The sequence below is a fragment of the Pieris brassicae genome, chromosome 6, assembly GCF_905147105.1.
Source record: "Pieris brassicae chromosome 6, ilPieBrab1.1, whole genome shotgun sequence".
NCBI classification, from domain to species: domain Eukaryota; kingdom Metazoa; phylum Arthropoda; class Insecta; order Lepidoptera; family Pieridae; genus Pieris; species Pieris brassicae.
The window spans coordinates 2,808,817-2,952,995 of NC_059670.1; the positions used below are offsets into that span (position 1 = coordinate 2,808,817).

The 144,179-nt window shown below is 33.7% G+C and overlaps 2 protein-coding genes and 5 non-coding genes across 11 annotated transcripts; 5 read left to right on the top strand and 2 right to left on the bottom strand.

The window, feature by feature from the left end:
• Positions 1-939: 939 nt before the first annotated feature.
• Positions 940-17,642, bottom strand: LOC123711433 (pyruvate kinase-like). 2 transcript variants are annotated; one of them, XM_045664016.1, is made up of 11 exons: positions 17,468-17,642; positions 16,991-17,217; positions 15,878-16,207; positions 15,092-15,235; positions 13,499-13,609; positions 13,124-13,251; positions 12,236-12,350; positions 11,642-11,864; positions 10,898-11,096; positions 10,535-10,572; positions 8,232-8,326 (listed from the first exon to the last, which is right to left on the bottom strand). In XM_045664016.1, exons 1-10 carry the CDS (start codon positions 17,580-17,582, stop codon positions 10,560-10,562), a joined length of 1,605 nt encoding a protein of 534 aa, XP_045519972.1. In that variant the 5' UTR covers positions 17,583-17,642; the 3' UTR covers positions 8,232-8,326; positions 10,535-10,559. The 2 variants fall into 2 exon arrangements, with proteins under 2 accessions (XP_045519971.1, XP_045519972.1); XM_045664015.1 differs by lacking the exons at positions 10,535-10,572; positions 10,898-11,096; positions 11,642-11,864; ... (5 more) ...; positions 16,991-17,217; positions 17,468-17,642 and adding exons at positions 940-1,136; positions 1,815-2,037; positions 3,489-3,734; ... (3 more) ...; positions 7,306-7,529; positions 8,920-9,039 and having other exon boundaries at positions 8,194-8,326.
• A 10,595-nt stretch (positions 17,643-28,237) lies between these two features.
• Positions 28,238-28,308, top strand: Trnag-gcc. Its single transcript has one exon. It is a non-coding gene; the product is annotated as a tRNA-Gly (tRNA).
• A 75-nt stretch (positions 28,309-28,383) lies between these two features.
• Trnag-gcc lies at positions 28,384-28,454 on the top strand. Its single transcript has one exon. It is a non-coding gene; the product is annotated as a tRNA-Gly (tRNA).
• Positions 28,455-46,386: 17,932 nt separating this feature from the next.
• LOC123710925 (pyruvate kinase 2-like) lies at positions 46,387-56,495 on the bottom strand. 4 transcript variants are annotated; one of them, XR_006753880.1, is made up of 9 exons: positions 56,266-56,495; positions 55,767-55,845; positions 55,308-55,531; positions 54,717-54,854; positions 49,891-49,977; positions 49,282-49,530; positions 48,824-49,046; positions 46,731-47,911; positions 46,387-46,652 (listed from the first exon to the last, which is right to left on the bottom strand). XR_006753880.1 is itself a non-coding variant. In XM_045663248.1 (8 exons), exons 1-8 carry the CDS (start codon positions 56,317-56,319, stop codon positions 47,745-47,747), a joined length of 1,179 nt encoding a protein of 392 aa, XP_045519204.1. In that variant the 5' UTR covers positions 56,320-56,495; the 3' UTR covers positions 46,387-47,744. The 4 variants fall into 4 exon arrangements, 3 of the variants coding, with proteins under 3 accessions (XP_045519204.1, XP_045519203.1, XP_045519205.1); XM_045663248.1 differs by having other exon boundaries at positions 46,387-47,911; positions 55,350-55,531; XM_045663247.1 differs by having other exon boundaries at positions 46,387-47,911.
• Positions 56,496-139,125: 82,630 nt separating this feature from the next.
• Trnag-gcc lies at positions 139,126-139,196 on the top strand. Its single transcript has one exon. It is a non-coding gene; the product is annotated as a tRNA-Gly (tRNA).
• An 875-nt stretch (positions 139,197-140,071) lies between these two features.
• Positions 140,072-140,142, top strand: Trnag-gcc. Its single transcript has one exon. It is a non-coding gene; the product is annotated as a tRNA-Gly (tRNA).
• Positions 140,143-140,802: 660 nt separating this feature from the next.
• On the top strand, positions 140,803-140,873 carry Trnag-gcc. Its single transcript has one exon. It is a non-coding gene; the product is annotated as a tRNA-Gly (tRNA).
• Positions 140,874-144,179: the final 3,306 nt, after the last annotated feature.

The following is a 144,179-nucleotide window of genomic DNA, read 5'->3' on the forward strand; positions in this document are numbered from 1 at the left end:
AGTGTAAACGGTGTGTTGGTAGAAGGAATAAATTATGTCTTTGCAACGTTAGGAGTGGACGCGTATTGACTGCGGAAGAGTTGCTGCATCTGGCACAGGACAAGACACGCTTCAAGAGACTGACGGCCAACCTCCAGTAAAGGAGAAGCACTAGAAAGAAGAAAAACCTAGACTAAGTATGAAATAACAAAACCACTACCTACTATTACTAAACTTTATTGTAAATATTATGGAATAACATTGGTTTTATTATTCATTATATGACCCGAAGTTTAAGTATTATATTTGCTAAATGTTTATATATTCTTACGGAAATCAATCATCTATGAAATACTGATAAGTCTTAGTGAAATTATAATAAGCTTCTTCTGAGTTATTGCGTGAGAACTTAATCTATACTAATAAACTTTTGTAGCTGTATGTATCGGCCAAGGTAGGGTTACATAAATTCAATTTAGGCGAGAGAGGCCTACAAATTGGCCCGTTGGTATTGGACGGTGAGCACAGGCAACTCTTTGAAGCCTGAATATCCTGAAACACTATTTAAACACGTCAAAGCGACATCTACAGTTTTCGATTAAGCTTTTTGATTTTAAATTCCTCTAGAGCTTTAGATTGAAGTGTCTTAATGGAAGACAAACGGTACTGAATTTAAATCAGCATTAAGAACATTATTTATATTTTAAATATATAAGACTTATGTTGTTATATCTTCATAAACTTAGGAAGAAAATAAATGTATATTTAATTACTATATAAGGGAAATATATTATCGTGATGAAATTTGGAACATTAAATTTATCACATGGTTTGTGTAAAATTTTTAGATGAAAATATGACAAAAGATTATTTAACGAATATAGGCTTATAGTACGTTTAGATAACAAGTACAACGCTTTATAAAATAAGTCAAACAATGTCCCATAAATAAATATTTATTAGCAACTAATTTTACATTGTTACATCTGCTTCAGCGTACATTATCCTCATGGAATTGGTATATCCGGATCCTTGTCTCCAACCCGAGATAATGATGAGAGGATCTCCAACTCGGACAAAACCCCTCTCCATTGCCCAAGTGGTACAAAATGTTACACGTTTGTTGAGATCTACTTGCCAATCTATGTCAGGTGTTCCTGTTAAAATTATTTATAGTTAAAAAAAATCAGTTTCGTTGCAATGTCAACGAAAGTATTCAAGTATTTTTATCACATAATAAAATTAGTATGAGTCAGGAAGAGACGAATACTTAAATTAAAAAAGCCCAGCGCAATGACTGAGCTGTTTTGATTTAAGTCGTATGTTTTGTCCTTTTTTTATAGAACTGGGGGCAAACGGGCAGGAGCCTTATCGCGGATTAGGTGTAGCGCCGGCAAAAACCGCCTCAAATTGCCTGCCTGCGTGAACCTTCACATCAAGCTCTTGTAAACACCAAAACAAACAATTTAGCTCTTACGTTGTAAAGTTAAAATATTTGGTTAAAATATTTAATTACACATTTTCACTTGTATTAGTTTTTAATAAAGCAATTTGCTTGTTACTCTATGAGACCGATTCCTAATTAGCATACATATACAGAGAAACTGTATCGAATGATTCAATCTCAATGTAGTTCAACTCGCAGCGCTGATGTCGCAGATATGAACGTAGCTAGTACTCGTATGTCATCTCATAATTGAAATGAATTCGAACGCATTTTCAATTTGTAGGGTAGAACTTCTAGAAAGCTCGTAAAGCTTTTCATATGACGTTATATACTGTTTTGGTGTGGCGATTCTCTTGTTACTGTCTCGATAATCATTTATAACTATTACCTTCATATATCAACGGCATTATTCCTCTCCACAAATGCATCTGTCTTGCAATCGGGCCGTATCTTGTGACAGCAATAATAGGGCACCTTGGTCGGAATTTCGAGACGACTTGGGCTGACTTTCCTGATGATGTCACAACAATAATGGCAGCGGCAATCGAGCGCTGTGCTGCTAAAACCGCCGCTATAGCAGTACCGGTTGCTTGGTCACAAGGTATTGGTGTCTGGTAAGAAATATTGGGTTTCATATAACAGTTTTCGCTAAATGTTGTTTTCTTCTTTGAGAAACAAGCAAATCAACCGGTACTTCCGAACTAAAAAGACCCCCGGCATTTGTTATGTTATGTCCAAAAGCGGCGGTTAGTACTGTCGTCAAAGTGACCTTGTTTGCCTTGTTTCATTAAAAAAATCTCATCTATACAAGTACTGGGTGGTGTTCAGTCGTGGTCGTTGTAGAAACAGAAGTATAGTGCAGTGGCTTTAACGTGAGATGTTTGAATTACGTTTTTTTATGAACGATGTTACAGCGATGGTTTAGATGTTTCATGAAAATATTAGCAGATTAGCGTTAATACTTTCTCAAAAGCTAAGTAGTGTCTCTGTCTTTAGATTAATTGCAGTTGTATTTTTAAGACGGAAAATAATAGATACACTTTATACGATTACACAGGTTTTGTCCTGTAAAAAAATTTGAACCGATTTCAATGTAAACGAAAAACAAAATTAATATTTTTCAATGATTGATAAAACAATTGAATTTATTAAACGATATTCAGATTTAAACCGTTTTTTTTTATCGATATAGGTTAATAAATAATTAGGTAGTGACTGATGAAGACGCGGAACGAGTTTTTGATTTTTCATGAGACGTTTAATATCACATACTGAAAACTAAATGTCTGCTTACAAAATCCCTTCTATGAGACCGAATTGCTGTAAATCCAAATCATCCAGATTAGTCTACGGATGACTATGTTTTGAAATACAGAATGAAATTAAACACTAATAGAGCGAGACAGAAATCGGTGGAGCTAATTATTCGCGCCAGATCGTACTCTAACGCTGATTATGATACTCAGGTTTAAGTTATCCACCCAGACAGACAGACAAAAACCAAATTATCGCATTGATAACATTTATAATCAACTAGGCCTTAAAATCAATAAAATAAAGACATATTAAAAATCGTTCAAAAATTTCAAGACAAAATTACCCACAAATGTATCTCAAATTAAAAACTTTTAATTTTTAATAATGAATCATTGTTTCCCAGTACGTACGTAAGTGTATAATTGCAAATTTACAGCAAAATCTCAATACATACATGGAACAATATAAATAACGTTATTTCGTACGCTTAATGCTTATTTATGTGTTCACAAGTAATTTATTTTTGATGCTCTTTGTGTTCGGCCGCTGATAAAAGAGAATCCGGAAATAATGACATCAAAGATGGAGTGTTATTGGATTAAAATCGATACTAAAATAATATTTGTATTGAGTTAATGGTATTACGTGTGTGTTATACCAAGTCTTAGCGAGCAATCCAATAGATCCATGATTAAACCACTATTAAAGTAATTTTATGTCGAATTATATTATTTCAATATTAAGACAAGATATGAATTGTTTTTTTGGTGTGAAATGAATAAATACGGATTATACATAAAAATACCTTATCGACAAAATCATGAAAAATTTGTTTCGACCATATGCACGCCTCGGCCTCCTTACAAGCTGCAGACAGACACACAACTGTGTCTATGGGATACTCCCCAACAGCTGTCTCAGCTGAAAGTACCAGGGCATCAGCACCGTCGAGGATACAGTTTGCGATATCTAACAATTCCGATCTAAGGGGAACTCTCTTGTTTCGCATACTGCTTAGTAGGTGAGCGCTTACACAGACTGGTATGTTTGCCTGGAAATGAATTAATTCTAATGAACTTTATTTATTGAGAAATACTTTCATTTACACATATTATGGGCACAAATTAATCGCAGAAATGCACTTATAACACACACAAAAACAATCACTTATTACTTCACTTATGCACACTTCACACAGTACTTTATCACTTGTATTCACTTTATTCGCACTTTATCGCTTCGGTGTTCCTCTCGTGTTATCGCATTCAAAACTAAAGGTGACTAGTCGCGTTTCGGCTCGCTTATATATCCCTGGGAATAATTCTAAACAATATTCGAGAACTTTCTAGGCGGGCTTGCTACTGAGTAGCGATTGCACAATTCTAGAACGTCCGCACTCTTTGTCTCTTTCGCACGTTGCTCCGTCCTTGTCGTACGGCGTTCTAGACTGCTCAGTCTAGTTTCGAGAAAGTTCTGATCTTCTCTCTCTCTCTCTCGTATCATTTCGTCCTTGTCTCACATCTAGAAAGTTTGGTCTAGAATATTCCCTCATCAAAGGGTTATACCTAGGCCTGAAAACGCCTGAAAACGGGTCTCCTGAAAACCGCACCACTCTACTACACAGTTTCTGAAACCGACTGAAAAAAGGTTTCAGCTTCCTGAAAACTAGGGTAACATTATGGAAATTACAATTTTCTAATATGTGATTGACCCTCTCCTGAAACGGTCAGAAATCATATTACAGCCTGCTGAAAAGTTCTCTAACTAGTGGAAAAATCTAGAAACATGGCAGTCGACCCGTCTTCGTAACAATATATAAATAAAGGGAATGATTAGTTATATAGTAGTATAGTATATATAGTACTAGGTATACCTTATTAGCACGTGCTATCATATTTTTTTGAGCAACCACCAATTTTTTTGGCGTTATGTCCGATCCCAATTCTTGTCTCGTTATCATAATACCGCTTACTTCCTAAAATGAAATGAACTTTTATTAGGTGTAACAAACAACATCTTTAAAATTAATAAATTATTTATAACGTCAACCTACATATAACAAACAGTTTACATAATGATTAGGCTACAGGCGGCTTCCAGGTAATCCTAGTATGAAAAAAAAAATACCTACACAGACAAAAATGACATAACTAACAAAATTTAAAATTGAATTAAATTAATCTGACTTAACAAAAAATTAAAGGCTTTACAGAAATTTTAATAGAATTATTACTATCATTGTTATCGTTATTATATATTTTTGTTATTAATGGCTTCGAATCAACCGTGGTAGGGTCAAGAAAAAGATGGCGCATAAAGGAAAATGTGGCGGTAATTTTTTTTCCAACGTCGATAAAGAAGTTTCACTACAAAATTTTGAGCTGTTTTAATCCAATTAGGAAAACACTTTTTAAACGGATGAAGCTTTGTATTATTATTATAAACTTATAATTATTTACATTGTAAAATGTTGTTGTTTTCTTAATATGTAAAAGCTATGTTGACAAAAGACAATACTAAATCCAATTAAATTTAAAATAAGTCGTGTCAAAATAAATTTATTCAATTTGTTTTCAATTAATCAATACTGTTTAATCTTTAATTGTTTAAACCATATCCTATGCCAAATATATTATGGTACAATCACAGTACACAAACAAACTAACAACTGTATATTAATAGTTTATAAGAAGACCAATGTTATTGGAAAAACTAAGGAAGTTCATTAGCTTTCACTTACCGCAAGTATGTCGTCTAAGTTCCGGAATCCTTCAATAGTTTGGATGTTCGCGACAATAGCTATTTTCTTTCCTTTCTCGCCCATTATGCTTCTAAGTTCCGTAATTGCGTTAAGCGAGTAAGGCGCAACTATTACATCTAACTGAAAGGAACACATACTTAGTTAGCACAAGTTCATGAAGTGCTCTTCATACTGGTTAGTACTATTTGATTTTTGAACACCAATTTGCGAATACATCGTTCCAATTACATGCGTTCTGCATTCAACTACTTGCGGTAAAAGATTTTAAATGAAAATTAATATTTAAATAATAAATCAATAGCGCTATAACGTATTTAGGTCTTAGTTAGTAGTTAGTTTAGTCTGGGCCTCAGATTTCTGTATCCGTTTCACGAACATTTGTTTAGCCGTCGACAGTTTTGGATCTAAGGCAAACCGGTTTCCTCACGATGTTCTCCTTCATCATTCAAGCGAATGTGAAAGAAAGAAAGTCCATTGGTGCACAGCCGGCGGGATCGAACCTACGACCTCAGGGATTAGAGACACACACTGAAGCTACTAGGCCAATATTAGTTGTAGAACGTTAAATTGATATTAATTACTTTTTCTTGTTATGCCTCTTCATTGCTAGAGGTTAACAGCGTCGTAAAGCGTGTACCAAAACAATCTTTTTAGGCTATCGATATACGATATTTTAAATTCCAAAATGAAGTCCCTGTGCTGGTATTTTATAACCTGAGCTTATCATTCAACTTAGTATCTACTTACAGTATACTAAACTTACTTGATTACTAATAGCGATGGTAATATACTCTTTATCTCTATCCGAGTAATTGGGCATATCAAAGCTAACGTTTGGTACGAACACGTCTTTACAGGACCCTAGAAAACCACCCCTTTCAACATTGCACGTGAGTGTTGTCGCTGATATGACTTCCACTTTAAGCATTATAGTTTCGTTATCCAACAGCACATAGTCGCCTTTGTGTACTTGATCCGCGAAATACATAAAGTCAACGTAAATTGTGTATGTTGAGCACCTATCTTTATAAGTTTCGTCTGTCGTCAGCCTCACTGTGTCACCCGTTTTTAATTCCACAGCCTCTCCGTAACTCTGGAAACGATCCAACAGTGAGAATTTAGACTGACTCACTTAGCTCGCAATCCATTAATCTTGTTAAGTCATTTAATATTCGGGGACTGAGTTTACTTGCTTTCGCCGCTTGGAATTCTTGAGTAATTTGTTATTGATTAAGCATCTTATTGTTAAGTGAAAATTGATATTAATGTCCTTGATAAAGAGCTATTGAAATTAAAAACTATATCTTATTGTACATATCTGTATATATGAAAGTATAACACAGAAGCGATACATTTCTATTTAACAGGTACATTGTAAAGAAGCAGGAATCGAAGAGATGATACTGGAAGGTCCGGAAAATTCGATACACATTAGCAGATAGGAATGAATATTGTTGAATGTTATTTTTTATTTCTATTCAAATATTCGTGCATATAAATGTAGACTACAGTTTGGATAATGAAAACCGTAAATAGTTTTGATAATTATGTAAGATATGGCAAATGAATGTAAGAAAAAAATTCGACTAATAATTAGTCGATATCAACTCCGGGGAAATAAATACAGATAACACAACTTTCTCTACAGCTGTGATACTTTTGACATTCAACACGTTTTGTCTTTAGTCACCGTGACCACGCGCGCTGTAAAGCACGCGAAACGTCGGAAAATTTAAAATTATGTAAATAATTATCAGTTTATAATAATAATTCAATCCGTTTAAAAAGTGTTTTCTAAAGATTTTTTTTAATAGCAATACTTTTAAGACCGGGACAAAATATAACAGATAGCTTTAGTTACATCAGCAATAATTCCAGTCCTAATTTTTTGTCCGCTCAACTTAATTCCAATCGCCAAAGGATAGTTTCTTCCCACCGCAGTGCTGTAGTTCTTGGCCGCCAGCCGCAGAAGCTTTATGGCTTCTAAGTGGTCATCTTTGGTCCCGAAGTTTAAGTTAAGGAGTGCCATGTTCATTCCACTAGCAATCATTTTTTCTAAAACCTCTAAATCGTATGTGGATCGTCCTAAAAGTTAGTTACAATCCTGAGTCTAAATTAAAATATATGCTCATTACTGATAGTGATGCGTAATACATCTTACTCTATTAAGAATAGTAGATAATAAAATGACTGAGTCACACAGTGAATGTGTGTGAAAAATGTAATTTATAAGGAAGTAAAAATTACCCCATTTATTTATTCACACTTCGTAACGTTTACACAAAACAAATAACAATAGATAAACTATTAAGGGATGCAACAGGCGGCCTTATCGCTAACGAGCGATCTCTTCCAGGCATCCCCAAATCTCAATCAAAAAACAAACAAAAAAATATAATGGATAAAGTGAAAGAAGTGCATTACCAAATGTTATATATAAAATATATATTATATACATATCATGGAATACTCCAAAAATTGCTTTCTAGCAAAAATTATGTATATTATTGTTTCATCACTCCTGAATGCCATAAAACCATCAAATAATGGAAAAATCCCGCAGCCCTATTGTGACGCACAACAGGCACATTGCAGCACTTGCATTAAATAATTATTTTAGGTAAAGAAACAAACTGAATAACGTAAATCTATTTATCTAATTGGTTATTGAACCAAACTGGAAGAATTACGCTTTCCAGTAATTGAACCCAAATAAAATGCATTGAAACCTATCTGGCGCCGTATTTACCCATAGTAGCAATAATTCCAGTGAGTCGTTGGCAAGCCGGTGATGCGTTGATATCAAGATTGAGTACGTGATCCAGCGGCGTGTGTGCATGAGACGCCGGAAGCTGCTGGCCAGGAAGCTCCATTGCATTAAACTGTATACAAATATGTCTTTATTTATAATACTTGTAGTAACTATTATTTGTATTATATACAGTTCCGCACTTGATTCGCTTTACACTATGAAAAATGGCGATCTGTTTCATATCAAAATTCGATAACTTTTTTAATGTCACGAAAGACGATTGAATTTTTGTACACATATATGATATTAAAAAAGGCTTCAAATAAAGCTGAGATGCTTTACTTTTATTAGACTATGTATGTATAAATAAATGATAAATACAATTTTAAAGAAATGGACTTTTGAAACACATTTTTGAACGAAATTAATTTTAAAATATTGAAGCGAACAGATCTGAAATAGGCATTCTATGACATACTTTGCGGAATTTAAAAAAGATATTCCAAATCATGCAAAATGACTTCTATATATTAAATATCCAGTCTTTTACTATTCAATAAACTTTTAAAAGTGCGTCAATAAGAACATTACTCAAAACTACTTTTGGTATGGCGTTGTTCTACCATTCCATAGTCTAGCGGTCCAGTTGGTTAAACACGGCTCAACGTTCAAGGGTCTCTAAAGAGAAATGAAAAGTTATGTTTTACGTTAATATTATTTTACCTCTCCAAGTTTAACATCGCCTTCAGTCGGCCACACCATGATAGAGAATAAATATCTATTACTCAAAAAATCTCTATAAATATAATAGCAAAACGCATGTATTGAAAAGATAAAGCATAATAATTGTCATATGTTTTTTTTCTTGACAGCAGAAGACACAGATGCTATCACAGATTATAAGATCCAGTGACGTCAACATTTTACTATAAAGTCACTGTAGTACAGTTATTATTACTTTATGCGATTCTATAGACCGAAAAGTTTGATCTCTTGGATTTATTCAGATATTTGTTATTTAAAAATATATTCACTGTAAATACCTTGGAAATCGGGTCAGTAGTTTTAAATTTTAAATCACCCAGTTTTTTTTGGTTAAAAACCGCAGTTCTCGCTATGCAAATTACATACACAAAATTTGTATGGGGTGAAGAAATTAGCATGAAACATTTTTATTCGTGAACCGTATAAAATGACATAGACAAAACTAATGTTTGATAGCTTTGAATAACAAACGAGGACCGGTCTGTTTCGTGGTTCGTTTTTACAACTTATTTCCGACCACAATAAATTAACAACCATATAAACATTTTAAATTTACATCATAATACATTTAATCTTGTACAATGTCCTTCATTTTTTCATTCAAATCCCACCATAACTAAATAAAATTACCGAAATTAACAATAATTCTTATTCCTTTGTTATTCCTTATTCCAAGTCCTATTACTTTGAACCCTATGATATTTTCTAACACTTTCAGCTAACTATATTTCATTGCCTATAATTAAGAAGTGGAAAATAAATATTGTTTTATCTTACTTGTTAAACAAGTTTAACCTTAAGTTAACACCTTAAGTTTCAATAATTAAAGGCCGACTTATCTTTTCATCTTGGATGTCACAAATTCAGCTTAACTGTGGCGCAAACAAAAGGCAACGTAAATAAACAAGTCTTGCAAAAATAAACAAAGGCTTGTTTTATTTGTGGGAAAACCATTAGGGGATCAAAACGGGGATTGAGATAAATAAAAAAATAGGAAAACTCGGCCGCTCTAGAGGGTTACCCTTGACAGGGATAGCTACAAATCTTTATGCTGTGAATTCGAGAACAAATCAAATCTTCCATGTAAAAGACAATAGATTCGGAACCTTTACAATTGAGGAAATATTCTTCTTTTTCTTTAGGTTACCCGCACAATAGTTTTCTGTTCCTATTAAAATAACTACTATCAACAATCTGTATGAAACGTTTTACAATATCTAGGAACACGGTACCTTCCCTTACATAAACCACGTACATGATAGAGATATAGTATATAGTAATAAGATCAATAGATGTGATATTATTAATTGGCATCTTCTGTGTTATAAATTATATTTTCTCACAAAATACTAAATATTGGTGCAGATCACTCATTTTTGCTAATTAATTATGTGTATGTAAATTTATATATTAGTTACAAAATATTTTCGTGATAGCTCGTAAAACGCAACTTCGCTTACCTTTACTATTTAGCACGATTGTTATTCATTGTTTAATAAAAAAAAAACATCAAAGTAAGATTCTTTATTAAAACGTTAACATATATCAAATTCAAATTTATTTGTAAACTTACTTTTGTATCCAAAATTAGATAATATTCACTCGGGACACCTGTAAAAACAAGATTTTAATGAAAAAATTTTTATCTCTTAATCGTGATTGTTGATTCAGGCAGACTAAGCGCGAATTATGACTATTTTTATATACGTGACTGAAACATACACCAACAACGGTTCTAAATAATCGTCACTTAACAGCCTATAAATAAATAATTAAACAAGTTTATAATTCATGTAGTTTTTCTGCGTTATTATTCATAAATGTAAATAATCGGGCTCTGAGTTTTGTAGCACAGTTGCTTGCAACTTATTAACAACTATGAATATGGTTGTAATACTGTTTCCTATAATGCTAGTCATGGTAAAACTTCACTTACTCAACCAAGAGTTTCTTTGTAATGCTGACTTTCCATATCCTGACCATATCACAAAAAGAGCTATCTTCGGAGCCCCTTTGTAGAGTTACATATAAATCACCATATATTACGTAACCTCGCTGCACCATGTATTCTATAGCAAAGTGTATGCGGTCTTCAAGTGCATCTTCCCAGGTTTTTCCTGCTGATGTCCGGCTTTCTGCCAATAAATACCCCCGTTAGGTTCAAGCTTTCGTGGAATGCGCTCATTTGTTTAGATTTATAATACACTCAACGTACTATTAATCACAAAATACATTCTTCACTAACGTGAAAAAGCTATATAGTAAATTAGTTTGTTATACATGTCAAACGTTTTATCATTTAATTGCTACTTTGTATTTTTATGAGACATAAAATTGTTTAAAATTAATTACTACGTATTAAAATACAAATCAAATACACTCCCGTAACGTTAAACCCCTCTTAACTTTCAATAAAACTTTATTGTAATAATTCACCACTGATAGGTTAAGCCTATGTCAAAATTTAAACGACTATTGATTGATCGACAAATAACTTAATGTTTACAATCAGGTGTGTTGATTTGTTAAACTATAATGACTTTGATTGTATTAAAATTGATTATAATAGGTAGATTTAATGGAAATTTAGTATATTATGGTGGAAATATGCAAAAAATTGAAGAAAATAAACTAAAATGAGGGAAGCAATTTTTATCGGTAAGCGTTAAGCATTATAAACCTTTAAACATCAACGGTAAGACGCTCCTGTAGGTATGTAACAGCCTGAACACATGTATCTTAGTGCTCACTGCGATAACAATACATGACGGTCTCATACAGTGTAAGGCTTTTACGGTCTTCCCGGAGACAGTGGGCATCACAATTAGACGCGCGTTTGTTTGATTTGCAACTAGGGCACAAGACATCATTGCCGCTTCTGCGGCGTTAACAGGGACTTTAATCTGGAAATAAATACACAAAATTATACAATACATACATTTTGTATGCACATACATTTGGTATATATTATTTATGTACATATGGGTTTTGCCTGTATAAAGATTTAATATTATATATCTAGGTAAGGTTCTGTTCACGTTTTTAAGAGACTCGAAGCCATAATTTTATTTAATCTTTACCGACAATTATAATAATATAACAATATTTTTACTTGTAATTAATTTTTTTTACGATATATTTATTCACTCATTAACGAAGATATAGAGATTCATAGATTCAAAATATTCACAAGCTAAAAACAGATATTTTAATTTTGAATCTACGTTTAAAATTGTCTCATTTATGGGAGTTAATAGATAGTATAAAAAATTACATTATCCAGACACCTCCAGAATCCTCTTCGACTCGTAACAAGTGGTTCAACAAAGTAGCATATTTCATTAATCGCATACAATACCTCCAAAGCGTTGGTGACGTTGAAGCAGTCCCTGTGTTTAAATTGCATCAGTATTTTAACATGTGGTCGTCACTTTCTGAGATGGACATTTGACAGCAGTACTGATTTATTTAAATCTATTTTATAGAACGGTGGTAGGGAATTTAATGCCCGATTTGTCAACCACAACATTTATTACGCACAGGGAAAAGCGTTTAGTTGGATCAATTATAAACTTATTTTTTTTTATTTATTGCTTAAGAATAAAAAAAATATATATTTTCCGTTATTATAGAGAAATAAAACAGACATTTTTCTTAGTGTTAACATCATTGCATCTATCTTAGTGTTTACTTTTAGGACACGTTGCAAGACCTTGTATGACAACCAGAATAAGTTATTTTTGCCGATAATCGTTTCAAACTTGAATGCGAGTTAATTATATATTCTTTTTAATAGATAAACAAACGGTCGGTTTTAAAATGCATGTTTTATTTAATGTAATATCTTACATTACATACAAATTCACAGTATACACACATTAAAATAACTCGAACTTAAAATAACTTTAGTCAAGGGCAAGGCAATAAGCTCTCCGCCACTCTTTTCAATCGCCAAGTTTTGTGTCAAAAATTGTTAGTACTGGAGCAAATCAATAAAAGTTTTATAACTAATAGATAGCAAAAAATAAAAAGTAGAAGAAAGAAAAGAACAACAACAAATAAACAAGTTATATGCAGTATTTTTACTCAGCTATGTGTGTATAAACATACGTATAACTAACCCACATTAAGTTTTTATACAGAAAATGTATAAATATTATACCTGAGTATAAAACCGCTGACTCCATCCATGATTGCATTGACAACATCGGATATTTCGTTGTCATGAAATTGACCACTATACAGAGCCTCCCTGAACAATCCACCAGATAAATAGAATGGTTTCCCCGCCTTCGAACAAATTAGTTTTAATTAAACCATCCCTTGAAGATTAAGATATTTGATTCTGATCTGAATTATTATGTAAATAATATCGTTGAACAAGATTTGTTCGTAATCCAGGCGAATACAAACACAAAACAGTTATTGTTTTCAGAATAGAAGCTAACCCTAAAATATTTTAAAACTTTATTGATTCAACTCAAAAGCCGCGATTGAGTCTGAATTAAAAATAAATTAATGAGAATATATCGTAAACCTTCAAACATTTTCCACCTATCCATTTCTGTATGTGGGCCAGTCGATATTTTTCCGAAGCCTCAATTTCGAACGGTAAAAATTCTCTTGAAAGTATTATACCGTCTGATTCCTGCAATGTTGAATAATTTTAGTTTTTATGATTTGTTTACTGTTTTTTATTGGATTACATAAAACAAATTATTTATTAACATTTTAAAATCTATGTGAGGATTACGCTTCGCTTAAATTACCGTAAGATACATAGGACGATTAAAAATAGTAAACAGTTATTCATTAAAAATAAAAAATGTGAGCGTGTATTAGTGTACACACGTAAGAAGTAAAACTTATTTATGACCTTATTTTTTTTAAACGATCTACTATGCAAGTTTACAGAAATTGATTAAATAAAGTTAAATAAGATAAAGTTTAACAAAAGGCTTTTATTACCATAGACATGAATAGAAATAATACAATTATTTCATTTTACCTTATTACTACTAAGATTATTACAGAATTTCATTAATTGTAATAGAATTATTACTATCATTGTTATCGTTATATGTTTTTGTTATTAATGGCTTCGAATCTCTTCGAATCAACCGTGGTAGGGACAAGAAAAAGATGGCGCGTAACGGAAAAATGTGACGAGTAACGAATTAATGTGACGGTAATTTTTTACAACGTTGATAAAGAAGTTTCTCATCAAAAATCGGTTAAGGCTCATTACATTAGCATTAGCTTTGTTAAAAAAAATTTAATAATTTTATATTGTGTTTAATTTGTTTTTGTTTGTAACACCTTGTACCTATGATATAAGGAATATTCATGTCAAGTTCTATCATCCCCGAGTGAGGTAATAACTCATGTACACCGAACATCGGTCTAAGTTTGTGACCTCAAACTTGTTACTTGATAGCAATCGCTGTCTTGCAAGAACGTAGAAATTCAGAATTTTGCTTAGAAATAATGTCTTTTGTATGTAATCCAAAAACAGTATTTACATTGGGTTCAATATTCTTTGTAGAAGATTTGTTTTTATAAAAGACACAGAATAAAATATAAAAATAATGTCTTCCTGAGGAAATCAATTTTTTGTAACATTGCCTAGTGGATACGCGTGCAAGTCCTAAGCCTGCATTTATTCGTGATTATGAATATCACAAAATCGTAGGAAGTGTTTATTTAATATAGTCTATAACCATATTTAGAAAATCATTCGTTAATAATTAAGAGCTACTTAAAGCGTTAACTAAATTAAAATAAGTTCACAATAGATCCAACTAGAATCCTTCTGTGTGCTTCCCTATATTTGTGGTTGAGAAATCTGGCATTCAATTTCCTACCACCTTTATTATAGTTATACCCCAAATGATTATTATTAAGTCTGTATTGCTGACACTCAGTATAATATATTACCATTTATCTAAAGGATCTATCTATCATCTAAAAGATCATATGACCCCTAACTACAGATTTACAAAAAAAGTTAAATAAGAAAAGCTCTATCTCTATCTCAAATGATAGCCAAGCTATAATCTTTTTCTGTGTTCAACTGCTTGTATGAAAAATAGCGATTAGTCTCTCGTTTACGAATATAAACTGAATTCACCTTTATAATATCATCGATATTTTTTAATCCATCTTCAGTACAAATACCACAGAAGATTAACGGTCTTGTAATCTTGCCAATGAACTTTTTGATTTCCCTCAAAGTCTCCACTCGTCTAACGTAGTTCACAATAATCATATCAATCTAAAATCGGAAATTAGTGAAAGGGTTTTCATAAAAAAGTATTTATAATAAAGCAGATTTTATAGAGATGCATGTTGGTGTATGGAAAGCTATACTTATGGGCTAATTCACGTAACTAAAGAAGTTGATGTGCATTACTGAAATTGTACTTAAATATAATATAAAAGTAATTTATGTTAAGATATTTTTTGCTTATAGTGCACTTCACTAGGAAGTATATTAAGCTAATGAAGAGCAATGTTGGCCTTGTGGCTTCTGGACACCAATGGACTTACTTTCTATGTGCGCAATTAACATTCGCTCGAACAGTGAAGGAAAACTCTTCTTGTGGAAACCGGCTTGCCTAAGGCCCAGAGAGTCGACGGCATGTGTCAGAAAACAGGAGGCTGATCACCTACTTACCAATTAGATTGAAATTATCATGAAACGGATACAGAACAATACAGAAATCTAAGGCCCAGACGTAAAAAGGTAGCGTCACTGATTTATTTTATTTAGGTATATTAAGCTACTAAGAACTTCATAGTTTATAAATTTATGTATTTAAGTGACCAACGTAGTATTACGTTTAATTATTAATTACATTGCTTTAATTTAAAACAATTGAATTCTGTTTAAACGGAAATATTGATAAATACATACTTGATACCTCAACGCAAACTTGACAATATCCAAATCTTTCTTTGTTATATATGGTTGCGTGTGCTTCACTCCTCTCGCACATACATTACATACGTTACTCAAGTTACCTCCTTTAACAACTAAGCATTTAATACGATCGCGATCAATCACAGTTTCGCATTTTAGTATTATCTCATTAGATCCAATAGATATTTCTGTTCCCGGTGCAATATCTTTAGATAAAGTTGGATTATCAACGAATATCTTTTTCTCGGTGCATTTGTTCAGTTCGAACTGATTGCACGTCAAAATAAGACGTGTGCCTTCTTTAATGGGAATAAAATCGGCATTCTAAAATTATAGGTGATAAATTAGCTGATTGCTGAGAGTTTTACTTATTAGATTTAAATTGTATTAAAACGATTTAAATTATATTAAAACAAATTGAAAAATTAAAACGTATGGAAAGTGATACTGCGCGTAGCTGTAAATTTAATTTGTACCACAATTTGATACACAATTTTATCTTAATATAAAAAGCCCTACCTCGTATCGTTGTTTTTCTTAACATGATGAAAGGCACGCACTTGTCAGTCGGAAGGATAAAGATAACATTAATAAGGGGATAATGAGAGATTAGACTAAAAAATTCGCACAAACACTTATTACGATATTTTAAAATTGACGGCGTAACTAATAAATAAAATGGCAAAAATATAATCAAATTCCAAATGCGCCTAGCGAATCAAAGAAGTAAGTAAATCAAATGTGACGATCTTCCGTTTTAAAACATTATCAACAATATTTATAAAATAAAAAGCATGTATTACGAACATAATTCTAAAAGGTAAAAAATACGGGTCTAAAAATTTTTTTTTTGTTTAAAAAGCTTAACATTTTCAGTATTATACAAATGTATAAATAATGCCATCATAAACGTGAGTATAATTGTGGTATTACTGTACCTTACATGCAACAACCACAATACTCGCTTAGTAATCTTGCCTAGCGTTATTTTGCAATAATTTGTCATAAATTAATTGTTTAGGGTCAAGAAGAAAAAAAATATGGATCTCATTGGATATGGATTAGAATGAGCTAATTAAAAATATATAATGTAAAACGTTTTCTTACACTTTCAAGCAAGCCAGTCTTAACAATACAAGTCTTTAGTTCAACACAGGACGCAACAGGCCAATCATGAATGCCAATTTTGCGGCAACACGCCGTCGCTGCTTTGTCTACTCTTCCAAGGAGTCGAATCCTGTCCCCTCTTGTCGTAAACGACATTTTGAATTTTACAATATTCATACCCGCCTCTAGCAGTTTTTGTATTTCAACAGTTGCTATATCGGTGTTCGCTAAAATATTAAGTTACTATTATTACAATTTATATTTTTACTAGTATAGCATTTCCAATGTTGAAGGTGTAAAATGTTATCTGATTAAATTTTGTTTTGGGACTTCAAAGAGGGTATTACAAACAAAACACTGTTGAAACAATCTGTTCTATGCCACAATAGGTAAAAGTAGAAGTTAATGTTTGTTAATACTTTTTCTTAAATAATAAGAACGAAGATAATGCTGCGAATATAGAAATGGGGTTCTAACATAGCGTAACAATAACTGGAGTTCTTCTAAAACGATTACTTGGTCGGTCCAATATACCCGGATCGCTGATGTCCACATCAGCAAATTCAATCTTTTCTGGATATTTTTCAACCATACTTCACGTAACTTTGTAAATTATTCTATTTAGCAATAAAACTAATACAAAATTCTGAAAGGCAAAATGTCAAACCATAAAGTAGTGTGAAAATAGCTAAAGACACAGTAACAGTAAATATTTGTAATCTGTGCATAAAACTAGTATTTTTAGTATACCATAGACAAGTGACCAACGTTTTCATGACAAGCAGCTCATTTGTATAATACTATTTATGGTGATCTTTGGAAATAATTTTCGCATCAAAAGTTTTTGGTTGAAATATAATGCGTAAATGAAAGCCATCGAAGGGGGTAATGTCCGCTCTAGTAAGCACAGTCAATTGTTATCTATTGTATTGCAGAACGGTAATTGATTGAACAATATGATATCTTTTTTAAGAGATGTAATAAAAAAGTTATTTATTCAGCGAACAGTTTTCCTCTTCTGTCACATTAATTAGAACCCCAGTAGAAATGTTGATATTCAAGTCACCTAAAAATTAAGGTGGAGGAAGTTAGTTAACCAGGCAATTTAAATCATTTATAATATAAGGATTGTATTAAAAAGATGGCATTGTAAAAACAATTCAATTTTATTTTTATCTAAGGATCACACATTTACATCACAGCCAAAATAGGTATTACTTAGTTAAATGTATTGAATATTTTTAATTATTTTTCCCTTTTGTTAATATTTGATCATTTTTGTAACTATTATGTAGTCTATTTACTGTAATTGTTTGTTTATATATATATTTTGTTATCTGTAGGATTACTATTTCATTTCTATTCTTTGTGTAACACTGTCTTGATAGTGTTTGGTGTAATATAGTATGTAATATGGTCAATGAACTTGTTGATGTAAGTCTACCTTGAATAAAAAACAAAATTGATGCAGTATTGTATTACTAATTTATGTACCATACTTATGTATTAAGGCATATATTAATAAATGCAACGAATGACGCTTCTAATTTGAAAAATAATTTGAAATTGTGAGTCTAAAAGCATACAATTAGTTTAAGTTAACTGTAAATGAGTATAATAACTTATTTAACTCCTCAAAACAGTAAACCGGATGCCAGGATTTGGCAAATCTATGGATATGGCGAACGGCCAAATTCATAGCGCGTTATACTTTGCGCACTTTTAGCGCCAAAAGTTACGTTTGTCTTGTCACATTAAACATTTCAAAATATTTGAAATTTTATTGTGAATGCAAAATATTTTTGTATTATATTTTAAGAAAAGTTGTATTTTTATTTAATTATATTGAAGTTTCAGTAAATGGGGCTGATATAAGAAGATATGTCTAAAAAGGTCTACTTATTGATATTGTTTCCAAGTACTATGATCAGTGTAACAAATGGGAACCATTTTTGTTTCGTTGGAAATCGAACTCAATACCTCTGAGTTAAGTAATTTGTGGTTCAATAAATACACGTTCGTAGGTTAAAGAAGTGTTACGGGAAGTTCTATCTACTAAAGAACCTTATTAGTTCATATTGATTTAAATTTGCCGCCAATAAAGCGTATAAGATATAAAATCACTAACAAAAGAATCTCTGGCAAGGAATGGCAGTGTTTGCTCAGTCGCAGCAGGCTAATGGACAAACAAGGGGCCGTCGTGACAATGTTGATTTTTAGTTACGGGACCGCGTTGTATCTTTTCAGAGAGAATACTATTAATATGAATGGTTTCTCGGAATAAAATTTTGACTTGGTAAATCTTTGTTTATCAAGGCCGTTTACCAGGGACGCAGAACTTTAATAAACTAAACGCGCAATGTAATTTGAAAACAGTATGTCCACAATTTATTTAACGAATGCTAAGCAAAACAAAGGAGCATCGCATATCCATAGATTATCTTCACGTAAGGGTTTTATTATTGTAAAATAAAGCACAGGGCAGCCTCTGAACATGCCAGGAAGGATACATTTTTATATGAAGTAAAGTTTTTCCATAAACAGCCTACCGTAGTGAAATACAATAACAGCAAACTCAGAGTATTGAATTTTGGTGCGTGATTTATATATGTTACGGTTAGTGAGATAAATTGAATATTTTTTTTTATCTAAGGATATATATAAGGGTAAATATATGTATCAGTCTTAAAACTTCTTTAGAAAAACTATTGTAAGGCTGTATCATACTGCGATGATGTCTTGATTATACAATTTGAGAATTAAATAAAATATGTAGTAATATTACATTCTGTTATCAAAAACTATAAGGGATAGAAATAGACACGGTAGAACAATGATTTTTACAAACTTTTTCCATAATTCATCGAGATCTCCCGTAGGAACGGTAGTTTGATGTCACTGAGAACGCTGGCAAAACTTCCCACAGCGCTGGGGAATAGGTATTTGAAAAGCTTCATAAAATACTTTGCAAATCGAGTTACTCTTTGAACCGTATACATGATAATGTTGCTAACGACTTAAATTATCACAAAATGATACTTTCAATATAACAAGTCAAAGATTTTCCATATACAGCGTAACCGTTTCTTCGAAATAGACTACAACTAACGATTGGACTTCTTTTAGTAGAATTAGCGCGTTTATTCTATAAGAACAATTTTTATATAGAACAACGAGGGCAGGAAGGCCACTTGATGTTAAGTGATACCGGCAAATGGAAATTCTTAATGCTAGACGGCTTGCGAGTTCCTTGCTTGCAACCTTTTAAGAATTGGTATGTTCGTATCTTGTACTGTACAAGTGTCTTAGTTACTGGTTCGGATATAGTTTGACGGTCAGCTGATTCCAGCGGTGGTTAATCTCATACAGTACACGTAACTAAGTGATTTAGCCTACACTTATGCGTAACTTCCTACACTGATAGTGTTTCCTAAAAGCATCCGTTAGGTGATCATTAAAATTGAGTTGAGACGTTCTTTATACATATGTTTATTTATTAAAACTTCGTTACATTACAATATAAAAAATGAACATAATTAAATCAAAAGGAGGGCAACTGGCGGCGTTATCGTTTTCGAGTGATTTCTTCCAGGCAACCACTATTTACCAATCAATCGACGAATCTTCTTCCTATTACCTTCTAAAATTACTAATTGTTACACTGACTTAATTCCGCCCGGATGTTCCGTAGCCGACATGTGCTCATCATGTTTACGTTTATCCACAATTTTGCTTATGGGCTCAGATGTGAGACGTTCTTTTGCGTCATGGTGCAGATATGTTATACTTTATTTTTGGAGATGATTTCATGAAGAGTACGTTAAAGTTTTAGGCGAGACGGAACTTCTCCCGTGGCCACCGCTTGCAACACTATAAAGGGCAAATTCGGTCCCACATGACCTTGACCGTATTCAACGAAGAGCGATTCGAATCGTCGAGGACCAGTCAATATTCGGGCGGCTTAGTCCCATGGCATTGTGTAGAGATGAGGGATCTCTCTGCATGTTCTACCACATTTACCATCCAGAGTGTTCAGAGGAGTTGTTCGGACTAATACCTGCAGCTGTGATTCATCATCGGCTATCAAGGCACAATACAAAATACCAACCGTATCACCTCGACGTCCGTCGTTCCACAATTGAGCGTTTCATAAGGCAATTTCTGCCGCGCCACACCGCTATGTGGAACCAGCTGCTTGAGTGGGTATTTCCGAACAATTTTGACGACAAGAACGAGCGTACCAATATTAAGAAGGCCGGCAGCGTGCTGCCTTCTCGCAGTCCGGCACTTAACAGGACTTCTGCCCGTTTGCCTCCTGTAACATTAAAAAAAGAAAAAAAAATACCTACGGTACGTAAAAATTTTGTAAAACTCGAAAATTTCGCGTTAAATATGCAATGCATTAAAAGGTTTTTCTTGTTTGTCCTAAAATAAGCTTATAAATATAAATAAAGTGAAACCTTATTAACTTTTTACGAGACATAGATTACATGACGAGACCAACTTTGGTGGTAAAACAGAATATAACTTACATATCTTGGAAACTTGTTTACCCTCTAGTGTCAAGTTGATGTATTTCATACATTGCTTATACAAATCTGTGCTTCTTTTTTTTTTTTTTTTTTTCCCGTGGCCTGTCTGTGCTTCTTATTCTTCAAAATCTTCAGACGTCAGAAATAATTCAGTTTCTTTCATTTTGCATTAATAATAGAGACAGATTTATCTTGTATTGAGTTACCGTTTGCAATATTACTTATTTGGAGTAATAATATTATATAGAACTAACATTTCTAAATAGAGTCCAAAAAAATAATGACACGAAAATTATAACAGAAAATATCAATTATGAAAACCATAGACCACAAACTAGTGCTACAGCATGAACTTCGTAATTACTTGGCGTAATCATGTTTGGTTAATATTATTGTAAATCTGTAGCATACGTTACAGTTCCTTCATATGAAAAGTCTGTGTCCTGTACACTAAAATATTAAAAGTTAACATAAAAATTAAAACACAAATACAAAATACACACTTTTTTTTATTTACAACACAGTTATAACAAAAAAAAAACAGTGGCTTTATATGTCTGGCCCCCAGTCTACTGTATCTGTTTAATGATAATTTTTTTTAAATAGGCCTACTAACCTATGTGTAAGAATAAATTTTGAATGAACGGTAAATATATAATAGTTTTTTTTTCCTACTTTGATTTTGTTCCCTTTGGAGTAGAGACCCTGGGGCCGGGTTCAAGTGCTCGTCCGCTAATAAAAGCATTGTTGTTTAGATGGTCCTCTCATTAAGTTTTCATTTTAGTAATTCTAATAATTAATAGTGAATAAAAGTAGATAGTGCCCAGACCTCTGGTGCTTTCCTCGCCCAATGAATAAGGCAATACAGCGAGGAAATGCTGCCAGTTTTAAAGGTACAAAGACACACACAGGGAAAAGCTTTCTAAATTTATTTTTGTTTTCTATTTATCCATTTTTAATTTTTATTATTTTTATTTTGTAGGTTAAGAAAGGTTAAAGGTTGAAGCAGCAATGAAAGTCAGAGACTGAAGCCACTTTTTTTCTTTTTTTTACGTCAGGAAATGCTTTTACGCATATCCCAACGGTATTTTACACCAGCAGGGATTATGTGGGACTCAGACTTAATAAACCCTACCCACTAAAACCTGACGGATGACTTCAGCTTGCCAAAGGGCGAAGGCAGGTAACAGCTGAGCCCTATCCTTACCCCCGCCACTGAAGCCCCGAGACTGAAGCCACTAGGCTAACACAGCTCAACGCTACACTATAACTATTATATGAAAGTAGACTCTAATACAAGGACTTGAACAATCTTACGCTTTGCCAGCTGTAATTGTATCAACATTGGTATATAGGTAATTAAAATTAAATTAGTCTTGTTATTGATATTGCATAAGTAACGCAAACAATGTCGTGCACCGATGGCGCGTTGGTGAAGTTCGTAACAACATGCCACATTGTTTGACCAACTTGCACCGTTCACACGACCTCATTGCAAATTATAATCATATTTTCTTTCTATTAAATTCTCCCTAAGCATCTAAACAATATATGTAAAATGCTATCGTAATATGATCTTTTGTTTTTGTGTGGGAAATCTGTGCAATCAGGTTTTAATAAATAAAAACGTGTTTAAACAATGCATTATAATGTGTAATTTATAAACCCTTTCAAGTAAAAAATACCTGTGTTCCCTGCCCTTCCATAACCATAGTTAATTCCATTATACTTTTTTTTCCAATTACAGTTTTAAACTATTTACATCACGCGTTAGTGAATGAGTTAGTGTGTGTTTTTTAGTACCTATATAATATTTTTAAATTAAAGATATAATATCGGCGACTAACTATAATATGTTAATTATGTTTGCCATGCTCAAGGTCAGCTTCCTGTGGGAGTTTTCAAGTATACATCCTATTGTATATAAAAAAAAATTATGAACTCCTTAATAAACTAATATTGTACAAGACTTATTTTCATTTGTAAATTAAGTCTTATGCACACACTGCATGACCGACCGTTACTAATTATCTGATTAGATGTCGCTTTAAGTTCTGAGTATAGTTGTAAAACTCAAACTCTCTATTAAGTAGCGTACATACGAACAGAATTTTCTTTACTTCAAATACATAATATTAACACTATATTTTTGTTTCCCCTCCCTTGTTGAGTGCGTAAAAATGGACGTTGAGGCATAGAACTTAACGATAGCGTTTTTCTTTGAACTTGAATAAACATAACTTATCTTTTCAACATATATTTTTTATAATATCATTATTGAATTGTTGTCTACAAATTAAGTTTGCATTTTAGTAATTGTAAGGATGAATAGTGAATAGATGTAGATAGTGCTGGTGACCCCAGAGCTTGGGCTTTCCTCGCTCATGGACTAAGATGTATCGCAATATAGCGAGGAAATGCTGCCAGATTTAAATGTACGGTGAACCTATTTTAGTTTACTGTTTATCCATGATTAATTATTAATACAAAATATTTTTAACTTACAAATTAAAAATATTGTATATAGTGTAAACGTATTTGTGCAACAAAGCAGGATGGAGCAGTCAAGAAAGTCACTCAGAAAATTAATATTGTCTGTACTTATTAAAACACATTTATTATTTAACATTATTCCAGTTTTCATAGAAATTAGTGAAAGCTCTAAAATGTAAATTATACTGAGCAACATTTCTCATGTAAATTATTTAAAATGTAAATTTATGAATTTTAATCGTACTTTGATGTGATTTAATTTAATAAATTAAACGACGTTATTCATGTTTATTATATTTTTTTATGTAATAGGAGGCAAACGGGCAGGAGGCTCGCCTAATTTTAAGTGATACCGCCGCCCATGGACACTCACATTGCCATAAGGCTCGCAAGTGAGTTGTCGGCCTTTCGAGAATTGGTACGCTCTTTTCTTGAAGGACCCTATGTCGAATTGCTTCCGTAATACATCAGCGGGTAGCTTATAACAAAATCCGTGCTCAAATGAAATATCACCTTTGTTTTCAATATTATCATTGTGGTTTTCGTGTCACTTATTCGCTACGAAGTACTACTAAGTAATACTTCAGTAGGCAGCTGGTTCCACCTCAAGCGGCAAAACCTACCTTAATAGTTGTGGAACGAAAGACTCTTTAAGTTAAATTGAGTCCTGTCCTGCTGTCATCAGCGACATTGATTTACACTCGGCCCATAGTATTTTGGAATATTTTACTTAACCCAGGTCTGTGATTATTTAGGTAAATTCCTAATTTAGCGTCCATTAGCGCGATATTCAAGTAATGAGTTTTCTGACTTTTCATTGGCATCTGCGAATCTTGAACATTGCTTTTTAATTATTGGCTTTCCTGTATCTTTATAATCGTTTAAATATTGTGCGTGAGCAATTATTGATATCCTATCCAATGAACAAGGTAAAGATAAAATAACAAACACGATTTAAAATTCATCCAAGCTCAGAATACAATTTTTAGTTCCATAAACTGAGTCCATCCAAACTTGAACCGGGTCTTACTGATGTTAGCGGTCACCATAGCAATTTATACTTTGGAAAGTTACGAAGTAGTAACTTTAAAGTCAACACACACTATGTACGTGGTTGGAAACTTTCTGGCAACATTTTGCGAGGAATGGTGGAGGTCGTTACTTATTTCATTATAGGAATTCCGAGGAAGGCTCCGAGCGACGCGGCCTCTTTACGGTGAAATAGCTATTAAGAGAGATTCGCGATGAAACAACAAGGAAAGGATGTTGTTGATTGAACGCTACTTTTAAATTGCATATACCAGAAATTGGTTTTGTATATAAATTACTTAATAATTAGAAATAAATAAAGCCCCTTAAATTGATTTAAATCGTTTGGATCTTGGGGCAGTTATTTCATGCCGCCAGTATTTACTGACTATTGTATACGCTGTGAGAGAAAATTATCAGCTCTGGGAGAGCGGACACATTCCAAAAATATCCACATAACTATTATTTTTTTATAAATTAATGTTCTCTTTTTTAAGTTTATAATTATTTGATCTTTCGTTTATTTATTTCGTAACCCTACAGCAAATTGAAGTTATACGTGACAAATGAATTATACTAAAGATATTAACATGTAATATATAATATACATTTGGAGTGATAAAATTACTAAACTGTAATCAATCGGTTTGATTCGTTATTAAACAATACCTCTCATTTTAGGAGAGGGTATAATTTTAATATAAAAACAGTGAAATCTGCCGTAACATCAAACCGAATTTATAAGAGTATGTTTTAACTCTAATGGACGCGTAATTGGCCGCTAGCTGACTAATGGACGATTATAGCAACCTATGTAGATTTTACGGGAATTCTGATAGGCTTTTACTATCAAGTGGGTTATTGTAAAAGCTAATCTCATGTGTGTAATTACGATAGATAATTATAGGCCAGTAATTTAATGTCATTTTGTTTTTAAACATTTTATTCCGTTAGAGATGTGCTATTTTTCTAGAAACTGGCTGTGCTTAAAGCCGTTTTTTACATCAGAACTAGTTACCAAGGCTGGAGTAATAACTTACTAATATTCTAACAACAATATGTGAGTAACTTCTGTCATTGTGCTGTTTCGACCCTTATTGTACGGTGTGTATGGGTATTTGCGGACATCGTCAACGTGTATCTCGTGGTGTTTATACCTCTGGTCGAATTACTCCTCCTGTAGAGGAAGTAGGGAAAATATAGATACTAAATTTAAAAAAAAAATTAACTGCATTAATATTTTTTTCTATTCTTTAGTAGGAAGTGGGATTATTTATTATTATATTTTAAATGTGACACATTATGTAACGCATTGAAACTATGTATTATTATTATTAAAATAAAAACTTATAATGATTTACATATTTCTAAATTATAAGTTTTTAATAATAATACATAGCTTCAATCCGTTCAAAACATGTTTTTCTTAATATGTAACAGCTATGTCAACAAAAGACAATACTATGTATTGTATTGTTTTCTTGTGGATCGATATCAGGATAATTTAGTGCTTCTAACAAAGTGGATTGACCGAATTGTATATGTATATCTATTCTATAGGCATGAGCATTTGTTTTTTATGTGTTATAAGTATTCCAATTAGGGTCTTAGGGTCCTTCAAGAAAAGAGCGTACGTACCAATTCGTGAAAGACCGGCAAAGCACATGCGAGCTGCAATATAAGTGTCCATGGATGGTATCACTTAACATCAGGTGAGCTTCCTGTCCGTTTGCCTCCTATTGTATAAAAAAATGTTTACGTTATTTTGTTATATTTGTATGATTTGGCTGTGAGTATAATGGCTTCAACGGACAACTCTTATCCCCGAGGTCGTAGGTTGCAACGCCGGCTGTCCGTCAAAGAACTTTCTGTCTATTTGCGAATTTTACGCTTGCTCGCACGGCGAAGGCGATTTAGGAAATCGGACCCAAAAAGTCGAAGGTTATAGTGTCACTGGGTATTTTTATTAGAAGTAATAAAGCCATACTCTGTATATGAAAAAAGATCGTTTATTAGGTCATAATTAATGTATCAATCAATATAAATAATTGATGGTAATAGTGATTAATATTTTCAAATAATATATATAAAAAAATATTTAAAAACTGACAATAGGTAACATAAGCAATAAGTCAATATGTAAAGTGTCCACACGACGCACGGTTTGCGGATTTCAATGGAAAAACTCGAGTGCTGTGTCCACACGGGCTGACCCGGGACAATATTTGCTAATCCGCCGTTCATTCCGATATTCCTGCTAATCTCAGCTCTAATACGAGCTCTAAGGTATGTGAAATCATAAAGATTTTTATTTACCGAGTGATTGTAGCTTTACTGTTGGTTTTGTTTGATTTTGGTTATGAGTTTCAACCGAGTGTTGAAAAGCCAAGTATCTCAATGGCTTAGACTCAAAATTTGATGGTGTGAGAGAAAACTTGTTGATCCACCTATAGAGAAGAATGATCAATCAAGATGAAAAAATCTTCATTAAAACAAAAATCATCAGATATGGAATATACGAGCAAAACTCTGCTGAAATACCAATAGAATAAGATTATTTAGCAATTTATTGAATTTTTTCTTAAGAAAAATTACTATAGTAAGAGAAATTGGCATTATGGCGTAATCCGTATCACCTTGACGTCCGTCGTTCCACAACTGAGGGTTTATTAAGGCAATTTCTGCCGCGCACTACCACAAAAAAACGCAAACAGGACTTAAGCAATCAGCTGTATATGTATTCGGTCCTCGATTTGACTTCATCCTAGTATAGATACCGGCAAACATTTTGCGCGGCGGCTGGAGAGTGAGGTGTCGATCGCGTGATTGTGATCGCGGTAAATCTATTGACTTTCGTGTCCCGCGTTGTGTACGATGCGCAAACTTTTCCCCACTCCCTTGTTTAAGGTTCAAGAAGTTTGCCGGTATCCGTACAAAACGTTCTAATACATTTTCTAATCTTAGGCATGTTCCATTTTGATCCTTTGGAGGATGGGACGGGCTTTATGGGATGCTACTTGTGTGGACACGTTAGCCACAGCCAAGGCCAACTAGGTAGCATTTAGCCGATTCAAATGTTCTATGTGCAATGTTTTATTGGGTAAAGAAGTGTAATTGTTAAGTAAATAAAATAAAGCTGTATAAATAAGACATTTTCATGATTGAGTTATGTATTTAAGAGTATCACGTACAAGCATCGGTGGTTCAGTGGTAGAATGCTCGCCTGCCACGCGGGCGGCCCGGGTTCGATTCCCGGCCGATGCATTGTATTTTGGAAAATTAATTTAACTGTTTATATCAATCTTCATAATCTAGTAAAACATTTGATAAAAGTATTCGGCATTGGTGGTTCAGTGCTAGAATGCTCGCCTGCCACGCGGGCGGCCCGGGTTCGATTCCCGGCCGATGCATTGTATTTTGGAAAATTAATTTAACTTTTTATGTCAATCTTCATAATCTAGTAAAACATTTGATAAAAGTATTCGGCATTGGTGGTTCAGTGCTAGAATGCTCGCCTGCGGGCGGCCTGAGTTCGATTCGCAGCCGATGCATTGTATTTCTGGAACATCATTTTTGTTTGTGAAGCAATAGTTAAGTTTCGATAAAAAAAGATTTTACCAATTAAACTGAAATATCCATGTCCAATGTCTGATATAAATTCTGTATCTAAATTTTAGTTCCGTGCAAATATATATTGTTAATTTTCACACATCACCCAGCAATATTTTATAGAATTCCGGCAAATTTAAAATATCTCACAATCATTTTTTAATTATATAAACAAGCCCAAAAACTGGCGCGGCTACAGAGCAGGCGAAAAAAACAAACGGCTCAAATCGGAAAGGGTCATTCCTCCAACTGGGTTTTGTTACCTTTCGAGTAGAGGCTCTTGGGTCGTGAGGTTCAAGTGTACAGGTGACCCCAGAGCTGGTGCATTCTTCACTCAAGGCATAAGTAGCAATACAGCCAGGAAATGCTGCCAGCATTAAAAGTAACCGCACGAACAAACTTAAAATTTGGCTATATTTTCTATTTTTCAATTTTTATTTATTACATGTACAACTATCTAGGTTAAGAATATTGTAACCACTGAAGCAATTTATCAACTAACTAATAAACAAATAGTAGATATTAATTTCAAATTTAAATTTGACAAAATAAATAGTTTTGCTCTAATTAAATAAACAGATTGTCTTCGACGGCCTACCCTAGTTACTTTTTAACTAAACTCGTACTGAAAGCGAAAAACACATTATATGTCCCAGTGGCTCGATACGATGCTTAGAAAGTGAATTATCCTTTAGGGAAGGAAGGTAAATAAATACACCTTGATAAATGGAACTAACAACGTAGGTACATGTTTGCAATCATTTTGTTAAGACTTATTTCTCTTGGGTGCGCTCCGAGAAGTTGGGAACTTCAACAAATCAGTATAATAAGGAGATGTATATAGTATGTTCACAAATTATGAACACCCATTCAGGTGTATTTGGTAGCTTGAATTTATTATACTCTTCTGGTAAAATAAATTCCGTTTGGTTAATTATTTAAATTGTATATTGTTTTAATTGAATATAATAAATAGTACTTATGTATTAACTATGAAGTCTACAAAAAGCATGAGTAATAAATTATTTACAGTTCTAGTAATTAACCAGATTTAAATTTATGTAATTTAATTAATTAAATTAAATTAAGATAATGTCCATTAACTGTCTGAGTGCTTTTTGAACTTATACTAAACACTACACTAGTTTTATGAATAAATAAAGTGGCTAAAGTTATATTGAATTAAAAGAGGATAATTACACAAGGCGTTGCAAATATGTCATCATCATTTTGTCATCACCTTTTGCGCTTTCAAAATTTCATACACAACCAAAACCTCTATAATATTCAAGAAATCTTTTAATTTCTTCCAGATTAGTTCGCACTGTCATCAGATCATGGTTTGATCATGGGACAACGTTCCGACATATTTGATTTATCGGGGTACCTACATAAAAAGTTAAAACTGTAATAACATTTCATTAGTAAAGAACAAATTTACTGAAAATGTAATAACGCTGCAGCCAAACTTTACGTTTATAAGAAAATCTTATCAAAAATGGTCTCACCCGTGCGGAAACACGGACATAATTCGTTTAATGTCAAAAATAAGTGACACGAAGTGGCCTCCGAGCGTGCAATATAAAACGTGCTCACTTGCTTTGCTCAATAGTGCATCTAAACATCACACTGTATATTACTATAGAATAAACAATTCTACTTCTATTTCGACGTATTTCACAATCTCTCTTCACTATGTTTAAGAGTGGTGCTCTTTTATATCTACCAATCACGCTACAATCTTTTAGGTCTGGGCCTCAAATTTCTGTACCTGTTCCGTGGTCATTTCTTTATGAAGAATTTCTTTATGAACAAAAATTTCTCGTGCCTCCTTCAACAGAATGATAAAGGTACTCTGCAACAAAGACATCAGTGTACACCTCCGAAGTAGGATGCTTCAATGTTACATCTGGCCGGTTGTAATGTATGGTTGCGAAGGTTGGACCTTGAAGGAGGAAACCATTAAGAAACTCGACGCCTTTGAAATGTGGTGTTACCGAACAACGCTGAGGATAAGCTGGGTCCATAGAGTCACGAAGGAAGAAGTTCTATGGCGCGCCAATCGATCTCGAGAACTCACGGTCAAGGGAAATGACGTGCTGGCAGAAGGAGGAAGTCGTGGCTCTGCAATATCAGAGAATGGATGGGATTGGCCAGCGTAGAACAGCTGATGCGCTTGGCGAAGAATAAGAAGAAGTTTGACGAGCTGACCACCAACCGCCAGTAGTGGAGAGACACTACAAGAAGAAGAAGATCGTTTCTTCTTTTCTACACACTGTCGACTTTATTGGGTCTAAGGCATGCTGGTTTCCTCCCGATGTTTTCTCTCTCTGTACGAGCGAGTTTTAAATGGGAACATAGACATAAAGTCCATTGTTCCACAGGCAGGGATCAAACCTACGACCCCAGGAAGAGTCACACGCTGAAACCTAAGTTCTAGGACAATACTGTTTTTTAGAGATAGCTTATATTTATACTAGGTGTCAGCAATATTAAAAATAAAGAAATAGTAGTATTGTCTTTTGTTAAAATAGCTTTTACACATTAAGAAAAACACTTTTTTAACGGATTAAAGCTATGTATTATTATTAAAACTTATAGTTATTTACATAATTCTAAATTTTCAATGATTCAAGGATTCAATCAATTCGCGAAAACAGAGGACACAGTGAGTCATTTTTGCAAAAACCCGTCATCTTTTAGTCGATACCAACTTCGGGGCAATAAATACAGATAAAACAACTTTCTCTGCAGCTGTGATACTTTTGAGATTTAACACCTTTCGTCTTCAGTCGCCGTAAAAAGTACGCGTAACGTCGGAAAAAATTTAAAATTTAGAATTATGTAAATAACTATAAGTTTTAATAATAATACATAGCTTTAATCCGTTCAAAAAGTGTTATTCTTAATAAATAAATAGTACTAAATATGATTGGTGAATTTTGGGAGGGGAATAAAATTGTTTCAGAAACAAATATAACACAGATTTAAAAATATCAACAAAAAACATGTTTACCATACTCAATGTTTTCTTCTACTTTTAACGAGTGCGTACGAGGAAGCATAGCAAGAGGAAATTTACACAGCTGGAGGTTAACCTTCGTCTTAACGTGGCAAACAGGCTAAAACTGGTGAGTACCCTACACATTCGTCAGAACAATATATTAAAAAATCATAAAATGTAAACCGAAGTGTTGTATATTTAATTAGTCAAAAGTTGTGCGTTCACTAATGAATTAGTACGCCGTGTGGGGAAACGCTAGCCTTTGATTGAAGATCAAAAGGATTTTCCGGATGCTCGCGCAGTTTGCACAGTTTATCAAAAAGGACAGCAATTTAAATTTGTTTATATGTAAAAGTTTATATTTAAACATAGCTTTTGCTGAAAATAAAATATTTTTATACATTAGCATAAACTTTATGGTAGGGTCAGTACGAGTGTAAGTATACGTCAACTGACAGTTTTGTGATAACTTGAATGCACCGATTACGCATACAAATTGTATTATTATTATATATTTTTTAGTTTACATTTCTTAATATTATTAAGTATTGTATCAGTTCTAAAAATGAAGGTTGGTCAAGTATTTGTATGTATATGGCCCCTTTTAGGATAAAAAAACTTCTCCATATTTTCAATTTCTTTTCGTCGTAAGCAACATTCATCCAGTTTTTGCCCGCTAGTTCTATTACGTCATCAGTTCATCTTTTATCAGCCTAAACATCTCTTTTCAGTAAGTGCAGTCCGTTTTGTTGTAACAAGTTTCCATCTTTTATCCCTATCTGGATATATGAACTGCCCATTTCCATTTTAGAGCGTGTACAAGTGTATCCGTAAGTTTTGTTTTCTTACGCATTGTATAGCGTATAGAAATAATATACGGACTATACACGTTGTGCTTTCGTTAAGCCCTCAATACGCCTACGGAGGTCTACGCCTATTGTAATTCGTTTACGTAGTAATGTAGTTTAGTAAAAAGAGAGCTAAGCTTTTGTTTCAAACTTACTTTAATATTAGCAGGTGTTATAAAGCCTTAATCAGATAAATGCCTTTTAATTTGAAACTTGATGAGTGTCCGAACAATTTTCAGTATTTTTTAAATATTTTAACACTTTCCATACAATCACGTGAATGTACAGATGTGTTTAATTTAACAACGATCGTAATCAAAGAGAAGTAAATATGACAAAGTTGATATGCGGGCTTTGTTAAATGTGAGGATTTCGGGGCATTTATTTACGTACGAAATTAAAAGAAAATAGACTTACTAATTATTTGGTAATTGGTTGATTTATCAAGTACACGATAGGTGATTTGTTTTATAACTTAATACATATAAAATAGTCATCCATGATCCATTCTTCATTTCCTAACTGTTTTTTTTTAATTTAATAATTAGCCCTTAATTGTGAAATACACAAACACATTTTATAAAACAGAGTGCGAGTGGACACCTGCGAGTGAAGTACCACCACATGGACACACACTTCCAGTTCGTGATTTCGTTGATGGCCCTTTGAAACTGAGCTTCTTGAAAACTTTTATAATACAGAAGTTTCAACTCAATTATATCTATAAATTAACTGAACTTCAGTTCAAGTCTATTTAAATCGAATGCATATAAAGCGCGTAGAATTTAGAACCTTTACAATTAATTAACGGCTTAATTAATTATAAATGCGAGAACAGGTGCAGCATGGCAAATAGCCAATTAAACTCTTTAATTAGCGGGTGAGTCTTAAGCTTAATCCTAAACTTGAGCTGTGATCCTGGCCACGACATCAATTTCAACTGTAATTTTCTATGCAAGACGAACGTCTTAACATTGATATAGAAATGTGGAAGTGTTTAAAAATATATATTTTAATTTTTTTTTAATAATAAAATTAACGAGTGGTGTACCTTTTTTAGGTCTGGGCCTCAGAAGTCTGAATTTGTTTCTTGATAATTTGCTAATCTAATAGACAAGTGGGTGATCAGCCTCCCGTGCCTGACGCTGTGGACATTTTTGGGTCTAAGGTAAGCCGGTTTCCTTACGATGTTTTACTTCACCGTTTAAGCGATTGTTTAATGCGCGCAAAGTCCATTGGTGCACAGCCTGGGATCGAAGCTACGACCTCAGGGATGAGAATCACACACTGAAGCCACTAGGCCAACAATACTCTGCTTTAAATGTTTATTTTTCTACATAAAACTAAAATTATGTACAATGTTAGTAATTACACATTACTTGATCCATCTCTTTCGTTACTTATGGCAATTCATTTTAAACATATTAGTGTCTAAATACATCATAGTCTAAAAAGGAATACAAAATCTCAACCATTTAACAATCGCTCGAACGCTGAAGGAAAGCATCGGGTATAAGGAAACCGGCTTGCCTTATACCCAAAAAAGTACAGGGCGTGGGTCAGGCATAGAAGGCTAAACACTTACTTGCTAATTAGATTAATAAACGGTCAAGAAATAGATGCAGTAATCTGAGGCTTAGACCTAAAAAGGTTAAAGCGCCGTTTGTTTATATATTAAAGAAGTTATATTAAATACTTGACACTTCTATATATATAAAGCCATGTAAACCAAGATTGTCTGGTTTAACATGCAACCAGGGTGTCCAGGGGTACGTTTTAAATTGGCTCACAGAGTTGAATACTAAATTAACTTTAATTACCTTATCCTGTACACGAAGACGTGGTTTAACTTAGATTTTTAGTTTATTAATAGAATATCACGGCAATTCTTATTTTTATTTAGAATATCTAAGAACTTTATTAAATTGGTTAATCTAGCTAACAAAATAACATACAATTACGTTATTTACTTCCATAGTCGACACTGCAGAATTCAGTGACGCTACAACTCCTTATATTCCTAACTACAATTCCTAACTTTTTTTTATCGTAATCGTGGGATCGTTAATTCCCCTCCTTTTTTCATCAGCTTAATAAAATCCTTGTACTCAACTGCTGGAAAAATATAATCGATTTTGAAAATTATTTCAGTAGACATTCTTACTGTGTCAAGCTTCGTGCTTGTCTGGTATGTAATTTATTCATTAATTATTTCTAAGTCCAAGAGAGAGAAATATCTAGTATCATAAACCACTTTTTATTCTGAGGGAAATATTTTTATCGCTTCGCAAATTTTACCACTTTAAGATAAACCGTTTAAAACTTTCACGTCATCTACATGCATGCGCATGATTACACAAGACAGTTTTAAATAAAAAAATGTGATTAAAGCAAATAAAATCAATGGTCATCCTTTTTAGGTCTCCGATTTCTATGTCTGTTACAAGATAATTTGTTAATCGAATAGGCAAGAAGGTGATCAGCCTTCTGTGCCTATTATATATAATTAATGCAAATAATATCTATAAAATATACATTCAACTTCAGGGTTGTTGGCCAACGCTGTCAAGGTCAAGGTTGTCGACCATAACGTTGTCAGAGCGTATGTTTCTTTCTGTCTGCACAATTATCACTTGCTAGTATGACAATTGACTTACCTACCATCCTGCTGCCGCTTCTATTTCTTCTATCCAAATCTTTTTTCATTAGTGTCATAATTAAAAAAATTAAAATTACTTTATTTGACACAAAAAACATTACATTTCGTACTTACATTCTAAAACGAGGATAGATCTATTTAATTTGTTGCAATGTGTTAGACCGTAGTAAATATGAACTTTGATAAAGATTTTTAAGTCTTGTGGATGAGAAATTTGAATACGGCATATGAATTTAGTGTTTATTAAGTTTAGTATGGAAACTAATATTTATTGTTAAGATTTTTATAAATTAAATTTTAAATATAACAGACAGAAGTAAGAAATTTTAAATAGCCAAATTTTATTATTTTATTTTTGAGTTTTTAGCCTTCTATAAGTTTGTTTTTACATTCATAGATATTAAGAGGATAAATATTTAGTTGAATGTATTTAAAAGCCAAACAAAAGATAATATTAGTAATCATTAATTCAGCTGTAGAACTAGCGTCGCGTCTAATCCGTATTTATTTTCCCAAAGTAGTGAAACATCTGGCTCGAGTTTGCGTTCGGGAATTTATGTCCACGCCGGCGCTTCCTTCGCTCACGTACAACCTCTATTCTAACTCGTTCGACTTTAACAATTTTGATTCGCCATACGAATAATAAATAAGAGAGGTTATGAAATTAGATAATATTCAGTGATGGTTGTTAAATCCTTTGTCTAATCGGCTAATCACTTTCCTTTCGTCCTGCATTTACTTCCACAACTGATCGCACATGTGTTGGAACATGAGTTGAACAATGAATAGATTTTATATTTTTGCATATGAATTGAATCCAGTTGAATAGAGACAAAGTCGTGGTTTCTTAAACAATTCAGCCTACACCATGACAACCAATAGCACAATTGTAATGGCGTCCTTGATAAATGTCTCAATAAATGATACCTAAATACAATGTCATTAAGGTATAATTCATTATGGGCAAAAATGTAAAGTTATTTTGTATCATTGCAGTAAGAAAAGTTTGAGTTACATTTTTCTAAATAATTATGTAGTGATACAAAGATTGTGAATTATGTGCCTTTTACATTGTCTATTTGTTAAGGTTATATAGTTTTTCTTAATATTATTGAACATTATATGTAGTTTTTTACTTCTCTTTCATTTTAACTATTTTATCCTTACCTTACATGTGTGGAAAAGATTGTTTGGAAGTAAAATGACCGCACGTTGCCTTCTTAATTATTAAAGTGTATCATTTGCTCCATTTTACATCAACTACATAACAAACAAAACAATTAATAATGTATTAATATTGTTATTATATGTAAGAATTTTTTTAATTTATTTGTAAATCAATTGGTGACAAAACTTATCGAAATTAATATCTATTGTTACAAGAATAATCCCTTCGTTTGTGAAATGGCTCCTTGAGTGCGGTTCGCTGTTTTGCTTATATTGTGTTACGGCTGAGTCATCTCTTGCTAGACACCGATAATGTGATCATAAAACTATGCATATAGGTATGAAAATAGTACAGCAAGGATTACTAAATCTGTTTATACATTGGCTAGTACAGCTTTAACTAACTTTAAAATATGTAGAATGGCAATTATTAAAAAATACTCTGATTTAAAGATCTTTGCAAGTCGAATTCTTAAATTTATTAGTGTGTAGTGTATATTTACAAAATGGCTATAGTAAACTAGAAATATAAGATTTTATTATTTTCAAAATTATTTTCAAGCTATTTAAGTTTGTTATAATTTTCTTTTTATTATTACTATGTATATGTAGGTTAAGAAAATTGGAAATACATTAACGAATCAAAAAGCCTCGTTTATGCCTTCTCGGACATACTTCATCGGTTTTATTTGTATGCAATATATAGATTTATGATATCTCCTGTTCTGTTTTAATAGAAAAAAGTCATTAGTAACTGTTGTTTAACCATTTTAGCCTTAGTTTAGTCAGACGCTGGACTACTAAATAAATAAAATTATATCCAATAATAATATAGTGTTAGCTAACAGCTATATAATCTGTAGAGGTGTTAAATTCTATACATTTAAAAAAAGAGAATATTCGGAATTAAATATTATAAGGATTCCCGAGTGTCACTCATTGAATCCTTATAAGTGTGAGCTTCGGTATTCTTTTGTTTTCGTTGACTTCAGCAAAATGTTTCTTTTGAGGATCAATTTAAATACTCCAAGGCATTTATTGAAATCCTTTGTAGATTTTTAGTACAAAAGTATTTGTAATTTATTATAATTTTACATAGTTTTGAAACGAATAGAATAAAGGCATGGTAGGTAGACCACCTGTTATGAGGGACTAAAAATGCCAGAAGGCTCGCGCATGTGTTGGCGGCCTTTTAAGTATTGGTACGCTCTTTTTAAGGTTTTTCCTTTAAGAGTGTTTAATTATATAGTTAAACCGAATGATATAAAATTATGATTATGATTCACAACAAATTAACTAGAATCTCTAACAAATAATACAAATAGAGATAATGATATTCATACATAATTAATTGTATTGTTTGCTATGTCGTTTTTGATGGGCTGTAAATGAAATTAATGGATGAGATGGAAAAAAATTTATTAAAGACACTTCATAATGCATAAAATACGTAGTATGCAGAATAAATCATCATCTTATTAGAAAAAAGGTTTTTTTGAGTGGTTAGCCTAGTTCTGAAGGTTGAAATTCTGAGAAGTTTCCAATAGATTTTTTTGTATATATAGAAAATATCGTGAAGAGACTGGCATATTTTAAGCATAGAACACAATGTGAATCAGGCACAGTTGGCCGACTACTTGCTCACAGAAACATAATCGTACAATATTTTTATTATATAAAGAAACATATGCAGAAATGTGTCTGCCATTATTACGCAACTTAGTAATAATAATACTGTGTGTTTCTTGTATATGTGACGTAGATTAATACTATGTCCACATATTACACAGGTAAATGTCATATTTGTTTATTATCTTTTAAATAATAAAGAAATATATACACACATTTAACAACTACATATTAACTACATTGATAGTGTATACTAACAAAAATTACTTTGGTTGGCAACAAACTTAACAATCTCAGATTAATGTTATCACATAGCATAGTAAAGATGAATTTTAAGAACGATAGATGATGATATATATAGACAGATATTAACATGTTCGATTACAAACTTACTCGACACTGTTTGTTATTACTGTTAAGTAATGAACTCATAGAGCAATACATTTTTTACAGAAACCTTCAGATTTACAACACACCACTTTAACTTTTGCGATTGTCGTTAAACTTTCCTGTTTTACGCCTAAAGTTTTTATTGCTTTTGCCAGTTTGCCTAACATTATGCGACTTGAATAGTAATATTTATCTCAACTCATCTTATAGGCACGTTTTATTGCTATTTGTTTAGTCTTGGAGTCAATTTGCAATAAGAGTGATCTTGTTTAAGTAAAAATATATTGCATAGAATATAATCGATTGATTGATTAATAAATTTTTATTACATTTATAACATTTTCTGTTATTTAACATGTTTTAAAGTCAACATTTCATACATAATACAAATTAAGATATGCTGTTTATAGCTTCGAAGTATTTGTACCTATATATGTTATATCAATATAATTTGGTTTCTATGAATCTATATTATAAATACTTAGCGACATTACTAGAAGACGTACAAGCATCGACCATTCTCGCTACACGTTTATTCATGCTACGTGTTTTTGGTACGTGCTACGAACAGTCTACGAACTGCTTTGATTAAGCTCAAGTGTAGACGAGAAAATATTCCTATGTATCCTAGGAAATATATTCAGCTTGTTAAGAAATTACTTTGTCGTGATTTTTGACAGATGGTAACGTAGTAAAACATATAAAATATCTTCAAAAAAAGTATAAAGGTATAAGATTTCAAAAGGTCCTTGTTAAAATTGTGAAATTGTTTCAAATAATCTTAATTTCTATTATGATAAGGAGCAGTTATCTTAGTGGTTTAGTATGCGACCTTTTAGCTGGAAGTCATGCTTTTAAACCACGATGCTCTAATAGCTTTTTTATGTGAAGTTTTAAGTAAGTAGTTACGAATAGCTGCATTTTAGATCCAAATCCAAACTGAAAATAATTTACATTGATGACGAGGAATCACAGGATCCAAACAATATATTAGACAAATTAATAACTACGTATATATACTACTGTATTATAGTTCCAATTTAAAAAAAATCTATTCAAGTAAATCAGAGCTCATTGCAAACAAGTAAAATAACATCGTGTTTCTATTGATCGTTTCAGACACCGTTGCAAAATAAAATGAGAAAAAGATGCAATAATGTTAGCGTCTTTTGAAGTGTAGGATCAATTGCAGTGGAGTTTAAGTGTGAAATGGAGATAGTTGAGCAGTTCTAAGTAAATAGAAAACGTCTCGAGCTCCACTAATAATTGTTCTGAAGTATTGAGTGCCGTAAATCACCTGTCTTGTATTATACCCTTTTGTTGGTACTAAAACAAGTTATTTTTATACTATAGCATTTAGAGTTAGCAAAGTGGCTAAAGTGATTCTTAATCCGTTATGCGTTTTAACTCCAGCTGTGCGCTTAAAAGTCTTCAGTTACGAAGAAATCTTAGACGCAGAGCAACATGTGTCCACCACAAAATGCACACATGTTTATATTTTTCATTTAAATAATGCATTTCTTCCTCATCAAAGAAAAAAGATTTTTGGTAAAAATTTAATGAAACCATTATAATGGTGAAATGATCCTTCCAGCCATATAGCTCTTAGAAAACTGTGATTATAAGGAACCAAACTGTTGTTTATATAAAGTAGTTGAAAAATTTGCTCAATATTTGTTACTTAGTCTATATAATACGCTACATACACACTCTAGTCTGTTGTTCATCAGAAAGAAGGGAGAAAACTTTATTACACATTTAAAAAAATGTATAGTTAAAAGACAAATTGTATAATCCACCATACTAGGATTCCCTGTGTCGTGGGAGTCTCTTCGGTTAGACATATTAATGATTTTTGGTAATCTATGTAATAAATTCTATAAAACACTCACAATTTTATAAATAAACTACTGTTGTATAAGAAAATAAAGAAAGACATAGTTTCAGCATAGGTTGAGAAGTTGCTTAAGATTATTAGTGAATGTATAAAGTTATGATTCGGTAGTAAATTAAGAAAATTTTTGTTTAAGAAATTCGCCTCTAAAATAGAAACATGATATTTATAACTAATCCCAAAATCTAAGGTATTGTAAAATCGTACAAATTCTCTTATTGACAGTATGTTCAGAAACATTAGCCATGAGCCATTAGACATGAAAAAATCTTTAGGTTTTATTAACCTAAATATATGAAACATTTATTTTAAATTAGTATTATATTACAGAGGTCGATTCTATTAAGTCAGAATCTTGTAACTTTCGCCTTGACGTTTAAACTTCGAAGGAAAAACGCGTCTCAAAATCTCCCTGAAAATCTCCCTCAGGCCCAACGTGATTTACATAAAACTTGTTTAAATGGTAATATTAGGAGACATCACCTACCGCAAGTCTACCCTTCGGCGGTGCCTAAGCGTCGTCACAGATCAACAAAGCACCGAACGTTTTATAACTCGTACTGTGACTTTGGGACGCCATCCAGTCAAGCTTTTTTACCCTGTGGTGTAAGGGAGACTGACGCCACAAATTATACGAATGTTCCTGAGTTTTAGAGTTCCCTCGTGAAACAAATTATTGGTAAGATTAAATGGTTAAGCCGATTTTAGATATCTAGAAGGAAAATGTTAGGAAATATAAATATTTTAGAAAGAAATCAAAATAATTTATAAAGTTTTGAAAAAAGTGTTGTTTATACAGTATTTTAACCAAAGAAATATCTAAGTTTTTAACCAATAAATACAATTTTAATCGACGGACATCTAGCTTGAATGAAAACATAACGTCTCCGTAATGGTTGAACTTAATGGCTGATAATGAAAAGATATTGGTATGACTTTACACTTTTAATTAACATTAGATTAAACGTCAATAATAAAAGTAATTTAAAAAAAGGACTACTTTTGTGCCTCGTTATTACAACTGAACCGATTTTTATGAAACATGCTTTGTTCTTCAAGCAATATACCAGATTTAAATAAAGAAAAACTTATTACTGATTAGTAGGAGACTTTCAATTTTCGAAAAAATTGTGGACGTACAGTTATTTACCAAATTAAGCACTATTAGAAATCCTTAAGATCCAAATATTACCACAATCTAAGAATATATTTATTTATTAACATTTCGTTGTACATAATATAAAAAATGAACTAGCAGCCTTATTGCTTTCGACCGATCTCTTCCAATCAACCTCTGTGAGAAGAGAAAAAAATGTATTAAATTGGATAAGGTTGGCAAGAAGTGCCAAAATACATATTATTACACAAAGTTGTTGAAACAAAACTAAACAGGAAAAAAAATAAGGATACATGAAAAATAAAAAGTCACATGCACATGAATCAGCACTTTAGACTTTTTATTTTTTTCGATGTATGTACATGGTTAAACTGTTGAAATCAGTAAAAATGCGTAATTATTTAATAAAATACAAAACTTATGTTTTTTTCAAATCCGATTTAATGGTACTAAGACTTCTTTATAAGTGATATTATCGTAAATAAAATAAAGATTTCGTATATCTACTAGGGATTTAGACGTATCAAAGAAATTTATAGAAAATCTTCATTATACGGATTCCTTTCAATATAAACACGTTTTTCTTCTCCATTCCAAGGTACTCGTTTCCGCGGCGTCAAATCTAAGTAAGCACTGTTAGAATTGATAAATCGTTCTCCCCGAAGTTACCTATAGGATTTTAAAATTTCCGATCACGTTATTTCTTCCTGTCAACATCTTTAAACCGTTTGGACGCGAACACTCCATCTTAGAAAAAGGGGTTTTATTTATTCATTTATTATTTCTTTTTCAAGTTATACGTAATTTTTGTGCTTTCGTAGCGTATGTCAAAAAATAATAGATTTTTATAATAATAGATTGGAGGGAAACGTGCGGGCTTGATGTTAAGTATGGGTTGATGTTAAGTAACCCAACAATCTAGTAGCAAACTGTTCTGAATGTTTTTTTTACTCCTCTCCTCTGGTTCAGTTGTTAATGTACATAGTTTAAGATGTTGAGTTCATAAGTATCCGTCTTAGTATGCAAACACTCTGTACAGGCCCTATAATTATAAATAAAAATGTTTCTCCTATCGCAGAAATCTTTTAATTCCTCCAGAACGATTGATTTTTCTATCACTACGATAGAAAACGCTGTATTTCGAAAATACTTTTTCATTTAGTAGGCATTTTGCAGCAGCCCGATACATTGTTCTTTTATGTATTTAGAAAAACACTTTTTGAACGGATTAAAGCTATGTATTATTATTAAAACTTATAGTTATTTACATAATTCTAAATTTAATTTTTTTTCCGACGTTTCGCGTACTTTTCAGTGTGCGTGGTCACGGTGACTGAAGATGAAAGGTGTTAAATGTCAGAAGTATCACAGCTGCAGAGAATGTTGTTTTATCTGTATTTATTGCCCCGAAGTTGGTATCGACTAAAAGTTGACGGGTTTTTGCAAAAATGGCTCACGGTGTCCTCTGTTTTCGCGGATTGTGTATTTATGTATTTGATTTTATATATGCAAACTGTTAGTAAATATAAATTAATAAACCTATACAATGAAAAGAGTCACTAAGAATACAATTACTTTGAATTGTCCTAATTGTAATTTCCTTAATTATTATATATTATATTCTAACGCACTGAGAGATCTCTTAACAAAGATAAAAAAAAATTAGCGTAAATTAAATCTACGCAGTGTTCTTACGCAAAAGCAAATTATAACGTTCGTTATTAAATGAGACAAGTTGTGTACGTGAGTTGGCTACTGTATGTTATTAACTAGTTTTTCTAACTTTTAATATCATAAACTGTGTTAATCATTTTTATTCCTTGCTACAGTAAAAACCATTACCGAGAATTAGGTTCGGTGGAGGTTGTTGGATATATTCAAATAAGCTGTTTAAAGCTGAGTAACTACTGGTTTTAATTGTTTAACACATGAGCTTATATGACTTTAGGGGTAGTGGGTTTGCTACGCTGGATTAACAAAAAACTCACTTGACTTGAAGAGTTCGTAAATCTTAGTGATACTTATGTTATTGGACATTATTGGAAATGAGAATGTTAAATTACAATTAATAAAAGGTAAAAGTAAAGGGGCATATTGGCTTCAAGTGTATGGTGATTGTATAAATTTGGTTTACGCTTTTACTTATTAACTAATATATATATGTTAAACTTATCTAATGTTAGGTTACATAACTCGATGAACCGAATATTTTAGTCTGTTTTTTTTTTATAAAAAAAGGTTATCAGCCCGTGTCACATTTTGTAAGTTTTGGGTTTGGACACGTCTGTTTGCCTTTATCTTATGAACAAGTCTTAATTGCATAAAGATAACAATTCATTCGTGTATATCTGTAATTGGTACGCACTGCCATAATTCGTCGGACAACCCTGTACATAACAAATTCTAATTTTATTATGAAAAATAATATTTAGTCTCTAATATTGTAAGCTTGTTTGATTCAGTATTAAACAAAACAGAAAAGTTAATGTCTCTGTGTGTCGCTATCTGTCATGCAATATCTGCAGAGTACATAGACTAAAACCAACTTTTTAAATATTTTTTTTTTTGGTTTGGTTTAGAAAATGTTTTGATGATATCATAGTCTTGCGTAAATGAGACTTCGTCTTATACAATTGTATCCCTAATTCCTAATTACGAATGAAAACAGTTAAATAAATAGAAGCCCCTAAAAAGACAAATTTGCACAACAGAACAATCGTAATGTGCTAACGAGTTTACGAAGGGAACGTAAAGAAATTTAATTAGTGTTCATTGAGATTATTCACTCACAATGGCTGTAAGACAACTTCGAATGTTCGCGACACACAGCAAGAAATAAAAATACTTCAAACCTATTACGCAATAGTTTAAATATTTTCGGGCTGGAGCAGTGGTGGTGCTCTGGATAGGTACACTCTTATAGTGTATTCGATCTCCAGTTTTAGGTTAATATATATTATTAGTACTCAACACTTGGTTATAATAATAATACCGTAGCGCTACAACCCTATATGGACCCAGATACAAAAATTCAAGTCCAAGGATCGTTGTCGTATATCTTTTTGTAAGTACCGTGGTTTATCAAAAAAAAATACTTTTCCTAGAAAAACAATCAGGACTTTCTGAAAGAGGCCTCGTTATGATCCCATCCCGGGCGAGTGGCTCCGCGGATATAACACGCCTTCATAATAGTTTTATTTATACATTGATTCGTTTGAATAATGTTAATTACCGTTTACATTTTGTTTTCTCTTGTAATTAATAATTAATTTATGTAATTGCTTCACCAAAATGTTACAATATGTTGCTCAATAGACGACATCTATACTATTGAAGTGTTTATGTATAGATGAAAAATACTTTTGACTTGTATCTAGTTAATATTTAACTCTGACTCTGAGGGTCAATTTTATAAGAAACGCAAAACGTATATTTTGTTTTACAGAATACCTAACAATGCTAACAACAGGAAAATTCATAAATGTATATTTGTGGGTTGCATCGCCTGTATGTCTCAAACTTGGAGCAACAAATTTTAATCCAATTATCGAATTCTAAGAAATACGTAGTTTGGAGGGTTGCTTTCGAGACTAAACCTGCAAGCGTGATGTGGATAAGTATCACCTGATTATTGCACACGTTTGAATCTTACTATACAGTACGTATAGGTAGACACTGTCAAGCTCATCGAATTGATTTGCCTCAAAATCCTGGAGGATTAAAAAATATATATATTTCCTACAGCTATGTAACGCTTGGCATACTGTCATTGTTACAGGAAGAAAATAAAAACAGCTTTAATTTGGCATGACACAATCATAACAATCACGAAACTAAAAAACCTTAAAAATATTGTCAACTATGAATAATACTATAAAAAAATTAACATAATCTTTTATGATAATGTGTGTTGATTGATGGATTTTATTAAGAACACGGCACTTAAAATTTTCAAAGCTTGCCTTTAACTCTTTATATAAATGACAAAAACAACTTTTATTAATTTAGTAAACCTTTTTTGTCTATAAAAACGTTATTTATGATAAATAAATATGGTTGTGACAAAATTCATCTATCGCTATCAATAGGTGTTGTTTAAAAATTATGAATTTCAAATCTCTTACGCGGTTTTTTGTATGGTTATGTTCAAATAAAACACTGTGTCTGAAGTTGGGTAACAACTGACTTTAATGTTTTCCCATTGGAGCTTATAACTAACATAAACGGGTATAGTGGGTGTTGCGACTCTAACAAAAACTAACTTGGCTTATCTAATGGTTCACAAATCTCAATGATTTGACTATCGGAAACAAGAATGTTAAAATACAATTTATGAGTATGTTAAAAACTAATGGGCTCAATATTGGCTACAAATGTGCGAATATTTGTTGACGCGAGTTTATTACCAGTTCTTCTCTTACGTTCTACGCCCTTGATTTGAGAACTGGCAGTAAATGAAAAATTAGAAGCATCTAATGTATATTTTTATTGACGTTCATAATTGTACATTTTGTTACCTAAATGATTTTTGACTTTGACTTTGCGTGTAGAAGCGTAAACATTTTCTTTACGCTTCTAATCACTAACTAAAATATTTATAATATATTAAGAAAAACACTTTTTGAACGGATTAAAGCTATGTATTACCACATTATTTTGTGTCACCGTGACCACGCACACTGAAAACTACGCGAAACGTCGGAAAAAATTTTAAATTTAGAATTATGTAAATAACTATAAATTTAAAAAATAATACATAGCTTTAATCCGTTAAAAAAAGTGTTTTTCTTAATGTGTAAAAGCTATTTTAACAAAAGACAATACTATTTATAATATATTTTACTTACGAAATATGTAAGAATTAGATTATTAATCAATAGCGTACAGATTATTAACAAGTATCGCTAAGATCAAGTTAAAACAGGCTTTCCTTTATTGGGGAAGGTCGAGCACCCTACACCGTGTGGCTCTTGTTAAGGATACTGGCGTGTTCATACTTGGACTACTATTCATCAAAACAACTCATTAAAAATAACTCGCAATTTTAATATAATAATAAATTTCTAGAAAATAGACATCTGACGAAATAAACTCTAACTAAAAGACAATATTAGCATTAGACAGGAGAAGACATTATTTAAAAGATATATAATCGTCGTATTGACTACATTTTGTCCCTTGCATTTCTTTTTGTTTTAAAGGCCGGAAACGCACTCGCGAGCCCTCTGGCACTGAGTGTCCAAAGGTATCACTTAATATCAGCCGAAGCTCCTGCTCGTTTGTCCCCTGTTCTACAAAAAAAGTTTTTTGATAAATTAATTATCATTTAGTTTTTTTTTTAAAGACTCCGTTTTATACAGATAACTCACCTTAACAACATATTTTTCATACTGTCATCGGCATATTGTCGCATTAGTTAGAATTTTTAATAAATTATTTATTTATAATCAAACTATTCGATTTTACTTAATTACCTTTGGTTACTCGATATACAGATTAGCCTTGACTTTAGAACTATATTTTAATTATAAAAAAAATATTAGTAGCCGTAGTATGTACTAGCATCGGAGTTCTGATGCCACTTGCCAAACTTCACTGGAGTGCCGGACGTCTCTGCTTTGTCACACAGAACAAAGACATGCTTATCAAGACATGTTTCAGGACACTAATTAATTATATAATAACTAGCGGAAGCTACTTTGGCTTTACAAATAATGGCGTTTTTGTTTAGTATTTTTATAACACATAGGCGATAATTTTGATGGACCTGAATGATGTCGATGACGTATACTGAAATATTAGTCATTGAAGCCTTCATATTATTGTTCGCTTTTGATAGTGGGAATGCCAAAAACTTGTAAACACTATAAAGTTATTTTTTTAAAAATCCTTATTATTATACACTGATTATTATACAATTTAGTTCGTTACTAATGAAAATGACTATTCTCTTTTTGTATTACCAATTGAATGAAAATATAGTCAAATAATATAATAAATAAAATAATATGAAACCTTTGTACAATACAATTAAGTTTCTTGAATTTATTTGTTTTTATTGTAAATTCTGTTCACACTTTGACTGAATATCTTTAAATACAACACTTGACAAAGTGCAGTAGAATTAAGTTTTTACGAATATGGGGTATAACTATTCATATAAGTGTTCACGATCCCTACGGTTGTAGATTTCATCTCTGGCGAAGGAAAATATCGTGAGGAGACCGGCATGCCTACGACTCAAAAATCCGGCAGTGTGAAGCACAGAAGGATTATCATCTAAAGAAGAAAAAACTAATTATCTCGAAACAAATACATAAATCAATGGCAGAGAACCAAATTGGTTCGTATGAAAATTAAACTTCTCTCTTTGCACCAGAATATCATTCAAACGGTGCTGTAAGAACTTGAAACCCATTACAATAGCTTTCTTCTGACGCGGACAGTACCACGAATTTGGCTCCAGGGTTAAACAAACCAGTTTTCAGAGAGAAAGTTGTGCCAAAACGTACGCGATTCTGCCATTCCACTTGCCAGCTTGCACGAGGCGCTGTAAGCATTATGCTAATGTAGTCGGGATACTGCGATGCAAAATCAGGTCATTTAGTGCGTGATAGATGAATTTGTAGGCTAATTAAGTGCTTGAGAATACAGCATATTCGTAACTATGGTTACGGTGATTGTAATGTGAGAAATAAGGACGATAACATTTATTTTTCCTATAATAAAGTTTTAGAATCAGAGTGCGACTTTACAGGAATTACAGTCAATATCAGGGCTACTAAGTAATATTATGACTTAATTTTCTACAATTCTAGTGAATAGCTTAAACTAAGGTAAATATCATTAACAGTCTTAGTGTTCTATAAGATTGGACACTATGTTCGTGTGTTTGAGATACCACACTTGAACTTATATTGACTACACTAGGTTTATTAACTCAAAAGGTTTAGTTCTCTTTAGGCGTCTTATTCCTGTTATGTCAAGTAGTTTGATTAGCTCAGCAATCACGTGGCTAGGCTACATAGGCTACATATTTAAGTGAGCTAAGGCAAACCGTTTCGCCGTTTTCAGGACTGTATCCACATTAGGATCCTTGTGGACACTTTTATTCGATATAATAGTATATAAATAATAATACGATGTATATATATATATATATATATATATATAAAGCAGTTTTTATTAAGCTTATTTTTTTATTATGTTGGTTTATCTTTTGGTATTCTAAATCTGTGACTGTATAAGATATCAGTTCACTGTAAAGCCTAAACAATTCAACTCATTTAAAACAACAAACTGAGTTCTATATGCAGTGATATCATTATTTTACTGACCTATAAATCTTTGGCTTCCAGACCCTATACTACGCCTATTGCAGTAAGGCCAAAAATTTTCTTGCGAAATTGAATTTCCTGAATATGACCAAAAAATTATTGTCTTATTTTGTAAAATAACTAACCATTATAAAACAACGGTATAACTTTCCGATACAAATGTAGGCGTCTCGTTGTCGCTTCCTTTGTTGTAATAGCTAAAATTGGGCATGGAGGCGATGCGTACGCGCACCATCTAGCCGATATGCCTGATTTTGTAAGGACGATTATCACTTTCGCTTCGCACTTGAGAGCGGCTAGACATGCAGCTAACGCTGTGGTTATAGATATCAGTGCTGGTATCTTTGTCTGTGGAATATAGGAAACTCTAAAATATTTTGTGCTGTTTAAAATGACGTGTTACACGAATATCAGGAGGCAGGGGCCTTGTAGGACTCTAAACATGATAGATAGACTGAAATATATATTTTGTTACAGGCAAAAAGTTATCATTGTAAGAACTAAAATCTCTGGCGTGTTGACTGCACTTCATAAAGCGTAGTTAAACTTAATAAATAATAATAATAATAATGAACATATATACCATAAATGATAGTTTTAAATAGTCATCTTCATAATTTATATTCTTTTCAGCGAAACTAATAGCTCTAACGATAGATCTAATGATATCACGAGGCGGTAATTGAACATTTTCATTGTCCGTTACAACAATACCATCAACCTGGTTCCTGACTACATCATGAATAGTACTAATTATCCTTATATCTCTGTCAACCAAATTGTAATAATCTTCTATAATATTTGGCTTGACATAGAAAACTGGCTTGAAATACTGAAATTTATAAATGGAACTGTTTGAATTGCCACAAATATTAGTAATCAAATATATCGTGGTAATATTTGAATTACAAACGTCAAAGCGTTTCTATATCTCTTAAAATATATATACGAGTACATATTGAAATATCAAGAAATATGATATAACAATTATCCAAACACAGACTGGCAAAACGTTTATTTTAAGTTTACTAACCAAGGAGTTTTCGCTATATTTTTTCTAGATGGTATAAAATTCTATATTTGAATTAGATTTGGAGCCATTCCTACGTTTTCTGTGATCAATTAATTAGGTTCATTCAAGTCCAGGTTAATTTAGAGTAATACACTACTACCAACTACTTATATTACGTACTTTTTTACAAAATTTCAAAGCGCAATCACAATACTCTTCGCTGACTAGATTGTTTCTCTGATGATCAAGTATGACACCATCTGAAAACTATACAATTATTAATCAAAGGCTTCTTCCATATGAAGGGGAATGGTATAGGCAGCGACATACTATAATAACTTATGAATCAAGAACATATCTACAACAAATTTATTGCAGTTCATATCAGTTGTTTACAAACCCCAACCGCACTAAAGTATTTGTAAAAAAAAAACAATGGCGCTCGATCCAGCTTCAATCAGGACTCTGATTTCTGTATCAATTATAATTAAAATTATATTAAACTAGCAAAACATTAATAGAAAATTGACGACGCAATTCGATTTACTAGTTTTCTAGAGGCAAGTAGGTAAGCAGGGAAGGCTGTCGAATATCGGCTCTAAGGCATAACGGTTTCGTAGTATTCCTTCATCGTACAAGCAAATATTAAATGCGTAAATATAAAGAGAAATTCATTGTTGCCGCCGTGATTTATACCAAGATATAACTAATATTTGTATCACTCACACGCTTAAACTATTTGTGTATAGAACAGAGGGAAAACGGGCAGAAGCTTCTCCTGATGTTAAGTGATATTTAATATACAATACCATCTTTATAATATCATTACCGAGCCGTTCTTAACATACAGGCTACATAATGAATATGGCTATGAGCATTTAGTGTATGATTCCGAGTTGGGAAACTCCTAGTGGGAGTGCCATGCTGTTGCTTTCGGGCTTCAGCCAATCGGGCAGGCACGACCGGGGCAGTACCACTGTCTCACAGAAAACCGGCGTGAAGTGATGCAATAGGTTCATCTTATTGTACTCGCGTTTCGTGCGGTGAGTGAGACTCCCGGAGCCCATCAATTCCCCCCTCCCCCAGAATATGAAGATGCAGTTTAAACAGAGATTACCCCAGGGGGGTACCACACGTTTCCGCTGTGGAGAATCCCCCTCTGAGCGTCCATCATCGGAACAATCAGTATTCGGTGGTGGATGCACAGGCTGCCCTTCGTATTCTGGGGTGGGCAAAAACTGCTCAAAAAACTATAAGTTTCGATCTCGGGGCAAACGGAAGAATTTACCGAAGGCATCCCCTTCCACGCTCTCAGTGGACTTTACCAATGTTAGGGGGCTCAACTCTAATCTTAACGCGGTTCACTTTCACCTCGAAACTGCGAAGCCGGCCTTATTCTTCCTTACTGAGACTCAGATATCCTTCCCGGCTGATACTTCCTACCTCTCCTACCCGGGGTACAAATTGGAACATTCATTTGTGCCGCGGGCGGGAGTTTGCGTGTACGTCAGAGAGGATATCTGTTCTCGTCGCCTCGGGTCGCTTGAAGGAAGGGACCTATCTAGCCTCTGGCTGCGCGTAGACTGCGATGACCATCCGCGATTCTACGCATGCCTGTATAGGTCCCATAGCGGAAATACCGAAACTGAGCGACTCATTGAGCACATCCAAATGGCTACAGATTCCCTGCTCGAAGGGGTTCCTACCGCTGAAATCGTGATACTTGGCGATTTTAACGCTCACCATGCCGATTGGCTCGGTTCGGAAACCACCGATCACGCGGGAAGATCCTTTCACGACTTTGCTTTAGCTTACGACCTGTCACAAATGGTCCCTGCGATTACGCGAATACCAGATGTGGATGGTCATAAACCCTCTTTGTTGGACCTTCTGCTGACCTCACATCCGGAGACCTATCAAGTCTCTGTTGACCCGCCATTGGGTTCATCGGATCATTGTGTGGTCCGGAGTACTGTGCCTACTACGCGCCCTCCTCGGCCCCGTTTTTCGGGTTGTCGTCGTATTTGGCACTATCGGTCAGCAGATTGGGATGGGATGCGGTCTTTCTTTGCGTCCTACCCTTGGGGGCCTATGTGCTTTTCGTCGGAAGCTCCAGATTCCGTCGCTGCCTCTGTCGCCGAAGTGGTTCTGCAGGGCATGGAACTTTTTATTCCATTCTCTGCGGTGCCGATCGGTGGCAGGTCACAGCCCTGGTTTAAGCGTTCTTGCAAGGCGGCATCGCGTCGAAAGCGAGAATGCTTTAATGCATGGGCGGAGGCGGCGATATCTTGTGATGCCAATACCAGCGAACATAAAAAAGCATATAACTCAGCCTCCAGGTCCTTCAAACGGGAAATCGCTAAGGCAAAGTCAGAGCACATCGCCAGATTTGGCGAGAGATTGGCCCAACTCCCTTCTGGGACTCGAGCCTTCTGGTCTCTCGCCAAAGCTGTACAAGGGATTTTTTGTCAGCCATCGATACCACCGCTGCACAGAGAGGATGACTCGCTCGCCCACACTGCGAAGGAGAAGGCCGACCTCTTGGGCTGTCTCTTTGCGTCCAACTCGACTTTGGATGACCGGGGGAGATCACCACCGGCGATTTCGCGGTGTGATAACTCAATGCCGGAAATCACATTCCAGCAACGTGCTGTTCGCAGAGCACTATCTTCCTTGGACATTCATAAGTCGAGCGGGCCGGATGGTATCCCTCCAATTGTGCTGCGTACATGTGCTCCTGAGTTGGCTCCGGTCCTGACGCGCCTTTTCCGGTACCTGTACTCGCTCGGCACTGTCCCGAAGTGCTGGAAGACCGCTTCGATACATCCGATCCCTAAAAAAGGCGATCGCACTGATCCATCCAACTATCGCCCAATCGCAATAACCTCCTTGTTCTCCAAAATAATGGAATCCATTATTAATGGCCAGCTCTTGAGTTATCTAGAGGGCCACCAGCTGATTAGCGATTATCAGTACGGCTTTCGTCGTGGTCGTTCAGCTGGTGACCTTCTAGTATACCTTACTCATAGATGGGCAGAGGCAATTGAGTCCAAGGGGGAGGCACTAGCGGTTAGTTTGGACATAGCGAAAGCCTTCGATCGGGTGTGGCACAAAGCACTGCTCTCGAAGCTACCAGCCTACGGGCTTCCTGAGAAATTATGCGACTGGATCTCCAGCTTTCTAGCCGATCGGAGCATCAAGGTCGTCGTCGACGGAGCATGTTCCGACCTTAAACCCGTGAATGCTGGGGTCCCACAAGGCTGTGTTCTGTCCCCGACCCTGTTTCTTCTGCATATCAATGACATGTTGCAACTTAGCAACATTCATTGCTATGCGGACGACAGCACTGGGGATACTCTTTACACTGGCCGGGCAGGTATTTCTCGGGCAGTTGTCGATGAGTACCGGAACAAACTTGTGTCTGAAGTCGAAACTCTTTTACGTGGAGTCTCGGACTGGGGTAGACTAAACCTAGTCCAATTTAACCCCAAGAAGACACAAGTTTGCGCGTTTTCCGCGAAAAAAATACCCTTTGTCGCTACTCCTCTTTTCGAAAACACTCTTCTTGAAGCCACAGCCAGCATCGGAATACTTGGCGTTGACATATCGAACGACGTTCAGTTTCGCGGTCATTTGGAGGGAAAGGCTAAATTAGCCTCCAAAAAGCTTGGTGTGCTCAGCAAGGCGAGACGGTACTTCACTCCGGGCCACCGCCTGCAACTCTATAAAGCGCAAATACGGCCCCACATGGAATACTGTTCTCACCTCTGGGCGGGGGCTCCCCAGTACCAGCTCCTTCCACTTGACCGTATCCAACGAAGAGCGGTTCGAATCGTCGATGACCAATCCCTCTCCGAGCGGCTCGATCCTTTGGCGTTGCGTAGAGATGTGGGGTCACTCTGCATCTTCTACCGCATTTACCATGGAGAGTGTTCAGAGGAGTTGTTCGGATTAATACCTGCAGCTGAGTTTCAGCATCGGACGTCGAGGCAAAATACAAAATTCCACCCGTATCACCTCGACGTCCGACGTTCCACGACTGAGCGTTTCTCAAGGCAATTTTTGCCGCGCACCACCGCTATGTGGAACCAGCTGCCCACTGAAGTATTTCCGAACCAATTCGACTTAGGGTCCTTCAAGAAAAGAGCGTACAAATTCTTAAAAGGCCGGCAACGCACTCGCGAGCCCTCTGGCATTGAGAGTGTCCATGGGCGGCGGTATCACTTAACATCAGGTGAGCCTCCTGCCCGTTTGCCCCCTATTTTATAAAAAAAAAAAAAAAAAAAAACTAATTTGAAAAAAGTCTGTTTGATTTTAATGAACTTGAATATGTATGAAAGTTCTACGCCTGGGAGAATATTGCAACTTCATTATGAGACACAAAACTAATAACTCCTGGCCTAGATGTGGTTTACAAGCGAAGTAAATGAAAATAAATTAAGGTCATTAAGGTGAACTCGTTATGTAAACAGCTATATATATACACTTGTTTTTTATTAATAATATATAATTAAGAAAACGATTTGTAATTGACGCATTATTACTGTTATAATCGACCATGACTCAGATGCTAAAAAAGCCGCTACAGTCGGCTTGAGATCAGTAACAATCTTTATACGTCAGAAATGTGTCTGTTAGAGGGTACTGATAATATCTAAAACATATTTTTATATATGTTTACTTCCATCGCAAATATCATATAAAAATCACTGCACTGTACTGCTGAAGTTCGAAGGACCGAAGGGTGGACTGGAGGGGTGGTTGCTATGTGCGCTTACTCAACTCTTGGCTATGGCTAGCGAGCCACGAGGTTAACTAGCGACCCCAGAAGCTTAACAAGTCGAATGGAACAACACGAAATACGGAATACCCGTCAGCATCATTAATTGTCAACATAAAGATGTATATCTTGAAATTAACTACTATTTGGTGATAGTGAAAACATCTACAAATGACATTAGTAGTAATGCCATGACTATGTTGGAGTTAACTCAGTTATAAATTACTTGGATTAATTGTTCCACATCTTCATCATCCCATTTATTGAACCATAGCAGAATCGTTTTTTTAGACCATGCGTGATCTTTTTTTAGCTTCAGATATTGGTTCAAATTATTCACGTGTTTAATAATTATTACATCCACCTGATAAATAATATAAAACATTTAAAATATTTTTGTTATAAATTACTGTCTACATTAATTGAGAACAAACAGTTACTTGTTCTAATTAAGTAGCGAATTAATCTATCAATTTAATATCTGTAATACATATGACGGAGCAATGGCGCAATTTTTTTTTGAGTTCATGGCCTGGGATTGACCTTTAGGCCAAGTCTTCAGTATTTTTATTCGGTTTATTATAATTTCCTAACTGTATTATTGACGAATTTATATAGAGGCACGTAATAGGATCTATCTTTTAACATATCACTCAGGCGGCGGGAGGGAGCAATGGCGCTTTTTTTATTATATGTCACAGAGCTCATAGATGAACAACACTAAAATGTAAAATCAATAGTCCACAGTCAAATTGTCTTTTTTTTATAAATTTGAAATAGGAATCTTCTGTGTTTTGTTTTATAAAATAATACTTACTCCGTCTTCAATAGGTATAGGTTTATTGATTGAGAACGTAACTGAAATTGTTATAGGCACCTCGTACTCTGAACGAAACATCTCTGGTATTCTCTTAGCTTTGAGTATCGTAGCAAATGTTTCTTTGAAAAACTCTTCATCGTGTTCTGTTCGGTCAATATTGAATATGTTTACACCCGACTTTATAAGCGAGTATAAATCATGCGAGATATACCTTCGTTTATCTATAATTAAGAAAAAATATTAATTTCTAAATTTCACTGGGCCCTAAAACAAACTTTTTCTTAGACTCGTAAACATAAGAAAATATATGTATATCACGAGCCTATCACGCTTTTCTATACAAATTCGATTGACGATAATAGCTACGTATGATAAAATACAGACAGATAGATATAACAAAAATCGATCAAAGCAAATTTCTTATAACCACTCATAAAGAATAATTAGAATACTTACAAAAATTAAAAATAATATTCGTTGAAGGAAACACTCTATCTTCTTCGTTTGCATCTTGATACTGGTAAAAGCATAGACTCTAGAACAGCGGCATATATGTTAATTTGTCTAAAAACTTGTAATTTTGAATCTCTGTTGTAATATACAAAATGAGGATAATTTAGAAATATCAATTCAATACGATTTTTCATCAACGTCCTTAACCCGACTTTACAGACGACCAAATTTTTCTATATCTAGTAAACCGATCAAATGTCTATAGAAATTTCCCTTAAATCTGATTAGTGCGATAATATATATTAGAGACTAGATACACACACATATATATATCTTCAATGCACCGTAGTGTTTTTAGATTATAAAAAAGTTATTATAATGTTATAATCGTTTATTTGAAACAATTACTATATACGTTACTTTTCCGTGGATGAATAATTTATCAGATTTCATATCGTGGCATAGAATATAAGTAGATTATAATTTAACATGCATTACTCACCCCTGATCTACAAATATCCGGACTTGGAGAATATTTATCCACCCACCACACCATTATCAATTACGGTATAGATAATGTCGGAAGGCTTTACTATGACGTCGCGGCAAATTAAATAAACATATCTCTTATAGATTATGAATAATGTGGAGTCAAAGCGTAGACACAGTAATACAAATATAATAACCAAAAGTCTTGGTAATCTTATTTACCTCTTTTGTGATTTAATTAGAACTGATACTGTTCATGGCCATCTAGATGCATTGGGTACATAGTTATTTATTACATTTATAAGGCTATTTCGATTCTTAATTCAAATATCTTTATAAATAAGAATTAATTGCGAAATTAATTTAAAAAAAATTGAGAAATTGGAAACCGAACATTCTCTGTGTTCCGTGTGTATGAAGCTACTAAAGCGAGGATATGTAAAAAGAATATAAAAGCAAAACAAAGTTCAGATACTTAGAAGACATTGATAATAACTGCCACACTAATTGGATATTAATTTGTAGATTATATTGAATCAAAATCAAAAGTAAACTAGTTTCAATAGAAACCGCCCTAAGGGTAGATAAACAATTGTCATAGATATATCATTAAACCTACTTTTTCTTCATTAAGCTCCGATATTTCACGAGTTAAAATGCGGGCATCTATCGTATAGGAGGAGCACTTCAATTTATGTGCGTAATTAAGTGGAGTTTGCGTTGGAGCTGGTTCCTCGGCACTTTGCAGCGGTAAATGAAATTTACGTACGCTTCCACCTTTCGAACGAACCTTAAGTTATCGGTACAAGCTGTGAGAATAAGCGTTTACAGATTTTGGTATTGATCAAAAAATATCTTAAAATATCTTTATAGGATTATATAGTGTTTTGGTGACATAAGTTAAAGGCCGGTAACGCATTTGTAAGCCTTCTATCGAGTGTCCATTGGCGGCGGTATCACTTAACATCAGATGAACTTTCTGCCCGTTTGCCTCCTATTAGGCAAAAAAAACATATTTTCGAGTAATTTTAAAAGCGTTTTATAATAATATTTATTTGTAAACGAAACTTTGTAAACTAAGAAAAGTAAAGAACATGTATCGTAGCCATACAAGAACAGAGTTTCTTTCATTTATTAGAGACTGTAAGTAGTGTTATTGGACACTTTCTTATGTTAAATATCCTTATTAGTAATTTAGGCTAGATACATGTATTAAAAAAAATGTATCGCCGCAACAATATAATATGTTTTGTTTAGTGAAAAACGTCATAAAAATATAGGGTTTAAATCTAAAATTCCATATATCTCAATCTTATATCCTATCGATATTCCCATAGTTTGAACCAAAAGAAAGCTTTTAGCTTCGAAATGTAAGAGAAAAGGGTGCCTGAGACGCTGACTGCGAACAATTACATTAATAATCTTTAGTTCACAAAAAATGATAATTTCCTTCTGTCGTATTATTTAACCGAGCTAGATGTTTTTTCTATTTTATTGACGAAAGAGTAATGAGTTAGAGTTGAATGTCTTCCACTTCATTAAAAAGGCGAATAACGGAGTCCTTTGTTATATTACGACTTGATAACTAAGGAGGCAGACAGAAAAAATGGGGATGAAAGATATTTATTTTCTTATCCCGAGTCATATAAATTTATTTGAGACATCTTTCGGTGAAATCAAAAGTTGCTAACTTATGATGGCTCCAACTTCGTCCCTGTATGACTGGAAATCCAGAGTTTGATTCCCTCGGCAAATGATGATTCAGAAATAAAATTCAACATTTTGCCAAGTAATAAAAAATCTCAATGGTATTTCAAATCCTTAGATTAACCTAACCGATTAATTATTTTTTGAATAAAGAATAAAATTTGAAGTCTAAAACTCTGTTAAAATGTGGTAGTGGCTAGAGTCAAAGTATTATAAAAAGATTTTTAGTATAAAAATTTACTACAAAATTAAATACATTGTTTTTATTTGTGAATTAACATCGTTCTATTATTTAATAGCTTATAAGGTATACGAGTTAAGTAGTAAATGTTCGCCATTAGCGATGAAAAGCATTTAGCTTAGTAAAGTAAAAAGGGGCAGATTTCCAAAACTTCCCATACATGTGTTCGTTAGTCGAGTGGGGTGTCGTTAATTTTGCACACAGTACACAGTTATAATGAAGTGAAATATTCATTAGACAACGTCTGGAGAAGGCGCCTATGAAAATATTGTCACTGTTTGAATGCTTTGTAGATCTTATTAAGGATCTTCGTAGCTCACTGAATTTTCATGATTTTTCTATATCTAATATTAGAAGGATCAGTGTAGGCTGCTTCAGCGTGAGACTCGCATCCCTGAGGTCGTAGGTTCGATCCCCGGCTGTGCACCAATGGATTTTCTTTCTACTTGCGCATTTAACATTAGCTCGAACGGTGAAGGAAAACATCGTGTAGAAACCGGCTTGCCTTAGACCCAAAAAAAAAGTCCACTGTGTGTGTCAGGCACAGAAGGCTTATCACCTACTTGCCTATTCAATTCACAAACGATCATAAAACAGATATAGAAATCTGAGGCCCAGACATAAAAAAAGGTTGTAGCGCCATTGATTTATTTTTAATATTAGAAGGGTTAGAACTGTTATTTATAAATCCCAATCGATGTTTTTGACAATCCATTTTAGGTATCGAGAAAGCTACAGCAAATTTATCATTTACTTTGTCAGATCCTTGACTGTAAATAAATTTATAGAAAAGCATAATGACTGCATTGCAATATAAGCCAGCAACAAAAGCGAGTTAATTACTAGACTAGAACTAGAAGTAGGCAATACCCGCTTACTTATTAAGCAGATTACGCGCACAGTGTGGACGAAGGGCCATTGAAACTTGCAGACGGGCGATGAATTTTTGAGAGGCCTACACGACGTGTGCCTGAAAGCTTTTTTCAGAAAAGAAATCGGTGTTATACAGATAATGAAACGACCAGACGCTGTTTGACGTTTCGTTTTGTTCTCATGTTTGGCTGTTTTTGGCGTTAAGGATGTGACTTTTACGCTTGGAGAGATTTTCGTATGCTTCTTTGATGTATAATATTAATACACTCGAGTAACTCTCAAGTTTGATAATCTAAATGAATATAGTTTCGTTAATAAAGTTGTTAAACTTTTATTCTTTGGTCATAAAGATAATTGTTTTTTTATACAAATAGTATATATTTATAATATGGATACGAAATATGCTTTTTATGTTCGCATATATTTAAATTGGGAAACGATACAGAGGAAAAACGCTCACGAGATGGGCCGACGACATAACTAAATGGCTGGCTCTAGCTAGTTGCTACTCACCCAAAACGGAGATACCTGGAGATTCTTGGAGGAGGCCTTCATCTGCGGAAGGCTTCTTACATAAACCTTACCTTACTTAATTAGGAAATATATATAAAAATACGAACAAAAAATTAATTAATTTTCTTAAGAAAATATACATACTTATATATGATAGTATTAAGTTTACTTTGTACTTTTGCAATAAATAAAAAGGGGTTTTTTATTGTATATTTAAATTGTTTTGTCAAATAAATTAACAAATTTATTTGACAATTCTGTTGAATTCTAAAAAATAAACGTTTCAAGCAAATAAAAATAGTTAAAAATGTTTTGGTACGAATAGGTGTGTGTAAAAAACATATTATTATTACGAGAAATAATATAATACTTTAAATAACCTAGAGATACATTAAACTTAATAAACTAGATGTAACCTAATCAAAAATTTGCGAAAGTTGTGTTTACAAAGCTTTGTGAAATTAGTTTTAGAGTTGAGTTTCAGTATAATATACTGTAAGCATATTATTTTGTAGGAAGCTCTGGCGTATAGAAGGACCAACAAGAGAAGCAAATATTACCTTTTATATATGCAACTGAAATCACTCAAAAACAAGTTATAACATAAGAATACCTTTAATTCAAAATTTTCGCTGTAACAGCTTTAAATTCTTCATCCGTATTACATCGACGTCGATCGATCGGCAAAACTTTTTAAGGCAGATTTTGGACCGACACCGGAATTTTGTGTAACTTTGTGCCCAAACAAGTATTTCTGAACGTCTACACATTTAGGGAAGGAACATACGATATCCTCAAAGACCACACTAACACACTCGTTCCCTGCGTTATAGTTTATCCATGTTCTATGAAAACAAACAATTTTTCTTTATTTGATGTATATATTAATAATGTGTTTAAAGTATATGTTAATAAAGTAACAGGAATTTGAAAAATGTTCTTCAAACCGACTTTTTATTTATGGCTGTTGACCAAGTGCTGACTTCACATGCGTCACAAAAGCCCAATTATCAGTGTCAATTATGGCGATCATTACTGTATTGATTAAAGTTTAATCGACAGATTACTGAACAAAGGCTTAATTGCTGGTTACTAACACACCGTTATCGCGTTAAATCATTCGTGTGTTTACTAAGTATTGTTTATTACGGTAGTAATTTACAATAATTAAATATATTTAATAAATTATCAGGTGTATTTTGATATTTGTTGTTTAGTTGGGCGTATAAGATCAAATTTATGTCGACACTGGCTCCTCTATTGTACTCCAAAAAGTGCTATGGAGCAACTTTTTGTATTACAAAATGTCTTAGAAGTCTACTGCAAGATTCGACAGCATGAACGAGCAATGTTGACCGGGTAAGGAGCCAACTCTCAACTTAGTATGGCTACTCAAACCTTTGGAGCTTTTCTTGGCTGGCCCAGATAATGTTTCTAAAAGGTTACTGTATCACCAGTTAATAATAAAATCCGAAATGTATTCATAAGAATAATTAATTAACGTTCACATCACTGAAGTGTGGAGTAATAAACGTTTTTATTACTATAAGAAATATATTCATAATGCAATCATTTACTAGCGAAATACTGCAATTGCTTCACTAAAGCAGGTTTTGTTTTTATCGCAACTTTATGTAAAAGCCTACATTTTATGTGAGAAAATTCCTGCATAACGTTTCTTAATTAATTCAGTTGGGCACCTTCAGCTAGACGCAGGTTGAGATTTTCATAGCGAGGAGAAAAAGAAACATTCCTATGCTAATGTAAACCAGCTCTTTAGGAAAGCTGAAGTGGGCTTAAGGATATTTTCTTCTTTTCATTTTTCACTCTTGATGTTTGAGTTCGCGTGTATCATTTCAAACCTTCCTCTGGTACCTGTGTTATCCAGGAGGTACTGTGCATACACTATTACAAAACATCTGATTTGATTTGTTGCCTCGTGCTATAACTAAATGTATATACTTATATATAACTAATTACTATTTTATTTAAAACATATAAATTGTATCGCTGACTTTAAATGTGATAACGTCGAATTAAGTACATTAGTATATATAATTAACGGAATATAATACTTAAAGTATTTTTTTTAAGTGAGCTTTATTTACATTTAATATTAATCGTATAGTATTGTCTCCCAAAATCTGTCATGTGACTATGAATAAATAGATTTAAATCTTAAATTTAAAATAGTATGTTTTCGCCTGAATCACCCATTTAATGTTAATACAAATCAGGTTACTATGATTTATTTCTTTTATGCAATAGAAGGTAAACCGACACGAGGATCACCTGATGTTAAGTGATAACGCCACCCATGGACAGAAGAAAGAAGGCTCCAAGTGCGTTACTAGCCTTTTAAGTACGCTCTTTTCTTGAAGGCATCAGTTAAATTGGTTTGGAAATACTTCAGCGGGCAGCTGGTTCCAGATATTGGTGGTGCGCGGTCCTGCCTTAGGAAATGCTCAAACGGTATAAAAAACTACAAGATTTAAAATATTTTTATTGGTCACACACGGTACCTGGAGGTAAAATAAAATTACACAGTAGAAACCTGCAGAGTTGTAAGTAGAAAGGTTTACAAAAAGGTTTAAAATATTTCGAGCTTATGTATACGGTATACGGTACAAATAAGACTTGAAATGAAATATATACATTAGGATGTATATGTATAAAAAACAATATTCTCTTTGCACCCTCCGCACTTAATGGATTTCAATTGAGAGGTGTCATTAAATTGGCGTTCATAATGATGTAGACATTTGTATATTTCTTTTAATTGCGTGAATTTTCAGGTAGTCATTAATATACATTTTTAAAACAAATTTTAATATTATCCCTAATTTAGATCTCTATAAATAATAATCCATGCGTGAAACCATTCGGTGTACGTATACTATATATTTTTCGGTAAGTGATAAGTATCGGTTTTTAAGTCTGAGAAATAGCCTTTTGTTTCTTTAGCGTACGTGAAAGTATTTATTGTGCCATACAACCGTCGTTAAGTGCACAGCCGGGATAGCAACGTGCATGTTTCTAAATCGAACGCTAACTAACACTATTACTGCTCCAATGCAGTTTGTGACATAAAACGTAAAATAGTTAAGTTTTTGTATGCAATTATTAAAATTATGATTTAATTATAAATTTGTTAAAATAAATGACGAATCGTTACTACCAATTTATAATTAATAAAAAAAAGATTTAAAGTTAAACGAACATTTATTGTTGTGTAAAAATAACGTTTCCGTTTAGCTGGGATTATCCTAATTTTTTTTGTATAGCCCCCTAGTTAGTCAGCCCACGAGCCAGCGAGTCAGACGTAAAACCGTGGACGTCTATTTAGTCAACGGAAGCGTGGCCGGCCTTTGAGGGAATATTATTTTTTAATAACTAAAGGTTTATTACATCTCCACTGGAAGTTGATTCCGCAGTTCGGGCTTACTAAATCAACTCTAACGACCAAGAAACTGTAATTAAATCAAACCAAAGCGTTGTTTAACAAACGGTATAAAGTGATTATATTGTTTGCGTTATTAATAATGCAGTTAGTTTACTCGAAATCTGTTAAAGTGTTTGGTAAACATGAACGTGACAGTGTTTTGGCTACAACCAAACAATGGTTGGCTTTTGCTAATTAGTGGAGTCATTTGATATCTCCGCAGATAACAAAGGTATTGACAATGACATAGAAATTTAAATATTTCAAGAGACATTTGATAAATGCTTGTGCTGTATATCGATTAATACCAAATTTATAAAAACAGCTAGTAAAGTTAGTTAACATTTACAAGATAGTTTTATACAGGTGCACATTTCTTTGTTAGATATAAGAAATCTCATAAGTACTTCTATAAGTAGAATATAAGGTAATTAGATTTTATTAGTCTTCATTTATGTATTTATCCACCATTAAGTATTCGCGGTCATGTATACATGTATTCGTTACTATGATTACCAACCAATAGTATAGGGAAAATTACTAACAACCTTCCTCCTTATTAGTGATATAAAGCCTACGTAAATATTCAAAGATTAATTCTACGTTCTATAGATTTACAAATACCTTATGCTTGAGAAGTATAATTTGCTCTTAAACTTCTAAGTGATATGTTGAAAACTATATTCTCAACTTTCTAGGAAATCGTCCGGAATTTTTCATTTAACTCAACAAGATCACAATATAAAATTCCAGCAACACATAAGCATTCTCATTATCTTATTTTCAGCATTCACTGTAAGCGCAAAAGAACTAAAACACGTTAAGATTGTCATCAAAGCTCACTGAAAATATGAGGTCGGGGCACAAAAAAATAAAAAGCGTAATAGCATGGAGACAGAGCATTGTACTTGCTGATGTACGTATCGCGTTACAAGACTGTCTCGAAATCCCTGCATCCAGTTGCGCCCATCCTAATTTAGCAGGGTTATTCTCAAACTTTAGGTATTTTATAATGCTCCTCGGTAAAAAAGTGTTTATGCGAGATGTTGTACTCTCAGTATGTATATGACGCAAAACAGGAAAATTTCATTGTTAATTTGATACTCTCATATCAAAGAATATTTTATGTACTATCTGACTTTTTAGACGTATTCTTTTGTTGCGGACTGTCCTATGGAAGAAACCTAGTGCTTCTATTAATATTATTGTCTAGGTCAAGAATCTCTTGAGCTATTTTACATAAGATAATATTATCTTTACGGGACCTTGAACTCGAGAAAAAATTCAATAATATAAGAAAGCAAATGATGTTATATACATATGATATATGAACAATATAAATACATTTCAACGAGGCATGGAAAGGAGCATGCTAAACATTAAAAATGTAGACAAGATAAGACACATAAAAATAAGATCAGAGACCAAAGCAATTGATGCTCTAAGCCACGCCAAAAAACTGAAGTGGAAGTGGGCGGGTCATGTAGCATGCCTTACAGATCACAGGTGGATGAAAGTAGTAACTACATGGAGAGGCCCACCAGGCAAACGGTACAGTGGTAAACCTTACGATCGATGGGATGATGACATCAAAAAAATCGCGGGTCCTCAATGGATGCAAATAGTTAGAGATAGAGAAAGATGGAGGCCTTTACCGGAGAGGGTTCCACAACCAGATATTAGTGTATGGAGAAACAATTTAAGGCTTAAAATGAATAAATAATAATACATATGATTTGTATGTAATAGAGAAAACGAAATTGGAAACTTCAAATTGTATATGAATGCCAAATTCAATTACAAGCCATTTTGATTTTTTTGGAATTTATTTATTTACATTTCGTTACACTACAATATAAAAAAATGAACATAATAAAATCAAAAGGCGGGCAACTGGCGGCCTTATCGCTTACGAGCGATCTCTTCCAGGCAACCACTGTAAGTAAAGAAAAAAATAAAAATGTATTAAATTACATAAGATAGGCAAGTAGTGCAAAAATACATGTTATACACATTTATTAAGACAAAACTAAACAGGAACAAAAAACAAACTAAACTAAAAAGATGATACATTAAAAATAGAAAGTAAAAAGACACAAATCACGATATGATAATTTAAGATAAGTCTCACGTCACTTAGTAGTTAGTAAGAAAGTTAGGGATACGATTACATACATACATACACTAAATTTCGTATCATCTGTACACAAATGCTACACAAGAAAATAATTACATACAACGATGCATTCAACATCGGAATAATACCGCTCGTATCTCGTTTCACGAGACCTGCTAATGTCACGTGAAATAAGAGTAAAACAGGAATATTAAGAAGAGCTTGTGAAGGATTGTGTTTCAGCCGAAAAGAGTTGACGATAGTACTCAACTACTTTGTAATTTTGCATTTTATATACCTGTACTTGACTACATGAATAGATTTCAGACTTGAGAAAAGGGAAAATTTTTGAATGACGTACTCGTTTTGAATGTAAGAAAGTTGTATTTTTTGTAACCGCTACGCCTTTATTCAGTGTGTTGAGTATTTTATTCGTTGGTATATATTTTTGGCGGCTGTGTTGTTTAAAAACTAGGATAATATTCTATTTTACACTTGGATCTTTAATTTTTATATAAGCCGTTGGATACCTTAATACATTACTTTGGAATACGTGAATATTGTCATAAATGTCACTTATAACAAGATGGGGCAGTGTACGTCCTTAAATATATTACTTCTTCAATATTTTGTTTACCAATTCGATCACTTATTTAAATGATAGCATTTTTACATAAAAATATACAATAGTTTTATATTCTACGTAATTTTATCTATTAAAAAAATATATCTGATTTAACGTTTAGATAAGTCATGTAATTAAATAATTATGAACGGCCATATGATGTTTATTTTTTCTATGATCATTTGTTGATGGTCTGTAAATTTTTTCTATAGTCTACGTTTCAATGAGGCCTTAAAAGTACGTTAAACCGACCGGAGAGTACTTACCATTAAATGGTGAAATACGTTAAAATAATCAGTAATAATGTATATCCTACTGATTATATATTTTAATCATATTGATAGATAATAATAAAAATTAAAAACATAAAGGTCCCTGTGACAGCGTTACCTTATCCAGCCAGCGTTATCAATATCTTATATAGATATATAATTTTATATAGATATATAAAATTCTCGTGTCACAATGTTCGTTCCTATACTCCTCCGAAACGGCTCGACCGATGCTTATGAATTTTTTAAGCATATTCAGTAAGTCTGAGAATGGGCTACTATCTATCTTTCTAACTCCCACGTGATAAGTGGCGTCCACCCCAAAAAAATTTTTTTAGACAATTCTTTTGTTTTTAATTTTTTTATGATACAGCATACAAAAATATATACAACCCTTAATTGTCACCCCTCTACAATCATAACCTATTTTTTATTATAGTATATAGGTTATTTTTATTGAACCAAAAACTTTTTCCTGGCAATAATATACATGGCAAAACGACGTTTACCGGGTCAGCTAGTATTATATATCTACCTTTCGCGTCAATAAATTTCAATAAACAAAGGGCGAGTATTCTACATGGGGAATAAGTTTTTAAACCGGATTAAAACTAATTCAGTTTTGAAACAGTTATCATACTTCACAGTGACGAAGTTTAGCGACAAAACGTTTCCAATAAAAATGCAAATATACTGTCTGAGCTGGTTTCCCGAGAATTGACTCGAGGACTAGTTTATCTCGACTTCTTTAAATATATATTTTGCGACTCATTCTATTAATATTTTAATGTATTTCAAGGGTTTGTTGTAACAAAACGACGATCGTTCTACTATTTACTTATACTTTACTAATACGTAATTTATTAAATAATAAATTACGTATAACGTAAATAATTTACATGTTGAAAGTAATAACAAATTCAACATCATTTATTCATTGCGGTAACGCAATGTACACTTATGCACGTCAATAAAGAAATACATATTAAATACTAAATGCTTCTAATTAAACATTTACTGTCAGTTATCAAATCTTTCCTAGAACGGACGAGAAGAACTGGCAATAAACTCTCGGCCACTCAGTTTAATCGCTTTTTTTTTGTTTTCCACAATGTTTGTAAAGAGCTGCAACCATGTTCCACATCTTCAGTCATTAATAGGAAGAAATAATTTTTATTAATTAAATATAATAATATTTATGTGTTAAGTTGTAATTAGATTTTTTTAAATTCATTGTACAAAATAAACCGTTTCAATGACCAAATTTTAAATCCATATTACACATAAAGCTTTGGACAGGGATATGTCACGTATCAATAAAAAATATTACCACTGAGTCCGATATAATTAGAAGTAAAGGTCAAGCTTGATAATGGCTTTTCGATTGAAATGAATCAAATAATCTACGAATGTCTTAAAAAGCATTTCCATTTAATTACAGTTCCGATGAAGCTTACAAAAAGCTCTTCCGAGCTTTGAATGTTGCAAAAATGTGAATTGGAAATATGATTACGATCTTTTCATAGAAATCTTAAGATCTATGAAATAGTAGAAACCCGGAATCTTATTTAATGTCGGATTGCGGTCTTAAGCTGACGCTTGAGTATACTGTGACTTAGAGAAATGAAAGCATTGCAGAAATTTTTGCTTAGTTCAGAAACGTTGAGAAATATAAAGCTTTTGATTTTATGGAATAATCTAGATAGATCGGGGTTTTCTTGTGTTTCTAGCCTATTTAATTAGGAGTAAAATTTATTGGTAAACTTTACAGTTATATCCAACTCTCACATGTTGGATATAAATTCTGAAGTATTTCTCCGTTAAAATCCAGTAATTAACTTATTAGACGCAATCAATTAGCTTATTCACGGTTGAAAGTATACAGTTTTAAATTAAATATATCCCGACAAGGGGGGTTATTCTAATGAATATTAATGGGACAAACTCTTGGAATCAGCGTGACATGGGCCGTGGCTCGAAGGAGCCTTAAATAAATCACGATTTCTATAGCTGTTAGGGCCTGTATAAACAGTGATAAATTTTCTCTTGTTAAAAATTGTGTAATTTCCCTTTGCGGATTAAGAATCATATAAATAGCACGATTTGATATTACGAGATAAGTTATAAAAATAAATAAAAGCTCGTGTTATGTAACCTAACATTAGTAAAGTTACATATAATATATATATATATATATATATATATATTATATTAGTTAACAAAATATAAGCAATAAAACACTTGAAGCCTAAATGAGCCATTTAGTTTTTATGTCCAATAGGTCGACACTTGTGTTGAAGAGTCACTTACACTTATGAACCGTTATGTAAGCCAAGCTAGTTTTTGTTAGCGTCGCAACATTAGACATTAAAATACATACACGATTCATAGATTTTTTTATAAATGTTACAGAAGGCCGGGCAGTGGGCCAACGCTGCCCATGGACACTCATACTACCAGAAGGCTCGCAAGTGCGCTGCCAGTCTTTTAAGAATTTGTACGTTCTTATCTTAAAGGACTCTTAGTCGAATTGGACACTCTCAATGCCAGAGGGCTCGCGAGTGCGTTGCCAGCCCCCCACACAATGCCAAGTGGAAAAAAAATCTTAGTATGGTAATACACGTTCGTACACGTTTGGGTATCCTTATTATAAGTGGTAAGATAAAAATAAACAAAAATCTATATTTCGTATCCATATTTGTGTTCGAAGCGTGTGAAGTAAATATCAATGTAGGAATGAGTGGAAATTTAATTAAATAAATTCAGTTTAATATAGCCTTAACGTCTGTTTCGTAGTGGTGTATTTGATAAGATAGCGGGCCTTTCGGGATAATAGTACTTACCCCATTGTAAACTTAACGTTTTACTGGTTTAAACTGAGTTCTAAGATTTTCTAATATGCAAATTGAGATTTTAAATTTATAAGTTTTTGTGTACATTCTTTAGCTCTGGATGCAAAGAAACTAATACGGTTACAGGTAAGCAATCGACTTTCGACTCGACTTTGTAACTTTGGCTGTGATTTTTTGGACATATAACACGCACAGATACAGAAAGTCTAGAAAAACCGTTATCTTATCTTATATTATCGTAATCGGCATAGTGGAGGGCACCAGACCTCGAGGCCGATCTCCTCCTCGCTGGACCGATCAAGTAAAGGCCCTTTCAGGTCAATCCAGTAGGCCGTTTTTAGGCCAATTACAGAAATAGGCCTCATAGTGTCTTCCCGTATAACAATCAAGATAATTAATTTAATGGTAAATTAAATACAATAATGTTTTTATATTTTTTATAATTTTGAAGTTAGATAAAAGTTTTAAACTTAATATACCATTCCCTCAAAGGCCGGAAACACACCTGTAAATCCACCAATGATAATAGACGTTCTGTTCGATTTTACTATGTTGTATTATATTTACATTAATGAGATAATACTTTCACACCCTATAGCTTATAAGCGACCTCCTCCTTGATATTAACTTGGATGATATTCTTGTCTTTGTTCGTGTTCACTTCAGAAGTCATGTCATTAACAACCATCAATATTCAAACAAGTCGTGAGACGCAAATTATTGGCCGAATTATTTCCACCTTTTCACAGTTCCATAGCATTTCCCCTTAATTGCTGTCTGGGACTCACTAATTGCTTAAGTTCAGAGATCTTTTGGCTCTACAGTTAAGTGTCCAACTACTATTAAAAATTTCTTAAGTCTGTTTTGAAGTTTTGGTGTTAAATTATTTATCAAGCAACTCCGAGATTTCGGGAGTACATAATTAAAAGTGCAAGGGTGCATGTATTAAGTAATGTATGAAATTTCTAAAGTTGTTGGTTTATTGTTTTAGTTACCATTAAAAATTTCTTTCAGACGTAGAGAGTGCGAGAGAGAAACAATGACTGCGTAGAACATTGTTATATTCAATATAACTATGTCTTATGACTTAATTTTTTTACTTTGATTAATATTCCAGATACCTTTTTACATTGATCTAAATGCCTAAAATTGATTTATAATATTTCCACAAAACATAACCTAATAATAATTGTCTTAATTAAAAAGTGTGTTTATTTTATTAATTTATAGGTATGGCAATTCCTAGATCAGAGTTGGCCTAGTGGCTTCAGCATGCGACTCTCATCCCTGAGGTCGTAGGTTCGATGCCCGGCTGTGCACCAATGGATTTTCTTTACATGTGCGCATTTAACATTAGCTCAAACGGTGATGGAAAACATCGTGAGGAAACCGGCTTGCCTTAGACCCAAAAAGTCGAAGGCGTGCGTCAGGCACAGAAGGCTGATCACCAACTTGCCTATTCGATTAACAAATGATCATGAAACAGATTCAGAATCTGAGTCCCACACCTAAAAAGGTTGTAACGCCATTTTTTTTATTGTTATGGCGAGTTCACACACCACTACACGCAATACTCGTCGAGCGAGTTTGCTTATCTTGCCGAAGCCGCGTACAAAGTCTATAAACTATGCAATTATTTAATCAAGACTGAAGTTGGGACGACTGATGGCGACGTATATCTCGTTCGTATTTTAAGTTTCTCAGGTAAATTAAATACATTTTTGAGAAATAAAGTTCTTTAAACATTAAGTTCTAGTTTAATATAAAATAGAAATACACAAATTTATAGCCAAACTACACATATAGTAACTTAAATTAGTTAAAAATACAATTGCTCAGCGTAGAGAATGAATGGATTATATTATTTTACGTTCACATAAATATATAAAACTTAATTACACCGAACGCTGTGAAACACTTATAAAAAACACTCCGTTGCGAAACTAGGCAGTAAAAACTAAGGTGGCCACTAAAAAGCTACAGCGATGTTAAACATGAAAAAATAGGAGCGCGGAATTGAGAGCGCGAATGAAAAGATCTCGTGTGGAAGCCAACGTCCAGATGTTTAACATTCATTGAGGTAGGGTATAGACACATCAAACCGAACACTGCTTAAATATACGAACTAGTTCTTATATCAAAATATATCATGACCTCCGAAACTAAAATCCATCGTTCGCTGTCTTTGAAAAATTTAAATACCTACTGTATTGCAAAAGTAAATATTTAATATAAAATTTAATAAACTCATTTCTTTAATTATTACCATGACTAACAAAAGTAAAGTTCTAACTTAAAAACACAACAAAATAAATTATTAAAAGTACTATTTAGATACAATTTTTTAACACAGACTAATAAAATTTACTAAGAAACCAAAAATTATGACGATTTAAAACGATACAAATTTAAATAACTCTCTCCATAGTAGCTTATCATTAAAAAAATCAAACAACTACACGCAATACTCGTCGAGCGAGTTTGCTTATCTTGCCGAAGCCGCGTACAAATTATTTGAAGAGGTCAATTAGGTATGAGGGTGTGCAACTATTTAATCAATTGCCATCTTAAATTCGAAATATTAGCGGGTTTAACAAATTCAAAAGGGCATTAAAAATACATAGGATTGTCTTTCGCTGAAATAGCTTTTAAACATTAAGAAAAACACTTTTTGAACGGATTAAAGCTATGTATTATTACCACATTAGTCACCGTGACATGGTAATAATTAGACCACGCACACTGAAAAGTACGCGAAATGTCGGAAAAAATTAAAATTTAGAATTATGTAAATAACTATAAGTTTTAATAATAATACATAGCTTTAATCCGTTCAAAAAGTGTTTTTCTTAATTAAAAATACATGTCAGAGTAAATCTTCTAGACTGAAATTTGGACGTGTAACTCGCTCGTATTTATATAAATTTTCTCATGTAAATAAAATACAATTTTGTAATGAGAAAATAAAGTAACCTATTCGTAGGTTAATATGTCTCAATAATAAAAATAATATAATTATATAAAATAAAATAATTATATAGCGTCTATTCTATTTATTATAGAATTGCTTTATTCAATTTTTAATAGCTTTGATTATTTATTTAAAAAAATGTGCAATGTACTTCTTTCTTTTGTTTTCTTTCTGTTCTTAGTGGGTTAGTATGCGATTCTCAACTCGTTGGAAGGAACGAATGTTTGAACGCCGGTTACATTTGTCCTTTTATTTTCGAATTTAAGTCTACTGTTGTAGACTTATTTTTGATATGTTTTTATCTATAGTAAACTAGTATAGCGAGGAATCGTGGATTACATTTTCTATAAAGAAATATGATCAATTATACTTTCGACTAATACCCGTTAATTCGATTTATTACAGCTGAATGCTCATACACCTTTAACTCGTCTCTTTCGAGTAACCACGAAGCATCCGATCGGATAGCAGTTTAATTTATGAGATTGAATTTTTAAGTTAGCTCAAGTAAGCAAAGTTTAAACAATTCAGTGCAGTATTCTCAAGCTGAACCACGGGCTGTAGTGCTTTGCGGGTTTTGTTGTTATGTAAATAGTTATCTTATTAAATTCCATTGCAATGTCCTGAATACCTTTGCCTACGTTTTTTTTAATTCATTTACTTGTAAGAGTTTAATCATTTAATTAAATAAACATTTTATGTTTTATTGTGCTGTGAAGGTTATTGTTATAATAATGAATGCAGTGCAGGAATAAGAAGAAGTTCTGTGTACTTATTAGAGGGCTTTCGTGGGGACACACGAAGAGATAGTTTCCAACCTAAAAACTGCATCATCAGCGCGAGATTACACAGATATACATTCTAAGCATACTACACACATACATACATACTTTTACAAACGAGTGAATATGAATAAATGAACGAACCTACTAACATTAAACATTAGGAAGTCAGAAAAGATTGAGAATGTTCACCTTTTTAATAAACACAATTTATCCTTATAGATTCTAAAGCTTTTGGTTTCCCAGAACTATATGCTAAAGGATCCTAGGATTTGTACAAGTTGAAACGTTTAAAAATCGTCCAATTTTAAAGCGATTTTCATAAAAATGCAAATCAACGTATAGCCGACGGCTGAAACGTCTAACTTCCTCGTATTTGCTCTTTCATCGAATTAAAATACTTTTTAAGAAGACGTCATTTGCCAAGACTTATTACAAGAGTTTTACTAGCGGATTTCGGATTAGCATAGATACAATGTTATTTCTTTGTTATTAATTTCCTGACCCATTGAAAAGTTTTCAAGTATTTTCTACATTATTTTAGACCTCTGTTTAACCGTTCGTGATACTTTTAACTTATGTCAACCCGTTCCTATACCTATGGGTTAGATGTAAATGCGTTTTATATAAAAACTAAGTTACATGCAAAGCGCTTTGTAAATAGGTACGTTAATCTTAAAATATAAGAGAATATAATAGTATGTATATCATCACAACGTCTCTGAAGCTTGATTGATTAATAATATAAGCAATATATTGGTGCTAAAAACCGTAGTGTACGTTTTGTAGCAATGTAGACTGCCTAGTGTAATGAACACTTAGTGGTTTACAACGTTTCCGACTCCTACACTCACCCCTGGTGTACCCGGCGTTATACCCGGCTGAGCACCAATCAACTTATTGTCTACGTTTGCTCGTACCGTAAAGAAAAACATTATAAGAAAATTCTTGTCTTAGACCCAAAAACTCGACAGTGAGTGTTAGACAAAGAACGTTGATCACCTAGTAGCCTATTATAAATTATCACGGAACAGATACAGGTATATGAGGCCCAGACCTAAATGGTTGTAGCGCCATTTGTATGTATGTACGTGTGAGTAGACAGCGTAGCCAACTTACACGTACTACACGTATTTATAGCTCGTGGTCAGAAGGACTGCCACGTCGAGTTGGTAGGCGTATAATGACACATTAACGTCGTCTATTCTAGCTGGATTCAAACAAAAATGACTAATTGTGTCTTGTTTAAGTTCAATAAGTTTGAAGTTATATTAAATTTCTTTTAATAATAATAATGACTATGGCAGTCACTACTATTATCTACCATTGAACTCCATTGAACCATTGACTCCTTATAGATCAAGCAATATTGACAATACTTATTTGATTTGTTAACTGTTAATAATACTGAATTTAACGGTTTTGAAATAATGTGAAGTTATTCAATTATAATGACATTGACATCTGACAGTAACGCCATTGCTCCGATATTAATAATAATGACTATGAAAGTATTGTTACCACAGACTATCAAGAAGTCTGTCAATTTGTATATGAAGCGATATTTACAAATCAAATAATTATTATGACAATGGCAGCTGACATTAACGCCATTACTTCCTACATAACAAATTACTTTAAAAAATAACTATTCTATCAATCTACGAGAGACGTACGTCACAACTTAAAATCTTACACATATTAAATGGAAATGTAAGTTGTTCACTGTATAAATATAAATCTTATGACTTATATAACCTAATCAACCCAATCTGGATTTTATCACTCAATGAAACCGCCATAACTCAGCGATACATTTGTTCAATCCAATGTGTTTTATTTACACTTCATTATTTTTATGACGTCGTATTCTTAAACTGACGTCATAAAATCTATCATGCTCAAACTATAAACGCTTTACAGGTACATTTATTTCTGTCAATGAGTTTCGAACTTAGGAATTATTTCCGTGAATAGTGGAACGTTTGAATCATGGAGTTTTATTATTATCGTGTTGTGATCCTAGCCGAGGAGGAATTTATTTCATAGTGACTTCGAGATTTAAGTTATAGATTTTGTTACTCAGTATTTATGGGACTAATCGTGGACAGGCAGTACGGATACAGATACAAAAATATGGAAATGAAATACAAGTAACTGATGTTATGTATTTTATGCATACCTACTTATTTATATTTATGTTGCGATGATACAAATCAAAACAATTATAAGATAGCACTGTGCAAGGCTCTGTGATTGGTCACTTACACTATCTGAAACATTATGTAAACACTTTGTCTAATATCATCAAATACTGTAAAATATACTAATTTTCTAATCATACAAACAGAGATCAATTTACAATTGGATAATACTTGTAAAACAAAGTTATGCAATATTACATTAGTACCTCGGCTTAATTATAGATCATAGAGTAAATTGAAAAACGTACATCAATACCATTTGTGACAAATTAAGAGAAATTCTAGGAAAATCTTCAATTTTAAAGTACACACCTTATAACACTTGTAAAACTAATCTTGACTGTATATTCGCCATACAACTGAGCATTTTAATACAGAAGACATAGTCCAAACCTTACATATTAATACTAAGACAGGCAAGTTATGTGCACTGTATAAAATTATACCCATATGCGAAAAGGATAATTTTACAATTCTAAACGAACAAACCTTTTGTTAGATTTTAGAGTATAAAGCGTTTTTATTTTGTAATTCTTGTATGTAATAATTTATGTCGTAAATATAAGATATTAATTATTATATTCTACTTAAGTTTATTTTATAATGTTTAACTTAAAAGCACAAGTGTAAGATGCAATAAACATTATCTATTAATCTCAAAGAAATTAAATAAAGTCGGCAAATTGCTGAAGTGGATTCTTTAAGGAAATTGCGGTAAATAATATCGTTAATTATTCAAGTGCTAGGGATTTTATGAGTCCCTTTTATAATTACTTCGGAGCTTCATCGTAAGCAGTCATTAAGATTTTCTATCTCGAACCCCGTATTATGATTTTTTTGTTTAATTACAGCCAAGATTTTATTTTTTTAGGAAAATTTATATTTTTAATTGTTTCATTTGATACTTACAATAAATAGATATGGCGTTTGTGCTAGGTAGGTTAGTTACTGGGCACAAAATATGTCAATATATGTGCACTGTCCTGCCCTGTCCTGCTGCAAGTTTGAAACATGATGTGTGAATAAATATTATTACACATAATGTATGGAAAGCGACACTACCAATAACATTCAGACATGAGCGCGATTCCCGTATGTAAAAATCTTGTCTTATCTATATTTTTTGATTACTGGTAGCATCATAGATATGCCATACGTGGTACAAGTCAAAATATTCTGGAATATTATAAAATGATACTCAAAATCGAGAACTAATAAAGTATTTTATATTTTTTTTAGCAATTAATTCCAAATGAAGGTTTAAATGGTAGAGGAAGAAAAGTGTTGCTGTTCCACCGTCCGATGACTGGGCGGCCCGATGGTCCAAGTGCGTAAGGCCGAGAAGTTCTGTATCTTTAGAGAATCTTTATCGAAGGTGCCCGCTTCAGGCTATGACGTTATCGTAGTGATTGTAGCTGTAGAACATAGGTGTTACTACAAAGTGTATATTTCATAATGGTAGTATGTAAAATGACTAATATGTATCGAGTATATTTGAATATACTGTGATTACAGGATTATTGCGATTCCAAATTGACGAGAGTTATCTTTAAATTAAAATAATGATTGAGAACATTAAAGGATTCTATATTTGCATAAATGCTTCTGGTAAACCATTACTGAAGGGAGTAAAATCGACAAGACGGCGCCACTTTGTAATCGCCATGTTTTTTGTTTGTAATGAGTGACAACAATAGCCTTGAAGTAATATAAAAATCCAACCAGCTTAAGCCAGCTATAACATCTATCAGCAGTAGAGTGAAATAAAGACATGATAGCGATTAAAGTATAGAGCCTAATAACAAACAGTTGTAATACCGACCACAACAATACATATTTGCCAAAACCCTGAAATATATTGTAAAGACGATAAACAGTGTAATTTTAGTGACACAGCTTCAATTTAATATTTACTGGGCAGCCTCAATTACGCCACAACCCACAGTGGTATAACGAGCGTGAGCAGGCGCTTAAAATTTCACACCATACAAATAACGTGTATTCATTAGTAAAATGGAGCGTTTTATACTTCAAAAAAATGTGTGTGTGTACTAGTGTACACACGTAAGGGGGGAAACTTCTTTATGACCTCATTTTTAGAAAAATGATCTACTGTAACTGCAACTACAGAAATTGGTTAATTAAATTAAATTAGATAAAATTTAACAAAAAGCTTTTATTACTACTAAGATTATTATAGAAATTATATTTATATAATATATATTTGTTACTAATGGCTTCGAATCTCTTCAAATCAACCGTGGGGCGTGGTAGGGACAAGAGAAAGATGGCGTGTACCTGAAAAATATGTCAATATTTTTTTTTCCAATGCCGACAAAGAAGTTACATTTCAAAAACCCGAGGAAGATCTATAATTCGACGCGTGTATTCTCATGTCTTTGTAAAACATAGGTATTATTATTATTGATACTAAATGTAACCATTGCGCGAATATGTTCCTTCAATATTTGTTTAATAAATATCTCCCCTGTCTTATAAAAGTACTCTTCATAATGCCAGTAAAGATACACGAATTTAATAATACGATCGTATTTCACTAAACCCCATGATTTAAATACTTTGCAAGGAGCGTTCCTTATTTTCAAGGCGAAGTTTTATGGATTGTAAAATATTGAGGACATAAATAAACCGGCTGTCGCGTATTACACGTCGCCGCTTTACCTACTCGTATTTTATCTCGGATTCTTATGAAAAATAAAAAATATACGTGAAATTGCAAACGTGTACGGTTTTGAACAAAAGCCCTATTCGCCGCGTATAGTGTTGGTAACTGTAATTGGAGCGCGCTTGAGTGACGTCGTCGTTAACGCTTAGTTAGAGAGCTGGCTTAGGAAAATCGCTGTTCGATTTTATACTTAATTTTAAGAGAGGTTTTTAATATTTATTAATATATAATATTATAAAATACATCAGTGGCACTACAATCTTTTAAGGTTTGTGCCTCAGATTTCTGTATCTGTTGCATGATCGTTTGTCAATCTAATAAGCAAGAAAGTGATTAGCTTCCTGTGCCTGACACACGCCGTCGAGTTTTTGGTCTCCTCTTCAGGATATTTTATTGGTGTATAGCCGGGGATAAGCCACTAAACCAACACTGCTCATATGAGTCATTGAGCCATTGGATTGACTAATTAGAATGCTTGTGTACGACGCTTTCCTGGCCCAAATCATTGCCGGTGACAGTTATTAAGAAAGTCTTTGATTCGTTTTAGGTAAAAAATAGAAGTATACAATAGTGGTGTAGTAACATTCTAATAAACTAAACATAGTTTTTCTGTCCAAGAGAACAAATTTAAAACTTATATAGTAAAACCAAATATATATATAACATACAATTATAATTATTATTACATATATCGTGTCATATATTTTTAAGTTCAGCTCTTCGAGTAATTTTTCGTATGCGTAATTACGGAATATAAGTCTGAGAGACATCCTACGTGTTTTTTTGGCGATGTTAAAACTAAAACGACTACAACTTTCTAGAGACGTCTTTTGTCTCCATTAAAATGAGTTGGTTTTTAAGGGAAATGCGGTTTCAAACTTATTTTAGCAAGGTTATGTACTTAGACATGTGTTGTATATGTGAATTTGAACATTAAATATTTATGACAATATTTTGATGATGATGATGCAATATTTTGAGAATATTTGCTAGGTTATCTCATTATTTTAAATGAAATGTAAAAAAACGTGCCAAAAAGGCACACTCCCACTCACTAAACTTTTTACAATTTATTTTAATTTTATTTTTAATATTTCTATGGAAAATACTATAGAAATTTTTGAATACTATTTAGTTGTTATGTTAAGGTTTTAATAAACGATAGTTTTAAATAAATATTTATCTTTTTAAGGAAATTTATGAAAAGTACGGACACTTCTTAAACTATGCGTCCCATTAGTAAAAAAAAGGCTTTGGTGAAACATCTTTCTTATTTATTATTAATTTATTAAAAAAATTATTAAAAATCATTTGTTATACAGAGGAATCACCATCATTGGTTATATTGTGCAGTTAAAATAATAGATAATTAGAATGTGATATAATATTCAATAATTCCTTCGTTTGTAAAAGATTTAAAATCAAATATATGTAGGCATAACGTATGGTTATTATGTTGTACTAAATATTAGGATAGGTGGATAATTGGGTCCATCCCAATGGACCAATTGATGTCTCTGCACTGAGAGAAGTGGGAATTGACCTCGTATATACCGTAATAATTAAATTATTAATTGTTATTATTGGTATTTGTGGATTGGGAATTACCCTTACATATAAATTATTGATACATTTATAATTTTATTCGGCATGTCTTGATAACGATTCTAGGAAAAAACTTGTATGGAATACTTACTTCTCTGAAGTATTTTTTATTGCCATCTTTATATAGTGAAATAAAATTTAATTTGAATGTAGTAAAAAAATATTTATTTAAACGAACGTTGAGTACCGAAAATGCCGCTCCACAGTACCTATATACGGTAAGGTAATATCAACTGACATAATGCAGTCACTATCTTTGAATACAATTATAAGTTTGCGGAATCGAGAACAACTAACAAAGCCTTGAATCAATATCGTGGCGTTGTTGGAACTACTCGAAGTGGTTTTAGTGAGCCCTCAACCAGTCTCTGAATAGCAGTGATGCTGGTGTGGGTCTCATATACTCCTGCAACTTTTGAGGTTAGGGCATGTGCATTTGCACTTCCAGCTCGGATATAAAAAAATAAAAAATATATTCAGCGCTTATTGTCCAGGAAAGGTCAGTTGGAGTGATGTGAAGGTTCAATCCTAACATATAGATATCCGATTTTGTTTAATCCATCCCCAATTAACTAGTATCGTATATAATATTAAGGTGTTTAACCTTAATAGATATAGTTACGTAACTTTAATAATCTTAACTTCTATTTATGGCACAGATCCCTAACTGAGTTATCAAATTCATGAAAAGCACTTCCCACAGATTAGAAAGCATAAATGATAAAACTGTCAAACGCACAATGCCGGCTCAAAATTATATTGTAAGTAAAACATAAAGTGTGAATAGACCTTCGAGGCATATTGAGGAAAATAGATCGTCTCTTAAGTTGGATTAAATAATAGATTTTTATTTTCCGACCTTTTTTGCCAGGTAGGATGGTTTTATGAGTGATTTTGTAGCGTATGCCTTCTATTGCGGTTATAATATCGGTTTCATTATGATTTTTTATTAAACAGGGATCACTCGGGATGTGATAAGCTAAATAGTTCAGTGAACCAATTGGTTTTATCAGGTAAAACTTTGTTGCCAGTTGCCATGGTTTTATCGTTTGTATTACAATCTCACTCTCAATCTCACTCCGTCATGTAAAGACATACCGTCGCACGTGGATACAAAAAAGTATATTATATAAAAAAACTTGGCTGAGCTGGACTGGAGAATCCGTCTTCCAAAGCCATCAAATAAAGCTCGCCATGGTTTTATCGTTTGTATTACAATCTCACTCTCAATCTCACTCCGTCATGTAAAGACATACCGTCGCACGTGGATACAAAAAAGTATATTATATAAAAAAACTTGGCTGAGCTGGACTGGAGAATCCGTCTTCCAAAGCCATCAAATGAAGATCGCCATGGTTTTGTCTCTTATTTGATACTGTCATTCCGTGATGTTAAGACACGTCGCACAATACTTACAATAACTATATTATATTAAAAAATCATAAGCTGTGTACGTTGTATGAACTGGTAAGTCTTTTAATTCTTAATACGGTTTTACCTCATCTAAAACTAGCAAAAGGTCGAGAAACCTTAAAAATATTTCATATAAAAATATTACAAAGTTAGATTTGCATTATTAAAACTATAGTTTTCAAAGTATCACCGGATAAACCTCTTCCTGTCAGGAATTTATAAATTAATTAAACTAAAAGTCTTTTTGTTCGGAAAAACTATAGAACCTTAAGAAAATAAGCTGCATTTAAGTTTAAATTAAGCGTTGTAGAGCCGATAAGAAGTTACGAGCCCGGAAGTTTTCGATTACACCGGAAGAGATAAAAACTGAACTAAAACATTGTTACTAGTTCGTATCTTTGAGAATGTGATTTTCATTACTTTTAAATGGTTTTTCATATGTATCTGTTATGCTACTTCACTATAAGCTTAAAACCTGCCAATACACTATTAAGTCCGTTTTATTTTTGCTTATATTAAAATGTAAAAGGTGACTGAATCTATAAAAATTATTTCGCATTACCTAAACAAGGTTAACACAAAAACAATCGAACAAGAATAATAATCAGCCTTCCCGCTTTCAGCGCAAAGTTTTCAGGTTTTTTTATTAAGTTTTAATTTTTTTTAAAGGTTAGTTTAATAAACGAATAGAGGTGGTAGGTTTGATCTCTGGCTAATCACCTACTTGCCTATAAGATTAACAAATGATCATGAAATAGATAAAGAAATCTGAGGCCCAGACCTAAAAAGGTTCTAGTTCCACTGATTTAACTTAAATTTTAATAAATAAAATCATCTCTCTATTATAATTACTCACTAATCGCGTCGTTTATATCGCGTATTCGGTGGTTAATCCAATACTTAATGAGAATTTATCAAGTACAAATACAGTATGTGGAAGCCGTAAAGATAACAAAAGGGCTTTATCTGTAATTACTGCGAGTCGCACGTAGACGTTAAGCGAGATTAACATAATTAAATCAGGTGCTAATTTGACAATCTCCCTGTTCAGAATGGATGAGTATTTTTGGAATGCGCTTTAGGTTCTATTTATACAGTATATGTACAATGGGAACCCTTCAAGGGCAAGGGGAGCGGTGCAGAGTTCGGCCGGCCTTCAAGCGACGTAGTCCAGGCAATTGATGTGGTAAGCGCAAGTGCAAAGCTTCAAATAATTAATAATAACATAAATAAAAAGAAACAAACAAATGTAGACACAGCTCAGCTCATCCATATTTAAAAGAGTGGCGGAGAGTTTATTGCCTGTTCTTTTCTTCCGTTCCGTAAAAATATGCTTCTATTTTAATGTATATTTCTTTGTTTGACGTTCATAAGTGTACATTGTGTTACCTATATGAATAAATGATTTTTGACTTTGACTATGACTATGATTAGCTAAAAGTGAGAAGGATTTTAAAAAAGCAAGTATTTTATTTTAGGACCGTCACCGTGGATTTATATATGTAGCTTTCTTGATGTTTTCCAATATAGTCCAATTAGGTTTTTAATTTATGCGGTGCACTCCTGAGATTTGTTCCTATGTCCTCCCAGCTAATCACAACAGCTTCAAAAATACTTCTTAAACGTTACCGATGTCACAGGCCGGAAATGCACTCGCGAGCTTTCTGGCAATGTTCGTGGGTGGTATCACTTAACATCAGGGCAGGTTTTGAAAAAAGACAAAAAGATTTTTCAATATTCATTTTCTTTATAAAACAAATGTAAATTAGACCTTCATTATACACAAACTAAATGTAACATAATGTATAATTTGAACTTTAATAATTGGATAAGAAAAGTTTAAAATATATAATATATTGATTGTCGGCTGAATGTTGTATTTATTACATGACTTAATTTATTACCGTTCAATTAAGGACAAATTTTGAACACCAACTACTATATTTTCATCATTAAAAGGAACCAATTCTATGCCAAAGTCCATTTTATCCACGTAATACGATCTATCTCAGCTGAGGCCCGTATTAGTTGTTCAAATCTAATTTTTCTCCCCGGAGATTCCTTTTTGAGACCTATCCCCTTCAGTATTGCCAATCCCGTTGAATGCTTCTATCAGTTACGAAAGTTTTCCTTGTAGACCGTGTATTGGACACGTTTCATCTTTTATGATTTGTTATATTCCCCTATAAAATTACATCAGTCTCCTTACTCCTGTATGTAATACATTTTTGACATACGCACTTAGAGCTAAAATTCCAGTCTGAACTTTACACAAAACAACCTTTAAGAATCAAGAGCTTGGTCGAAGTCGATATAATTATAATTGTAAAGGATTTTTTTTTAAATTTTAAAGTTATGGATATATATGTAATTTTTTTGTGTTTTTATGTATTTCTTCAATGAAAAAACGATCATCTTTATTCGTTACAAAGAATTTGAGATATTTAGATACACACAATTTTATTTGAAATTAAATACATCGTTAAGTTCTCTATAATAAAATTATTTGCCTTATGCCGTAAGTACATAGGTGTCGTATATGTATTATAAAGAAAGGCAAAATATATTGATTTCTGGATTTCTTCGCATTTGATACCGTTAATTTTTTTAATAATTCTTATATTTCATTTATTCTTATCGCTATATTGTAAAGGCTAATAGGTTTTCACGTTTTAATATCCTAAATTCCATTAGTGCAAAAATTCGGATGGTTTTGACTCACGACATCACACGTATATCGTTTATTAACTGAACCACTACCGCTAAGAACGATATCCCAATTTCAAAACACCTAATATTCTAATGCATGTAGAACTTTTAGGTGAATTTTGGGAAACCAACCGAAAAGCCTTTTGATCTCGTGAATTTTACTTAAACGTTAAGCAGAAGCATCTCCAGAAAGTTGAATAAGTTTGAAATTCTTCGAGCCATAGTTTTTGCTTTAATTTAGTGAACATTACTTCTCGTTGCAGACAGAAACTATTTATATTAACTTTTTGAGCCAAGTGTGTTAAAGTGTTGTGTATTATACAAAATATTTTGACTCCTCATCATAACATTTTTTTTCGATTGGTGACTTGCAAAGCATATCCCGTTAAGCTAGGAGAAACAATGTAGTATGTAAAAACTGTTTACCTTAATGTAAATCATTATTATAAACTTTTGTTTACATATTAAAGAAAACTTATAAATAATAAGCAACTAAATACGAAAAACATATTTTATTATTCTTAATTATAAATATACGGGCATTTGTTGATTTTCTCATAACTCCTTCGTTCGTTCTAAGTAAAAAGTTTTCATGTAACACTTTCAAGAGTTCCCTGAGACGTTACACACTCAACATTAATAAGTTCTCATAAGAAATTAAAATAATTCAAAACATATAAAATTTCCTAGACGAATGCTTGAGCACTATGGACCTTATCGTCAAAAAAGGTTGAATTTTCTAAAAGAGTTGCATTCGCCAAGTGCTCAGAATACGTTGAGGTTTGAATTCTAGTGAATGGGTATTCACTAAATGCAGTGCTTTTAAAACTCGCAAAGACGTACTCATTTCTTCTAAGATTCCCTTTTTTTCATTTCGCAATCATTAATTTTTTTTCGGGTGCGCCTCGGCCGTCTGAAGGCTTTGCGTTTTCGACTGGCGTTAGTGTGAGCCTGGTGCAACCTCATTTGTTTTTGTCTGTGTATTGTAGAGTTTTTGTCTACCTTCATTAATGAGATGCACTCCTTAAGATGCGTTACGTTCAGACATAGTTTTAATTAATGACGTCCTTATCATTTGAAAATATTCTTTAGATTTGTAATTAAAACGGAAATGGTGAGAAATATTATGCATACATGTTGTTTTATAAATATCCCTGATACATCGCAACATATAGCGTACCAATATTTGTTTAACTAGTATGTCTAAATAATAGTCAGAACCATTTTGATACGAGTCCTATCTAGATATAACTGAGCACCAATCCGATCAGATATCGTATGTTCAATAGCGAAGTATAAACACAGCAGTGAGCCCTACCGTAATGGGCCATGCGCAAGATATCAAATCTACGGTTTTCTTGATCATAAATGTAATATTTGTAAGGCCAGTAGATTCTGTTACTACAAAAACAATACGTCACAAGTCACTATAAAAACCAATTTTAACATAAATCAACTTTATACATTTATTTGGAGTTAAAATGGAAAAGTCTGGTTAAAATATTCAGTGTTAAATAGTTCAAACTGTGATTAAAGCGGTTATATCAAGTTCCTTACATTCAGTAACGTCTTACTTTCAAGTTGAATTCGCAATAATTTATATCGTGAGGGGGTGACGAGTGCGACAAATGGAAACCAAGCTGCAACTGAGAGATAAAGAAATTATTTTGAGAGGGTAGTTTAGGAGCTATACAAGAATATTATAATAAATGTGTTAAATTAAAGTACGCATTAATTAAATAGAGTATAAGTATAATGTTGTAAGAATATCATTCACACAAATACAGTGGAACTAGGTGGCGCTAGCAAAACTGAGCTGTCACTGCTTTGACATTTGACATGTCCAACCAGTCAGCGTCTGCAATACAACCCGTGTTCGTGCTTAATCTAAATTGCGTGGAACATCAATAAAATATTACCAATTAACGAATAAAACCAGTGGCTACAATATTTTAGGTCTGGGCAAGAGACTTCTATATTTTTCTTCGTGTTTTTTTTTAGGTAATATAAGGTGATCAGCCTTCTGAGCCTGACACAAGCTGTCGACTTTTGGGTCTAAGGAACGGCACAATTTTCTAACGATACTCTCCGTTACCGTTCGAGCGACTTTTAAGTGCATACAATAAACAATATATTAGTGCATAGCTATTATTACAACACACGACCTCAGGACATCCCACTAGGCAACACTGTTCTTATTGAATTAATAGCGATTTTCGCTTAAATCAGTATAAACATAGCGTATAATTTATTTTCAGGAGCTTAATTAATATAATAATTTTTAATAGCATAGTTTTAGAGGTAATTAAATAAGTTTATTACTGTTATATTTTGTTATTAATTTCATAATTATGAATTTTATTAGTCTGTTATTAACAGCAATTTTACGTGTTCATTGTGTATTGTAGAAACATGCATTTCCTGTTTCTTCTTAAAATAAATAATATCAGTCTTATCGTCAACATGTTAAGGCGTGGAGTATCAATCTGGCGGCCATGTAACACTTAATCGGGCATTCATATTAAATATTTTGTTATCATATCGTAGACTATATAACAGAAAGTTTTATTGCTACTACGAAATGATGTCATATATCTGTATATATATATCTGTAAGTATTTTCATTGTTTACAATACAGGATGTTATATTGTGTATGTATAAGGTCACTAATGAGAAAGTTCTTAATCGAGTTGGAATACTGAAAAAAATTATGCAGAATATTAAACAACAGAAAGCGTACCTGGGCTAGGTGTTGCGCAACACAACCTTCAATTAAATATCATAGGTAAAATACATGGTAAACGGTGGGTTGGTAGAAGGAAAAATCATGGCTTCATTGGGAGTGAACGAGTATTTCTACCTCTGGCACAATACAAGACTCACGTGACTGACTAATAACATTTAGAAATGGAGAGGCAGCAAAAGAATAAGAAGTATACATTAATAGAATAGAATAGAAATGTAGGTTACAATTTATTACCTTATATTAAATTTGATAACATACAATTTATAAGCCGAAAGAGCTTTTCAATTTTAGCACTAAAGTTCATAATGGATTACATTTTGCCAATGAGAAATTTTGAATATATGTCCTTTATAAAAAAAGTCACATGCCGCGTCTGTCAAATAAGCTCAAAAAGTGTGGAATGGTTTTGTTCATGGTTTTCGTAGTATATAGTTTAATATATCTTAAATAAATACACTCATTATTGCCATAAATAGAAATAACGGTAACTTCCATACATTGTTAAACACAGCAAAGGAGCCTGTGTCTGTATGAAAGCTTATTGAGTCTATTTAAGAGCCCACAGGCATCGCTAGAGACGTTTCCTCGCTCAAAATGCTGTCCGCGTCAAAGATACATAACAAAGATACATGCCGTAGGGACTAAACTTTTAAATTAGGTTTTTATTTTCTATTTATTAATGTTTAACTACGAATAATTATATATTTTTTAAGTAAAAATATTGGAGTAATTTTTAAAACTGTTATTAAAAGCTAGGGTCGATATGTTATTAACTTAAGGACAAGTTATTGAATATTTAAAAATATTAGTTTTTGTTAAACTATAACACAAATAAGTGATTTAACACACCAACTCCACCAATAAATAACAAAGTTTTAGTATGTATAAATTTAAACAATTTGTTTTGATTAAAAATCTGTTTATATCAGTTGTAAATTGGAATAAATAATTATGGATACCCATTCACACATAAAAAATCAGTTGCACCATATTGACTTAAGTATTCACTTGTCTCTTTTCATCATAGCGTAAAAACACTTTGACGGAAAGTGACGAAAGAATCAGATTTTTTCTTAACTATATTATGAATATTGTTCACATGTGAATATTTTACATAGGTTTGGATATATACAGTTATAAAAATAATGTAGATTTGCGAGATAAACAATAAGTAATAAAAGTGAATGCAATTCCCCTTGGTACTTGAGTAACTTACTCTGTTGTCTGGCATTTAACTTAATTAGAATTAGTCTATGCGGCTAAAGTGGAATGTTCTGAAGAAGTTTACCTATAAGTAATAATATACATGAAATTGTTAATATCTGTAAACTTGCACGCTACGGCACGGCTGAGTTGTCTACACCATTGGTGTTTTGTATTGCATACATTTTTAGTAAATAAACACCTTATCACCATGCCAATGCAACAAGATCAATGTTTTCAACCAAATATAATTTTCAACACAAAACAAACTTACAAACTGTTAAATTTCTTAATTTTGCTGTTTCATTCTTTTAACGTTCAGAACGGGCAGAAGTCTCATCTGATGTTAAGTGATACTCGTAAGTTCGTTCCCGGCCTTTAAAGAATTTTGTACGGTCTTTTCTTGAAAAGTGAGATATAAAATGATTGTATATGTATGAAATTGTTAATTATAACGAATTAGTTTTAACAATTAAGCTTTTTTTACTGAAGTACCTGACATTCAATTAATATAAGATTTGTATATGATATGATATGGTTTAGAAAGTTTTCAATTACCTTAACGACATTAGGTTCTGTGCTAGAGAAAAACTGGGTAGGTGGGTGACTGGGGAGATGAGATGTAAAACAAAAGACAAAAGAGTTTTATTGTGAAATACATAATATAATATGTTGAGCAATGTTGGCTGCAGCGTGCTCCCTAAGGTTCGATTCCCTGCAATGAACTTTCATCATGTGTGCATTGAATACTCGTACGGTGAAGGAAAAAATCGTGAGAAAACATACTTTAGACCAAATCGTCGACGGCGTGAGTCAGGCTCAAAAGGTGATCACCTGCTTGCCTATTCAACAAATGATCGCGAATTCAGCTCAAATGTGAGGTAATAGCGCTACTGTTTTAAATCACGTATTTATGTTTAAGTAGAAATATTGTTGACCATTCACAATCAAACAGAACGAGACATAATTTTACATTCTCACCCCCCACTCCTGGTCTGAGGCGTGATTCAAGTACACACTGCAGCCAGTTCATAAACTTTGAAGCCTTGCAAGAAACCCTTTTTACACACGAACTGAGGATGCTTGATGCGAGGATGAGACGCTTAGTGCTTATTTACAGCTAAATATTTATATTTAATTTAATTTAGTTACATTATTTACACGTTGTCTGAACATAATATAGTTTATATTATTATTTTGATAAATATCTAATCCTACTCCGTAAAAATACCTTACTGTATTTTACTCTTTAAAAACATTTAAAAACCTATCAAAGGCCGGCAACGCACCTACTAAAAATGACTGGTCCATGGGGTGCGATGACTGCCCTTTTTATCTATTCCGTAGGCTCGGCCTCTATTCTTTAAAACAATCAAATTTGTTCAGCAAAAAGACATATGAATGTTACCGTATATAAGTAATCAAAATCAAATTCGTAAATTTTCAATACAACGGTAAACGAATAGTCATCCAAATGCCTAACTATGAAAATTATAAAAAAGAAACAACGGAATCGAAAGTTTACTACAAAAACAATTTCCTATTGAATGCTTTACTTTTATTATTTCTTTCGTCAAAAGCACAGCAGAAAGTTGAATATGCACTATGTTCCGCTTCAGTAGCCGCTTTCAGCCGTTTCAGACCCTCTTCAATCCACACCTTGCAAATTGAATTTGATCCGTTACACCATCGAGTTGCCCGTTTGTCACTACATTGATGAAATCGTTTTTATTTTCCCCGTCACAAATTCGAGCGAACGGAGAGATGGAAATACGGTTTTCCTATAACTATTTTACCATCAGGGTTCCTGCAATTGTAGATGTACTTTGTAAATGTTAATAAACTTTATAAAAGCTGTTTACTATATTATAAAACATAATGCAACAGGCGGCCTAAGAGGCCTTCACTGTCAGACAAAGGTATTTTGTGCGTATATTGTTAATCATATTTACGGGTACGGGAAATATTTTATCAATAATTTATTTGAACATTTAGGTTAATTAACGTGTTAAATTTTATTACAAAAGTTTCAAACGTATGTTTTGATAGTCTTCGATTTGGATTTTGGTTAACTGTAATTTGAACGCGTGTTTGTGAAAATTTTATTATGAAATTCGGAATCAATGTTTTTTTTCTTACGCGTTCATTACTAGTATTCTTATTTGGGACTTGGGAGAATAATTTATAAATACGTGTACTTAATATTATTTGAACGGTATCTCCCTGTTGGCCTTGAGCTCAGCTTTTGTTTCAGCGAGTTTAGCTCAGTCGAAATGGGTTTTTCTCTTGAATGGCGGAAGCGCGTCTCCGCGGAGTGTGTGTAGATTTTTTTAAATGGAATCTCGCTGTTGGCCTTAAGGGCCTTTACAGCACAGATTTGGCGAGCGTAGGTCGGCCAGAATGGCGTTTTATCCCGCGGCTAGCGCAAGGGCGTCTCCTGTGAGACTCGAACCTCGGCTTGGTTCGTCGCGGGGTGTCAATCGCCTGAAGGGCAGGGAGTGAGCGAAGTGCGAAGTAAAGGTCCTCGCCTTCCCCGGTGAATGCGGTTTTTGACCCTTATCTGTGTTTGGCTATTTTTATTATTATTGGCCGCGCGGGGTGCTTTTAATTTTTTGTTTGCTACAGTAATTGGATCGTCCGGATCCGTTAGTGTGTGTCGAGGCCTCCTACGAGCCTTTTTTGTCGGGAAGGGGTAATAGTTGAAGCTTTCGTGTGTGTAGAAATTCAAACACGGCTCCTAATAACTTTTATAATCGTATCTTGCAAGCACATTTAAGTAAATGATCATTAACGTATCGTGCCACCTATTGGTAAGTAGCCGAACGAAATAAATTGTGATATGAAAAACACGTATTTTTAGAAAGAAAATATTAGTGTTATTAAAAATAAAGATAGAAAAAAAATAAAAATAACTTTATTACATATAAAAAAGGATTTATTGTTAAAATAGAAAGCGCACCTGACCCACACTAGGATTACCTTTCTCGTGGGCATGACCTCTTCTAATTGACATACTATTGGACGAGAAGAATACTTTCAGCATAGGACAGGTTTAGAAGATGTTATTTAAGTTTGTGCGTGAAGAAGGAGGTTAAAGATTAAAGGGCCTCTGAAGGAGATCGAATATATGGCGAAGTGTAAGTTTGCGTCATGTATGAGGAGGTGTAGTCGGTGTTCGTCTCCAACACAGTAGGCATATTGCCACTTAGTAAAGTCTAACCTAGCCTAATAGAAGTTTTGTTTTACGTGTAATTTTAAAGTTGCAAAGCGAAGAGGTTTCATATGGTATCACCTCGATTCGCCATTCCACAACGGAGCGAGGCAGTTTTTGCCGCGCACCACCTCCACGTGGAACCAGCTGCCCACTGAAGTAATTCCGAACCAATTCGACTTAAGGTCCTTCAGAAAAATAGCGTACCGATTCTTAAAAGGCCGGTAACCCACTTGCGAGTCTTTTAGCTATATGAGTGTTCATGGGTACGTAACATCACATAAGCATCCTACCCGTTTGGCTCCTTTTATATTTAAAAAAAATCAGCATTGCATAAAACACAAAATTCATTTTGCGTATCCGTTGACGTTTGCTATGCTTACCGATGTTATGTCTGCTACTTTTATCTCTACAAACTTTTTATAAAATTCTAGGGCTTTCGAAAATGATTATCTCTTATATGATTATTCAAAAAATATTATCCGGTAAGCCAATTTATATTCTACAAATCATATATACAAAGGCGAAAATTGTATTTTATATTATTTAAGTGTCATGGCGCGACGTATAGGACTCTTGTTGAAATGTAGATTGCCGCTTAAAATTAATTAAACAAGCTTATGGTTGCTTTCATAATTATCTCTTTATTAAGTTTTATTGAAGCTACTCGTATTGCTAGTGCTTGTCTGAACAATTATGAATAATTTTTTCTCGCTTCAAGTCTACGCCCCTCAGTTTTCTATTCGAGACGAGAGCGCACCCAATACTTTTTTGACGTACGGTAGTCGTACTTAATGCTAAGTATCGGTATCGACCCTTACCTAAAAGTCACGCTTTAATTCAAGTCTCAAAAGGTATCCAATATTTTTTATATTTGAAGTTTGACATATTTGTCAACGCATAAGCGAAAACTGGGCCGTACCAAATAAATTAAAGACATATATATGTCAAAATCCATTACGTTTTTGACATATCACACTACCGCAAAATTAGTTTCTGGATATTATCGTAAGACGCCGAGGCAACTACATATATATATGTAATCACTTTCATTAGTCAAATGGGAATAGGATGTTGGCAGATGGAGGTGGGTCGCGCTAGTATTGTATACCTCGGATAAACAGAGTAGATAGTGCTAATATGATTTTTATATAGTCATATTTTTTCAATCAACAGTAGAATGTTTTAAATAACAATTATTGCAGTTGAACCCCTTTATAGCAACTGCATTACACTCACAGTGTAAACTCCATATAACGTCTCTCGATTTAACGACGAACTCCTTAAAGCGTCGAAATTAATTGGTTTGGTTTAGCTTATCTCCCATACAATGATACACTCATAAGTAACACCGACTGTAAATAACGACAACTTTTGAGTAATTACGTTGTAATTAATAAGAATATCTGATCTGTAAAATAATACTTATGATAAATAAAAAAGTGTTATGCCTGATTGCGAACGTATCTTAATTAAGAAAGATTTTATATCATTGTCCTGATTAGAATAAAAACTTTTTGAACGGACAAGAAATTCAATTCTTCAAACTTCCTTGATTATGTTAAATCACGGTTCCCGAATTACGTAATAAAATTTTCTCTTACACACATCCAAATTACAGTTTTAAAAATGTGCTTATTAAAAGCAAGAAAATTTTAAGCTGTATAAATATTTTAAATCATACGTAAGATAATGTATAACGTATGGTTCAATATAAGTATTGTTACATTTAAAAAAGGTCCTAAGTTTGCATATTTACCGTTTTTGCCTATTGAATATATTTAAATAATGAGCTGAGTTGTTGTCCAGTTGAAAAGGCCGTTTTTATTTATAAAGTTGTCTGTACCAGCTAAGCAGAAACCGGGATTGTAGCGTTCATAATCGAAACCCGCCTATGAACAGAAATCCTCGGAGCAGGTTGCTCCGTGAAGTCTGCCAAGTGCCCAGGAGACTTTTATGCTTCTAGAAGGAGCTAGGCTGGCTTAGTAATCCAGGACTTTACGCACAACGGACCTAATGAGAGTCTAAGTGCGGAAACTGAGTCTGTGAACTATATAACCATCCGGGCTATGCACTAGTGAGTCATTATAAACAATTAAAAGTTAGAAGGTTTTATGATTAAATCGGAGGTAAATTTTCAATTAAGTTTATTGCATTCACCGATGCATAATATTGTATCAAATATATATTCGTGGTTTCGTGTATTGTGTTTATTAGCTTTGGTTGGGTTTGTTCGGTAATAATCGTAATTAATTATTTACATAATCAATAACATACAGTGAAATTATTAATTAGGAGATAAGTTTGAGTAGTTAGGTATTGTTAAGTAAAGTATATGTATACGAAAATGTAATTTATTCGGAAATTTTTATATAAATTTGGTTTATCTTAACTAAAATGATATGAAAAGGAATTTTACCTTTTTAGAATCCCAGCCGGTTGTTTTTCATATTTCTATATATAGTTTTATTTATTTATAAGTTCTTAAACAACCTGCATGTAGAAGAATTGAACAGGAAATTAGACACAAATTTTACACACATACACATAATTTATATTAGAACATAGAGGGAAAAAATTAATTAAATATATTTTGAGTATTACAGTTTTATATTTAATCGTTGATTATTATAGTTTAAGATAGAGAGAGAGAGAGAGCAGTGTTGGCCTAGTAGCTTTAGCGTGCGACGCTCATCCCTGAGGTCGTAGGTTTGATCCCCGGCTATGCACCAATGTATTTTCTTTCTATGTGCGCATTTAACATTCGCTCGAACGGCGAAGGAAAATATCGTGGTTAAACCCACTTGCCTTAGACCCACCTACTTGCCTATTCAATTTACATATGACCATGAAACAAATACAGCAATTTCTGGCCCAGACCTATTTAAGGTTGTAGCGCCATTGATTTATTTTATTATAGTTTAAATGCTTACATTTAGTTTAGTGTCTATTATATAATAAATGAAACTGTTAATACAAGACAGTATTGGCCCACTGAAAATCAGTGGCTTAAAGGTGTACCTAATGGGCTTTTGGTATTTTTATATTTCTTCTTTTGTGTAAGCAACATTGAAAAAAATCTTGTTTTTTCTATATATTTTCTTTAAGTATTTATCCACATTGCCATCATTGCAGGAACTCCACTTAACGCATTTTAATAGCATTTGTGTAGCAGAAATCCTCAGAGCAGGTTGCTCCGTGAAGTCTGCCAAGTGCCGAGGAGACTTTTATGCTTCTGGAAGGAGCTAGGCTGGCTTAGTTATCCAGGACTTTACAAACGCTAAAGAGAATCAATTATAAATTATATGAATGCCTATACTAGGGATAAAACACTGAAAGTATAATAAAAACAGATACGAAGGATTTTACTTAATATTAATCTCAAAAGCACACAAAATCTTTGTTGAATGTGAAAAGCGTTTATAATTTTTCATATGAGGACGTTCACCGGGCAAAGATCGTATTAATATTTCATCCCTTCGGTTAGCACAATGAAGTATGTAAACATTCTACATTATCCTGTCTTTGGTAAAAACCACATACTTTTTAACGAGACGTTAATATCTCGAGAACAATGATTTCACTGTATTTTCTCACATTTGCGAAAAATCAACATTGTTGAGGCAATGTACTAGAATGATTTAATTTATACAGTCATAAAATATGAATTGTGGCTGTCATACCACCAATTTCTTGTTAAATTACCTACAATACGGCACTGCTTTAGTTACGGTATATGGTGTATAACTGCGTTCGCTTCCCGACGAAATAATTTTGGCACTTACCTTTAAAAAACGCTATAAACCAAACGAAGTCTTCGGTCATTAGGGAAAATTCACACTCAGTGCTTATGTTTATTGATAATTATATTTTTAAAGGTTTTTAAATCCCGACATATAGTCGGTAACCACTGTTAGTTCCACCATTAGTTTAGAGTGAAAGTTCTAAATGGCGTTTGTTTAGGTTACAAGCTTAAAAATAATGTTACACAGAAAGATAAAGACACAAGAAAGAAGACGTTATTAATAGTTCCATTAAGTTAATAATCATTGAAGTGGTACAAAGTACGCTAAAAATACATTATCAATTCATATCTTCGCTTCAAAAGGGGCTATAACAAACAATTCGGCCTGTGTCATATTCATGTCAGACAATCGTATTCATATGCTCGCGACAAATACTTCTCTTGTGTTTCCTTTACATCAAAAGCCCGTAAATCGATTCCGTCAAACAGAAACTGATACAATGTCCATACAGAAACGAACTGTTTTTTGTGAAAGGATACAGTCGGACGTGTTTACTTACGAGTCAAAGGATACAAAATCGAGTGACACGTTCCGTTTGATGCAAATTTGGTCCATGTACAAATGGTTTTAACTCTGTGGATCTTGTATATAGAGTAGTGGAATAAATTTTGTACGTCACTGTAAAATAGAATGAACATATAGGGAACGGTTATACTTCAACTCAACTGCGTATCGTTGTTAATACTTTTTTTGCTTTAATCAATTCAATTCAAAAGTTATTTATTCATTTAGGTACAATTTGTTCCGTTCATTATTCTACCAGGATTCTACTCTATAAATTAACAATGCTGTTCTTATGAAATATATAGTAATAGTTTGTTATAATTGTATATCGTTTCATTGTTCAGCCTACAAGCATTTAATTCAAACGCACGAATAAGATTCGTACTTATACAGCTAACATTGTTCTAAAATCATGCATATAAGATATTTATACGTGTTTATTTTTTACCGGACGAAGGCCTGTCCATCAATCACGGTGTATTAGAAGGCGTGTTCGAGAAACGTGACTAAAACAATTCATCATGTCCTAATTATCCTCTATACTATGATTACGTTTTGATGTAATTTGTACCTACATTTGTTTTCATTATATGGGGTCCGTGTCAAGTAATTGATCTTACAGTGTGACTATTTTTCGTTCTAAATTATAGCATTTTTTATACAGCATCAGCCATTTTTGTATGCCTGCTTATAAAATGTTTTTGTGATACTAGATTTATACTAAGTACTAAGTCTCTATAAAAGTATGTTTATTGTTATGAATATACAAAAACATTAACAAACATTAAGAAAACAATACTCGATCAAGCAATAGTTGTCGTAGACATTGTTAATATTCTTAACCAACTAACTTAATCTCGGTCTTAAAGCACAATCAAATTGTTTAAAACTACACGAACAAAGAGTCCTTTTTAATCAACACTTGGAAATAAATATTAATTAAAGCGTACCGCAAAATAAACGAGAGTTGTAAATATTCGCATTCACACAACAATCTGTTAATAAAGTGTAAACTTTTAGCGGGCAATATTGTCCGCTTATTTCGTAGTTACTGCAAAAATTGTTCTGCATTGCGGCTTATTTTACAAACTTTTTCGCTTTATGTGACCATTTTCGATTTTTTAGGGCTTAATGGTTAAATTCGATGCTATTTGGCTTAAGTCTATCGAATAAAGCGATTTGGCTGAAACAGAAATCACCGAAGCGCCGGACGGATTAAAGCGCTCGGCTTGAGTTGCGCTTATGAACGGTGCACAAATTAATTACAGTAAAATCATTATTACTGATTATCTTTTAAGCATGTAGATTTGTCCTCTTCCAAAAAAGCCAATTTCCTTGTTAATAATTGAATGGTAATTGCTAAAATATGAATTCCAAAATATTATTTACAAAATCTGAACATATTTTCGACGAGTCTGGTTTAAAATCTTTAGATGGTATCTGGCCTTAATAAATCACAATACTACTTGACTATATATATATATATAACGCAATAATTAGGATAAGATATTAAGGAATGACAACGATAAGGCAGAGTGGATGGAGGTAGAGAATAACAACCTTCTGTTAACCTGAAGGGTCTTGACAGTTTAGCTAGGAGCTGCTTTGGCGAGCTCTTCCAGAAACTGAGAACCGCTCCAACAGGTTCCTGTATCGATATAACAATGGGTTCCGTGACATTTTTTGTGGTCATTCCGCGACCAAACGTGAACCAGCTACAGAGTCGAATAGCAGTCGTTTGTTCTTACAACTTAATTTAATATTAATTGTCTTTAAGTTTCAAAGGTTAAAAATTACTTGTCATAAAAATAATGGCTATGGAATTACTATTACTGTCGACCATTAAAGTCGTTAATTTATAGATCTAGCAATATTGCCACATCAAATAAACCATTAGTGTCTGCGGTATTAAATTGATTTGACTTTGACGTTAGTTTATGAGCTCTTGCCATATGACAGTGACAACTGACAGTAACGTCTTTCCTCCAATATTATCATATGTTTATAATAAAGGAAGAAATTGATAAATCAAAAAAAGTTGCTGTAAAGTTTGAAAATGAATTCAATTTGGCATATTTTGGCATTTGGGTATATGCATGTACATATATTTATTAAAATCTTAACATGATTCAAATCATATTTCATTGAACTCGTGTATACTTGATAGATTTTGAACGTCACAAAAACGATTATTCTCAAACTACACATGAACATAAAATATACAAGAACTTATCGCTAGGTTTAAGATTAACTAAAATACATACAACAGCTTTTCGTTATAAATGTAGATAATAAACAAGTAAGGATTAACAAACGGTAGATACAGAGAAGATTCAGAGAGAAATTAACGTAGAATTCTTAATTAGTCGAGCGGAGTGTGCACCTGGGTAAGACGATTATTTCTAATTTAAAGTTACAAACTTAACGCCGAAAGCGTTGTTTGAGTTTTGTCTTAACTCAATGCCAATACTTGTATTATAGTAAAATTATAATTGGTGGTTCGTAATACAATATTTATTGGTCAAACAAACACCGCAGTTTTGTGGCTACTGATGGTAACCACTATAGAGTGGATTGCAGGCTTATATCTAATGTATACTCGGACAAAAATTTTATACTCAGTTTTTTCGAATAACCACTCTCCAAGCTCTCAATTTTATTTATACTAAACTAACCTTAATAAATCGTGTTGTTTTTCTACAGTATTTGTCAACTCCAATTCTATACATTCCGACCAGCCTTTAATTTATTATGATATCTTAAAACTTGTTTCATAGTCTCACCTAAACACTGATAAATCTACCTATCCAAGAGAGAGGACTAAGTGTATAGCCCTCCAAATGAATATATTATATATTTTTATATATATTATTTCTTGAAAGAAATAACATATTTTTTTTAACCGAGGGTTTTTACGTTCAAGCACTTTCATTGTACTTGTTATGAGCGAGCAACACAAGCTAATGAGAATAAATTGCAACGCCAGCACGCTCACCAACATTACTTTGGAATTAGTGAATTTTTCACTCGACTCCTTAACGCGATTCATCTTGCCTGTAAAACAGATTTATTGTAGCGCTAAATTGATTTAAAGTGCAGCGTTAAGCTCATCTTGGGAACTGATTGGATTAAAACAATATTTCCACTTATGTTTTACAGTGAGGAATTGCTCTTTGCGGTACCTCATTTCCGCAGTACGAGATGTACTTAATAAAAACGCTTTTTCTACTTACGTTTTTATTTATATAGCGATAGGTGTGGTGTAGTTTATTTTAACAAGTTTCCTCCTTTCCTTTCCATGTTTTTGTGGCCAAGGTAAATGTGGAATATGAGCTTTTTAATTGGGTAGAAGTTCACACATACAATCAAGTCCAAAAAATAATTTAATATGAATTTTTTTAGCCTTTTTTTCTTTCTGTACACACTTATATCTAATTAACATATGTGATAGTAAATATATATTTTTTAGATAGTTTGTATCAGGTTTTATATGTCGTGAAAATGCGCTTACGCAGGTCCGCGCTATGGATGTCAAGCTTGATGCGGGGCCTGTGTGGCTGTGTTTACACTCAAAGCCCTCTGCTATTCAGAGGGATAGCGAGATCTACTAAAAACACAGTAGCCGTTCACACGCCCTTAAGATGTGTGCTCGGGGTTTGCCAGGCATGCTATCCAAGTGTGCCGGGCTTTTATCCGGCATAGAGCTCAACCACGACCTGCGGTTCCGGGCCACTCGAGATCGAGACCGCAGCTCTTCTAGGTGTCATCTTCCCATCGAACGTGGGGTTTGCCTCTGTAGCCTTGGCCTGGTGGGCCTCTCCATGTTGTTATTGTTTTCGTGATCTGTGACCCGTCCACTTCCACTTAATTTTTTTTGCGTGGCCTAGAGTATCATTTCCTTTCATCTCTTATCTTACTTTTATGTCTTATCTTGTGTACCTTGTTAATGTTTAGCATGAACCTTTTCATTCTTCGTTGACATGTATTTATATTGTGCTTATTTTGTTTTATTTGTAAATGTCTATGTTTGGCAGACACTATTTTTATTTTACAGAATAATACAATCTAAATAATAGTAAATATAGTAGACATTTTAAAACCACAATCGTTTGTCAGCAGCGCGATAATCAAATGTAATAATATTTTATTAAAAAATACACTACAATAACCATTGGAATAAATTGAAATAATCGAGAGAAGAGAATATGAATGCCATCCAATTTTCCCTCATACAATGGGGTGAAGGTAATAACAGCCTTTATCATTACCATAAGGTTCTGTTCATTTGAAGGCATACGGAAAAACATTAACGTATGTAAAAGTACATGTTTTACGTAACTAAAATTGTTCTTAAAACGCATGAACGTTTTTATAATGAAGATTAATGAGTAAGTAAACAAGCGATGTCTTAAATATTATGTATTATTAGTACCGGTGAACCCAGAGCTGGTGCTTTCCTCGCTCAACGAATAAGTATCGCAATACAGCGAGGAAATGCTGCCAGCGTTAAAGGTACGCTGCCAAAGGGACCAACCTTTTTAATATTGGTTTATTTATCTTTTTATTCATTCATATCATGAATAAAAAAGTACATGAATTTGAAAAGTCACGATTAAGCAAGATGGTGTATGTTTAGAAAATTATTTATTACCCTAATTATTGTTTTACATTGAGAGGCACAGAAGCTGATCGTACTGCTTATGGAGGGGCCTTGTTTCACTTGTTTGACATGCTTAACAGAACATCCGTATCACATTGAACGTTCAGCGTTCCTGCTCAAAATATAGTCCCATATATCAACAGCGTAGCCCGTTTCTCGCACATGTTTATCCAATTTGGAGAAGTCTGCAAAGTTGAGCAACACGTGTGATGCTCAAATTAGAGATTCATATTAATTTAGGAGTTGCACTGACAAAGTTGTAAGACTAGAACGCCTTGCGGTTCTGTTCCAATGTTGGGGCTTATCGAGTGGTTGGTAACTTTGTTGTGTGTCGTATGTTCGGTTTTGTCGTAGGCTTTTGAGGCCGGACTTAAAGTATTTAAGTGATATAGTAATAATTTAAGTGAGCATGTGTGTGTGGAGATTTATATTTAGAGTTGGATAGGAATGGAGTTGAAAGTGTAAACGTGTATAAATAGTGTATGAAAAATTAATTCAGTATATTAAATAACAAAATTATGGTAATGTCTATTGTAATTCCAGTAAAGAAGTATTATTTGTACGGTTCCTGACCCATCAGACTACTTTAAATAATGGAGGATTTAGGTACTCTATATTAACCACTCGTGTTCAACAATAGAATATAAGCGAAATAATTTTTTTTAAAATTTAATTGCTATGTAACTGTTGCAGAGACCGCCTACGTCTGGCTATACTCTCGGGGCGTAACTCCAACGATTTAGGAAATCGCCACGCATATAAAACTAAGAAAACCTGAGTGATCAAAATGTGCCTTGGCCATTTTTTCTTCATTGATTCGCTTACAAAGAACCAATCAACAGTACCCTTAACTTTTTGTTAGAACAGCTTTATAATACACAGTCCTATAAATCTAATCAACCAGCCATAAAAAAATAGGATTTAAAAAATCTTTTTATGTTTTCTATACACCTGTAAATCAGAACAACTTTCAATCTTAATTCTAGGTGTCAACACAAACCCTTTTTTCTATATGAAGTTCTACATTGACAGGGCTGAAGTGGTGATTGCAATTATTAACAATATGTCGTCTAATACAATAGGAAAAAACAGTGGTGCTACAACCTTTTTAGGTCTGGGCCTCTGGTTTCTGTATCTGTTTCGTGAACATTTGCCAATCTAATAGATAATTAGGTGATCAGCCTCGTGTACCTGACTCATGCCGTCGACATTTTGGGTCTTCGGCAAGCCGGTTTCCTCACCATTCATCTTTCGAGCGAATGTTAAATGCGCACATATGAAGAAAGTCCATTGATAACCTACGACCTCAGGGACGAGAGTCGCACGCTAAAGCCAATATTGCTCTTTATAACTGCTATTAACGGTAGAAACCTTGTATGATTTGTACTGTATGTAGAAAATAAATACCTATGTACAAACAGGTATTTATTTTGTCCCTCAAAGAGGCCATAGAATGCAATTTACCTGAAAAATATCCCCCAACTTAATTTCTACCGTTAATTATGAAGATCGTAAACGCGAAATTATACAGTTTTAATAGCCCTGTAAATTTCACACGTCCATTTAGCGAGTGGAAACTAATTTCTTTGCATTTTAAAGGCGGAATGTTTTATAACACCCTGTAACAATGCCCGCGGTTGCAGTTATTTCCGGCACTTGCAAATATGGATCAATTAACGTGACGATCCACTTGCGATTTTGGTAAAAATTTAAATTCATGACTAATTAACTGTTTTTTAATTGACAATAAAACTTCTTTAAGGGATTTAAACATAAATTTATTAGTCTCTATCTCTTTGGTGCCGCAGCTGTTGTTAATGAAAATATATTTATACATAAAAACATGTTAACATGTGGTTATAAAACAATGTTATAAATCGGCATTTTAAGTTTTTATGTTTTTTAAACTAAACCATTAAGAAATGCATGTATTACAGTCTGTTTGCTTTATGTAACAAAATGAAACTTCTTATACTCAACTTAATGTTAAGCTCAATTAGCAAAAGAAATGTATGCGTTTTAGACAAAAATCGTGTTATACACCAACTTATTGGGAAACTTAGTCGTGACCAAACCAAATTTTTGTTCCACAATTGATTGACTAATAAATTAATCTATTGTGTTAAACTTGCGTAGGAGTCCTATATTAGTTTGTGATATCACATTTAATTTCAAACTTAATTTATATATTATAATAGTTGACCCGGCAAACGTCGTTTTGTACATTATTGTATATTATTTCCAGAAAACATTTTTTTTAATTCAATACAAATAACCTATCTACTATAATAAAAATAGATGTTATTCGTAGCGGGGTGACAATTAAGGGTTGTATATATTTTTGTATGTTGTATTGTAAAAAAAAAAACACAAAAAGTATCTAAAAAATAAAAATAACTTTTTTGGAGTGGACACCCCTTATCACTTAAGGGGTTGAAATATAGATAGCCGGTTCTCAGACTTACTGAATATGCATGAAAAAAATCATAAGCGGCGGTCGAGCCGTTTCGGAGGAGTATGGCAACAAACATTGTGATACGAAAATTTTACAAATATATTTGACTCTTGATAATAAATAAATAGATAAATGTTAGAAAGATCTGTTGATGAGTATTATTATATATTAATAAAAATAAATAGTAATAAAAACGTGTTATTTTTATGCATAAACAATTCTCTTTTCAATAAAAATAATAGCGCCTTTATTAAATAATATCGATCGGGTAAAACAAAAAAAAAACAGAATTCCAAATAATGTACCATCATTTAAATTGTATTTAAATAATCAGGTAATTTCCGTGGAAAATTTGTTTTTCATTTTAAATGGAACATGTCGATTATAACGTCAAATACAGTGTCATGCATCCGCCGATAGGAGGACGGGGGTGTAGGCGGTCTCAAGGGCCGTCTGCTGCAAAGTATCGCTTAATGACGTGTAACGAGCATGGTCCCTACATACTCTTACATACGAGATCTGCATTCGTATAAACGCATGAATCTGCCACAATTTTCCAGACGGTTGAAGGATCACAACGTCGTATTTTTGGACAGGAATGACTATAATTTTATTAGCTTTAACTGCATTTTATAAAACGGCAATGTGAATAGTTAGAGATCCTAACACATCTTTCTAGGATAGATATACACGATAAGGAAAGGCGGAAAAACGTAAAAAGAATAAATAATAAGAAATGCAATTAAAACTTTTCTTATCGTTTCCAAAACGTCAATTTTTTTTTAGAAAAATTACTGTCATCTGAAACTAAATCTCCTTTGATTATACACCTCAGTACTACTATCACTACTAACGTAGAATGAAGGCATAGTATAATTGGATTTAAAAGTTTAACATTTTTCAGTCGATAAATAAAAATTATAAGTGTTTGTAGTTATAATCTCAATGCCTGTGAGATATAGACAACAATTTAATTTAATTATATTGACATTGAACTTAAATTACCGAAAACCGTCAAAATTTTCGCAGAAACTCCAGCAATGATTTAATCACGAGTCTACGTGACGCGCAATCTAATTATCTCCCGACTGACTTTTTCCTCGATTTGCATACGTAATTAATTAACTTTTTTGTAAAATACTTTTTGGGGCCACCGGTAAAGTTTGAGACCTCATTGAGACTATTTCTAACTTTAATGAGAAACGTCATGTCGCTTGTGGAACTTAATTACACTGAAAATAATATTAATTTGTTTTATCTTATTTGGAAAATAAACTACTAAAATTACTGTTACGCGTTACCGATAAAGGCGATCTACCAAAACAAATATACACATAGCGTGATTTAGTTTAGCTTGTCATAATTTTCTGCTCACTTAGCCAATGTTCATTAAATTTTTGACCTTCATTCGAGCTGCAAGGAAGAAATTACTTGCTCGTCACTTTAAATGTAAGATTACATAAAGTAAATTAAAAAAAAACTCTTTTTATAAACCTAATATAATCTTCAAATGAAATTATGAAAATCTATATGCACCTTCAACTTATTGAAAATGATTATGAAAAAACGAAAAATTAACATAAAACGTAGTTGGTTGAAGAAAAGTTAGTTATTAAATTATAAATACACTGTGATTGCCTTCATCGACATGTTTGGATGTCAGGACACTAGCCATAATCATATCGATTCTTTATCGATACCTCGATACCCTCTTGCTTAAGAAGTTTTTAATACAATAATAACATTGCAAAATGAAAAATTAAATACTATAATTTATACATAACATTAACCGGCAATTAAAGATTAATTATAGTTAAAAAGTTCGAAGCTATGTATTTGTAACGAAGAATTGTATTAAATGTTTCAAACTACACTCACACTAGTAAAAGCTTCTTTAATTCACTTAGAGTCTCTAGACATGTGAATTATTAAACGTCTTAAGTCAAAGTGGTCCATTACAAAGAGTTTAAATTTTAATGAGAGGGGATTTGCGGGTAACATACCATCTTACTTTACATATAAATATTTAACAAATTAGTTCTAGGCTTGTTGGGGGAATTTGACCACATACCCTTGAACGGAAGCTTCTTAGAAAGCCTTCTGAGATTTAGCATTCTCGTTACTGAGGTTCTATAATAAGTTTTTTTTTATATTAATGATGCTTGAATTAATATTACCGTGTAATCTGTATAGAGATCGTGTCTTAATTTCAAGGAAAAGATTGATCGACACGAAACCATCATAGTTCCAGAAAAAAATCGAACCAATTATGTTTATTAAAAAAAATTGAATCGAATTTTTCTGAGTACTTACCGCGCGTAGTATATACGCATATCAATTTTGGTGTTGTGTACAAGACGCACGCGCAGACTGTATTACGGAAGGACCCGTTGGACGTGTCCGAATCTGCCTAAGCAATGCAAAACCGAAGTTCCTGTTTTCAAACGATTTTAAAATACCCGAAAGAGGAGGCTTATAAACCGACGAGTATGTTTTTCATTACATTTCAATGTAAAAATTTAATTATATTTAATCATAAATAAATATCACACAAGCATTATTTGTTTTTTAATTCCTTCCATTATGAAAACGATTGACAACAAAATCGAAACTACTGTTTGCTGGACTTGCTTTATATTGTGCGGGCATATATAACATCAGAGGGCAAGTGAGACTCAAGGATCCAACGCACTACTGACATATTGACAATTTGAACCTGTAAGATCTATTAAAATAAATTTCATTCTTTCCTTTGTTACTTTATTCCTAATGGACATATATTAACATTTTTATTTCACCTGTAAAATGCAAAATATATATATTTAATATAGAGGTCTTTGAAGTCGATAATGGAAATGTATGACCGAACGTATTATTCCAATAATGCTCTGCAATTGATAATCATATATGTACAATCAAGAGTTACAAAAATGTAATGAAAAACATTATTTTATCTTCAGTAGCAAATACACTCATACTAACGAAACTACAGGTAGAAGCGGCTAAGTATACTCGAGTGGTTTCTCCGCAAAATTACATCAAATCACTTGAATTATTAAACTTTAACAGACTCCGCTATTGCCACATTTGTTGCTGTTTTGAAACTTTACCCACAAATTGAATTGGATGTTGGTAACTTTTATGATTTTGCTATGCATAGTTTCATCATACATTTTTTTAATAATAATAATTTTCGTTTACTGTGGATAAAAGAGAGCATACTCTTACCTCAAAGGCCGGCAACGCACCGTCTTTAATGGGGGCTCTTGGGCTACTATGACAGCCTTTTATTGGCTTCCCAAGCTTGTTTCCCCGAATCTATCCTATATAAAAATATAATTGAGAAAATCTATAAAACATTCTCAAAATTCTTTTAGTAATATGTTCAATAAAAAACCTTAACTAAAGAAACTGAGTATCGTATTTAAATACATAATATAATGTCCTGGTTGAACTCCTTCCCTCTGCTTAGAAGACTTGCCCGTTTCTTATAAGTTCCAATTGTAATAGCGTTACTGATTCCAACGACTTCGTATGCAATTTCAATGTACTCAATATCCGTAACGCATAATTCTATCGCTATAAGGAGTTATAGAGCTGGTACAATTGCATGCTTTAATGAGTATTTTCCCATATTTTTCCACGTATTTTTCTCTTGTATTAAGTATTTAACATAACCTGAATCTTGAAATCAGAGTATAACTGAGGCATAAGTAATCATATTTTATAAAATTTTACAGGTTCCTCAGTGAAGGTCGAATAATTTACGTAAAACGTATTAAGGCGGAGGTTGTAAAATGTAATTAATTTTCAAGGGATTACAGTATAAACAAGAAAGGGCCACAGTACCCAGTCCATGGTCCAATAATATAAGGTCTTTATTATTTATTCCACGAAATTGCATTCCATATTAGAAACTATTGTACACAATAGTATTTGGTGTCGACCAAGCCGAGGCGGAAAATTATAAACGCGAAAACTTGTTGACATTTGATATTGTTCCATTTTGGAAAGACTCCCGGGCCATGGAATACAACTGCACAGACGCTAATCAAAGACCTAAGTTGTCTGCTGTTAACAAAAACGGGTAAGCACACACGTTCCTCGCTCAACTTTTAGAAACCGCAACATAGGGAGGAAATTCTCCCAGCATCAAGAAAGCTCTGTCATAGGGACCAAGCTTTTTTTAAGCAACTTTGGTTAGTGCTGTTTTTTAAGTTATTATTGCATCCTTGTGTGTTGACTTGTAATGTTAATATTAAATTAAAGGAAATGGCTGTGATTATTTTGTACTTTCACTTATATTATATAAGTTTCTGTATGACTATATGACTTATACCTTTTTGTTTTCATGGTGATGACGCCATATGTGCTTAATGTTTTAAAATGTATTGTATAAGATAATATAAATGCATTCTAATGATTGTATTAATAATAATATAATAATCATAAAGATTTTTTGCCTTTTCACAATATTGCATTTTACTGCTGCATGTATTGGCCATCTTTGTGAGAGGCTGGTGCCTATAATGTAGAAGTCCTTTGGTAACAGGTCATCAGTCCTCGAGCGCGAATAGAGAATATAGAAAGAGATGAGTATGTACTGTGACTGAACTAAAGTAACAAACAAAATAAAACTAAAGTATGAGTGGTTGTGGGTGTGTGCGATTGTCTAAGAGTTTCTTAATTAAATTTATGTGAAATATTTTTATTTTGTCTGTAAATACTAAGGGGCAAATTAAGTTTATTGTACAAAAATACAAATATGAATATAAAGGTTGTTACGGAATTTCAAATTTGGTTATACTCGTATAAAGGTGGTAGTGGTAGTATGTTTATGTTAACTTATTTACTTTATTTATATGTTTAAAAAACAAAATATATTATTTGTATATAACCTTTTTGTGACAACTAGAGAGGCAAGCAGCCGGTAGTAGTGGTTGACAGTGCTGGTGACCCCAGAACTCGAGCTTTCTTCTCTCACCGAATAAGTATTGCAATACAGCGAGGAAAGGTAAAGGTACACTGCCTCAGGGACCAAACTTCTATATAACTACTCGTATATTTAGTTGTTATGTTCGGGTTTTAATAAACATAACCGTTAATAAAGCATTTTACAAATTTGACGAATATTTAAATGATCCTAATCCTTGGGGTTGATTTGCTCCAGTTCAAACAATTTGTTTGACTCGAAACTTAGCGATTAAAAAGAGTGGCGGAAAGTTTCTTGCTAGTTCTTCTTGCCCGGTCTACGCCCTTGACTTGCAAACTGGTAGCAAATATAAATTTACAATTAATTTAACTATTTTTCTGACTTTCATAAGTATACTTGTTTACCTATACGAATGAAGTTATTTTGAGTTTGAGTTAATATCATATATATTGTGCTCTGGCTATTCTAACAGCGGATTTCAAGTGTAAATAAAATTACAAGGAGCCCTTATTAGATCTCTCTGCCGCCTCTACACCTGGAGTTTAATAACCCAGGCCTTAATTACAACTATACTTACTAGCTTGGATTACATAATTGCACAATTCAGATTACTCTTAAAATATATTTAAATTAACCTAAGTTCGTGAAAGACGTATATTTTTCTAGTTATAATATAATAGTTAATATTTATTGGTGCTTCACCGGCATAGACAGACGGTATAGTAAGATGTGCTTTTCGTACGAAGAAATTTATTAGATTTGGACATAAGGGACTCATTATTTGCCAATTTGATTGATTTTGTTTTATCCTATTTGGGCTAAGGGCGTCCGTAGAGTTTCGCCATCGTGTTCTTTCTTAAGCCACGCACTTTAAAAAGGTCACTTTAAATTGGATTATTCAATAGCCTCCTGTATCATAAAACAAACCTAAGTTAGCGCATCCCAAGGATTTACGTTTTCTTTTTCCGTGGTATCTCTTTCATTGTCAATTGTTTTTTTTTTTGCAAGAAGGTAGTCTTATGTGCCTGACAGATGCTGTTGACGTTGTGGGTTTAAGGCATTCCTACGATGTTTTCCTTCACCGTACAAGCGAATGTAAAATATATATAATTCAGACGAATCCATTGGTCCATCCAACAACAGTGATGAGACTCACAGGTTCAACATAACATTGCTGTAAACTTGGTCTAACTGGACTAATTTAGATAGGAGAATAGGCACAACACTGTTAAAATAGACACACAAAGGAATTTGTATTAAACACATTTCATAATTAGTTTTATTTATGCTGCAATAACGGAAAAGGTAAAAACAGAATTAATTTAGATTTTTGTTTCTTTTCTACCTCACCTACTGAATACACAGACCGCCCATAAAAACGTTTCTATGCAAATATAGACAAATAAACGCTCGGGAGACGCAGTGCAAAAGATATATAGCTGTGGAAGGTACGGAGATTTATGTATGAGTTTAAATTAATTATCTTGAGTACGAGGTTTCTTAAAGTAAACTTTTTCTTTCTTTGCCCCCTATTTTATAAAAAAAAAAAAGTAAAAGGTTGAATAACATTCTTCTATAGAAAGTTCTTCTATCAATGGCGCTACAACGTTTTTTTGTCTGAGCCTCAGATTTCTGTATCAGTTTCATGATCATTTGTTAATCTAAGAGGCAAATAGGTAATCCTTCAGTGCCTGACGCACGCCGTGACTTTTGGGTCTAAGGCAAGCCGGTTTTCTCACGATGTTTTCCTTCTTCAATGTTTTCGTTCGAGCGAATGTTAAATGCACACATATAAAGAAAGTCCATTGATAACCTACGACCTCAGGGATGAGTGTCGCACGCTAAAGTCATTAGGCCAACACTGCTCAAAAACATTCTTCTATACTACTATTATAAAAAAGATATTTGAAAAAAAATAAACTGAAAAAATACTACCAATTTAAAAAGTCTTTCACATTTAGAATGCTACATTCATAATTATAAGGGAACGTTTTATTCAAATACCAAGACCAGCCATAAGTTCTGTTACAAATGAAAATGCATTTTTTAAATGTATACATATTTATTAAAGTCTCAGCAAAAAATAAAAAATGTTTTAGCGAAATATCGCCATCGTTGGCTTCTATACGGGCCTTTAATTGGTTTGGTCACGAATCTATCGAAAATTTCGCCACTGCTTGCTCCAAAGCAGAGTATGTCCTCTAAAACTGACCATAATTTGACGTCTAAAGAGTTGAGGTCTGTATCGGAACGTTGTTTCAAGCCAGGCTGGGGTAGTTCGAGCTTTGTGACCAGGTGCAGAATCCTGCTTGAAAGTCCACAGCATATCTCTAGTATGATCTGTATGATCCAAAACTGTATCTGTATCTTAGCTGAAGTTTTTCACCAAAATGTAGTTCTGTGACTCCTTGATAAGACATGCCCCACGAAACCATCATTGACGCAGGATGATAACCATGTTGTACCTTTCCGACCACTAGAGCAGCTTTTTCAGAAGTACGAGCGTACACTTTATCATTTTGCTACAATAAGCAAGTTTTCTTTAATTGTAAATTTTTTTTCATCGGTTAAGAGGATTTGATGTAAAAGTATTTAAGGCCACTCTAGTTATATATACAAAATTAACAAGCCGATCAAAGAATTTGATACAAAAATAGTCAAAATTTCCGTCTCTTTTCATGAAATCGTAATAAAATTTTAACAGAAAGAGACAAAAACTAAGCATAGCCCATTCATGGCTTTCGCTTTTATTTATCAATTATAATATTAGATTGTATAGGAAACGTCATAATAAAAGGTCATTACGTATGAATTTATTACAAAATCGTCAATAGTAACTTCTAATAACCAAAAATTATGTAATTCTCATATGCGTTAAAATATTAAAATTATAATAGTTTCAGTTGCCCTTTGGGAGCTGTTTTGTGGAGATTAGAACTTAAAACATAAATTGTTGTTTATCTATGTTAAAATGTTCTCAAAATGTATTTTAATACAAAATTTCAACTAGTGCTTATTAAAGCAAATGTTTTTTTTTAAACCTCGCTAACAGTTTTAGATAAATACAACTGTTTTGCAATTCCATTTGTTTACATGAATACTTTAGGAATAATTATTTATTTAAATAAACTTAAAGAACAAACAATAACAATAAATACAAATGCAAAGTTAATATTCGAAAAGCACATGTACATAAGTTGTCAGTTTTTTCTCTTTTATTATTTCTATGAAGTGTAATAGTGACCTTTTACTGTAAGGCTGGAAAAACATTCCATTGAAATCTATAAATTTTACCAGGTATTTCATAACATTTGTGTAGCACGCATTTGGAATATTAGTATGACTTTTTTTCTTCACTTTTTTGCCGATCCTAGAACCTAACTATAAGCCAAATGTGTTAACCATTAAGACACACAAATAATACAACATATATTAAATATCCTCTTCAACGTCAGTTACGAACAAAGAAAAAATCGTGTACGTATACCAAAATAAATTCCGTAGGGATGTAGCAAATTGCTGAAAGAATTAACAACATTTTTGGCTCAGCCGTATCCAGTGTAATCTGATTCCCACGTGATCTCAGTGTCTCCCGAGGACGAATTTTCGACTGAGTTTTATAGGAGACGCATGCTTGATTTCCACTATACATATTTATGACGCCGTTTTCAAGCGTGGAAAAGGAGTTTTATAGTCTATGTTGGTGACCGAATTTATTCGTGATATTGACTTTGTAGCTAGCGGAATAGAATGTTACTTAAACCATTGGGCGAGGTTTTATGAGAGACAAAGTTTGAACAAGACGTATTAAATAAATGAAATTCATTATGATAGTTGTTACAATGAAATACCAATCCTTTCTCTGCCACAATAAAGTAATTTTTTTTAGTTAAAATAATGACGGACTTCGTAGAAATATAAGGTATCAAATTAAGCGACAATTATTTATACCATTCCTAAATCACGACTAGCATGTTTCGAACTGTCATTTAGTAACGATATACTACTTTTTTAAAATAAATAATGCTTCATATGTGTAACCGTAATCTCTAGTAGAATGTCCTACGTCTTTAAAAAACACTTTTTAAATGGATTGAAGCTATGTATTATTATTATAAACTTATAATTATTTAAATTTAAAATTATGTAAAATGCTTATAAGTTTATAATAATAATACATAGCTTCAATTCGTTTAAAAAGTGTTTTCTTAATGTGTAAAAGCTATGTTAACAAAATACAATACTCTGTCCTACGTCTATTAAGCATACATTGATATGGAATGACGCAATGATAGCTTCTTTTTATTTATAACATCCATATGTTAAGTTGATTAATCTACTTTAAAATAGATAGTTGTAAGTTAGATTATAAAAAAATAAACATTCTAATTTATTTATAAATGAATGGTGGCATTTACACATAGAGAATACCTTTTAAATATATTCATTTATTTATTTACTAACACTATTTTAAAGCAGCTAACACTTTGTCACCCCTGTTCCTCTCTTTTATTTAATGAAATACGCATTAAGATTACACAGTCACGTATACACTATACATACCTGTGGCCATAAATACTGAAACAAAGTAAAATAATATTTTCTATTGCAAATAACTTTACTTTTACAGAGTATTAGTTTAATACCGAAATATAAAACAATTTGAAAAATATAAAAAGCTTATTCGAATTGGTCTCATTTGTAAAAAGATTCTTATCCGTAAACAAAAATCTCTCTGTGACCTTCGGTAGTTGTTTCGGTTTTACCAATATATTCTTTTTTTAAATATTAGTTATCAAATGACTAGTGCGTCTGTTATAGGTTATAAGTCCTAAGTCATCTTTTAAAATAAGCGACCTGGTTCTATTAGTAATCTTCATGTCCCGAGATAAAATCTTTTGCTTTCGGACAGAATTTCTTCGAATTGTTTCCCTTACTGCTTTGACTACCTTTTTCGTACGAACACTACTCGGACAGCCAGATCTTTTACTATCAAAAACAGAGGTACACAAACATTTTATTAATACAAAGCGTATGGAGAGTTTTAAAAATATTGTGTACCTACTTTGTGTTATGCAATCACAGCGATTTGGTTCTCTTTATCACCACACTCCATTTTTTTATAGCAAAATATTGTACAATGTATTGGCGCCAAAATTAAGAAAATCCCATGAACAATAATATAAAACTGATAGATTCTAAATTCAAATTTTGTTAATTTTCAATTGTAACAGTATTTATGGCCAGACTAAGTATATACACATAAGTTGTGGTAACTTATAGTATTTGCAAACACAAAATAAACTAGATGAATGTTTAAAAGTTACTAACAAACTATACAATTACAGCGGTTAGAGATCGCTTGTTTGCGATAAGACACGTGTAAGGTATTAATGTAAGTATTTTATTTTATTTTCATTTACAAACTACACTTTTCTTATAATTAATTAAATTATTGAGTAGTAGTTTTGGTTAGATGAACAGATCTTGGTTATTTTGATGACAGTTATGATGATCAATGGCAGTGTAAAGGCGTTGTAATCGATCCAATCTCTTTAATTGTAAAGATTGATTTAGGGTATATCCTGTACATCGGAGATAAACACCGAGCCTCAGGTCTTGTTTTATAATACGTGACAGAGTCCAAGCCGGAATTGTCATTTCTCGCGACAAGATTTTTTGCTTCCTAATGGGGTTTTGATGAATTTTGGCTTTAACAGCATTAACAGCCTTTGTAGATCTAACAGCATGCGGTCGCCCCGATCTTTTCTGGTCTGCGACAGACGAAGTGTTGGTGTCTGTTGATAGTACGATTTACGAACATACAGCTGATACCAAGCTTTTGATGCGTCTGGAATATGACCGACGGCTCCATACCCACTGTTGTGTTAGGCGATCACTGCAATCCTATTTTCTTTAACACCCCATTGTAATTTGTAGTAGCGCACAATAGAACGAAGTTTTTTTAAATAATATGCGTATTCTAAATTCAAAATAATTAAAAGTTGAAAAAAAAAGTTTTTATGTAATGGTATTTATGGCCAGACTAGTTAGTTCTCTTGATATACAACTAGCAATAGAATATTAATCCTTAGAGTCGGCAGATTATTAAGTTAGTAGTTCAATTGGCATTTTAACTCGCTGATACTGAACATGCAACTGAACTTAAGCCTAACTTTATGGATACGGAGCACACAATCCATCCTACGAGTTACAATTGATTGTACAAACTTCGCGACGTTGAGGGCTGCCCCTTCACAGTTTTTAGATTCGAACAAAAGAAATCGAGAAACTCTAATTAATAGCTTCTGCCCTAAATGGAATGCTATTCCACATGTTAAGGGGTATGTTCAATGACAATCTTTACATTACAGGTTATTTAAAAAAAATACTGTTGCTTTTATTAGTCTTAGTATTAGTCTTATTGACTATACATGTAAACGAATATTAGTGAAAACGGTTCGAAAAATAGACAGTGACTAATCACATTTTTTAACTGGTGGTATATACGTTATTATTATTCACTAGCAGTCCAGGAGCTATAAAATTTTTAAGTGTATATCCACGATATTTTAAACATTTTATTAGGTTATAGATATTATTGTTACCAATTTCCGTAAATCAAAGCAAAGGGGACCTCTGCATTCTCTACTTCTAATACTAATCGTTCTGATTGCGCAACTGAGTTTCATCAACGGACGTCGAGGCAGAATACGAAATTCCACTTGTATCGCCGTCACACTAGACATTTGTCGTTCCACAGCTGAGCGTTTTTTTTTCTGTCGCGCTAGTGGTGCGATATGTGGAACCAGCTCTCTGCAAAAGTTTTTTCAATTCGACTTGGGGGTCTGCAAGAAAAGAGCGTGCCGATTCCTAAAATTCCAACAACGCACATGCGAGCCTTATGGCATTGAGAGTGTCTATGGGCGGCAGTAACACTTAATATCTGATGAGTATCTTACCCGTTTGCAATAATTAAAATTAATTGGCAGCCCTACAACCGATTGGCTTATCCGCCTTACAACGTCTTACATTGAGAAAATGTTCCTCCGATAATCTGAATATCGTTGATCTATGTTTGTTATAATTGTTTGATTTTTGAGCTCCAATCAACTCGGAACTTTTAATGTATTCACAAACTTTGGTGTTTTAAGCTCTTAAGTTGAAGATCTTTGACTTGATTTTAGATTCGAGCGGGTAAACTTCTTTCCGTTTGGGTTTACTTTATAGTCTCTGGAAACCTTATGTCCAGAATATTAACATTTAGTATAAAGCATATAGTTGTAGGGTTACATCTAATAAAACGGTTCTTTTGAAACACGTTTGAGACTCTTTATGTATGGTGCAAACATTTATGTGCCTCTTTTAATCATGTTATAGTCCAAACAATTATTGCAAACTAAACGAGCCCTACGATTATTGTTTCATGGAGAATTTGACTCCTTCTCATAATTCTGTATTTTCTAAAGTCTGAATCATTTTTTCAATGTTTTAAAATAAGTCACTTTTATCTATCTTCTACTTTTAGTAGAAAACCAGATCGATGAGTGGTGAAAACATCCAGGTAAAAGTGTCAGTGTCAGTCAAAAAGTGAATCCAGGTATTTTTGACAGGTTCCTGATCCTACTAAGTACAGATGGCCTGAGAAGATATAATATCTAATAAAAAAACTACAGAAACGGTACTGGAAAACACCAATTGACCAGCAGATCTTACGTCACAAGTGGAGATGGATCGGTCACAATATGCGAAGGAAGCTTACATCCTTACATCCCTGGCGACGCTCACCAGGATTGTTTCGGGCCAAGCAGTTGTGGCTGAGGTCGAACCCTGTGCCCTCAATAGGATAAAGGAAAATAAGACAATTTTTGTGCCAACGCGATACGACAACGTTCTATTTAAAAACAGAGTTATTAATGAAAACGTAGGAAGATAAAGCTTGTAGCTAAAATAAACAATGTGATCGGTAATTTGCTAGAGGACGAAGCAAAAACAGGAGAATTCCGCTGTGAACTAACCCGTGTTGTTGCAGTACGCAAATTCTCACGAATTTCAACGTAAGCCCGCGTTTAACGCCAGACTAAGGTATTTCGGTAGACGGGCACACGTTATCCGCGGCTTTAATAAAGAATGCCGACAATGTTTTTTTACTGCGCTTGTTATAGAAGTATATATAGTAGGTTATGTAGTTGGAACCACGATTAATACAGCTATAGTAGAATAGAACACAAGTCTTGTAAAAATAAATCGCTATAAGGCTCAATGCTTTTGTTTTCTGGGCAAAACAAATATATGTATATATATATTTATAATTTAGTTACAGGAACTATTATAAAAACTTTGGTAGTAAAATACAACATATAAACAACTTATTTATTGTATTTTAAGTAATTAAGTGAGCGTTGAATCCCTAAAAAAAAACAAAATAGATTTACATTACTACGATAATCGATAATTGAGACTTACTATATATTAAATCAGCCCGTATGAGATGCACGACAAATAATCTTTATTATAGACTTATTACTAGTTTAGAATTTGACCGGTCCGATGTGAGGTATCCGATCAAAGCAATTGGTATCTGTTGTCCGCTTCCTTGTGGTGTTGCGTCAGAGGGGTACAGGGTACTGCTTATGCGGGGCAAAGGGAGTGCAATGGATATGTAACAAAGTAATAAATGTAAGTTTTATAGGTAAAATGTGGTTTATATAAATAACAACAAGCAGGTACAAAACATTCTAACCTGGGGAAATAGTTATAAATCGCAATTTAAATGTTTCATCAGATTTAATCACCTTTACAATTTCTGTTCGAAACGCAGTGTTTTTAGAAATGCAAAAAGGTCTATCTGCCAAGAAAAGCCGTCGACAATACATACATAATCTAATAAGAGAAAGTTCAAAGTAAATGTATGCAAACGAGCGATATGTAGAATCTTAAAGTCTCTTTGCTTAGACATTTTATTCACAGAGACCTTTTGTTAAATCATACATAATGCAATAGGTATCTCTTCTAAATTAAAACCAAACAAAACCGAATTAAATATTTCGAAATAATAACTTAAAGTATAATTTGTTCTCCTACACTCGTACATATGTTTAGTCTTTGACAAACCTGTGTTCATCAGTAGTCTATGAAAACATTTAAATTAGCTATTTGTTTTATTAACGGGCATTGCTTTTTTATCTATAATAATGATATCTATAAATATAAAACAATTTAAAATATGAAAAGCTTATTCGAAGAAGTCTCCATTGGCTGCAATACAGTCCTTAAACGTTGAGGCTAGATATCAATAGAAGCAGGCACTCTTTCCATGGGAAAATTCTTCACTGCCAATCGTACGGGTTATGTTAGGGACTACAAATTTTCATGGCGTTTAAAGCAAGCCATACACTCTAAAACTGACCATAAATCATAATCCAGCGAATTGAGACGACGACGAGAGGACTGTCTTCAGCTCTGATGAAGCCCGAAACGTGGAAATGATTCCAACTAAGACTGCGTAGTCCGAGCTTTATGCCCCTGCGCCGAGTCTTGCTGGAAGGACCATTCTTGGTTATAGAACATGGTGTTGTAAAGGACCCTCACTATCTTCTCAAGAATGGTATCTTTATACACTTGTGCCGATTTTGATACCTTTTTCATAAAAGTATGGCTCACTCCTTCATAGCTAATAACCTACCAAACCATCGCTGAAGTCGGCTAGTGCCCACGTAGCACTCTATCGATTAATTGGAAAGCTTGCTTAGAGCTTTGAGCATAAATACGGTCCTATTTTTTTTTAATGTTGCTCAGTTGTAAAAAAAATCTCATCCGTAAACAAAAAAAACTGGGACCTCCCTTTGTGTACCGCTTCAGTAGTTATTTCGGTCGGTTCTAGGTGTTATCTTCATCTCCCGAGATACAATCTTTTGCTTTCCGACAGGATTTCTTCTAATTATTTACTTACTGCTTTGATATCCTTTTTCGTACGAACACTAGGTGGACGGCCCGGTACTCAAACATTACTAATACCATGCGTATGGAGAGTTATAAAATTGCATTTGGCTCCATATCTACTTTGTGTAATACAATCAGATCGATTCGGTTCTCTTTATCACCACACTCCATTTAAATATCGCAAAATATTGTACAATGTATTGGTGCGAAAATGAAGAAACCCAATGAACAATGATATAAAAATGACTGATTCTAAATTCAAATGTAATATTTTGTAAATTTTCAATTGTGACAGTATTTTTGGTCATATTATATTAAGTACTGAGAGATGATATTCAAAATGCAAATATTGATGTATTTTTAAATTTTGCTCAATATTTTTTTTTTCAAAAAATGGACGTCCCTCACGTGGATCGTCATTGTGATTGCTATGTACACGCTTAAACTCGCTAAACCAATTGTAAATAGTAGCACGAGACGGGGCTCCGCTTCAATAAGAAATGCTAATCGCAGCCTATCATAGTTTTTTTGTCACAACGAATGTCATAATAAATCACTGACCGAAAATGTTTTCGCGGTAGGTTCATTTTCACGTGTCACAAGAGTTTTAGATTTGCCGCCAATTCACAAAAACAAATGACAAATGAATGCGTGAGTTTTAAATTGAAATTTTAAAAAAAGTTTTCATTAGCAATGTTTCTAACTGGCCAGTTCTAAACATTTTCAGCGCTACCCACGAAGATATAGAAACGTTAGCAGGAATCCAACGGAGAAATAAAACTATGGAGGTCTTTATCCGAGAAGGGGTTTCCGAACTGAAATATAACAAATCTAAAGTGTAGGAAACATTTGTAAATATTGGAAAGTAAGAAGTAAAGAAAGAAACAGTGAGAAATTATTATTATAACATTCCAATAACGTGACGTCCAATGCGTGTATCAGGTCACAATAACACAGTCTGACTAGACTAGACTAGACCTTAAACATAAAGGATCTAAAAAACAAATGCCAAATTGTGTCGTCAATAATCCAATATACTAAGTTTGTTATAGTTAAAAATAGATGTTACATAGATGAATAAAACCCAAACATTTTATGGTGATGAAATCTCACAAATAACAATGAATACATATATCAGTATTGCTCTCCTAGCCCTTGAAAATAGGTAAATAATTTAAAAGTAGTAAAAAAACATGCCAGATATAGTGAAACATAGTAAACTTGAAGTTTAAACTAAACCGTAGACAAAATATGAGCTTCCACAGTACACACCACAAATGTTTTTGTACCGAAAGTTTTATTCCTCTAGTTGTACTATTTTGTAAATTATAATACGAATACTGTAGTTGTAGAGTACAAAGGAACTTTCGTATGTAGACAATGCTCTGAGGTATAACAGAACAAATTAGACACATTGTTTACAAATTTACAATTATAAATTCGGTCAGAAAATGGGTATGTAGAAATTTTTTTTTTAACTTATCTATTTATGTCGCCTTGTAACATCAAGGTCTTTGACTACCACATAAACACAAAGTATACGTTACATATTCGACAAAATAATTACAGATACAAGACAGAGTAAACAGTTACATTTATTGCATAGAAATAAACAATGAGTTATTCATATATTTAAACCTCTTATTTATTTAAAAAAAAAACAAATAACATTAAAATTATAAGGGATGTAACGGCCGGCTCTTCCAAGCAGCCTTAATAAGGAAAAAATACAATGTTATTTAGTGTTACACTTATTAGAATAATAATAGAAAGAAATATAAAAAATAATTAACAGGCCGAGCTCTTTTAGCTATATCAACTAATATATATATATATCCTTAAGAAATTATTTATCGTTTATTAAAACCAAAACATGGCAATCAAATATACAGTACTTAGAAATGAAAAAAGAAAGAGAGAAATTGAATAATAATTGTTATCATGAAACATTTATTTAGATCGAAATCTAAGTCGTATATTGTTTATAATATCGAAATAACAAACATACAATTTACAATGTTTTGTCGCTAAATATTAAAAGTTTTAGTATACAGAAATATGGAATTTTCAGAAAGCTATTTTGCACGATGGAAAACTTATAATAACGAATAATAAAAGTTTCTTAAGGTTCACTACTTGATTTCCTATGTACGTAAATATTTTATGAAGGAGCGAGAGGGCATCGCAAGGATAGTAAACGGTGTTTTATGGGATAACATTTATTGTTTTAGTCCTCTAACTTGAAATAGAATTTTTATTTATTCACCTTTTATTGTTTATGTATTGGCGTAAGGGAGAATTTATGCGCATATGTTTGACCTCGTGTTGACTGATATTCAAATACAAAGTCACGTAAGTAATTTTAAATATTTATGTTAGCTCTCATTTTATGAAAAGAACTAAAGTTACAAAGCTTTTAAATGGTTTCGATATGTTATTGAGTTTGGTAGCACGCTGATGTATGACGGACCCGTGGACTCGCTGTCCACAGTTCAGTCAATGTTTATTTCTAGGATTGTGTAAGTTAAAGATTAAAGTAAATATTATATTTTATATATATTTTCAGAATGTTCTGATCGAGTCAATAGAACGTCAATTTTTATGGTTTCTTTGGTTATTAATGTCTTTCCTTTAAGATTCCTTCTATTTCTTTTAAGAATTATAGTTTCGAATCATTACTTAGCGAATAAAAGTACGACTATTGTTACGACCAATCAGAGCCGAGCAAATGGCTTGAGTGGCCATTTTGACTTTTGACAGTGAGTTCAGGGAACGCAGGGTAGTTCTGACTGAGAATTCAGTAGAGAATAGTGGTGATGAGACGATGGAGATGATGGACCGAGATGGTCTATATGATTTGTGGTTGAGTAGATTGTGATTAAAAGTGAGAGCGGTGCCTTGAACCCGCTGCTAGTTATAATTTAAGCATTAGTATTATACAATAAATATAAAATACTGTAATAAATTATATACAGTACGATAATTATTCGTGTCTTTTGTACTCTTATACTCTATATATTTCTTCTCCCCTCTTCTCTATTAATTAATTTATACTTTATGGTTATTTAGACGTAAGTAATATTTATCAATATAATTAATATAATAAATAATGACGAACTGTACTGTATATTTATAGTGACGTTAGAAGCCACTGATTTACAATTAACCTGAAATCCTTTACTTTCTAAACGCAATAAAACTCGTCAATTAAGGTAAAACTTTTTGCGAAGCCTTCAAAAGTTCAACATCCGGTTTATCGACAAGTTGTAGCCCCTGCTCCGAACTGTCAAAACTTTTAATTTTGTCTTAAGAGTTATAGTCGGATATGGATCTTGTTAGCTTTTGGCGAGCTATGTAAGTTGATTAATCATCTAGACAGGTTTAAAAAAACGTTATAGAAATTAAGTATTCCCATTTGGGTTACAACGAAATACGTTAATTCTTTACATTTCCAGATAATATTTTTTAATAAGCAATTTGAGTTTATTATTTAAGCTCGGGGTAGTCGTGTAATTATTTTAGATGCGGTATTAACACCTGATTTGTGGTGAATTACCACATCGTAAACAACTATCTACGCCGTGACAAGTAAATTTGTAGTTTAAGAAAGCTGATGCAAAATACGTTTCGTTGTATGCGATCAGGCTTCTGCTTCGTTGTAAGTTATCGCTTATATAATATCTATGAAATGTTCAAATATAAAACAATCTTATATTAAATTTAACAACCCTATAGACCTCTAGTATACTCAGAGACTATAATGACGAAATCAATATGTTTAACGGCTTGTAAACGCCAACTTAAATTCCGTAAAAAAATGTGATCAAATTCCTCGCATGACGTAAAAATATTTCAACACATTCGACATTGTCCTGTCACCGACACACTGACCTATGGCAATATACGCTGACTAACTGCCACTCCAAACATTCCCATTTAAATTTCTCTATTCAGTACCAATTTGTTTAAATTGCAACAATTTTTCTCTTTAAAGTGTCTCGTTCAAAACTTGATAATTACTGTATGGGCTTTTGTTGTGAAAATGTTGTTTCTGGCACGGTTTTCAGGCTAACTTTTGATTGTAACTATAATTGTTATCGTTAATAGGAGTAAGCGTAATGAGAAATTATTTCAAAATTAAAGTTTAAAGTTGATTATATGTTTAAACGCTTCGAAGCTCGTTGGTTTCAAGTTGAAAAACAAATGTACCTTCTCGATGGCCTCGAACAAAATCGACCACATGACAGACTTTGACATATGCACACAATATATGCATAGCATTCTGGACCACACGTTTCAATTTAGACATCGTACTAAAACATGATAATTAAGCCATATTGTTCCTGTGTGAGAAATTGACAGTAGCCATTTAACTATTATATATACAATTTCTCTTCTTCAAGGAATATGTAATTTCCATGAGAAGCTAAAACTAGTTATTGTCCTCTTCTTCTTAAATCATTTAACTAATTGGGGTAGTTTTTGCACCATACTTCTACTAGATTTGTATTTTTTTAAGTCTGTGACAATCAAAATCTGTTGAACGATGTCGTAAAATAATTTCATCGTTAATAAGACCCTATAACGTACTACTAATGTAATGTAATATTCCCTGAGTAATAGGCTATAATATTATCTAGACACGTTTTATGCTAAAGCTGGGACAGCCTTCCAGTTAGATATGTTAATCACAATAAAAAACCGACTTGCGTTCAACTATATTTCAAAAAACTTTATCGAACGATTAAGTGTAGTCAACAGGATTCTGAAACACAGGGGCAAAATAAATAAAACTTAATAAGATGAGCTTTCCTATCGGATTGATGATCCGGAGTGCCCTCAGGTGAATTGCGAATAGATTGCCTCAACGCTTATTTCTTTTAACGATGTACTGGTATATGTATGTAGCGTCAGGCCCCGACATTGTTAAGATAACAAACACAAAGTTTTCTCCCAATCACTTGATTTATTCCAATTCTAATTTCAGTTTCAATTCTAAATTCAATAGGTAAAGATTTCAAAGGCTACTAGGTAATTACGTAACGTGTGCACCGGGCAATGGTCGATGAACGACTGCCCGAGTTTTTTTTTTTGAAGAAGGAATCTCGCTGTTGGCCTTAAGGGCCTTTACAGCTCAGCTCGGGCTGTTTTGGCGAGCGTAGCTCGGCCAGAATGGCGTTTTATCCCGCGGCTAGCGCAAGGGCGTCTCCTGTGAGACTCGAACCTCGGCTTGGGCCGTCGCGGGGCGGTCAATTGCCTGAAGGGCAGGACGGAAGCTCACTGGAGTGAGCGAAGTGCGAAGTAAAGGTCCTCGCCTTCCCCGGTGAAGGCGGTTTTTTACCCTAATCTGTGATTGGCTATTTTTATTATTTTTGGCCGTCGGCCGGCGGCTTTTAATTTATCGTTTGCTACGGTAATTGGATCATCCGGATCCGTTAGTATGTGTCGGGGCCTCCTACGAGCCTTTTTTGTCGGGAAGGGGTAATAGTTGATGCTATTACGCACCAGCGGATTGGGATGGTGTTTAGCCTTGTCAAAGTGGCGTGTGGACGCCAACTTCATCCATTGGGCTATGGTAGGGAGCTCCAGGTCGTGGTGGAGATCGACGTTTCTCACATAGAAGGGCGCACCGGTTGCGATTCTCATGAATCGCGACTGAAGCACCTGTAGCCGGTGAATATAGGAAGGGGCACAATGCGCAAAGACTACGCTAGCGTATGTCATGCACGGTCGGATGCAGGCCTTGTAAAGGGTCACCTTGTGTCTGAGAGACATGTGACTCCTTTTATTTAGGAGGAAATGGAGGTGAGAGAGGACAAAAGAGGCCTTCTTGCGAACGGCGGCTATGTGCTTACGGAAAGACATGCCGCTATCGAGCGTGACTCCTAGATATTTAACGGACTTTTGCCATGGGATGGTTTGCCCGTATAGGGTTACCTCTGTCTTGAGGTGAAATTTATCCCTAGCGTTAGCACCGGGGTTGCCCCTGGCAAAGAGAACTGCTACGCTTTTCTCGGGATTTATTTGGAAGCCCCATTTCCGAAACCATTCGCCTAACGACGTGGTAGCGGTCTGGAGTCTGTCCACGATGACACCTCTATCTTTGTGAGTGGTATAGAGAGCGGTGTCATCGGCATAGAGGGCTAGCTCCACATTTGGAGCCCTAGGGATGTCGCCGGTAGACAGCGTGAACAGAAGGGGCGAGAGGACCGAGCCCTAAGGGACTCCGGCCATGATGGAACGAGGAGACGATAACGTTCCTTCTACGCGATAGCGCATTGAGCGGTCGGACAAGAAGTCGTGTACGATACGCACGAGTCTTAGTGGCACATTAAGGTGGTAGAGCTTGTAAACCAAGCCGTTGTGCCAGACCTTGTCGAAAGCTTTCGCTATGTCGAAGAAGAGCGCACCCGTGGCTCTCGGTTTCAGGGAGCTATTCATCCCGGAGAGGATGTGCTCCGTGATTCGATGGACTTGATGAACGCACGAATGGGCCGGCCTGAAGCCAAACTGCTCATCGGGAATGAGCCCCTTATCTAGGGCAAAGTCTAGAAGCGCTTTTTAAGTACCTTCTCGTAAAGCTTGCTAAGCGTATTGAGAAGGCTGATAGGGCGGTAACTGGTGGGGTTGTTACGAGGTTTGCCTGGTTTGTGAATACCAATGACAATGGCCTCTTTCCACTGCGCCGGGAAGGTGCAGTTTTCATGGAGGCAATTGAAAATGGACACTAGTAGGCATATCAGATGGGGCGGGAGGCACCGGAGGACCTTGTTGTAGATGGCGTCGAGACCTGGAGATTTACGAGGCAGTGAACTCTTTATTAGAGTTTTGACCTCAGCGATCGACGTAGGAGGGAGCGGCTCGGGAGGGAGGGGCAGTGCTACGATGCGTTCGACCTCGCGGTTCACGTGTTCGACGTGCGCCGGGTCGCTATGATCGAGATACGGGGTGCACTGCTCCACTAGGTTGACGGCTAAGCACTCGGCTTTTTCGTCGTCGTCGAATGCGTCAGGCAGATTTGGACGCTTGAGAGGGGGCCTGGACGCCACCGTGTCGGTTTTAAGGGAACGCGCGAGAGACCAATAGGCTGTGTGCGAAGGTGACAATTCGCAGGTAAGACGGTCCCAGCGTTCGTTTCTAATTTCCCGCATGCGCTCTTTGACTCGGCGCTGCGAGGCGCGGAGTGCTCTGCGGTTTTCGTCGGTCGGTGCTCTGGCGAAGGCGCGAGTCGCCGCGTTCTTCTCGGTCAACAGACGCCTCGCGTCCGGGGGAAGCTCCCAGCGTTGAGCGAACTCATCTGGGACCTTCCGGGACGACTCGGCGACCTTGGTCTGAATGTGGCTAGTGACCGAGGAGATCGCGTCTAACGCGTGAGCGGACAAGACTAAATTGTCGGTGACATTTGGGAGGGCAGAGGTGTCGGCGGGCTTGAGGGCCTCGTCTAACTTCTGCCAGTCGACAATGGACTTGAACCTCTTCTCTCGAGTGTTAGGAGGGCCGAATTCAAAGTGAACCGGGAAGTGATCCGAGTCTAACTCGTGTAACGTCTCTACGCTTCGCGGCTGTAGTGCCACGTTACTTAAAACCGCTACGTCTATGACGTCCGTTGAGAGAAGGCCGTTGCCTGTTATGCCACGGCGAGTCGGTTGTATGGGGGCAATGACGTTAAAATTGAGCACGTCTATAAGCCTATTGAGGGCTAACCCATTAGGGTTCTGTTTTGAGCTATTCCAGTCCCCGTGTTTGCTATTGAGATCCCCGACTAATAAGACCGAGGGGCCCATCGCAAATAGGGTTCTGAGATCGCTCTCTAGTATGTCCTTGGCGGGAGGGAGGTACACCGACGCGATAATAATCAGCTGATGGCCGGTCATGGCTACGCGCAACACAGAGCACTCTATGTTGGTAAGGAAGGGCGGGTCTAACGGCGAACAGTGAAGCGCTCGTCTATAATAAATGAGCGTACCGCCTTTCGCCGTAGGTCGGTCGTTTCGCACTACGTTGTAATTCGCGAATCTGGGAGCGCGAACGCTGGGCTTGAGGAAAGATTCCTGTACTAGGAAAATATCTATTTGATGGCGAACGAGGAAATCTCGAACCAAATCTGCCTGCGGCTTGAAACCGTTTGCATTGAAAGTCACTACGGACAGTGATCGAGCCTTGATCCTAGACGCTGTCGTAGCTATTGCGGTGTGGTGGAGTCTGCAAATTGTCGCACGGACTTAAGGAGTAGGACGTGCTCGATTACCAGCTGTTTCTTGTCTTCCGCGTTATTGGCGGATTTGAAAGCCTCGGAGAAGGCGACAAGAGCGTCTATATCTAACGCGTCTACAATGCTAAACGCAAGATTTAAGGCGTCGCGGACGGCGTTATGACGGGGATTGGCGCCGGCGCCTGGGAAGGCGTCACGGGTGCCGCTTTAGTTGGCAGAGGCGGGAAGGCCTCTGACGTGAGCTGGGGGGGCCCTCCGTAACGGGGGGCTTGGTCCAGGCACTATTCTTAGGAGGTGGGGCCGGCGCGTACGTGGGCTTTGCTCCCGCGCCACGACGGACCGCATCGCGCCCCGCCGTGCACCCAGACGCCGGCTTATGAGCCTTGGGGGCACGAGGGCACCCGCGATAATTCGCTGGGTGGCCCTGTTGCCCGCAATGCTCGCACGCCGGCGGCTCAGCGCACGGAAGCATTCTTTTGCAGTCCGCCGTGCCGTGGTCGCCTAGGCACTTTACGCACCGTGCCCTAGCAAAACAGTTACGGGCCGCATGCCCGTAAAGTTGACAGTGGTGACACTGTCGTGTGAAGGAATGTTTGAGGGGGGTTTCAACCCTCAGCCCCGAGAGCTTGCAACACTCTCGTAGGCTAAAATCTTTTTCCCACTCGGGGTAGGATCAAGAACGGCGAGCACCATATCGTACTCTTCCTTTGTCGTTCTTTTGAGCATACGGAAAACATCCCTTACGGGGTATCCCTGCTCAATGAGGTCCGATTGGACAATCCCGGAGTCTATCTCCTTGGGAATGCCCTTAATAACTACCCTTAGAACGCGCTCCTCGGGTAGGGGGAAGGTGTGGCCACCGATACCTTCAGAGCGAAGGTATGAAGTTAAAAATCGATGGTGATCAGATGAAAAGACCTGAACGCAAAGGTTATCCCTCAACGTTCGGGCCTTGTAGGTTATCGACTTAGTGTCGAGGCCTTGTAGGTTATCGACTTAGTGTCGAGACTGCCCGAGTTGTGCGCGCGCGCTGCTTTATATAGGTTCTGTACTGGGGATCGAGTGACACATCGAACGATCGTTCGACTAATCGCCCGTTGCACGTTGTTTTACAAAACACTGTTAGTGGCGCCATCAGTTTTACAAAACATTGATAGTGGCGCCGTCACGTACATGGGAAAAAATCAAAATAAATAAATCGATGGCATTACAACCTTTTAGGTCTGAGATTTCTGTGTCTATATCATGACCATATGTCAATTTATTAGACAAGTAGGTGATCTGCCTCCTATGCCTGACACACGCCGTAGACTTTTTGGGTCTAAGGCAAGGTTTCCTCACGATGTTTTCCTTCACCGTGCGACCGCATGTTAAATGCGCGCATAGACAAAAAGTCCATTGTTGCACAGACCGGGAACGAACCTACGACCTCAAGATTGATAGTCGCACGCTAAAGCCACTTAGCCAACACTTCTCATAGTAACGTAACCTTACAAAAAGTTAACACAATGAACAGTATTTTCAAATTGTGTTAACTTTTTAGTTAACAATAATGACTAATCTTAAATAATTATAAATTTCAACAATTGATAAATCTGAACTTATTCAGATTGTAGATAGTTGTTCCCCTTCAATAATAAAATATAATAGTAAATATTTTGTTTAGAAGATAAACATTTCAACAGTTAATACGTTTCTCAAATAAAATGGGTTAATTGTCGCTATATTCATAGATAACAACGCGCTTGGCAATGTATCGCTTGACTCAAAAGTGAATGCAAGACTGATGTCAGTGACCAAAAGAAGTTCTGTTAATAATTATAAGAATACCAGGGCAGGTTGAGTTAAAAAATTTTGGTATAAGGCAAATACCATCCGATCCTAACTATATAAAAAGTTATAAAAGATATAAGTTTTTACTATGGATGGTAAGTAGGAAAAATAGTACACAAGAACGGAGTGTCTTTCCCATAAAGAATAAGTAGTGTTATTGGACACTATCTTTTGCCAAATATCCATTTTAGTAAATTAGGTTAGACTTAAATTACTTATTAGTCTAAAGTTAGCTAAATTGTTATGTTAAATCATGTCTTAGTGCAAATGTAATTTATAAAAATAAATAGTGTCTCCCCCTTATGAACTGTAAGGAGTGTTATTGGACACTATCTTATCCCCACCGACTAAAAGGTATACATTATTTAACATTTTTTTCTTATTATTATCTAATCTTCGCAACCCAATAAGTCACTGACGCTCGAGTCAATCCCCATTTGGCATCGTGGGCTCCCCTCCTATTATGTCAAATATACTTTTTAGTAAATTGGTTAGACTTATATAACTTAATTGTCTTAATTTAGGCTAGATAGTGCAGAGACCATTTATAAAATAAAAAACTATGGATGGATGTTCACCCCCCACGTCACCATATGTCAAAGTGTCTGTGTGGGCCTGGGTATCCGGAAGCTATATCCAGGATGCTCCCTTCCCCTGGTGAAATAAAATGCGCTGGTTCGACTGCCGCGTGTTAGTATAAAAGAAAAAGGAATCCAATAATCGATAACACTAAAACTAGCACTTACCATCAACGATGGCGTATCTCACTCCAAACACTGGATCCTTCAATGATAAAAAAAGGAAATGCTATACGGTATGCGGTATATATTTAGTGCACACGCGACAGCGGTTAAAATTTAACTCCCTTGCGCCATTACACCGGGACACCACCTACCATCTCCATTGTTATCCTTCTTTGATTGACACCGATTTAGCGCGAATAGTGTCCCCTTCGTAACTTTGAATCTGACGTTTAGATTCAGCTATAGAATTAAGACAATTTTATACACATGTTAAAGAATTCCACATCGACTGAATATTACATCACGCATCCTTAGAACTGTGCATTCAAGTAAATATGCTCGTTAAATTTGTTAAAATACCGTAAAACTCTTGGGGCTTAAAATTTTCCGAGGATAGACGTTATCAGTCTCTTATATTTTTCTAATACTTATCCCAAAGGAATCTGCATCTTCGTTACGGTTCAGTGAGCCTTGTGATGGAATATTAAACGTTTATTACTTGGGAATGTAACCCGGTCCTTTATGCCTAAATGGAGCTTAATTGAAAGGCTTAGTAATCTTATATTTTGAGATTAAGTCGGTTTTTTTGCTTTGGTGTTGGAATTTCTGGAGTTTTTGTTCACCAGAGTAAGGATTTTCTTGCATACTGTTAGTTTTTATGTATTGCTTAGATTGAAAATAATTAATATTTATATAATCGATGTTATTTTAAACGCCTTGGAATAGCACACAAATGTTACATTGTCCGGGACTTTGGATCGTATTAATTTTTGACAATATTTTATGGGCTTGGGGCCTACAAATACTTCAATCATTTTTGTCATCGGATAAACATAACAAAGCAGACCCATTAAACAAAGACAAAAGTTGCCAAAAGCACCTGTAATAAAGGGATAACATATCACGAAAGTTGGTAGATGAAAGGAGTACCAAACAAAGTACCAACGTGTGCAGAATCCGCGTTAGCACGTTTCACAATTTGTTACATCGCTTAAATTGTAATAAAGCTCTGAAGTAACGCATACATTACGCAAATTAATACGCATATATCCGCTACGTCGTAAACGTAGAGTAATCCTTATTCGAAATCCATAAAGATCAGTTTCGATTGGATTGGTTATGTTGTTAAGACATTTTTTCTAATTTTATTTTCAGAAGGTTTATAGAAAGCGGTGTACTGTGAATCCCGGATGGATTCTGTTCGTTTTCTATTTACTTTAACAGATGACGTCATTATTTGGTAAGTATTCTATACGACAGCCCGGCGAGAATGAAACGAATTCGACGAATGGGGCATCAATGCGATGCGATTTTTTCCTATTTTCTACAATTGTTTTTCTTAATAAAATGTCTGGTAATATATTTGTATTGTGTTGCATTAGAACAGTGTAGGCCTAGGCTTCAGCGTGCGACTCACATTTCTGAGACTGTGCAATGGACTTTCTGTCCACTTTCCTTGCCTGGCTCAAAAACAGCTACAAAAAGTCAAAGTCAAAGTCAAGACTCCATGAGAGCCATGCCTCCTGCTGAACTGAATTAGCAAAAAACTCTCGGCCACTCTTTTTAATCGCCAAGTTTTTTTTGTATTACACAACGTTTGTAAGGAGCTTCAACAATTACACCATATTCCACATGACATCTTAAGTAATAAATAATAATAATAGAAATTAAAAACAAAGATTTGCCTCAGATTGTCAAAGATCCTCTATCAGCAGGAGGCATGGTGAAATAGGAGCACACACATTCTCGTTGGAACAACACGCAAATACGTAGTCAAAATAACTAATATCACCGCATATACGAATTCAAGTACGCCCACAGTAGCACCCGTTCATGAGTATGACGCATGGCCAGTCATCGCCCCCCCTAAAGGATACATTTATTCACCAACATATGTTTTGGGACAAAACATGCTATCGTCTCTTTGTTGATTGGCTAGAGAAATCTCAATTTTTATTGCTTATTTCTTATTAGCCCTAATACCGTCTTGTTTAGTTGTTTGTCAGTTTTGTAAAGCGTGTCTTGTCCTATGCCAGATGCAACTATTCCGCAGTCGCAATACCGTACGTACGTTCACTCCCTAACGGGATGTTTTCCTTATAGTTAACCCTTGATTTTATCATAATTAATTGAAGACGGTAGGAAATGCATAGCGCCAAATACGTGGCCCAGTTACGCAACTTTCTTGTAACTAGTCATTACAGAAAACAAATGAAATTCGAATATTGTTTGACTTGAAAGTTTCTTGGTTCTGTTGGCCAATTCGAACATTTGTTTTTTTTTTAGATTTTCTATTTATATTTATACTAAGTTTTTATAGGAAAATATTCTATTGTTAAATGAAAAATATCGTGACGTTTTAAAATGTTCAGTCATTTAAAATGCTAACCTTTTTAGTTTTCAATATGTCAAGCTGACGCTTACAAGCTGGTACTGAGCAGCTGTTGTTTCCGCTTTGTTATATTAAAACTGAAAATGGTTTAAAGAAAAATATCATGATTGTGTGAAAAATATGTCTGTGTGTGTCTATATTTGAGCCACATCATAGTTCTCGATAACAAATTGATTTAAATTTTTCAGCGACGTAACAAATAGCTACTATTTCTACAAGATGCACTGAAATTAAATGCCGTTTTTATTGCTTTATAAAGATAAATTAAAGATCGAAAGGACAAAACTTAAACACTGAAATATTTATTCACCAAGTTCGAAAAGAGTAACTTCTGAAAGGATTCAGTAGAAATTATAATAATCTTTCAAAAGCTGAATTGAAAGTATGGATGAGAAGGTATTAACATTTATATTCAGATTTTGTGGCAAAGTTACTTATCGCAAGTTAATATTCCCTTAGAAACGGTTTGCTGAGAATTCGTTCATATTTCATAATACAAAGACACACCTTTTAAGTACATTACTTTGAGCATTTATAAACATAATTTCAAGAAATCAACAAATATGAAAGGCTACTACTTCTAGACCTGTGGTTTCCAACGTGGGGCTCGTGCCAAACAGTGGGGCAATTTTAGGCAAGAAGGGGGTGGGGGGGATTGATAAAATTATTAGGAATTTGAATTATTCATTATATTTAAAAACATTACGTACTGTTTTTCGTTGACATTTTCCTAGTGATGTCTTCCTAAAACCTATCTAGTTTCTTAAGTGAACAAAGGTCGGGAAACACTGTTCAAGACTGTCTTAGTTGTTCCTATTATATATATGAGTACAAAGTGCATACCTACTTGCTATTTTTAATGTGTTTTTTTACTGAATTTTAGCTAATCGTGTTATATGTATATTGTCTATTATATGTGTGTTTTATTCTAATAAATAAATAAAAAGGTAAGTTTTAATCAAAATATATAACGCTCATATTATGCTTACAACGGTAAAATTCGGCACGGTTTTTTAAGCATTAAATATAAATTGGAGAAATTTTGATAATAGTTCCACCGCATCTGCAAATTAAAAACATATAGATTAAAAAGAAGTATGTGAAACCAACGATTGGTCATAGGCATCTTCAGTCCAATCATACGAAAGGCATTATCTTTTGTTTAACATAGCTCTTACGTCTACCAATACAATATGTTTATTTCCTATTTTTAAAGTAACGTAATACTAATACAAATGAAAACTTATAAATATAAAAATTAAACTAAAAACATAATATCAACAAGACAAGAAAACAGAAAACCTAAACCTTAACCTAAGAAATTTTAAATAATACAATTCTTGTGGATTCAGCCAGTGGCAATAATATTTAGGGTGCGCAAGACACGCGTAAATAGCGCTTCTCTGAGTAAATTTGTACGCTCTCGAGGCACTGAACAATTGCGACGACTTAACCCCACGAGTGTGATTATTTGGCACACGCAGCCTACAGTCTCTCCAATATTTCAGCATTATATAATCTACCTCTAAGAAAAAATATACCTACGCTAAACGAAATGCGCAATTTTTCCGCACATTACATTATTAACATTGTTTCTTTCTTAGCAGTACCACAATCGAAATTATACGAGGGGTCCGCGTTAAAGGGACTGTATATCGCACCGTAAATTGCCTACAATAAAATCTTAACATAGCATGATTATATAGAAACTGGATGTTCTAACAAAACTATGTCGTGAAATATTGATATTGAAACAAAGAAACTATTGTGCACTTTTTTCATTACGTTTTTATAATAATGTTATTTTTCCACATACTTGTGCTGCACAGATTTGGCAATTCTATATTTAAAAAAAGAGCGGATCAACTGCCTCAGTTCTAAACTGAGTTTAAAAGTCAGTGTCCATGGGCCCGTACTCAACATCAGATGAGCCTTCTGCCCGTTTGTCCTCTGTTCTATAAATAATAATAATAAACATGTATACCACAGAGTGAAGTTTGTTTTTAATTTTGCATATATTACATTTGTCTATGATTTTTGGTCTTTGTTAATAAAATTGTCACGGGTTGTTGCTTTAAATTAATTACATTTTTCGTGATTAATTTAATGAAAAACGATTAAGTGACCCAATTAGATAGTGTGTTGAAAATGTTTCAGTCTCTTCCAGTTCGATATACCACTGATCTCATACACACCCTGCTGAATAAGCAAAAGGGAAATAAGGCAGAAGGACGCTGGGCACAGGGGGAGGTGTGAGGGGAGGCAATTTAATTAATGCTTACGTTTAATTGTCGTTGAAATTGGTGGACGCCTAGGGGTCCTTTTAAAGGAAAAATTATTATGGTGTGTTTTAATTTTCCCATTTTCATATTGGTTTTGGAGTAACTTATTTGACTAAGGTGTAGAATTTCATGGGATTTTATGTAACGATTATACTAAGAGCTTTAAAAGTAGTTCATGTTTTAGAGTTATTACGATTTTTATAATATTACAACCAAATGCAAACTTGTTAATATTTTCTATCTTTATGTTACATGTGGCAAACGGGCAGGAGGCTCATCTGACAGCGCCGACCACAGACACTCACACTGCCAGAAGGCTCGCAAGGAAGACGCGGTGCCGGCCTTTAAGAATCGATACGCACCTTTCTTGAAGGACCCTGAGTGAACGACAAAAATTGTTTTACGAAACGCTAAGTTGTGGAACGACTGACGTCAACGCGATACGGATGGTATTCTGCCTTGACAACTCAGCCGCATGTATTAGTACGAACAACTTCTCGAAACACTCCACGGTAAATGCGGCAGTAATAAAGATTAGTTATAATGCCAATATTATTTGGCTTATATCTGAACTTCGAATCAATTAAATGCAGTTATAATTGTATAATTATTATTGCATGTGTAATTTAATTGCAATAATAATACTTCTTTTAAATTTTTTCAATTTCAAATCACCAATACAATTTTTTCAGACTTCTAGAAAACATGTTTAACGTGAAAAATTGTCACAACAAATATATAATATAATCGTCGTCAGACCAGAAAAAGTAATTCAAAAGTAAAATTAAGGAGTAAATTGAGTATTTAGCCCTTATTAATTAGTTGTCACCGGGGTGGAACTGAGGTGAAACTGTGGAGCGTGATATTGATATTTAATTTAATTAATACAAGGGGAATCTTCAGGTAAATTAAGGTAAGAGGTTACAACATATTATCTATAAGTATATTTTCTAAACATCTGTGGTCTCTGTGGTCCAACTTTAATATATTCGATTATCAAATATATTTTTAATAAATGTTACTTGCTTTTGTTTTAATAAACAGAAGAAGATCGTTCTATACGATCTGTACCACGAAGAACGGTTCGGTGGCCGTCGATACACAATCTTATACTAGAAAAATAAGTCCTGAGTACATACCTCGTTACAATATCTTCTTACCAGGAAGAAAGGCACATAATATTATCAGCCGTAAGGATTTGGAGAAATTCTATTAGTTTGGGAACAAAGATAGGTTAGACTGATGCTAATACCTTGCCTCACGATAGTTTTCAAAAACGCACTAAACACTCACTATAAAATTCTAAATAGTGGACGTAACTATTATCAATTATAATTAACAAAATGTATATATCAAAATAAAAATGTGTCTAACGTAACCCGAGTAAATCTCAACAATTACTCAACTAACTAATGTGACGATCGGCCGAGAAAAAATATTTGGGATCACCCGAATTAAAAATTATTAAATTGAAATTATGTATGTCGAACACAATCTCTTTCAGTAGAAAATATAATGTGAAAAGTGCAAGAGTGCGAAAATTATAATACAAATTAGAACAACAAAGAATTAATATGAGAACAAGAAAGCACATTTTTCATTAAACTCTAAATATCTTCTATAAGCGGTTATTAAAATTATTCTAGCTGTAACCTATTCATAAAGCCGCCTAAATTCTACATAAATTCTTTCGATTCTGAAAAATACATACACTAATTTCTATGGCAAATTGTATGACCAGTATTGCATAATATACTAATTATCGAAGTTCGCTCCCTACACTACTAGAACTTGCACTGTAAGTGAACTTAATATGAAAATTTTCCTCTTTATGCTATGTATAGTTAGCTTATCTGTTGTTTGCATACAACTATGTAAGATAAGCGAAAAAGTTTTGCACTGCAGGAGGTTTATTAAAGGGAGTTTACATATTATACTTTTGCGAATAAGTCTTAAGCTTCGGTTAAAATCTTAATTCGCTTGTACTTAATTAAAAGAGTTGATTAATATTTTTTAATTAAAATAATTTAACTTAACTCCGTGAACATGAAGGTAAATTAAGGAATTATAAAACAAATGTGAGGTTTCAAACAAAATTTCACAATAACTGCTTAGTATCGTGAAGATAGCTCTTAATTTCAATATAATTCTTTCTGCATATTGACATTCTGCAAAGTAAAAGCTTAAGGGATTGATAATTTTAATAATTGACTTTTAATGACGTAGGTAGGAGGGTAGTATGATTTAAGTTTAAGATAATGTAATTAGTATAGTATGTAAGTACTAAAATAAAACTCTTTATTTTCAGAGCAACACAATTGTTTATTTGTATTTCCAATTCTAATTAAAAATAAGATATATAATCTTATACATGTTTGGGTGTTTTTTCTGTTCTTTCTGCTAGCTAATTAGATTTTCTTTAAATCCTATTAACACCTCCGAGTAATACTGCGAAGCCAAGTATAAAAATGGACCGGCGGGGTTTGGCGAGTACCAGGGTTTATACTTTTTTAATTTAAATATTTATATAAAACTTGTTTAACGGTTATATGCGAAATTATTACGTTATTATTCGACGTCATGGCTGCATCGAGTATATAAATAATAATTTATATTATTTGTTAGGAAATAATTGAAACATATGTAAACAAACCTACGTAGCCATGTGAACGATGAGGCAATCAAACTTCTTGATACAACAGGAATAAGTCGCCTAACGAGAACTAAACCTTTTGAAATGAAATAATTGTATTATTTGTATTTATGTCTATGATAATAAAAGCATTTTGTTAAATTTTATTTAACCAATTTCTGTAAAGTTCTATATAGTAGATCATTTTTAGAAAAGTAAGGTCATAAGGAAGTTTCACTTTTTACGTGTGTAAACGCACACATTTTTTTAAATACACAAAGTGACGTATATCTCTATTATGTAGACATAAAAAAGCTTCAATGACATTTGATTGCAACTTCTTAAAGTGGTTTACATAAATCATACATCTGCAGTAAAACCCTGACGCAGCACGTGACTCCATCAAAGGCGAGTATATAACTTGAAAATTTTACCTGCAGGGAAGTTTTACGTTCAAACTTTATTCAGGTGACACTCGAGACAAAAATTTAAAGGGGATTTTTCTCAGTAATATCCAAATAGATATGATACTTTCTGGCTTCAAAGCGTTTGAGTTATAATAATTTTTCACTTCTTGGCTTAACATGCATGTTCAAGATACGTATAGAATTTACTGGAGTAAGCTGGATTTAAGGTGAGGTTTTGAGATAAAATTGTTGCATCTGGCAGGTGGATTTTTAACAATGGTATTGTTTGAAAATTACTAGCCATGTTATTATTTACTGCTTTATTTATATCAAACGTCATTGTGTTGACAAACAAACTGCTGACGTCAGAAAAAACAAAAGAACAGATAACTGTAGTGAGGTCGCTGCAGTGCTCAAATATCTGTTTTGTTAAAACAGCCTCACTCATTATTGTTAATATCTTTAAAAAAATATTGCGAGTAAATAACAATATATCGCGTAGCCAATATTATATTCACGCCAAAACTCTTATATTTTTATCTTAAGTACGTTACTTAAGTTCCCGGTTTCTCTCCGGTACCGGTTTTTCTCTTAAAATCCTACTGGATATACAGAATGAAATTAATAAAAACATAGAACTTTCCACAGATTTTGAACTAGATTTGAATTCAGTTTACATTAGAGTATTAGCCTCTGACCAAAATGACATCATGATAATTGATCAACGTATCAAAATCAGCTAATAAAATCGCATTAGAGCTGTAAATCTGTATTAGCGAGTCGCGGTGTCATTATACGTCCTGGATTTCAGCTGTTCGAATAATTACGAAGTGGATAACTATTGGATAGTGAGCGGAATTATACGATAGTGTGAGTACGAATTATGTTAATTAGATAAGTTCAAAAACGATTCAATAGTTGATGACGAAGTATCCGTAATACGTGAAGTTTTCATTGAAGACTAGCCAAACTTTTATGGAAATTAATTATTTATCCAATAATGTAGAATCTTATTTGTTCTCGTGTGATTTCTACCATAGATTGTATGGTTAAAAATTGTTCTTACTAAACTTTTTATGGCAAACAAAAATTTGAAAATGGAACAATTTTCATAAAATATAACAGTAAGAAAAATACTTTTTATGCGGATTAAAGCTATGTATTATTTTTAAAACTTATAATTTATTTACATAATTCTAAATTTGAAATTTTTTACCGACGTTTCGCGTGCTTTTCAGCGTGCGTGGTCACCGTGACCGTGAGTTTTAATAATAATACATAGCTTTAATCCGTTCAAAAAGTGTTTTTCTTAGCGTGTAAAAGCTATTTTAACAAAAGACAAATTTAAAAATAGTTTCAAGAAATTTGAAAATATAACATATTGGTTTGGATAAAAATTACACCACGTGCATCAGTAAGCCACGGAGGCTTTAATAAATAGAACCTCCTAGTTAAAAACCACGTGAAGCAGTACAATTGCTGCTTACGCGAGCAATTCAATAAGCTTTATGCTGTAATCTCATTTGTACATAACTACATAATTGCATTGCCTTGAACATGAAGCTTTGACTACTTAAAGATCCGTTAATAATGCCGATAATAACCACTATTATTGTTATAGACTTTTTTATATATGTGACTTACAAATCTGTTAAAATATTTGAGTATCATGACTGATGAGTTTAATTTTACATGTCTTTTTACCTCCTGTAATACTCAATTATAAGGTGGCGAACATTTATAAGAATGAAATCTTTTCTCTACCCAAATTTAGAATTGTAGGCTGAAAAAACTTCCAACGGTTAGACAACTATACTTAATGGGAATATGCCGATTTATTTTGAAACAAACACGGAAGACACCACATCACACACAGCACAAACTTATAAGCTACCCAAGAAACGCACTTTTTTCACCGACCACTTTTTCTTAATTATATAATTAGAAGCGTTATATATAATTGATTACGTTAAGTACCAAAAATTATTAATGTGTAGTAGTGTGGTATAGTGCAGTTTCTCTTTTAACTATACACCCTTTTTATTTCTTTTAACTCAAAATAACTTTATTCATATAGGTTAACAAGTACACTTATGAACGTCAGGAAAGAAATAAAATAATTGTAAATTTACATGTAAGTCAAGGGCGTAGAAAGGGCAAGAAGAACTGGCAAGAAACTTTCCGCCACTCTTTTTAATAGCTAACTTTTGAGTCATAAAAATTGTTTGAACTAGAGTAAATATTCGTCAACTTTATAAAAAGCTTCATTGATTAATTTACGTTTAACGAGAGCTTTGCGCACATGATACTATTAGACCCATAGTTGCACCTATTACATCGACTGTAAAGGCATTAAATATAACATTCACAAACATACAAAGATCGATTAGTACCCTCAATTACTCTGCTAAGCCGGGATTAAGCCAGCAACGCGTCTAATCGCACATAGTTGACATGAAATCAATGCGACGAGCATGACGAGTCTGATAAATGGATTACATGTAAATGTCAATGCGCTGGAGCCTTATTAGCTTACTGTGATTTATGCTAATATTCAAAATGTCAAAGTAATAACTCACTTATAGTGTATGCTCTGCCATTAATACTTTGTCTATAGAAATTGCTATTAAGCTTACTAAATCACTCTAGATCCTCATTATTTATTGAAGTTTAGTGGCCTTAGCGTGTGACTCTCATAACAGAGGATCGATCCCCAGCTGTGCACCAATGGACTCTATTTTTCGCTCATTTTCGGACATTGGCTCGAGGTTAACCTCGTGAGGAAACCGGCTTGCGTTAGACCCAAACAGTCGAGAGTGTGTGTCAGGCAAAGGAAGCTGAACACCTACTTGCCTATTGTATTGTATTGTATGTGTGGACTCTGTTTCCGCACTTAGACGCTCAATAGGTCCATTGTGCGTTAAGTCCTGGCTAACTAAGTCAGCCTAACTCCTTCCAAAAGCACAGAAGCCTCCTGGGCACCTCGCAGGCTTCACGGAGCGACCTCACTGTTCCGAGGATTTCTACACGTTGTTTATTCACAGCCTCGCATTCCAGTACTACGTGGGTGACTGATTCCTCTGCGCTGAAACAGCCTCTGCACAGGGGGCTGTCTGTCGCGCCTAGGACATAAAGATGTTTATTAAGGAGACAATGGCCCGTATAATTGTTTTCAGATTTATTCTATTCAAGTTTAGAAGTTGTTTGTTAAGTTGTCGGTTGACTGCTGGCAGAGCCATCCACCTACTTGCCTATTAGATTGACAAATGATCATGAAACAGACACATAAATTTTAGGCCCAGACCTAAAAAGGCTGTAGCGCCATTGAATGATTTTTTTTAATTTTATTTACCACATCCGTGATCTTCTCTAAATTATATGACAATGTTGGCTAAAATAAAATATTTATATGAAATTAAATAAAAATACTATTAAATTTTATTCTGCTTATTTAAATAAATAAAAAATACCAGCAAAACAGCGGCTTAGGTATGAGATAGACACTTTGCTTGCTTTCTTTAAAATTTAACAACCCACTACCACTTTTCTTTCATCTTCATCATCTATTACATATATGAGCAATATTAATCTCATATCCAAACCTAACAAGTTTTCTAATGGAACAAATTATGATTTTATTATAATATTCTGTAAAATAGACAAATTAATATATATAGTTACTTTACTTTTCTGCTTTTTTGCACCTTTCTCCGCCTAGCTAGAGAATTCTCTAGGAGAAGTAATAAGGTAACCCAAAGTACGATTGGACTTAAAATTTACTACCGGGCTATAAATTGAATGTTTTATCGTGTAAAGAAGCTGTAATTGTTAAATAAAATAAAGCTGTGTAAATAAGACATCATCACGATTTAGTTAATTATTTATGAATACCATCTAGAAGCATCGGTGGTTCAGTGGTAGAATGCTCGCCTGCCACGCGGGCGGCCCGGGTTCGATTCCCGGCCGATGCAATGTATTTTTGGAAAATTATTTTATCATTTTAAATCAATCTTAGTAATATCTTTATCTATAAGTATTTAAAACCTACATAGTAATAATAATAATTACAAAAATTAATAAATAGAAAATTTGTATAAGTTTAAAAAGTTTGGTCCCTGTGGCAGTGTAACTCCAACGCTGGCAGCATTTCTTCAGTGTATTGCAATAGTAAAATAATAATACAAGTCGAGCAAGGAATGCACTAGCTCCGGGCTCACCGGTACCAGGCGCTAACTTAAATTTTTAATTAGCGGCTGAGCACCACGGCCCAAGAGGAACAAAATTGAAGTTGGTTGGAGAAAAGTCTGCACTACGGCCTCAGCAGCTTTTTTGCTTGTCCGAGGGAGGTGAGACGGGGCTCAGGTATCCACACAAGTAGCATCCCATACATAAGCCCATCATATCCTGCAGGAAATTAATGAATCCCATCCGGCCGCTTGCCAACGTCCCTAGCGTTGTCTCTTGGCTGAAACAATGACGGAGACAAGAGAGCGGCGTTTGATGTCGTTAACCGCGGCGAGGCGAGAAAAAACAACCTGCATTCTTTTCGCAATGGAGGCCATGGTGTCTAAGGCTACTTACTTCAAAGCCAGGGACAGTCATGGGGAGTATATAGTCACTCCTAAGCGAAGGACGATCGCAATTCGAAAAGGTTTTGCGTTTGGTGAACATAATATATATATAAAGTCAATGACTGGCTTCCCTAGGCCCCCTGTTACCAGCCTTGGGTAATTGAGATGTGACCTAATAAGTTTTTAAAAGAGAATCATACCAACTGCTTTGAAAGTTGATGTAAGAAGGCTAACAACGCATTAATGTCATGAAACATTTGATCTAATGCTTTCAAGCATCGGTGGTTCAGTGGTAGAATGCTCGCCTGCCACGCGGGCGGCCCGGGTTCGATTCCCGGCCGATGCATTCTATTTTTGGAAAATTATTTTTGTTTGTGTTGTGGTGGCAGCAATAGTTTTAATAAAAAGGATAATTAAGTTGGCCATTTGAATCGATGTCTGTGTGTCTAAATTTTAGTTCCGTATAAAAATGTATTGTTACATTCACACATCAACCAGCAATCTTTTAGCGATTGTCCGGCCAATTTAAATTTATTACAAAAAGTTTTTAATATGTTGTAATTAAATAAATAAAATAAAAATGTAATTATATGCATACATACAACAAAACAAGCAAAAAAGCTGGCGCGGCCGCAGAGCAGGCGAAAAATAATAATCGGCTCAAATATAAGTCTTTCCTACAACTTAGATTTTGTTCCCTTTAGAGTGGAGACTCTTGGGCAGTGGGGTTGAAGTGTACAGGCGCTAATTAAAAATGTAAGTTGGCGCCTGATAGATAGTACCGGTGATCCCAGAACTAGTGGTTTCCTCGCTCGATGTGTTATCGTAATAGAGGAAATGTTGCTAGCATCAAAGGGACCAAACATTTTAAATTTCCTTGAATTTTCTATTTAACAATTTTGATATTATTATTACTTTTTATGTAAAGAATATTGTAAATACTGTATATGTATGTATTATATAATTCTTCATTTAACTTGTTCCACATTTTAGAAAGTTATTTCAAGCATCGGTGGTTCAGTGGTAGAATGCTCGCCTGCCACGCGGGCGGCCCGGGTTCGATTCCCGGCCGATGCAATTTTTTTATTTTTATACAAACAATACATTTTATTTTAAATACTCAAAAATTGTTTTGTATATTTAATTTATCATTTATTTTTATAAAATACTCATTTTATCAGCTAAATTAAATAAAAACTTGTATCAAGTTCATATAGACACAAGTGTGCCTAGGAAAGCTTGGATCATTATACTCCAATATTCTTCATACATCTTTATGTAACTGATACACCTTTACTTGAAGTCGCCTCAATATATGTTACATTTTAATTTTTATTTACATACTTTTGTTTCCGATATTATCGTTTTGGTTTAGTATTGTAAGAATAGTGTATGTAAGATGTATGTTTTATTAATAGATTGATTGCCACAAAAGCTAAAATAGTTACATACAACAAATATATAACATATTACACCAAAATGGAGATAGCAAGAAGCGATGTCGTCATTTCGCCATTAATATCAGCCTGCAGCCACGTTCCACAAATTTGTACCAATTCACAATTCAAAACAAAGTTTGCTAAACTTTGTGATTCCCGCGAATTGATCGATTTTAGATTGCCGGTGAATGTAATGGTTTCTCAGAACTAATCTGTTGTTACATTGAAACTTTATTATAAAATTGATATTGAATTCTATTGGAAACTCTATTTTATTTTTACAATTGGTTTGTGATACTTTGTTTTCTTCTATTTATATTGAAATTTTATGGGAAGTAGCTAGTGGAGCGTATTTGGAGTTTTATATTCTCTCTCTCTCTCCGTGTCCTTACAGTATATAAATACATGGAATTATGTAACTCTAAAGTTCGAAAAAACAGATATATTATTTGAAACATTTACGTTCTTTATGCTAAGTATGTTGACTGTACGTTTGTTTGAAGACATGCTCTTTAGTGTATAGTGTGTAAGGTAAACAGAACAAAAATAATATGAGAAGAATATTTGTATTATCGGCATGCGTACAAGTTTGTCAATGGGTACAAGAAAAATCATTCAATATAAAATCATGCAAAGATCTAAATATCTTTATGTATTATAATTTATACAAGGTGTTTTATACGTTCTGGTATTTTTTCTATTTAAATAATATAGTATATAATATGCATACGTAACGTTATGAAACTCATTTTCCATACAAAAACTTTGAGGTAAAATGAGTCAATAAATTTAACAATTTAACACAAATTTAGATTAATAGGATACGTAGTATTGTTTTTTGTTAAAATAGCTTTTACTCATCAAGAAAAACACTTTTTGAACGGATTAAAGCTATGTATTATCGTTGTCGTCATCGTCATCTTTTAGTCGATACCAACTTCGGGGCAATAAATACAGATAAAACAACTTTCTCTGCAGCTGTGATACTTTTGACATTTAACACCTTTCGTCTTTCACCTTGACCACGCACACTGAAAAGTACGCGAAACGTCGGAAAAAATTTAAAATTTAGAATTATGTAAATAACTATAAGTTTTAAAAATAATACATAGCTTTAATCCGTTCAAAAAGTGTTTTTCTTAATAGGATACGACTTTTTACAATAATTTGTTAATATTTACACAAAACAGACCTAGAAGTTTAAACAATGAGAAGTTAAAAGTTGGAAGTGAAATATTAAGATTAAAAAGACGCAAATGAGCCAGGAATATAATGAAGTAATCGCGATGACTAAAAAGTTAAAACTATTTGGTGCCTAAAAGGGTGCGCGGGGGCGGTCAGTTATAATGGCCTGAGGCGAATGAGACCTACGAACTAAGCTCGGCTTTCGGGGCGAACGGTGACTAACATTAACTGACCGACTGAACATTGTTTTCTATGGCCGTCCGCTTTTGTGTTTGTTCTAAGTGCATCGACTGATTTGTCGATGTCTGTTATGTTGTTGTTATTAAATAGGATAGTCTATTATAACAAAGAATCGATGTTCTTTGTGCTTTTCTATAACGTGTATTTTATGTACAGAAATTATTATTTTATGATATAGTTATTTTTAAAGTACAACCCGTACACGTTTTTACAATAAAATACCTTTTGAACAAATACAATATTAGGGCTTTAGTTAGAAATAAAAATTTATTTATGTTATCATTAGCACGTATACAGTGTGAATATAGATATCCAAATACATGGAGTGATCATATACTGGTACATGATCACCTATTGGGGCTTTTTCTTTAGTAATCATTAATTTACAAAAAGTTTCTCTTCTGACATGTGTACTTTGTTTATTTTGTCTTATAGTCCCGTTTATTAAGTATGATTCCCGTATGTTAAAATTTATTTAAGAATATTTCGGATTAGTCACTGCTTAGTTTTTTAATTCGTCTGTTACATGAGATCCCGTAATCGTTGTAGGATATTATTTACATATTTTAATTGCAAAACTGGTTTATGCTGGCTATATATGTTCTTTGTAACAATTGTATTTGACGGGTAGAAGGAAATTTCATACTATTAGCGTGTGGCAAGTCGCTTTAGTTTGGTTCAACTTGCGAATATAATCATCTCAAAGTTGTCAGCTAAACCACAGAGTATATAATAGTACCAAAGTTTAATAACGCGTCTGTAGACTGTATTGTAGTTTTCTATATACATTAATGGCAATTCACAGTTGAGTTATAGCTAATTTTAATTCATTTTCATTGTGCTACAGTACAGCAAATATACATACACATCAAATTGAAAACCACCTCTTGTAGTAACACGTGGTAGAATTGGGATCAAATAATATATAGAAATAATCGGTATTTCGAGGTATTCCTCGCCTTTTCTAACCTTAAATCTCCTACTCTTTTTTGAAAATACTTACGGTACTGTATTAGTGGGTAGTTTATAAAAAACAATAAGATAGAAGTCTCTCTATTTGTGTTTGTATAAACCAGGTTTCTTCGCCAGCAATTAATAGGTATCACAGCAATAATTAAATTAACGATATGGACATACAAATTCCGAGAAATTGATGTCGAATATTTTTTTTTGAAGTACAAAACAACGCTGCATACCTTTGTAAGCTATATATTAATGGAGCACGTGTGTGCCGTACAATTCACTTATCGCTTGGCTCCCCTAGGAAGTCGTAGAACGTGCGGCTCAACTTCTACCAGCTTATTACTAGTGCTAGTAAAAAGAGTTTATTTTACTCTATTTTATGCTGACTTCAACTGATGTAAAATTGAAACAGTAAAGAACACTATAATGGTAAGTTATATACTTTTATTTATTCATTTGGGAAACAAACAGATACATCTCTAAAAGTAGAAGTCAGAAAAGAAATATAAACATAAGAATTAAAGCATTGGATATATCCACAAAAAGTTTCACTGAT

What these genes read in the sequence shown, in the direction of transcription:
- LOC123710925 (XM_045663247.1), bottom strand. Translation starts at nt 56,319, where the DNA reads ATGGTGTGGTGGGTGGATAAATATTCTCCAAGTCCGGATATTTGTAGA. An exon ending in GAATATTATTTTTAATTTTT is followed by an intron (nt 55,532 to 55,766) that starts GTAAGTATTCTA and finishes TCTTAATTATAG; the next exon opens with ATAAACGAAGGTATATCTCG. An exon ending in TATACCGTTGTTTTATAATG is followed by an intron (nt 47,912 to 48,823) that starts GTTAGTTATTTT and finishes TAATGCTTACAG; the next exon opens with CGCCTCGTGCAAGCTGGCAA.
- LOC123711433 (XM_045664015.1), bottom strand. Translation starts at nt 8,958, where the DNA reads ATGGTGTGGCCGACTGAAGGCGATGTTAAACTTGGAGAG. An exon ending in GGACTGGAATTATTGCTGAT is followed by an intron (nt 6,538 to 7,305) that starts GTAACTAAAGCT and finishes GATCGTTTCCAG; the next exon opens with AGTTACGGAGAGGCTGTGGA. An exon ending in CCATCGCTATTAGTAATCAA is followed by an intron (nt 5,565 to 6,207) that starts GTAAGTTTAGTA and finishes TGTTCCTTTCAG; the next exon opens with TTAGATGTAATAGTTGCGCC.